The 144,179-nt window shown below is 41.0% G+C and overlaps 1 protein-coding gene across 5 annotated transcripts; it reads left to right on the top strand.

The window, feature by feature from the left end:
- Positions 1-879: 879 nt before the first annotated feature.
- On the top strand, positions 880-116,338 carry PCDH19 (protocadherin 19). 5 transcript variants are annotated; one of them, XM_049871962.1, is made up of 6 exons: positions 880-4,664; positions 7,390-7,530; positions 8,219-8,546; positions 61,192-61,250; positions 69,142-69,314; positions 113,999-116,338. In XM_049871962.1, the coding sequence occupies exons 1-6, from the start codon at positions 2,518-2,520 to the stop codon at positions 114,586-114,588; spliced, it is 3,438 nt and encodes a 1,145-aa protein (XP_049727919.1). In that variant the 5' UTR covers positions 880-2,517; the 3' UTR covers positions 114,589-116,338. The 5 variants fall into 5 exon arrangements, with proteins under 5 accessions (XP_049727919.1, XP_049727916.1, XP_049727920.1 ...); XM_049871959.1 differs by having other exon boundaries at positions 1,755-4,664; positions 69,145-69,314; XM_049871963.1 differs by lacking the exon at positions 7,390-7,530 and having other exon boundaries at positions 1,755-4,664; positions 8,495-8,546.
- The last annotated feature ends 27,841 nt before the right edge of the window (positions 116,339-144,179 follow it).

Genomic DNA, 144,179 nt, shown 5'->3' on the forward strand with positions numbered 1-144,179 from the left:
CTCCTGCTGTGGCTCGGGGCGGCGCGGCGCGGTGGCGTCCGCTCCACCGGTTCCTCTTAAACGTAGTTTATTTATAGGGAGCTAAATTCTCCAACAGGGTGGGGTGAGGGGCAACGAAATGGGTCCAGCCCCCTCCGCGGCTCAGTCCCTGCTCCACTGAACAGCCAAAAGCGAATCGAACCGGGCCAGGGACTCTGCTTGGTACGGGGGGCGCGAGGGGTGGGTAAAGTGTGGCGTCTGCCCAGGGAGGAGGGGTGGGGATGACTGTCCGGGAGGATGGCCGCCGCGGATCTCAGCTGAAGACGTACCAGCCCAGAGCTGGACGATTGACCACCTCAGGGGTGCTTTCTCTTTCTCTTCCTTCAAGTACCCAAGAAGAGAGGGAGACAGAGAAACAGACAGTGTAACCCAGGGCGAAGAGACAAAGAGCGAGCGAACGAGCGAGCAAATATGAATACTACATTCAAGATATGAAGATTTGTGAGGGAGATAAACACGCCGAGAATCTGATCCTCATCTTTACTGCCATCTCTGCAAACCCGAGAGGCGCGCAGTTCCCAGGCAGGCTGACTCTCAACGTCAGCACACCCCCTTGCCCCCCACCTCGCGGTTCCTCGTGCCCCATCTGGCCCTCAAGCCCGGCCTCGCCTCACGCCGGCTGCGGCTCCGCGGCGGGCTGGGGTACCACTCGGCCCTGCTGGTGTGTAAGTTTCGGGCTGGCCCCGCCCCACCGAGCCCCGCCCCCCGCCTTGGCCCCGCCCCAAGCCCGGAGCCCGCTGGGCGGCGCGCTGATTGGCCAGCGCCTGGCGTAGCCGGGCTCGGCAGCTCAGGCTCTCTCCAGCTCTCTCCAGACTCCACCGCCAGTAGTTTGCGGCATCAGGAGGAGCAGCAGCAGCAGTAGCGGCGGCAGCGGCGGCAGCGGGCGCAGGGGGGAGACTGACGAGCGGGCGCAGACGGCAGCACAGCCTCAGCGCACCATGCCCGGCTTGCTCGGGTGGCACGGGCGCCCTCATCCGTAGCCCGCGCGGGCCCCTGGCGTGTTGCTCGCCGAGGCATTCCGGCTGAGCGGATTCATACGAGATCCGAAACCTCCCACCCCAAACCCATCGCCCCCTGCTCGCTCACACTCCACACTCACACTCCACACATCACACACTCTCCCTCTCACACATTCACACACAGCCCAAGACAGAGCGAGACAGACCTCCCGAGTGCGCGAGCGCCCGGGAGGAAGGGAGCCCAGCGCAGCGCGGCCAGCGCCTTTTCCGGGAGGATGGAATCAAGACGCTCCCGCAAGTAAACTTTGGCGGCGACATAACCGCCGACCGCGGCAGCTGCTGAGGGGGACCCGGCGACAGGCGACTGAACTAAGAGGGCTTCTTCCCGCGGCGGTGGCGGCGGAGGCTGCCCTCGGAGCGACACCCCAGCCCAGACCAAGGGAGGAGGAGAAGCCCCTGGTACCCGCGGCGGCCCCACCTCTCCTGGCCGGTACTGTAGTCGCTTCCCCCTCCCCTCTTCCCCATTCCCCGCCCCTCGGGCCCTTGGAAAGACTAGGACTTTGATTTTCTTCCACAAATTGTCATCGCCCGGTTTTCACAAACTTGACTTGGAGGTTCGGGCTGCGTTAGTAACTGATTTCCGAGACGCAAACGCCCGCTGCCCCTCAACTGCCCTGTCGGGGGGACTTCTTGCCCACCTCGGATCCTGGACAGACGTGCCCCTAAAGCCCCTGAAAGCTAACCTCAGCGCGAGGGAGCGCGCTCTTGCCTCGGCAGCCTCTATCCCCTCCCCCCCCTCTACCGGCCCCAGGACCGCCATCCCGCTCAGCGGGATCCACGGGCGCCCGCGGGGCTCGCCAGCAACTCAGGCTCCCGCCTGCGACCCTCCTCCTTCCCAACAGGACTCGGAGAGACCAGCGTGGCCCCCCCGGACCCCGGAGGGCGCGTTACAGGCGGGTCCTCTCTCCGCAGTGAGTCGGGAGTACTGGGGGGAGGTCCTTGCGCATGCCAGGTGCACAGACAACGCGCTCGCCAGACCCTGTGCCAGTGCGCCGCGGCGGGCCGGGCAGTGTCTGAGAGGCTGCGCCCTCACCACCCTCTCCGCCTTCGCCCCAAGTGCGGTGCAGACTCCGCCGCGCTTCGCTTGGACAGCGCAGACGCCGCCCGATCCGCAGCCCTGCCCCGCTGCGACCAGTCGCGCCCGGCTAACTTTGAAGGGGGAAAACTGAGTAGCCGGGCTGGAGGGAGGGGGCTCGGGGCCGCGCTGCGCTCCCTCGGCCCCCCGGAGCCCCCGGGCTCCCCCCGAGCCCCCGCCGAGCCTGCCGCCACCTCAGCGTTGGAGCCGGCGCGGGTGTCTCCCCCGCGCCGCCGGGCCGCCCTGGGCGGGACTCCTCCCGCGGCCTCCGGGGCCCCAGGACGCGCGCAACAGGCGGCCCGAGCAGGCGGGAAGCTGGAGCGCCGGCGGCGTCGGTCTCGGAGGGGTGTGGAGAGGCGAGGCCAGGCAGAGCCCCGCGCAGCCATGGAGTCACTCCTGCTGCCGGTGTTGCTGCTGTTGGCGGTACTGTGGACGCAGGCGGCCGCCCTCATTAACCTCAAGTACTCGGTAGAGGAGGAGCAGCGCGCCGGGACGGTGATCGCCAACGTGGCCAAGGACGCGCGTGAGGCAGGCTTCGCACTGGACTCACGGCAGGCCTCTGCCTTCCGTGTGGTGTCCAACTCGGCTCCGCACCTGGTGGACATCAACCCCAGCTCAGGCCTGCTGGTCACCAAGCAGAAGATCGACCGTGACTTGCTGTGCCGCCAGAGCCCCAAGTGCATCATCTCGCTCGAGGTCATGTCCAGCTCTATGGAGATCTGCGTGATTAAAGTGGAGATCAAGGACCTGAACGACAATGCGCCCAGTTTCCCGGCGGCACAAATCGAGTTGGAAATCTCAGAGGCAGCTAGCCCCGGCACACGCATCCCGCTGGACAGCGCCTACGACCCTGACTCGGGCAGCTTCGGAGTGCAAACGTACGAGCTCACGCCCAACGAGCTCTTTGGCCTGGAGATCAAGACCCGCGGCGACGGTTCGCGATTTGCCGAACTCGTGGTGGAGAAGAGCTTGGACCGCGAGACGCAGTCTCACTACAGCTTTCGCATCACTGCGCTCGACGGTGGCGACCCGCCTCACCTGGGCACCGTGGGCCTCAGCATTAAGGTGACCGACTCCAATGACAACAACCCGGTGTTTGGCGAGTCCACCTATGCGGTGAGCGTACCAGAAAACTCGCCTCCCAACACGCCAGTCATTCGCCTCAACGCCAGTGACCCAGATGAGGGCACTAACGGCCAGGTGGTCTATTCCTTCTACGGCTACGCCAACGACCACACGCGCGAGCTCTTCCAGATCGACCCGCACAGCGGCCTCGTCACGGTCACCGGCGCCCTAGACTACGAAGAGGGCCACGTGTATGAGCTGGACGTGCAGGCCAGGGACCTGGGACCCAACTCCATCCCGGCACACTGCAAAGTCACCGTCAGCATTCTGGACACCAACGACAACCCGCCCGTCATCAACCTGCTGTCGGTCAACAGCGAGCTGGTGGAGGTGAGCGAGAGCGCCCCCCCAGGCTACGTGATTGCACTGGTGCGGGTGTCTGATCGAGACTCTGGACTCAACGGGCGAGTGCAGTGCCGTTTGCTGGGCAATGTGCCCTTCAGGCTGCAAGAGTACGAAAGCTTCTCCACTATCCTGGTGGACGGAAGGCTGGATCGCGAGCAGCACGACCAGTACAACCTGACGATCCAGGCGCGCGACGGCGGCGTGCCCACGCTACAGAGTGCCAAGTCCTTCACCGTGCGCATCACGGACGAGAACGACAATCACCCGCACTTCTCCAAGCCCTACTACCAAGTCATTGTGCAGGAGAACAACACTCCCGGCGCCTATCTCCTATCTGTGTCGGCCCGCGACCCCGATTTGGGTCTCAATGGCAGTGTCTCCTATCAGATTGTGCCGTCGCAGGTGCGGGACATGCCAGTATTCACCTATGTCTCCATCAATCCCAACTCGGGCGACATCTACGCTCTGCGCTCTTTCAACCACGAGCAGACCAAAGCGTTCGAATTCAAGGTGCTGGCCAAGGACGGCGGCCTGCCCTCGCTGCAGAGCAACGCCACGGTGCGGGTCATCATTCTCGACGTCAACGACAATACCCCGGTCATCACGGCCCCGCCCCTGATCAATGGCACAGCCGAGGTCTACATCCCCCGAAACTCCGGCATAGGCTACCTGGTGACCGTCGTCAAGGCAGATGACTACGACGAGGGCGAGAATGGCCGAGTCACCTACGACATGACCGAGGGCGACCGCGGATTCTTTGAAATAGACCACGTTAACGGCGAAGTCAGAACCACCCGCACCTTCAGCGAGAGCTCCAAGGCTTCCTACGAACTTATTGTTGTCGCTCACGACCACGGCAAGACCTCTCTTTCCGCCTCTGCGCTCGTCCTAATCTACCTGTCCCCTGCTCTCGATGCCCAAGAGTCAATGGGCTCGATGAACTTGTCCCTGATTTTCATCATCGCCCTGGGCTCCATTGCAGGCATCCTCTTTGTCACTATGATCTTCGTGGCGATCAAGTGCAAGAGAGAAAACAAAGAGATCCGGACCTACAACTGCAGGTAAAGCCAACTTTTCTTTCTTTCCTTCTTTGTCTTGGATGAATCAGATGTATGTATCTCTGTCTCCGTGCGAAAATCCCAGTGTTTTTGTTTTCTACTTAAATGCATGCAGCATACTTACTGTGCTTCTTTTGGGAGGGGGATGGGGAAGTTTGTGGTAGTCCAAGTGGAGCAATTCTTTTGATCTGACAATTTGCTGGAAGACAATCATTTACTGTTCCAATGGATTCTGGCATATGATGATGAGCAGAAAAACAATTACAATTTTAAAATTTGCATAGCAGTTTTCATGAAGTTATGGCAGAAAAAAGTGAGTGAATGAGTGAGAGAGAGAGAGAGAGGGATTGAGATTCATGTTTTCAGCAATATCAGCAAGCATCACAATTTGATTTCAGATCCCACCAGTGTTTGTGGACAGATACTGAAAGGAGAGGGAGTGCTGGCAGCTTGTCCTGTCCAGTTGCAGAGAGGAACTCCAGAAAGAGCCCGGGAGTGGGGGTCTAAGATGGGAAATGGAGTAGGGGAAAGAGATCAGGAATGTGTGGGGAAGCAGGTGATTAGTATTTTTGACTTTATTCTTGGCTTGCTTTGTATTTAGTCCCCAAAGATCCGACTATTAAAGTGCAATTTTACCAGGCGTCTGTATGTTTCCCAAATATCTGATTGGTTGGTGGTGTGGTGACCAAACATCCCAGTAAGGGATAGGACTTTGCATCCAGATGTTTGAGTTAAAATCTTCTGGAGTTGATGATGCTTTTTCTAATAAGGGACCTTACTGTGGCATTATGATCTGGTCCCTACCAGTGGATGTCACTATGGGCTGTTACGTTACAGTTCACTTGAAGTGTGTGCAGACTGTGTGTGTAAGAGAGAGGCAGAGAATGCAGAAATGTGGAAACTCGACTGCTACCTAGTATTAAAAAAAGATTTCCTGAGACCCACATTAGAGGGTCTTGTTGAAGCCCTTCCTTACAACTGGGTGGAATAAATAAGTCTAAGCATTTCTAGAATCTGATTTAGGATATACATGTAATTTTTTTTCCAGCAGTGTCTCATCGAAATGGTTGAAAAAAAAAAGTTGTTTCTTTAGTTTGCTGAAAATGAATGATGCTGCTATTTCCAACCAAGGTGTGTGTGTGTTTTCAACACACCTACACATCCAATGTGTCTTTTGTGCCATCTGTGCTTGCATGTTAATCACTCAAAATATGTTCCTGTAGGTCCGATTTGTATTTGACACCATCTGAAAGGCACACTTCTGTGAATCAGAGCCCCCTGAATATGTAAGAGTCATGCAATTATTGTTTCCCTTTTACTATTCTCTGTGTTACACAAGTTAGTAGACAAATGCTAACCACACATGAATATCAATCAGGTGCCATAAAAGAGCAGCTGCAATGCCTCATAAATGCTTTAATCCTGTTACTAGTGAAATGGCCGTGACTTTTTCTTTCCTTCAGTACCGAGTCATTTCAGATGGGAGAAATGGAAATTAATATTGCTCTTACCTTTGAAACCTGTGACTGCCAGTGGTGATTTTTACAGGGGAAAAATGTGGGGTCTATAAAATTTTATTTATATGGAGATAATGATGGAGAGCACTCTTTTTAAGCCATTTCCTCAGCATAGAGTAAATGCCTAAGACCCTTTCCTTGATGAAAAAGAAGTCCTCCTAAAATAAAGATATCGAAGGCTTTGCCACCTCTTCGTAATGTGTGACTGGAAGTGAGAGCTCTTTCCGAGAGCTTGCCAGAGAGATCATTAAACAGAGGAGAGCGTTTGAATTGGGGTGGGGGGAGGAAGCAAATCTTAGTGCCCTCCAACTTGAACCAAATGTGTATTTCGTAAAGCGCTCTGTTCGCCGTGATGGTTTGGGATTAATGAAGTACAGTTTAATTAAATAATTGGCCAATACAGGAAGGGCTACACAATGAATGCCTCAGCTGAAAAATTGGACTGGGCATTGCCAAACTTACCCATCCTGGGTAAACAAAATGATTAGAACTTCCCGTTGATTCTGTAAACAGATCAAGGGGAAAAAAGCAACCCCAGTCTTAGGGTCTTTGGGATTTTATCTGCTTCCCAGCTCCAGTAGCATCAGCTTGCCATCACTGCAGGTCAGCCTGGGCACAGAGGGAAAGGGTGAGGGGAACTCAGTTGCTAAGCTGTAGGTATATCCCAGAGACAGAGCAAGAATTTTTCTCTGTCTACATGCAGTTTCCCCATCTGCTCAGACTTTTTGGAAACCTAAAGTTCAGGGGCTTGTCTTTCCATGTGATTAGACAGAGGTTTCTGGTTCTTAGCCTCTGCAGAGCCTCTTCCCCAAATGCATTCATTTATGAGACTTGCGTGATGATCTGCAGTAGCTGCTTGGATTGGGCTTCCTTTCTGTATTCAGACAATTAGCTTTGTCAAGCGAGAATACAGGCAGTCTTTTCCTTGTTAACCCTATTGTTTTGCGGATTATTGCCCAGAAATTTAATTTCCAAACAATAAGCTGAATCATTATGTGTAAAGTAATAAATGACTTTGAGAATCTGGCTACATTTTAATGTATTTCTTTTGACAAGTCGCTTAATGCTTGCTGTCTTTGGTGCACGTTATTGGGTCTGTGTCAGTGTTAATTAAATTGAGCTCTTTATGTTTCAGTTGCAGCACAGCTGCTTGTAGGTACACCTGAATGGAGAAGGATGCTGAATGCACTAACCTTTAAATTCCTTTGCAGTAATTGTTTAACCATCACTTGTCTCCTCGGCTGTTTTATAAAAGGACAAAACAGCAAGTGTCTGCATTGCATCTCGGTTTCTCCCATTAGCGAGGAGCAAGACAAAAAGGCAGAGGAGAAAGTGAGCCTAAGGGGAAAGAGGTAAAAAGGCATTTCCCCTCATTCAAATGGGTTTGGCTATCAGATTTCTCTAAGGAAGGAGGGGGGTGGGTGGGGAGTAGAAGGGAGCAGGGTTAGGGCAGGGAGAAGGAGGGTGTGGAGGAGAAGAGCTGAGATGATGCCAGAAGACTGGGTCTGATCTACCCCAATCCAAACTTGATCAGGTCACTCATAGAGGAAGCTGATTGAGGGTGTTTGCCACATGGCGAAAGCCTGGGGGAACTGGCAAGTGGTGTCTTTTTAATTTCCCCCATCTCCTGTTCTGTTAAATTGGGACTTGCTTCTTATTTCACCCAAGAGTTCCTTTGGGTTCCAGGGATGTTCCAGTTTTGAGCATTTTTGTGCTTTTTCTCCCATAGGCTCAACTTTCCCCATCCCTTCACCCTTGCTATCTGTCCACTCACAATGAGAAATTCCAAAGTATAGAAACTTTTAGGTGTTTTTTTTTTTTTGGAGGGGGGAGGTTAGTGTATATTTAATATGAAAACTTTATGGTCCTCAGCTTGTTTTCGCATGTAAAAAGCACAGGGAGAAACCCGATGATGTAACGCACCAGAATAAGGAGCTGGAGCAGAGATGGGGTGCAACTCTCTGGGGTGCTTAATACTTATTAATCAGTGCATGGTTTGGGAGGGCGTTAGCGATTCATGTTGCCTTTTCTGTCACATAGAATCGCTGAGTACTCCTATGGGCATCAAAAGAAATCAAGCAAGAAGAAAAAAATCAGTAAGAATGACATTCGTCTGGTACCCCGGGATGTGGAGGAGACAGACAAGATGAATGTTGTCAGTTGCTCCTCCCTGACCTCGTCCCTCAACTATTTCGACTACCACCAGCAAACACTGCCCCTGGGCTGCCGCCGCTCTGAGAGCACTTTTCTGAATGTGGAGAACCAGAATACCCGCAATACCAGCGCTAACCACATCTACCATCACTCTTTCAACAGCCAGGGCCCCCAGCAGCCAGACCTGATCATCAACGGTGTGCCTCTGCCTGAGGTGAGTATACCTAAGTGGCTCTGCGAGGTCTTTCCTGGGCTTCCTTCCTGAGCTGCTCTCTGGACACCATACACCTTCATGCTGGCACAACCCCTGGCAGGTGTGGGGAGAACATCTCTGCCTAAGCCCACTTCCAAGGTCAGAGTTTGCCACCAGTGCTTCTCGGGACAAAGGGTAACCCAACATATTGGGCCTTTGCAGGGGTGGGCATTGGGAGTGGGAGCCCAAGGGGGTCTGAGCCCTTAGAAGCCCTGTATATTATCCTGGCATAATGCATATTTGCCCTACCTGTTGCAGATATAAGGAGCTCTGGTGGTGCAGTGGTTAAGCACTCAGTTGCTAACTGAAAGTTCTGTGGTTCAAACCCACCCTCCACTCCACAGGAGAAAGATGTGACAATATGCTTCCGTGAAGATTTACAGCCTTGGAAACCTTATGGGGCAGTTCTATTCTGTCCTATAAGGTCACTATGACAATCTGCTTCCATGAAGATTTACAGCCTTGGAAACCTTATGGGGCAGTTCTACTCTGTCCTATAAGGTCACTATGAGTTGGAATTGACTGGATGACAATGAGTTTTTTGTGTTGCAAATATAGGTCCCTGGGTGGTGCAAACAGTTTGCACTCAACTGCTAACCAAACGGTTGATGGTTCTAATCCACCCAAAGGTGCCATGGAAGAAAGGTCTGGCAATCTACTTCCATAAGATTACAGCCATTGAAAAGCCCATGGAGTAACAGGTCTATTCTGAAACATGTGGAGTCACCATGAGTCAGAATCAACTCTACAGCAACGGGTTTGGTTGTAAATATGGCATGCTTGCCAGTCAGTGGTACCAGTGTGTCTGTCACAGTAACTTATAAAGGGTCAAGTAGTGTTGAAAATGGCTGAAACCCTCCAATGGTCAGGGACTGGTTTCCCAGAGGGGGAGTGATTCAGCCTCCTAAAGTCCCCTTTTGCTTCTTCTTTGGTCATACCAATGTTTTCTAGCATCCTGCCCAGATTATGAATGGGCTGGTTAAGGGGAGGCAAGCCAAAAAACAATCAAGCAAACAAGAAACAAAACAAAAACACTTTGCCTTTTATTAGCAGTTCTGGGGATAACACTTGACAGATGAAGAGGTTGAAACTCACTAATGAAAATTTCAGGAATTAATTATGCATTTGAGTTAGCGCTGTTTACTTTTAGAAACCCTGGTGGCGTAGTGGTTAAGTGCTACGGCTGCTAACCAAAGCGTCGGCAGTTCGAATCCGCCAGGCGCTCCTTGGAAATTCTATGGGGCAGTTCTACTCTGTCCTATAGGGTCGCTATGAGTTGAAATCGACTCGACGGCAGTGGGTTTGGGTGTTTTTCGTTTTGTTTACTTTTACTAGGAATGAGTGTTTTCAAATGGAAGCATAAGTTTTTTAAAACACTATGAAGTCAAATGTTTGCTGGATGTTGAAATATTTCAGGATAGTAGGGTGGTTATGTGGATGATGGCAGGTAGGTGGCTGCGTGGAAGGCTGTGAATAAAAGTTCTTAAATTAATTTCACTTTTCCATGAATTGCTTAAGTTCCTCTTTGGTTGGAAATTTGATGCACTGGGAAGCGTATGTCCTCATTCAGGCCACTAAAAAAAGGGACACTGCACACCTGCAGGGCACGTCTACATCCTTAAGACCATTGTTGCGGTTGATTCTCGCCATCAGGTGTCTTGATAGATTGCTCTTCAGTAGATGATGAAACTGAAGTTCAGAGATGCTCAGTGTCTTATTCAGAGTCACAGAGCAGGTCAGCAAAAGAGGAAGGACTCTCTCTCATAGGGCTGTACGCTCCCTGGTGAGTGTGCTTTAGGTCCACCTTCCTGCCTTAGGAATAGTTTAGCCTGATATACCTGGGCATGTGAAATGGCCTCCTAGTATTGACATTAATTTCATAGGGCAAAGAGTTTTTAAGACCACTTACGTCAGTTGCTATTCCTGGTCCCTGAAAATTAATTCCTACCAGAATTTATAGGACCAAACAGCAGTGCTTTTAATGAGAAACTGATAATATTCTGCCAGCAACAAAATCACCAATATTTTCAACCCATAAATTTATAAATAAGAATACTGAAAGTCATAGTGACCTTAGAGGACAGAGTAAAACTGCCCCATGGGGTTTCCAAGGAGTGGCTAGTGGATTTGAACTGACGACCTTTTGGTTAGCAGCCAATTTCTTAACCACTGTGCCACCAGGGCCCCAGTATTGTGCTAGGTAGGCACAATTGTAATTGTTAACGTCAGTGAATACCACTAGGAAATAGAACATAGACTGCTGGAGAGGCAGAGGTAGCACCGTGTGATGGAATCAGATAGACCATGATTTTGAATACGGGTTTCACCTGCTGCTATGGACCATCTCTGAGTCTCTGTTTTCCTCATCTATAAAGTGGGCACAGCTACCACGCAAGTTTGTTCCAAGGAATACGACATTGTGTAATGTAAAGGGTCTGACTCATAGGCACCCCACAAATGGTGGATATCTTTACTAGATAACAATTGGAGAATCGCTGTTGTAATGGCCTGTACACATGAGTGTGTCTCCCTAGGCACTTATCTTATAACCGAAGAGGAATTTAGGCTGGCTCTGTATAGATAAGACCTACAAAGTGGCAAGGTTTGACTGTTCATATTGGCCATTTAAACAATGAAGGTGAAATATGCCAAGGCTGTAGGTTCATTTGCTGAGAGTGCTGATGGTTGTGGAGCTGGACAAAAGGTTGAATCCTAAGGGCTTGATGATCATTTATGCAGTCCAATTCAAGACACTAGAGAAATGAAAGCCATGGTGTCTGTGGAATACTTGGAGGGGGCACGAGATATATGACTATGTCTGCATGGTTTTCCTAAGGTTTCGGTGTTCTGAGATTCACCTATGGGCACAATGAAATAAAGTATTGTTTCAATTATTTAGAATAGCCATTCAGAGTTTCAGTTCTGATCCTGTCCCTGACTCACAAAGCCAGATACCCTCCTTATTTAACAAAATCACACAGATCTAGTGCGTAGAGTGAGTTGGGGCCAAGACAGCACACGCTACAATGTGGTGGAGTTAAATGTGTATTTCCAATATGGAGTCCTGGAGAAGAACCCATTCAGAAAGGGGGGGCCCACTCACAGTGGAAAACTTATCAGGTCATTTAACCTGTATCTGCCACAAAGTCCTGCATGGGGAAAATTACAGTTCTTCTCCATTCCTTCCATACCAGAGGCCCCTGAACGTGGACTGGGTAGAATACTTAAAAAAAGAATACTTAGGTACTGTGAAATCTACAGAAGAGCAGGAATGATTGATTCATTCATTCACCTAACATCCTCAATATTTGTTAGGTGCCTACTCTTTATTGAGGCACTTTTCTTTGCTCTGGTGTTAGAGAGATGAAAAAGACAGTCTCTATCTCCACGAATGCACATTCCAGTGAGGGAATCAAGGAGGTCAGCAGGGGATTTACAATATGGAGTGATAAATGCTGCTACAGGCTGCGATGGAACATTCTCCATTCCTAGGATAGTAATATCTTGATGTATTTCCTACCTTTTCTTTTCATTTCTGTCATTAATGAATTCATTCATTCGAGAAACCAATGCTTGCTAAACAATCATAACATAAAGTGGCAGGTGCTATAATATGATAAGTACATGTTTCTATGGGCATTTCTCTATTAAATTTTGGTATGTCACTTACACTATTCTTTATATTTTCATTAAACCAGTCATTTATTCATTCGCTAGCAGTCAATCCACTAGCATTTTTGCGCACTTAGAATGTGCCAGACACTGTGCTACTTGTTGGGGATACAAAAATAAAACACTTGATCTTAGACCCTGGGGAGCTTATAGGGAGACAGACAAGTAAACAGGTAATTTCGGTTCAGGATAACATCTCCTTCCTGAGCATGTGTCTCCATTCTTACTCTCCAGATTGGAACCCAAGGTCACTACATGTTAAGTTCCTCTGCAGGGCTACTGTGTGACGAACATAACTCCCTTCATTAGCTGTTGAGTCGGTTACAGGGCTTACTTGCAGTGCCACTGGAGAGGAGTCAGAACCACTGTGTTCACTGCGTGCAGCTTCTGCCCCAGCATACTTTGTAATTTATCCGTATGGCATTAGTTCACATCAGGGCTTCGGACTGGTTCATTCTGTCTTGAAGGCCTGCTGAGAATTTGCATTTCCACCCTAGATGTACTGAATCAGAATCTATACTTTAACAAGATCCCCAGGCGATTCTTATGCATAACACATTTCAAGAACCACTACTTTACTAGTGGTTCTCAGAATAGGTCCCTAACCAGCAGCATTAACATTGCCTGGGAACTTGTTAGAAATGCAAATTATCAGCAGGGGTTCAAACCTAATGAACCTGGTTTGAAACTCTGGTTCAAGTTAGTAAGCATTGTTTGAGTACCCACTATGTGTTCAGCTGTGTGGCAGGTACCATGAGGATTTCAAATAAATATAAGATGTAGCTTCTGCCCTCAGACAGTTCACGGGCTAGTTGGGGAGCTAGGTTCACCCATGTAATGTCACTGGAGAGCAATACAGGATAATTTCTAATCACGTGTTACTTTGTAGGCTCCTTAGTACTCCCTTCTCCTTCCATGGCAGCCCTACCATCGTTAATATGTAGATTTACTGCTGAGCTCTCAAGATTTGGTGCTGAGCTGAAGGTAAGTTTTGTCTCGGTGTATAAATCTATCCTCGTCTGAACACTAGAAACTAGAAGGAGTATGACTTTAAATATGATTAGGTAGGTAAGGTAAAGGAAATGGAACACTACTCCAGAGAACTGGAACTCAGCCTTTAGTAGTGTAGAGATAATTCAGTTGCGTAAGATTGTATATCATTAATTTACTTGTCTTCTGATGTGGATCAGGAATTCAGTGATGTGGATTTTGTGGTTCTGTACATAAATTTAAGGAGGCAAAGTGGAAGATGTCTTTGTTGTTCCTGGAAGACTTTGGTAGACTTAGTGATGTCAGGTATGTATTAAGTATTTTAAAGTGAAGGGTAAGACTTGCATTCTCTAGCATCCTGGTTTATTTAGTCCATAGACTTAGTGTGTGTGTGTGTGAGTGAGTGAGTGAGAGAGAGAGAGAGACAGAGAGAGAGAGAGAAGGGGGACAAGAGAAAGTAGCGGAGAGAGGAGAGGAAAGGAGGTTGAAAAAGAAAATGAAGGGACAAAGAGAGTAGGCTTGTCAGTTTGCTAAGATTTTTCTTAAAATATTCCAGATTTTGTTGAGAGGCCCCTTACTATGGCAAATGATTTTTATTTCTGTCTTATGGAGTGGAAGCATGCCTACTGGGTAGCTCTGGATGCTGGAAAGTGTTATTCCTTTGTACATCACTATTCCTGCATTACTCTTTTTGTCATCCAGGCCCTGGTTCTTGTTAGGGGAGAAAATGCAATTAATTTACTCTACTGGGAATGGAGACTTGGGTGGGACCTCTTCCTGTACCCCTAAGAGGGGTAAAATGGCTCAAACAGCCAACCTCTTTGGTGAGGCATTTTTAATTTTAGCTTTCTGATGTCGAATGTTCCTGAGCTGACAACTCTGAGTGATAGAGGGCAAGAACTCCTAGAATTCCAGTCATAGGTGCATAGTACTTATATTTTGGTCTCAAACTCAATCTCAGTTTCTCTCTTTCTTTTTCTTGCTTTCATACAGGGCATTGTAAGGGGTGCTATGCTGTGGCTGCTCAGGCAGCAGTTTCCTAAGTAGCAGGGTAGTAACAGTGGAAGAGTTTGCAGAGCAAGGATGTGTGTGGCAGGCCAAATTGAATGTTTCCAATTATCCTTCAGAAGGTCTGAATCCGTGGTCATCTTAGTGCAGATAATAAAAGTAAAATATCAGCTGGGCTTTGAAGAAAAAAAGAAGAAAGAGAGCTCAGCATGCTTTGGTCCCTAAAACAGAGTTTTAAAGTTAGAGATGTACAGTGATTTGAGTGAAATTCTGGCCTAAAGAGTTAGAAAAGCAGCTGCAAACCTATATCAGATGGCAGATTCAGAAATCACTAGGGAATGAGTAGGTATGATGAGACTGGTTTGGATAGCAAGGACGTGACACAAAGCATCACCCCCAATTAAGCAAACAAACAAACCCTTTGGTGAGCTTTTTTTTTTTGCTTTTAGTTTGTTTATTACGATGGGGGAGTCCCTCGGTGGTACAAATGTTTAATGCACTTGCCTAGTAACCGAAATGCTAGTTTCGAGTCCACCCAGAGGCACCTCTGAAGAAAGGCCTGGTGATCTACTTCCAAAAAATCAGCCTTTGGAAGGATTTGTCTTATTCTTAAAGGTCAGAGGTGACCATCAGGCTGCAGGAGGAAGCAATGGAAAATGGTGCAGACTGTATTTTTTAAAGCATGCTCACTCCAATTTTCTTAAAAAAAATCGCATGGTAACCAGCAAACATTCTAGGGCCACCTATTTCCCACGTTATATCTTATTGGCCCATCTAGCTGAGGCAGTACATTTCCCGACGGGGATCTGCTTGCAAGATGTGTTCCAGAATAAACTGTTCCTCTGTCGTCTCCATGCAACTACCGCAGAACTGAGTCAGTTTACATTAGTATTTGCTAATTTATTATTATCATTCCTTATTGGCAATTAACTGGTTACCTTAGAGATCATCTCTCTCCCTGTACGCCTTCACTGAAGTTGAGCTCAGCCAGAGCCCTGGCTAATGATCCTGAGATTTTTCTCCCTGGAGGTTTGGAGGCAGGACATTTTCCATAGAGGGCTCGGAGGCTTCGGAATTTCTCTTACCAGCAGACCACTTGTTTTGGGTCCCAGTGGCCACATCTGGTTTTTCTCTGATTGTCAGTCAGACATATAGAGTAGGCGGAGCTATAAATCCCTACCTCCATAACCTTGTCCCACTCTGTGCTGTGGTTTTGGTGTGTTGTGCCCAGAGGCTGAGCTAGGGGTTTAGAGGATTGCTTGTTAGGAATTAGAGGCCTAAAAGAGGATGAAGTCACCTCCTGGCAAAGCTGGAGTCTTTCAGTTATGGTGCTGCAGTGGAGCTGAGGTGACTGCTTGGAGTTTCAGATGTTGACCCTTCTGCATGAGTATCTCAGTTTCCAGGGCTTTGGGAGACCAAGCTTGGCTGGATCAAGTGTCTCAGATGTGGGTAAATGAAGCCGTTTGTACAAGAGGCCCAAGTGTGAGAGGCGGGAGGCTGGCTCTGGAACGGCCATTTTCCCCCACTGAGAGGAGGCTTGATTTCTTGATGTGTGACTGACTGGCCTTTACTGTGAGCCTCATTTACTTCGAACAATTGAGAGGCTTGAAGTGAAAGTCCCAGAGGATCAGTTGTTTGTAGAGGGAAATGCTCTTCAAGTTACGTTTCCTCTTTGGCTGTTATGCAGTTACGAGTGCTTTTTGTGTCGGCTGCATGGTGAGGGTCACTCTGCTTCCAGTGGGTGTTATCTGGCTGCTAGTGGCTCCTTGTGCTCCCCCCTCCCCCTGCTAGGGGAATGGTGGGGAAAGTACTGCAGCCGCATGAGAACAACTCCGCCACATTGTGGGCTCCCATGCAGAAATCTCATTTGCTATCATTCAGCATTTTGCTTGAAATTGCTGGCTAGGACCACACAGCATTCCTGGAAGAGGTGTCAGAAGGGACTGGTATTTCCACTCTACTGTCATGAAAATGGAGTTAACAGAAAAGGCAAATGACTTGCCCAGGCACACACCATTTAGAGTCAAACTAGACTCCATTTTTCTTGATGCAGCGTCAAATCGCTTTCTGTCACATAACATAAAACCTGATTGGGGTCCACAGGAGGACCTTTGAATGGTAGTTGTGTTTCTGAAAAGCTATGCATCAAGAACATGTCTTGTAAATTAGACCCCATGTTAACCCAAGTGGTGGCATTCTGTATTTAAAGAAACCCTGTGGTGGACTCAGGTCTCTGGGTGGTACAAACGGTTTGTGCTCAACTCCAGCGGCATGTGAAAGAAAGGCCTGGTGATCTGCTTCTGTAAATATTACAGATTAGAAAACCCTATGGGGCGGTTCTACTCTGTAGCACATGGGGCCGCCATGAGTTGGAATTGACTCAACAGCAACGGGTTTGTTTTTATGTGTGTTTGTTAAATTCTTTCATAAAGATAAGAGTCCTTGTGAATAAATCAGCTCCTTACTGATTTCCTTTGTGAGTCTGGATTTTTACACATCTTGTTTGCTTAATGTGAGATTCTTTGCATTGGCAAGATTTACAAAACCTTTGAAAGGTGGGCTAATTCATTATTCCCTTGACTAGTATCTGGTCAGCAGCCCTGGTGGCACAGTGGTTAAGAGCTCAGCTGCTAACCAAAAGGTCGACAGTTTAAATCCACCAGCCACTCCTTGGAAACCCTATAGGGGGACACTATGAGTCGGAATCGACTCCATGACATCTAACAACAACAGCAACAACATCTGGTCCTTGAATTTCACTGTGTAGCTTTCCTGGTTGAATTTCACTTAATTTTGTTTTTAAAGAAAAGCTGCAATCATGTGACCTTTCAAATACACAGAGCCCAGATAAAACAGATACATATCACCCAGATTTAATGCACATTAACATTTTATATTTGCTTCAGATTAAAAAAAATAAATCAAATGGCACAGCTACCCCGTTCCCATCCTACTCCTCTCCCTCCAGTTTTTGTAAGCCTCTGGCTGAAAGAACAGAAGCCCACCAGGAATGGTTTTGGTGCTTTTTTGTCTTCACCTCTTCAGCTTACTCCTGCAGAGAGATGACTCCCAGTTTGCTGTCCCAGGTTCTGAAAGATCCCTAAGCCAATAAGTGTTTCCTGGTTTGGCTGGAAACCCTGGTGGCGCAGTGCTTAAGAGCTATGTCTGTTAACCAAAACCGCTGGCAGTTTGAATCCACCAGGCGCTCTTTGGATACCCCGTGGGGCAGCTCTATCCTGCCCTATAGGGTTGCTGTGAGTTGGACTCGATGGCAATGGGTTTGGTTTGGTTTATTTTGGGGGGCGGTTTGGGTAGAACCTGGGAATTATTTTTGAAAATGAAAGTGCTCCTTAGACTTTCCTTTAAATTCAGTCTTTGTGGTGGGAGAGAATTACTTTTCAGAAAGGAAAAAAAAAAAAAACAACAGTGAGAGTGAGACAGACAGATTAACAGACAGATGGGGGCTGGGGGGAATTATCTTGAGAATTTTGAGCAGACCATTTGGGACCAAAGCAGGCAATAAGCTCAGTGTCAAGCCTGTGTTCTTGAGCTCCGTGTTCATGGACTAACACCAGGGCTTCTTAATGTCAGACGCTTAAGCACTGCCTCGATGTGCATAGTCTTCTGATGCTCCATTAAGTCTTTGAGTGCCAGGGTGGCCAGTTTTCAGCTTCTCCCACTGGGCCCCATCTGGCCGCTGTTCTGTGGCAAGCTGCTTTCCCTCACTGCCACCAGCACTGGCCTTGGCGGTCTCTGCTTTCTGGATTATTTTCACTCCTAAATCTGATTTCCAGAGCATGAAGGGCACCTCTTCTTAGATTGTGTAGTTTGCTCTTCTGAACAAAATGGATTCCCTGTGTAAGCTGGCAGGAAGAAAAGTTCAATCCAAAGGCCAGCTCCCTCTTTAAGGGAGTGTGTGTTTGTGTGTGTGTGTGTGTGTGTGTGTCAGAGAGAGAGAAAGAGAGAGAACATGAACGAACATTATGTACTTCTCTTACCCACTTTTTCTGCTTCAGTGAGGTTGGGGTCTTTACAGGCTCGGCTGATTGTACATATGTTTATGAGCTTTCATTCTCAGACCCCCTCCCCTTTGACACTGCTGGTTGCCTCCCTGAGGAAATGCTCATAAGCCTAGTTACAGCAGGGTGGGATTCTCCCAGATGTGAGTCCAGGGCACCACATTTTGATATAACCCAAGGACAGATGTCCTGGGGACTATTTTTAAATGAGATTCCTGCATAGGAAGCAGCCAAATAACCATTCTGTGCATACAACCCAGCTTAAGGATACCTTATAGTGAGTTTCGAAGAAGTCCCTGGGTGGTACAAATGGTTAAGTGCTTTACTACTAATCGAAAGGTTGGGCATTCAAAATCACCCAGAGGTGCCTCGGAAGACAGGACTGGAGAACAGCTTCTGAAAGGTCACAGCATTGGAAACCCTGGGGAGCAGCTCTACGCTGCACACACGGTGTCGCCAGGAGTCGGAATGGACCCCACAGCAACTGACAACAACAAATAGTGAATGTCAGTTCCTTGGAAATTAGTTTCTGAGGCTCAGTTTCTTTTTTTTGTCTTTTTTGTGCATAATTCTGTTTCAAGCCTTTCTCATTCTCTTCCTCTCTAACTCATCTGGCCTGAGGAAATCTGGTATGGGCTGCCGCCGTGTACAAGGTAGTTTGTCATAAAACTGTATCTTCTCTAAGTGAGATGCACTAGTAGGGAGAGTGCATCTGACTGCATTCAGAGGATTTGGCTTAACCTTTAGGCAACTTTTTTACAACTAAAAATGTCTGAAGTGTAATCTAGCATTCATATTTGAAAGTTGACGTGCTTGAGGAAGGCAAGTCTTGGGAAGCGCAGGGATAAGCAGAGACATCTGGTATAGGTAATGGTGAGCGGCCTGTTGGAAGACTGGTTTCTTCCTCTGGGCCGTCAGGCTGGTTTAGTCACGGCGAGGACACGGGCACACTGCACGCGAAGACTGGCGTTGGCTGTGGTCTTGCTGTACTGATCATTTCTTTAATTAGTGCATTTCCATTTTCTCGCATATAGACTTTCGAGTGATGGAATATGCTAATGACAACTTGTTCCTAAGGGCTTAGGGGAGAGAACTTGATGGCATTAGTGTTAAATAATGGCTTTTTCAAGGGTGGGATTTTGCATGATTTTTTAAATCTAAAATTGTTTGTGATAGTTATGGCTCTTTAGAAATAAATCTCAAATGCTACTTAGGAAACACCAACTTTCTGTGTGGCTGGTGAGCTTGCTAATGGGATGTTTTTCTTACACCTCTAGGTTGCCCTTTCTGATTTTGCCTCTGCTACTAATTCTATTCTGTCCTGTAAGGTGTCTATGAGTTGGAATGGATTCGATGGCAACAGGATTTTTTGTTTGTTTGTTTTTAGTAATTCTCTAGACATGGAAAAAGGAGTGTGCTTTGTTACAGTAAGAGATACAATAAGGAAATGCCTGCAATGGAAAGAAAGCTAAACAGCCTTTGTACTATCCATACATTGCGTAGTGGCTTGAGAGTTAGAGCAAAGCCTTATAAAACTGGGAAGCCTTTTGCCACACAGTAAGTGCCATGGCACTGGGCATTGTTGGATTGACATTGGGGGCTCAGCCTTTGCACACCTGATCATCCAGCACCCTCAAGAGATCATGGACGGTGGAGAAAAATCCGGAGCTGCAAAGGTTTGTGGCTCTGCATGGTTGTCCTATTTGGAAGCATGGGGTCAGAAAATGTGTGTGATGCTTGCAATATCTTTCTCTCCCCATTCTTTGAACCCAGCAAGTTAATCTCTAATGTGTAAGTGACCCCGAGTCAGTGTACCTCCAAAGGTAACCACTTGGAATTCTACAGTTCTAGGCACAGGAGGCTACTAATAAAACAGAGGAAACAGAATTTAAAACCTCACGAAGGAGGGGTTTTAGTTTATTGAAGCCATTTATTAGTAAGGAAACCAGAAAACATTGAAAATTCTGTAAAATCCAAACAAATGCTAAACTGTACCAAACCTGGGACAGTATGTGAGGAGACAGGATCAGAGAATCTCCAACTTCTCTTCCAGCTCTGAGTGTGATTCTGTGAATTTTTGCAGCAGTATTTTGAAGGACTTCATATAGCTGACTGCATTAAAATTTGAGTCCGTGTGATGACAATGGTTGCTCTGTAGGTGGTATCGAGGGCAATGAACTTAGCTATGACAGGTGATACGATAGGTACAGCCCTTCAGTTTTTAATGAGGGCAACATATTCTGTGTGTAATCTGAGTTGTGAGTGTGTAAGTCAAAATTCAGCAGCCTCCCTTTTCACATATGCCTCCTTGTCTAATGTGCCAGGTACACAGCTAGGGGTGGGGGATGCTTGGGAAAGGCAGCAATGAGTACACTAACCTTGCTTCAGTTGGTCTGTACTTTGTTCTAAGGATGAATAGGAGATGCACTCCTCTTGCCTAGCAAACTAGATCTTTCAGGAGAACACAAAATTCACTTAAATATAAATTATGTTGATTATCACACTACCTAAAAATTCACAGAGCTGGAAGTCACCGAGATCTCCTTTTTAAGTTAGGTATTCTTGAGAACTGTTTTGTATATCATGATACATTATCTAACCTTTTATACTGTCGAAGGCCAACATTATGGAAATAAGCAGCTTTTTTATTCCATTCTAAGGTCAGTCTAACCAAATTATGCAACTTCTAATGCAATTGCTTGAAGCTTCCTCTTTGAAAGTTTCCTCATTTTAATACCTTGCAAAGAGATATTTTAGCTACTATTCATGCTTTAACAATATATTTCACTGATTGTCATTCTGTTTGTGGCATTTGCTGGCACGAGAGGCAGTTCACCATGGCTTTGCACATTTTTCTGTTTGCTGTAGATTAACAACAAAGAGCCAGAATTCATTAAAAAATGTATTTTTGTTGTTGTTGCTGTTTTTAATTTCAGGCCATAGGAGGCTAACTGAGCCCTATAAAATCAATATTTACAGGGTACTTGTAGTTTTGCCTGAGAGCCAAAAACGAGGTAGATTTTCTTTTAAGCTGGATTTGATTCCAGAATTTTTAAACCCGATGCATTTTGGATTGCACTCAGCAGGATTTGAGACACTGTCTGTTACAAGTCAGTCTATTTCTTTCAGGGAGTCAACTGCTACTTCAGGGAAAGGGGACGTTGGGGATGGGGGAAGCCCTTGGGAAGCTCTGTTTTACTTTAAGCCCTTACAGAATAATTATCAGGAGCTCCCTGAGGTCAGGGCCGATTCTATGCTATTCCTTTTGTGCAGTGTCAGGTGTTTATGAAATATCTTTTGATACCGATGAGCTAGCTCTACAGTGAGCATAGTGACCTTCTCTTAAAGGGTATTCCCTTATTCTAGGTAAAGCATGGTCCTCCATGATGATTCGCCTCCAGACTTCAGTGAACGGGCTTGTTGTTGAGTAGTTAGGCTCAGTTTTAAAAAATTATTTTGTCCTGAACATATCCGCCCATTTATCCATCCACCAAATATTTGTAGATCACTATTTACCAACCAGCTCGGTGCTCAGCCCTGAAGGACATACAGAAAGTATAAGCAGTTTTATTATAGCTTATATTGTTATTGAGGAGACAAGATGAGAAGTTAAACACATTTTCTTGAAATCAATGGGGGAAATTAAGGGTTATTCACTGAGTGGTGCCACATACTTGGTTAATAATTGGGAATAATATGATTTTGTTTCTTTTTATATGGCAAAATAAATCACACATGGATTAGCGTTAAAGATGAAAAATCAAACAATAAAGTTATTAGATGAAAACCTAGATAAATATCTATCTGATCTTGAAATTGAAAAGAATTTTAGAAGCAGTGGAAATGAATACAAAGAAAAATACTAGCAGATCTAATGCCATAAAATTTAGAATATCTGTATGTCCAAAAATATCATAAGCTAAATTAAAAAATAAACCTATAAACTGAGAAAATACTCTAAATTTTTTATAGCAAAGAATCTATATTGGTTAATTCATTAAACTAATTCTACAAATATAAATCAAGGTGTAGGGGATGCAACAGGGAACAAAACAAAGGCTGTGTCCCCACTGAGTTTGCATTTTTATGGGAAGAGACAAACAATAAGTGCATATAAAAATAAATATATTGTAAGTCAGATGGTGATATGGAGAAAAAAAAGGAAGGAAAAAGGGTACAGTTTCTTCCAGGAATGTGGTATTGCTTTAGGAAGGCCAAGGAGGACATCTCTGACAATGGAGAATTTAAGCAATGCCCTTAATATATAAAGAGTTCTTATAAATTAGTAAGAAAAGACAATACCACAATATTAAAAAAAAAAAAGTGCAAAGGGCAGAATTACCTTGTTAATAAAGAAGCTGCCCAAATGACCAGTAGACATGGAGGTATTTCAATCTTAGTAATGAAATAATAGAACTGGAATATCATTATTAATTTAATTGCAAAAGCTAAAAAGTCAAGCAATATGGGAGTGTATAAAATAGAAGTAAAAGTCCCTGTAACCCTCTCCTTACCAGTCCATCTCCTCAGGGTAACCACAGACAGCAGTTTGATGTGTAAGATGTCATTTTTTACTTATCTATTCGGTAAGGATTAAAACAAATACTCAGCATTAGCAAGGGTGTGGCTATCATACACTGCTAGTTGGAGTATAGTCGATAGACTTGATATAATTTATAGAAGTGAAGCATTGGAAATATTCTAAATATCAACAGTACGTTAGTTGCTAAATATGTTACGGCACATACCTATGCTGGAATACTATGAAGCCATTCAAATAATATTTTGAAGAATATTTAATGACATGGGAAAATGCTCATAGTACGCCGGACATTAATTGAAAATAATCAGAAAATAAAATGGCACGCACAGTTTGATTCCAATCATTTCAAATGTATGTGCATAGAAAAAAAGGCTGGGAAGAAAATTACTAAAGCATTAACAGTTATGCCAAGTTACAGGAAATTATGTTTTAAAAGTTCTTGTCTCATTTCCCAAATTTTCTACACTGAACATGTAAAATAATGTTCAGAAAATGAATTATTTCAAAAAGTTAACTACTACATGACACGGTAGATATTAAGGGCCAGAGAAGTGGCATAAGATATATAAATTATTCTGAGAAGCGACAGACCAAATATGTTCCTTATTTTCATTTTTCAATCATATCGTACCTTTTAGGTTTTTCTTCTTATTTTTCCTTTTTTAAGGGTCTGTCTCAGAAGATAACAGGTATGAAGCTGTACCTTTAAAAATTGCTCTTTAATTTACCTTTTAAGTGTGAGAAATACTGTTCTAAAAATACTTTTCTTCCTCCTTCATGCTTCTTGTCCATATGTATACTTTTGTAAAAGTAGGTGTATCTCACCAGTGTTAGACATCTGGTTACCAAATTTTATTTTTGAAATGAAGGAGTTTAAAATAGCAACATTTATCTGTAATCTGTACAAATTTTTAATACTATAAAAGTGATACAGACTTTATCTAAGGTTCACTTTTGGCAAAATATAATTTTTCCAGTGCCTTTTTTAGTATCAATTGGCCAATTTGAGGCGTGACCTTTTTAATATTTCCTGATATTTGATTTCATGTTTCTGCTCCTTGGCTCTGAGGCATACTGCTTGAAGATGATACCCCCAACAATTTGGAACCAAAGAAAAAAAAAAGGGAGTTAATAATTTGATGGTCATTGAGATGCTCAGCATTTCAAATTCAGCCTTGACTAAATGCACTGGCTTTTTTGTTTTTGTTTTTGTCTTCCTTTTTCAACAAACTGGAATGGGCGCAATCCTTTTAAGAAAGTCAAAGTTATCAGACTGCCTCCCCATCTAGTAGTCTAGTTCTGAACATCATAAGTACAAAACCCAGCATATTCCTTGGGGACACCTTCACTTTAATTGATGGCTGTATAAACTTCTCACATACTAAGTACTGCACTTAAGTGCAAAACGTTTAATTCAGTGGCCCCCTATAGACATCAGAACTATTTAGAGATTGTAAAGAAAATTCTCATGGAAAAAAATATAAACAGATGCTTTGCTTCCCACCCCCCCATAGCTAATAGATGAGAACCCTGTACAATGTCACCCTGATCGTAGATGAAGTGTTTGCCTGCTACAGGAAAACATCTGCAGCCTAATTCTGTACTCTGTCCCTTGGATAAATCGGGGAATTTAGCCTGCAGTAAGACTGTATTTCTTATATGTGCAGTCATTTAACTAGATAAGTTTAGATTCGAGTATGTTTTTCATTTTATAACATGGAGTATCTGATAGAAATAAAGATCTATTGCCTTTCTTCTTCTTTTTTTTTTTATATGGGCACAGGAAGAAGGGACTAAAAATTGAAGGGGAGGAAACCATCCTGGTCCCTTTTCTGTTTCAGTTTTTTAATGTAGAAGTCCTCATTTAAAGAGATACTGGGAATGCTTGAAACTTGATTATGAAGGAACTTGAGAAAAGATTCATATTTTTCCCTTTGTATGAGATTGTTTGGATTAGAAAGGAATTTCCAGGAAATTACAATATTTAATTGATTTTCAGCCAGTACTTGAAAGGAGATAATGTGATAATGAAGAGTGGTCTGGCTGAAAAAGAGGAATTATGTAATACTATGTAAATTCACATCACTACTAAAATGAGTATAAAACTTCAGAAGGTGATAGGAAGATAAAAAGCAAGGAATTTTGTTTTTCAAATCCTGATCCTATTTACAGCTTCCATTCAGTGGGGATTTGGTACTGGCTCTGAGGAATCAAACAAACAAACAAAAAAACACCCGTTACCATTGAATTGATTCCAACTCAAAGGCCGTGGGTTAGAACTGCAGATCTTTCGGTTAGCAGCCGAAGGCTTAAAGGAAGGCCCTACTACACACATGTTCTGTATAGGATGTACGTGAAGGCCTGATTCAGAACTTGCTTATGGGCCCTGAGTAGGCTTTGAATAGTGCCCCTTCCCCAACTTTACGTCCCATGGCTGCCTTTGCCTAGGACCCAAGAACCGAACTGGTTGTGTGACTGAGATGTTCTTGTTTATCGGTGCCAAGATGAGGGAGATTGAACCACCTAGGGAGCCCTGGTACAGAGGTTAAATACTCGGCTACTAACTAAAAGGTTTGACTCCATCAGTCGCTCCATGGGAGAGAGATGTGACAGTCTGCTTCTGTAAATATTACAGCCTTGGAAACCCTATGGGACAGTTCTGTTCTGCCCTTTGGGGTTGCTATGAGTCGGAATCGACTTGATGGTAGTGGGTTTGGTTTTTTTGGTAGGGAGATACAGATAAGCAAAAGCCCCTACAACAAATGGTAACTCAGCAAGTTGGTATCTTTGAAGACACACCTGTGAATATCCTGACTGAGTAAATGTAGTGTAGTATCTGACTTTTACTTGACAATTAATAAAGAAACCTATGGCTTTCTGGCAAAAAAGTGGCCTGGGTCCTAGTGTCTTTATTATTGTTTTTATTATTGTTGTTGTTAGCTGCGGTGGAGTCAGCCCTAACTCATGGTGACCCCATGCACAACTAAAGGAAACACTGCCCGGTCCTACACCATCCCCACGATTGGTTGTGATCCATAGGGTTTCCATTAACTGATTTTTGGAAGTAGATTGCCAGGCCTTCCCTCCTAATCTGTCTTAGCCTACAAACGCCTCTGAAACCTGTTCACCATCGTAGCAACATGCAAGCCTCCACTGGCAGATGGGTGGTGTCTGCGCGTAAGGTGCATCAGCCGGGAATTGAACCTAGGCCTCCAGCATGGAATGTGGGAATTCTACCACCAAACCACCAGTTATAAGATCAATTCATGTCCATTGTGAAAAAAAAAAAGGAAAAGATAAATATTTGAAGAAATCGGAAAACCATCTATACTTCCACTGATCAGGGGTGAGCACCCTAGTTGGTTCTTTCTGTTCAGTGCCTGGCAAATTAATAAATAAATAGATAAATGCTCAATAAATGTTTGTTGAATTAACGAATGAAGTTCCACATTTTTAATGTTTTAAAATTTTAGTTGGTATCACTCTGTTTCTTTTCCCATCTTTACATTATATTACGAGATTTTTTTTTCTATACCATTAGAAAATATTGATAAGTGAGATATTTTTTATGGCTGAATTGTACCCTGTTCTATAGATAGGATTTACTTTTTACTTAAACGCTTCCTAATGGTGTGTAAGTAAACTTATAGGCTATTTAAATTTATATCTTATTATAAATAATACTACGATGGATATCCTTACACACAAATCCTGCTGTGTATCTGTTTTGCTAGAATAATTACCCTAGAGGTGAAATTGTTTTATCCAAGGGTTTATGTATTTTTAGAACTTCTGATATGTATGTCCCTCAGAAAAGTTGTACCAGTGTACACTCCCACCAACAGCGTGGAAGAGCCCGTTTCACTGTACTCACAAAGCATTATTATAATTTTAAATATCATCACCAATCTGATGAAGCTGTAGGGAAGCAGGCAATCTCATACATTGCTGGTGGGAGTGTAAATTGGAGTGCAGCTTGACAAAATCTCCCAAAATTACAAATACAGATACTCATTTACCCAGCAATTCCACTTTTACGGAATTCATCATACAGATACGATCGACCACGTGCAAAAATGATGTATATTCATTGCAGTGTTGTTTGAAATAGCACAAATGAAAATGTGTATGTCTGGCAATAGGAAACTTTTAAAAAAAAACTGTTTTTATATATTGATATGGAAAGATCTCTAAATATATTGTTTTAAAAAAGGAAGCTCCAGAAAGATGTGTAGAGCATACTATCATTTGTGTGAAAAAGGAGGGAAAAAGAGAATATATATTTTTATTGTTTTACATATGCATAAAATTGTCTGTAAGGATAAACAGGAAATTAACTAGAATGGATGTTGTTGATAGTTGCCCTTGAGTTGGCTCTGACTCATAGTGACCTGAAATAGAACAGAACATCGCCCGGTCCCGTGCCATCTTCATGCATCTCTGGTGTGTTTGAGTCCATCGTGCTGGCTATCGGTACCTGTTGGGAAAATGGCGAATGAAAGGATAGGGGACAGGGTTGAGAGAGAGAATTGTAAGTTTCAGAGATGAAAATAGGTATCTCATTTTAGTTTCAATTTGTATTTCTTTGATTACTAGTGAGGTTGAACACGTTTTTGTATTTACTAGTTGTTTGTATTTCTTCTTCCATGAATTAATATTTATACCCTTTCCTCATTTCTATATTCCTTCTTTCATTTGTTGCAAATACTTTTTTTTGGTTTGTCGTATGATGTTTAATTCTATTTTATGTTTATTTTTGACTTACAGTGCTGTGGAATCTTTACATATAAAAATTTGTCTTTTTTAATTTGTGATTTCCTCAATTGCTTTTAATCTATGAAACTCTCTCCCTACCCACCGATATTGTACACACACACACTCACTACATTTTTGATAGCATTTGTATAAATTCATACTTTTCATTAAATTTTCAATTCTTTGGAATTTATTTTGGTATATTTATTTATTTTGGAGGTGACAATGTAAATTTTTTTTTCTAATTGGTTAATTGCCTAACTTTGTACCATTTCTTGTTTATTTCTCCTCCTCCACTGCTTTTCGATGCTTCTTAAATACATCATATATTAGAATTTTATGTGGACTAGGGATTTTTTTCTGAGCTAGTCATTTTGTTTCATTGATCTGTTTGTCTACTCTGGTACCAACACAACATTGATTTAATCATCGATGCTTTATAATAGATTGTCATAGATGATAGGGTCAGTTTCTCCCTATTCGTTGTCTTTTCAAAACATGTTTTTATTTTTTCTTTCAGATGAACTTTGGAACCATTTTAAGTTTCAAAAATGATTATTTTGGGACTTTGATCAGAAACATACCAAACTAACAATTTTTTTTTGAAAAGTTGACATGCATATCATGTTTAGTCTTACTGTCTAGGAGCCTGACATCTCTCCAGTTAGTCACATTTCATTCTAACACCACGCAGTAATGTTGTAGAGTTCTCCTTACGTTTCTTCTTAAGGTTATTTCCAGCTATGTTATAATCTGTTATTGTCAATGAGCTCTTTTTATTTTATTTTATTTTCCCATTGTTATAGCTGGTAGGGAATGTAGGAGAGTTCCTGACCTTTTAATCATATTTTGTATCCAGACCCTCTTTTCTTAGACATAGCTTACTACTTGGGTGCTAGCGTGATAGTTATTTTGATTATTGGATCTTTGTTTTCAGAAGTTAGAGTCAGAAGGGTAAGTCCAACTACAGGATGGCTGATGGGTTCTGTTGGGCTGCCAGTAGCAGCTGGGGATGTTTTCCTTCAGGACTGGGAGGAGAAGAAGAAATAGGACTTGTGGTTATACAACTGGGCAGAGAAAGGGAAGGATAGTAGTAAGAACTTCAATTCTGGACTCAGACTTTTTGAGTTTTAACTTTACCAGTCTTTAGCCAAGTGACCTTAGGGAAGTTATCTTTACACATTTTTTGCCAACTGCACTATGCCAGAACTGTTTTACTTAATTTCATCATTTCTGCATGTTATGTGTGCAGGTATGTTATATACGTGAGTGCATTATTTGTGAAAAACACAGTACTTGCTTTTTCTGTGCCTCAACTTTCTCGTCTATAAAATGAGTATAACAGTACCTACCTCTTAGATTCTTGTGAGGATTTAAGCACCTCGCACACATCAACTCTCAATAAATGTTAAAAAAAAGTTAGGTGGCTCTTATTACTATCATCATCTCTTTATGCCTAGAGAGATATCTAATTTGTACCTCTCAAACTGGAAGGAGGCAGTCACATTCTCATCTTCCCTAGCAATGTACTGGACAACAAAATCCAATTTTGAAATTAAATCTTTATCATTTACCTCTGTTAAATTATTGAGAATAAATTCCATCCCGGCATACTTTTCTGCTTCTAGTTACATGATTTTAGTTACATGAAGCCATTTTTACATGACAATATTTATTCTTCTCATTCATTAGTGGCTCCTTCAACAATTTCCGTTATTCTTTTGTATGACGCCCATCTCTAGTTCCACTGTGAAGTTGGAGGAGGTCCTACATGAATCCGAGTTAGCTAGATGTGCTGGCAGGAGAGCAAAAAGCCCTTGTCCGATATTATCCCCTTGTATTTTCTTCCCAGAGTTAGTGGATATCAATTTAGGCCGTAATCTGGCATTTTCAACCTTTCTCCTTCGTGATTCTGTGCTGGGCATCTCCATTAGCTAGGAAGCTGTGGAGATGGCAATTTCATGGACCACTGGCTTGGGGCTGTGACCTGCACTTTAATAAATACTGCCCCAAGCCTTTCTTCTCTCATGACCAACTGCTTCTGCAGACCTGGGCTGTGTTTCAGGGCCACTGCTTTTTCCTCTTTCTTTCATGCAAGTGACTTACAAATGAATTTCAAATAGCCAGTTCGCGGTGAGGAACTGTTGAGCTCATGTTCCCAGGACTGTGTTCTGTCGCAGGCATGCCTTCCTTCCATCTAGGAAACCAGCTCCTGGTATCTCTTACCTAGGGATATTTTGCGCTCTTTTCTCAATTTGGGGGTGAAGTATAGTGACCTGGGGCAGGGGTTCCAATTCTGCTTGGCCACTTGGTGCCCAATTTATACTTTCTGGGGTTTAGGGAAATGTGTGAACCCTGGCAAACATGGTCTCATTGTAAGTGACTTACTGCCAACAAAATAATGGGCGGCTGGGTGTACCAATTACTTTCTGTTCATTTAAGCACAGGCTGATATTTTCCCCCCTCTTTTCTCTAGCTTATAAAGTTATAACCCATGCACATATAATTAAAATGATGTCCAAATGCAGCTCAGAGTTTCCCACGAATTTGTAGTGGCTTTTTTTTGGTGCATAGGGAAGGTTGTTGCTTTGCTGCAAACCACAGACTCAGAGTAAACCTCAGCTGTGCTGTAGCTATTTTGGACGACAACTTTCTAGCTGCTCGTGTGTAATTGCCCATATTACATCATCCTAACCATTGTGAAATGTGCCAGATACGAGGCTTATCTAATGATTCATTTCAGGTGGACTGTTCCTTTTAAAGTGATTTTAGAAGTGTTTCCTTGCACCCAACAGATTCCCCTTTTTGCTCTTGCTTTTTTGTTCTGACTGAAGGTAATTCAATGATTGATAATGATGTAGCAGAGAGCAGTGTATCATACACATTGTGCCCCGTAACTTTGACAGCTTACCTAAGATGTTGTGTGAGATGTATTTTCTCCTGGTGCAAGTAAAGAACCCTTCACATCAAATCAAGTCAGCATTAACCCAAAATGAAATTTAATTTTCCTATATTGAGCAGCAGAGAAAAAAAAATCTATTTTCGTTGACCACAAGAGGCTTGGATACAAATCCCTCACTGGTCATACTGGGGTTTCAGCTTGTCAGATTGTGCTATCCTTTGTGACAGTAGGTGTATGCCATAGGGAAGACTTTAAAATGTCTCTGTTGGTGGGTTGCATTAACCCATCCTTAAGTAAAAAAAAAAAATAAGTCAGGTATGGGAAATTCCATTAAGCTAAGACCTTTGGGCATTTTTTCATCAATGTTAGACGTTTGCAGCGTAGGTAATATTACATGTTTGCTCAACTATTAGTAGGAAGAGGTGTTTTAAAATAATAACATTTATCTTTGGCTATGGACCTCATTATGGACCTCAAATATTGCACACAGAGTACAGTTTGGTAAAAGTCTTTATAGATAATATTTCAAAGTGGCCAAAAAAGAAAAGATTGCTTAGAACCTGAAAGGTCAGAAATAGACAAGTAATTCTGGGCCTTTTATTTCTGAATAATGGACTTTGTAAAGATCGCAAGTGACTATTAGACCAAATGAGAATACATAGAGCTCAGTATTAATTGGTTCAGTATCAGTTGATGGCCTGTTTGCAAGATACAATGAAATTATGTTATCAATATAATGTTTTATCGATCCCTTGGTTTGCAAAATTAAATAAACATAGTGTAAGCACTTGCAGTCGTAAGTTGTAGCAGGGAAAAGGGTTTTGATTTGGAATTTGAAAACAGAATTAAAGGTGACTGAAGCAGAAAGTAGGCTGTAGCCTAAGATACCTGCCAGCATTTCTCAAAGTCCTTAAGCCTATCGAGGTGTTTTGGAGGAATAAGAACCAGAGAACAGAGACTTTGGGGGAGGTGTTTCAAAATTCTTTCTTCAGGGTTTTGTAAATATTAGCAAATTCTTTTATTTAATAGTTTAGCTTGCTTTAATATGGATGTATTTGTTTCATTCTACATTTTTTTTCAGCATCTACTCTATTCTTGGTATTGTTTTAGATACTGGTTAAACAGTGGTGAACAAAACTGACATAGCCCCTGCCTTCATGGAGCTTAGAATGTACTGGGGAGACAAAAACAAAAAACAAATAGACAAGCTAGCAAACAACCTCCCCAAACCTCCTCCCGTATAAACTTACATTGCTATGAAAGAAAAGATCATATTATTATGAAGGCACAAACAGAGAACCTGACTTAGGCTAGGGGATTAAAAAAAAAATTTAGGGATGTGATATTTGAGGCGATGCATAAAGAGTGAGCAAGAGTTACTGATACAAAATGGTGTTGGGAGGGGAAGATTGTTGAAAGCTGAGAAAGAGTAGCATGTGTGAAGACCCTGAGGTGCAACAGGGCTTGGGGGGGCAGGAGAGAGCATCAGGGGAATTGGAGCAGGTAGGTGTGTGGGAAAAATCCCCATGATGTGGCTACCAATATATGGATCTGGATTTAAACCCTTGGCTTAATCTCAGGAAGCTGTTCTTTCCCCCAAGGTGGTTTGGATCTGGGTGCTCAAGTCTTGACTCCAACACGCAGCCATTGATAAAAGAGTGGGAAGGGGCTGATGGGTAAGGGTGGTGATGGTGGTGCACAGAGTCTACCGTGAATTCTACAAAAAGCAAATTCGTTTCAGAAACGCAGCCCTGGAGAGAATCAGTTGCAAAGTAAAGAAAGAAGCAGCCTGTAGCCAGCTTCTGACAGATCGCTTGTGGCTGAAATCCATTCCTCCAGTCTCTGCTAGATGACCTTTTGGGTTCCATCTGCCCCCCCATACGTTAGTGAGTTGTATGCTGATGCAGTTCTTTAAGCTGGCGTTTGCAGCACACACACAAGGCTTATCTAGTCACATTCACTATATGGAGTCAAAAATAGTGTCAAGGCAACTTTTATGATTTTTATCTTCTTTTTCGGCTTCTCTTGGTAGATAGGAAAACAAGGAATTCCTCCTCTTCGGCTTCTCTCTAGAAAAACAGTCAGCAGGCCCCAGAGAAGAAAGGCTTTATTCCTTCCCTATTCCCTGTTTCCAGTCTCTGCTTCTCTTTCCCTCTTCCCTTCCTGCTCCTTTTTTTCCTGTGCAATGCTGCCTAACTGTCAGCAGAGGGCGCACAGATGCACCAAAATTCAGCCTTTATTCCTCTGGCCATAGTAATTTCATTGTCTTTATCTCTTCTTTACATTCCTCAGAGATAAGGACGCATCTCGGCCTTTTCTTTTTGTAATATTTCCATCAAGGACAACCCACCTATTTTGCGATGGTGACCAAAAACTACTGTCTACATACAAAAGAGAAAAGAATTGGGTTCCTGAGATCTGGTAGAAAGTTTGTGTGTCTCTGTGTGTGTGTATGTGTGTGTGTGTGGTGAAAGAGAGAGACAGATCTCAGAGTTGCTGGTACCCTACGTGACTCGGTTGAGAAGGTCTCATTTTGCCAATAGCAAGGAAGACAGTCTGGGCTCCTCTTCTTCCTTGCTTTCCTCCGGCTGTTGTCCTGATAGCAGCTGCCCTGCTTCCTGACATGTCCTAATAACAAGGATGATGTGGCCAGGGGGAGATTCGTCTTCTACCCCAATCTGACTTCTTCATTGAATTTGCTCCTGGCTGAAGTCCAAAGAGGATTGTCCCCTCTTAACTGCGTGCTCCATTCACTCTGCTGAGGGTCAGAGAATCCAGCTGTGGCCGGTCTGCCTCCAACATCACTGGCTGTACGTAGAGAGAGATACGCATATGTGTGTGGCACTTCTGTGGGTGGTGTGTGAGAGGCAGAGGAGAGCTAGTTTAAACTCTTCCAAAGATGTCTTGGCATGGCAATGCTAACAGAAGTGGAGACTCATTTATGTGAATGACATAATCAGAGAAGACATGCAGGGCCCAGCTGTAGGGAGCAAGAAGGTGTGCAGCTTAGTACAGTTCTGACAAAACCCCACGCACTTCACGTTCATTTGCCCCCAGTGTCAATCTCCCTCTGATATCTTAACCTGACTTTTGTTCTACTTTGCTTCAATGATTCCGGTGCCACACAGAATTGCTTGGCCAGGGGTGGTTATACTGGCTAGCATGTTAATACAAGTGCAGAGTGCTTTACAACCAACTAGTCTCATAATGATAACTACACACGAGGAACAGGCAAGGTTTAGTTTAGCATATTCTGCCTATTGTAAAACATCAGGCACAGTTATAGCTCCTCATAAATAATAGTGATGGCTCCAAAAGACTATTTTTCATGTAAATTTCCTTACTGTTAGCAAGCTTGGAAAAGAGCTGTATTGAAGAACAGATTATTTAAAAAGCAAAATGATTTCTCAATAAAATGCTTTTCGGCTTTTCCCTATGAGGCTCTGGCATGCCCCCCTTCCCTCAAAGATCCACATGGGCAGATTTCATGTTAGCTTGCTAACCCAGTGGAAGCAGTCTTACTTTCCATGCCAGGAAAACACTAATACTCTAAACACAAAGGGCATTTAACACAGTAACTGTTTCTGATGGAGCAAGTGGCGCTGCCAGCTTGTTTCTCTCTTGGATGGCTTCTGTACAATGGGAGCAGGATTGGGAGTTAGGCCCAGGCTCCTCCTTGGTTTGTGTGGTATAAATGAACAACTTAAAAAAGTGTTTGTATAATCAGGGTCATTCCTGCCCCTTCTCATTAGACTTGCAATCCTGGGATGAATACTTATGCGGCTTGGTTTTATGTTTTTGGAAGAAAGGAAACTTCCAGTGGCCAATCTGGTTAATCACCAATGCTTATTCCCTCTTCCCTACTATTTCATATCAGGTTTCCTTCTACTCCAGCACGTTGGGTTTCCAATCACATCAAACCCTATTAGGCTTCCTTCTATTCATAGCAGATTAGATTCCCTTACACCTCAATGCCTAGCAGGATTCTCCTTTCTACAATATGTAGAGTGTTAGGTTCCCTTACATGGGTTGCTGCTTGTTAAGTTGTGTTTGGTGCTGCGTAGTATCGAATTCTCTTCCTCATCAGCAGTCACTGGGTTGTTAACTACACACTTGCAGATCCGCTTCTCTGTACCTTCTAAGGCCCAGCTCTCTACAAGCTCTGGCCTCACACTTTGGTGCCTTAGTCAGCCATATCGCTCATGCATTCAATTCAATTCAGTTGTGTGGGATTGAGCTCCCATGTACCAGGATCTGTGCTAGGTACTGCAGGGTTTACAAAACCCAGTGGGAAATAGTCCTGGCCCTCAAGGAGTTTACAGTTTACTGGGGTGAGGTGGGCAGTGGGCGTGGCAGTGCATAAGATGAAAAACTGTGTTCATGGAGGCCAAAGTGTTGATTTTACTCCTGTCCTAGAAATAGTGTATTATTTAGCATCTTTAAAGCACCTTCTGGCAGTTTGTTAGTTATAATGCCATTAATGCCACCAATCTGTTCCATAATGAAAAAAAAAATTTTTTTTGAAGCCCAGTTGGGTGAAAAGACTTTTACCAGGTTCCACTGCAGTTGTTGGTAGAGTTGGGGTAAAACTCTTGGGTCTCTCAACACATTCAGTCCTGCTTTCATATGTACCTAGCATGGTATGAGAAATCATATTATTCTAAGAGATATCCATAAGGCATAGAATAACAAAATAGAGTAACAAAAATTTATATGGAGACTACTCTCTAACAGAGGTGCCCTAATTGCTCAGAGGCTAACTGAAAGGTTGGTGGTTCAAACCCATCAGTGGCTCTGCAGAAGAAAAGACCTGGCGATCTGCTCATGCAAAGATTACAGCCTGGGAAATCCTATGGGGCCGTTCTCTGTTATGAGTCAGAATTGACTCAAGGGCACACAACAACAACTCCCTAACATGCCTTGACCTTACATACAAACTAGGGCCTATCTCTATTTTTTCTTATTTTTTTAATACCAAATATATCGTGCCATTTATTTCTTCCCTAGAAGGGAGGGAACCAAAAGTAATACAAAATGGAAAGAGTTTACAGGACCAATGCATTTGTATTTCACTCAATCTGTTTCTCGCAGTCAAACAACGTGAAAGAACAAAATTAAGTACTTAAAAAAGACCCCTGCTGGAACGCATGGGTTGCCGACAGGTTAAATGCTTTTGGAATCATTCTTTGGCATACCTTTAAAACATCAGGTTAGGGAAGGGCAAAAGTTGTTGGCAGGCCATGATGCCATCTTGCCTAGCCTCTCCAGCCAGCCAAAGAACTGTGGCTGACTCGTGGTTGCTGCCCACAAGCAGCGGAAAGTGCAGGAGGTGTTACCGGTTGTGATCTTAATGCTCAAGGTTGTCAACTTGGGTAGAATATGCACAATCTTGTGTTTCACATTAGTGTAAATATTGGCTGACTCCTTCTTCAGATAGCTTCTTATTCCTTGAACACTTACCATGTGCCAGGCACCGTTCCAGGTGCTTTACTGTATCATCTCAGTAATTGCTCACTATAGCTGCAGAATATCCATAAGCCTGCTCTGCATTTGCTGTAGATTGGAAAAAAAAATCCAACTTTGCTGGCAACAAAGAGATGTATTTTGTATCTCTTTCTGCCAACTCAACTGGAGCGCTTCATTAATGCCAAACTTCTAATTTGACATGAACAGTAGTTATAGCAGAGACTGAAGCTGGAAATGACAAAGGGTGATTTAAAAATAAGTGTAGTTTATAAACAGACCTAGCTAATAAATAAAATGATTTAATACAGGAATTCAATAAAAACCAAGACTTTTGTTTAATTTTTTTTTCCTGTAACACCAAAATATTGTGCCTTTTTCTTTTTTAATCCCTGGAAGGGTGGTAACCAAAAGTAACGCGAAGTGAATAGAAGTGACGGGATCAATGCTTTTGCATCTCATTCGATCTTTTCTAACTAGTCAAATGTATAGTGTGTCTACAGCCCAGGGTGTGAGATCTGTATTTCCTTTAAAGAAATTTTACTAGTATGGAAAAGTGACAGCAGAGTTCAGGATTCATTTTTAAGGGTATGCTACTATTTAAAGCATTTGAACCACAGCACCGTTTTGTTAGAATAATAGCACATTGATTTTCAAATGAAATGCCTTAACATACTTGGCCATGGTGGTTAGGGGGCTTTGCCTGTTCTTTTCTGAGGCTATCCCTATTGCACAGGGCTTAACATGCACATCTGGCCACAGAATTTATTCTTTCTTAATGCTGTCCCCAAATCCTTTCACTGAGCTCCTACTATGTGAAATGTAGCCTCCTCCTACTCTCACAAACGCTCTTACTAGGGTATATACTTCCATGACTCAAATGTTTCCTATCATCCTCTTTTGAATCCAAGACTTGTGACCATAACTTATCAATTGGGACTTTAGAGAAACAGTCAGTTACTATGTACCCTAGTATTCCTTGGACATGTCTTACTTAATATTAAAGATGTCTTTTTCTCCCTGTTGTTCGTTTTTTAGCTATAAAAACTATAGAGTCAGTCATGGCCTCAAATCTAACCGCCCACTTTCACATTAATAGCATAATGGTGAACATTCTGTACATTGGCTGTGACTCACATAACCGTAAATTGTTTCATATGACCTTTTGCACAGTAGCACTAATTATTATTATCACAGAAGCACAGTAAACTAGACTGGTAATTATCAGGGATTTATTTGAATGGACAGCTAAGCTATTCTTGGCAAGTTAGTTAAAGCAGTTGTCATGACAGCCATACAAATATGTCATATGAATTGGGTTAATTAGGGTAATTAATAACTGTTATTTCACCCCCTTTTCCCATGGTATTGCCTAAGCATTATCAAAAGAGGGGAAGTAAAGTTTTAAAGAAAGTTCAAATCCCTATTCTAAGAAAGCTGCTTTGTAAATCAATGAGAATGACCCATCCTCCAAAGATGGCTCCCTTAGAGAAACCCTTATTTTTATGGGATCTTCTACTTTTGGAGGTTTCAGAGTCAGCAAGTCCAGACCACACTGAAAAAAAAAAAAAAGAGTATAGTTAAAAAGAAGAGCTAAATAGTTCCCTGAGGCTGCTGCTTTCCTTTTAGTCACCTGTGAGAACTCCCAAGGGACTGTCCCTCTGCCTTCCACTTCTGGCAGAGCCTTGCTTTGTTTTTTGCTTATCCAGAACTTTCTTGCCTTGCTCTCCAGCTTGTTCATTGTATCGGTTTTCTTATTTTTCCTTCACAAGGAAGTTGTGAGTTTTTCTCACCTGGGTTTTTGGCCCTCTGAGGTTTTTCAAGTTTTAATTCTGTTAGAGGCCTTTTATTTTTATTTTTATTTTATGCCTTGGGGACCATCCATGTCTAGTGGTGGTTTTGCTCTTTTTTAAAAGAAAAGGGGCTAGCTCTGGAGAGTTGCTTCTCTTTCTTTTCCCTAAAAGAAGTAAAGTCCACGTTTCTTCTCTGTGCATCTCAGCATTTAAGTTGTTCTAGTGCAAAGAAGAGAGAAAGGAAGAGGTTAAAAATGAAACAGGTTTTCCCCAATGAGATCATCCTTTTGGAGGATACTGTTGTTCACGAAAAGAAATCCAGACTTTTCATAAGGGTTTTGAATAACAAATTAATTTCCCCCTGTTTCTTCCTGAAACAAGAAGGGATGCCAGGAGGGAAGGGAACTGAGGATGATGATTGAGGACGTTAATTGAACATCTAATCTATGTCAGTTTCTGGGCTTGATGCTTTACATCTACTAACTAATTTAATCCTCACAACAAATCTATGAGACTGGAAGCATTATTATGCTAGTCTTACAGATGAGAAAACTGAAGTATATAAAGGTTAAGTAATTTGCCCAGGATCACACATAATCAGGCCTTAAACCCAGATCTCTTTAATCCAGAGGCTTCCCTTCTACACTAACTAGAATGGAGTTTCCCAGAAACATGAGAGGCTTCTAGCAATTCACAAATTTCAGATGTCTTGTTTACACTCTAACCTCCCATTGAATAGACATACCCATTCTTTTTGCTTCTCTGCTTCTTTGGCAATTGAGACTTCTAGGTCAGGGGCCAGCATTTTGGCAGACCCATCAATTCAAGTTTGCAGGCAAGTCTAGTAAAAAGCTTTTAGTAGAGGACATTAAGCTAAAACCATAGAACTGGGCCAAAGGACTTTCTTCTCCTGTCAGTCACACTGGAGCCTCAGGATCAGGAAAGCCAGCTTCCTTCTCTAGTTTACATTCAATTGCCCTTTTAGGGAAGAAAGGCTACTAACTCTATAAGGCTAAAGGCCACAGACAGACCACCTACCATTTGGTCTCACTGGACTCCAGTAGGAAGGACCATGATGACATGATTACAAAACAGCAAGTCTCGGTTGGTTTTGGTTGTATCTAGGGATCCAGGAATTTGTGATTTCAAATGTCTGGTTGCTGCAATTGCATATAGATACCTTCAGCCTCCAACCTAGCTAATTACTGGCATATGTTTTTGAACACATATATATGGCTATATTTTTCTGGAAAACAGGTAAGTGACCTTTTGATGTGGCAAATTGGGGGACTGCGAGAAAACTGACTTAGAAGGAGGGAAAGTATTAGTGAAGGTAATGGCCGATTTTCAGATCCAAGCACCTATTTGTTAAAAAACATCATGCCTCCAAAGCTTCAGAATCCCCTAGAATGAAAGATTGTAGGATAAAATGCATCCTTTTTTTTTTTTAACTGCAGAGAGCAAAGTATTTTAATGAGGAAATATACTATTCTACAAACCAAGGGCTAATAGCCTGGAACTGGTACTTTGGCTTCCTAAAAAGTCCAACAAGACAAGCCAATTATGGACTCTGAAACACTTTATTTTTAGTTCCTTGTAATAGTGATTCATTCTCTGCTATGGTACATTAACTGGGAAACCAGTTGAAATGAGGGTTTTGGCACCTTTGAAATAATTGACTGTATTTACCAAATTCTTAATAGTGCAGAGAAGTTAGTGGGGGGATAGAGGAGGAGTAGGGCAGGGAAGGAGAAAGTGCATTCAGGAGATTATGACTTTCAATAAAGACAAACAAAATTGACATCTGCGGAGTACAGTTCAGCTAACGTTTTTTCCCTTCAGCTTATTCTTCAAGTAGACAACACTTTTATTGCTTATGGTGTTGTCTGCCTTTATGTGTGGTGTGGTGTTACTTTGGTGAGCAGGAGTAATTAGTCGTTTACAAAGGAAGAGTGCAGTACGCACAGCTGTGATATTTTTCTCCATATCACAATACCTGGTAGTCTCCAGTGTCCTTTCTATTTGGGTGCATTGGTAATGCCCTTAAATGGCCTGTTCCTTTTGCTCTTCAGTAGATTTCCTTTTGTTTGGGAGGCCTGTTCCTTTCCCCTTTGGCCCACTTTTCCTTCAGTGGCTCTGCTTGCCTATCCGCTGGTCTTTTTGTAAGTTGCAAACTGATGCCAATCTGGAGCAGAGTTGGTAATGCCAAAAGAGAAGGAGTCTTTGGAAAGAGTAGAAATGTTTTGAGGGAAGCCAGTTTAGGTTACACTGACGGCTAATACAAATGTAACCTTAATTCTCATTCATGAAGCATAGTTTCCAGATTATGGGAGATATAAGCCCCTCTGAACTCTGTGCTGCTCAGACTACATCTGGAATATTAGGTTCAATTCTGGATGCCTTATTTTAAGTGGAACACTGATGGAGTAGAATGAGTTTCAAGGAAGGCTAAGAAACTGGTAAAGGGACTGAAGACCATGTTATTTGTGGAACAACATTCATATCATTCAATTACAATAGAGGGGAAAAAGTCAGTTGCATAAAGGCATTGGCCTGTACTGGGCAAATGTGTTGAAATGAAGGTACTAAAACTAAAATGTCACAAAAGTATAAAACATTCTTCTTATTGTTTGGATTGTGAATAGTTACTTTGTGTAATAATCTATACTGTGCTTGAACCCAGGACCTGCTAATTGGCTGACCAGCACAATGGCTTTCACGTACTCAGTATGGGAAATCAGTTCTCAAGTGTAAGGCCAAAAACTTATCATTGGGTGATTAGGGGAGAGATCCCGTCCCCTTGTAGAGTGCTCTATATTTAATCTTATCATCATTTAAAAATCATGTTAAGTAATCATTACTGACAGAGGCAGGGTTCTGGAAAGGATGGACCAATGGCCAGTATGCTGTTTTCCATCTTCGTGACCTACTTCTCAACCTTCGTAGTAGTGTGCTTTTAGTGAGGCTACAAAGGAGTTAATATCTTGCCAAAACATTGATTGGATTGATTTCCTCCTAGGGGTAATGAGAAGATGAACTTGTAGTAGGAAATGTTGAGATTTTCTAGTGCCATAAGGTCTTTCTCCAAAAGGTAATAGTAATTATTATAATTATAATGCTAGGCCCAAAGGGCAAACTAAGTATTACTTATGAAAGTAAAATTTTTTTAAAGGAACATTTTATGAAAAAGTGGACCCCACATAGGATCCTTATTGTTTTTAGAACACACAAGCAGAGGTCATTAATACTTGTAGTCATTCTTTCTCTATCTTTTCATGCCTTATTCATTTTTTGAAGCAGAGGGAGAGAACTTTGTGAGAGAGGAGATAAAAGCAATCTTGTTTGTACGGAACCACAATGTGTACATTGTTGGCCTTAAGGCCTGTAGGAGGCAAAAAAAGGGTTTGATTTCGGAGCTGTCCGTGCCCTGTTACCCAGGAAGAGAAGACAGAATATTGTTCCCAGAGCAGAGATTGTGTTCCTGAACAAGCCGAGATTGCCCTTGTTTCTTCTTGTGACCATCTCTCGCTTTGGGATACTGCATGAGATCAGGCCTCTAGGGGTGGCCCTCCTTAGCCGGTGAGTGACAGGGAGGGACTAGGTGTCCAGCAGCACCTGGAAGGCAGGAAGGTGACTCAACAACTTTCAGCTTCTGGAGAAAAGGCACAGTGTCGGGCAATCAAGAGAGGAAGAGAACAAACTTAAAATCCACATCCTTAAAAATCCATAAAAGGAAAGTGCTCTCTCTGCCCCCCACCAAGTTTGCAAGCTTTATGGCCATCTCTTTTTGGAGGGCTGAGAAAAAGTGGGTCTGAGGTGCTGAGGAAAGTGAAGGTCTCCACCTATAGACTGCTCCAGGAAAAGCTTGAGCTTCCTTTCTTACCTCTGACAAGTGGACTAGACAGAATACGTTTTAAGAAGCAACCCAAGCTAGGATTGACTTGTCTCAGGACTCATTCTTATGCAAAGGCTGCAAAAAGAATTTGAAAGTCATGAACATCTGACCACTGGAGAAAACATTTTCTGGCTCAAAAATAAGCCTCTGTGGTTTAATTAGCTACCCCTTCGGACATTGATTTTTCGAGCGCTTGTACTGAATGTAACTTGTCTTCAAACTTTACAGAAGAGCCAACCCAAATCTAGCCAGATTTGTGGCCATAGGGAAGTTTGCTTGATTTCATTAAGCATGGCTTGTGTTCTCCCTCTCTCCCCTAATGCTCATACAAACTTGCAAAATCAAGAATTAGAGAAGCAGACTCTTCCCCCAAATCAAATATTTTCCCTAGCTCTGTCCCTCTTAGATCTTAGGAGTCCAAAGGCAGTTCTGACTGTGTCACCTAGGGGCGTATTCTCTGTTACTCTCTCCTCCTGTGTCCCCACAGCACACGATATATACCATTGTAGCACTTCCCCCAAACCAAATCAAACGAAACCATACCAAACCAAACCAAACCAAACCGTAGAACCACCTCCATAGGGTTTCCACGGCTGTAAATCATTATGGAAGAAGACTGCTACATCTTTCTCCTGTGCAGAGGCTGGTAGGTTCAAACCACCGACCTTTCAGTTAGCAGCCAAGTGCTTTAATTTCTGTGCCACCAGGGCTCCTCGGTGTGGCACTTACAACACTGCATTACAACTGTTTCTTCACTTAATTGTGTCTAGCACTTAGAAATGTGGGCTCCTTGAGGGCAGAAGTGGCGTCTGATTCATTTCCATATCCCTAGCATCTACCATGGGGCCTGGCCCATAGTCTTAACAGTTTTTTCTTGAATTAAACTATTTTGGCCCTGAGCCATCCTAGCTGCCATTTGTTCTGCAACAGGCAGTCAAGGACAGCCAGGGAGCACTAGGCAAACCTTATCCATTGTGGGGAGGGCTCTGAATGAGCTGTTTTTACTGTTCCTTCCACCCCCTCTCATTGCTCTTATCTACCCTTTCAGGTTGCCTACAGTTTATGCAAAGAAAGGTCTTAAACATAGTGGAGGATTTTTCTGTGACTTTTCTAGTTTTTTTCAACTGGGGCTGATGGCTTTGTCATTTTACTCAGCCTTTATATAGTACAGTCAAATCTGATTAATTGAGGCTAACTTGGGGGAAGGCCAGTCGAAATTATAGATAGAAAAGAAATGCAATTTTATTACTTTCAAGTTCATAGAGTGAGAAGTAGACTAACAAAGCCCTTGCCAGGATGTTTTGCCAAGTAGAAGTCCTTGGACCTGCTTTAATGAATAAATAAGAATGATGTGCAATTAACATATTTATTGTTTGTAAATTGCTTCTAAAGTGCCTAAAAACAATTTATTCTCTTAAGTAGTTTAAACACTTCCCATGTAATCTTGTTTATACCATAATTTGCCCAGCAAACCTTTTTAAAAATAGATACAGTAGCTTGGCTCTGTCTGGATGATCACCAAATATGAAGTAGTGATTTTTGAACTGTAAAGGTATGACTCCACTGCGGTGGAGCAAGTAAGCCTGAAACGGATGCTCTGAGGAAGTGGGCAGAGTGGATTCTTCCTTTCGTACTTAGTTGTTGTTAGTCACAGAAGCAGGGGGTTTAGAGTTAGTTGCTCAGTCCTATTTAAAGGGAACAAAACAAAACAAAATGAACAGATAAACAAAACAAAACAAAACAAAAAAAACCACACTCTCTTACCAGGAAGCAATACTTGGCATCATTCTAGCCCGCTCAGTGCTCTAAAGCCAGAGAATTTCTACTGAGGCAGTAAAAATGAGAAAATTTACCTTTTGGATAATTTCACTATGATCAAACAATCCCCAGTGGGCAAAACTAATAGAAGATACTGTATTTTGATTGCAGTTTATCTCAAGCAATTATAGATGAGCAATTTAAGTGGCAACAAAGCAAGTCATTTGCTAGAATGAGGCCGTATTTCACAGAGCTTTATCATTCCACATTCTTCGGATCATTCAGCTAAAGGCAGTCTGTTTCCTTGGATGGATCGTGCATCCTTTTTCTACAGTACATTTACAATTACCTTTCTTAATGATAGGGTATTGATTGACACGAAGTGATTTACAAACATCATTTGCATGAAATTCAACTGACAGAAATTTAGTTGGCAGAACTTATAGCAGTAGGCTTTCCTCTTTGGGGACTTCTTAGCAGAACTAACAGGAAGGAGCTGGGCTAGTGGAGAAGAATGAGCCTTGGCCTGGGTGTCAGAAGAGCTTAGCTCTAAACCCATGCCTGCTTCTAATAACCAGCTGTGTTGCTTAGTGGTAGATATGAGGTTCTCTGGGCCCATCTCCTTCTCTTCAAAATTTTACAGGTATATGTGTATGAGTGGGTGGGTGTGATTACATCATTCCTAGGGTCTTAATGCTGTGTGGATCTATGATTCTGTGATACTTCGGAGCCCAAAAGAGGATTTTTCAAAGCCTGCATTGGACAGCATAGCATTGTTAGGTTGCACTAATGATTTCAAGAACCTTTGCAAATGACCACATGTGGCAGTAAAGGAAGTGAAGACTCTCATGATCTGAAGAAATAATTAATATTGTATAAAAAGATGCATTTTTTATTTATGAAGGATAGATCTCTGAGGGGACTATAGATTGAAAGCAAAAACAGGATATCAGCTTCCATTTCCTACTGTCTTTAGACTGAGTGGAGAGTCCCCTGGTCTGGGAAGCAGGAGCCTTAGGCTCTTGCTCTGGCTCTGCGAATGACTGGTTATTAGATCTTGGATTCAAAAACTCCCTGGGTGTCAGTTTTTCTATCTGTTAAAAAGTTACAATAATACCCATGTCCCTGGGTGGCACAAATGGTTAAGCGCTGAACTATTAACTGAAAGATTGGCAGTTCAAACTCGCCCAGAGATACCTTCAAAGACAGGCCTGGCGATCTGCTTTTGAAAGATCACAACCTTGAAAACCCTATGGATCAGGTCTACTCTCTGCACACATGGGGTTGCTATGAATTGGAATCGACTTGACAGCAATTAACATCAACAACAGCTTCTTAAGATGATTGAGGTTATTGAAAGAGAGCATAGGTCAAGGGTCTGTGAAAGACAATTGCCATGCCAATGCAAGAAGCTATTCAAGAAAATAATTTTAAAAATGACATCATCGAGATATGCAGTCCTACAGGTGTTCTCATTATGTTAGATTGTAAAACACCGTCTTTGAAGGTGTGGTTTGTGTCATGTACCACACCATGTGTATTACACACTGGCATCTTAATGTTAATAAAAATATGGAATTCTAAGGCATCCCTGGGTGGTGCAAATGGTTAATGACCTTAGCTGCTAACCTAAAGGTCAAGGGTTCGAGTTTACCCTTAGGCTCCTGGTAAGAAAGACTTGGCTATCTACTTCCAAAAAATCAGCCATTGAAAAGCCAATGTAGCATAGTTCTACTCTGACACACATAGGGTCACCATGAGTCAGAATTGACTAGATGGCAACTAGTTATATGATATTCAACCTAGTGAAAACAAAATGACTAGTCCCTGGATAGTACAATGTTACTAACTGAATGCTAACTGAAAGGTTGGAGGTTTGAATCTACCCAGAGGTCCCTCAGAAGAAAGGCCTGGCAATCTACTTATGAAAAATCAGCCATTGAAAACCCTATGGAGCAGAGTTCTACTCTGACACACATGGGGTTGGTGTAAGTCAGAGTCAACTCGGTGGCAACTGGTTGGTTAGTTTAACTTCTTAGAGCTATAAATGATATACTGGATGAATGGAAGAGATGGGAAAAGAGGGATGGGGAGACAGAAAGTTAATTTATTTTTAACATAATACAGTCCTCCCTACTGTCTAAATTATTGAGAAATGTCGAAACAAATACAGTCTAGGAAGCTCAGCAGACTTTCTTCAAAGAGCTTTGGAAACCTTACATTTCTAATTCAGTCTATGAAAGAGATAGGTGAGATATCCTTATCTCATAGACAGATAAAACATCAGCTGTTATTCACTTAATAAACAGTGGGTGAGTACCTGCTCTGTGCCAGGCATAGTGATTGGTTCTGAAGATGTGATCCTTGCCCTTAAGGAGTTCCCAGACTAGTGGGGATGACAGATAAATAAGCAATGCAATGTGTTATGTAATGTGATAGAGGTAAATAGACTCCTTTTATTTCCTTAGGTTACCGAGTGTGTTGCATTTCAGAACTGGAGAATCTTGAGTCACAGTCAGAAAGTTTTTCCCTAAGGCAGTGCTGTCCAATAGAACTTTCTGTGATGATGGCAATGTTCTCTATCTGCACTGTCCAGTATGGTAGCCATCAGCCATATGTGTTTATCGAGTGCCTGAAATATGGCTAATGTAATTGAGAGGCTGAGTTTTTAATTTGATTTAATTTTTGTTAATATAAATTTAAATAGCTACATATAGCTAGTGGCTGCAGTATTGGGCGGCACAGTTCTAAGTAATGGTAGGATAGGCCCACGGTCATGCTTCAAGGCAATCCTGAACTGAAATCTCTATATTTGCTTTGGATTTAGAAGGCCCTGGTCAAGCTGACCCAGTCCTTTAACCCTGTTTTGCCATCCACGTACTACACTAATCTTTGAATGGCTCATTTCCAGCTGACAGCTTTGAATTATGCATGCTAATATGCTTTACTTAACCCTGGGATGAGGGTTTTTTTTTTTTAAAGAGATTCTGTGACAGTTCAGTCATAACAGAGGAAGGAAATGGGGCGAAGGAAAACTAGTTCATAAAGGCTTAAAAAATGTCTCAAATCTTGTCTTTCACATAATTTCAGGTGGTATGAGATCATTTTAACTCTCTTTAAGCTGAGTTCTCACTCTCTGTCATACACACACACATGCACACACACACACACACACACACACACTCCAGGTATGGTATCTGTTGTAAAAGGTTGGGCTCCTTCTATTACTATTGAATCAGCAATTAGAGAAGTTGTGTGTGTGTGTGTGTGTATATATATTTCAGCCAAAGGCAAGACTGTTTACCACATTATTCCTTTTTCTGATAGAACAGATAAGAGGAGAATGAGATAAAATATCCTGGTAGGGAACCTCAGAAAAACAACAACAACAAAAAAAACTATTGATAATATTCAACAGGAGTTTGGTTGGAAATAGAATTAAGTGTTCCAGGGAAGTCAGGTTTATGAGCTGCCATTTGTCTGGTGATTCACAGCTTTAGAAAATACCTGTATATACATTATTGTATTTGATCCTAATAACAACCCTGTAAGGTAGTTAGGGTAGATATTATTTCCATTTTATTGATTTAAAAACTGAGGGTCAGAAAGGTTCAGTGATTTCTACAAGGTCACACAGCTAGTAACAACTTTTTTCTATTTTCATCTGGACCAAAACGCGTTGCCGTTGAGTCGATTCTGACTCGTAGCGACTCCATAGGACAGAGTAGAACTGTCCCATAGGGTTTTCAAGGCTGTAATCTTTACGGACGCAGACTGCTACATCTTTCTTCCGTGGAGCGGCTGGTAGGTTCAAACCACAGACCTTTTGCTTAGCAGCTGAATGCTTAACCACTGAGAACCAGGACTCCTTTTTCATCCGGAAGTCTCTGTTTTTGGAGGGCTTCTGGGACTTTTCTTTTACTACTATTCTGTGATCTTTTTCTAAGCTTATGCTGTTATTGCCGTCGAGTCAATTCTGACTCATGGCGACCCCTGTGTGCGTCACAATAGAACTACACTCCATAGGGTTTTCAAGGCTGTGACCTTTCTGAAGCAGATCACCAGATCTGTCTTCCGAGGCATCTCTGGGTGCGTTCTAACTGCCAACCTTTCAGCTAGTAGTTGAGCACTTAACCGTTTGTGCCACCCAGGGACTCCTCTAAGCTTATAACCATCTACAAAAGTAAGCACCAGGGTGACTGTCTGTTCTAACTGAAGCTGTGTTTACCAGGAAGAAGCATGTGAAAATATCTAGGCACAGAGATACATCACTCTTCCCCTCACCAAAATCATATATAATATATGTGTTTGTATGTATAGTGGCAAAAAATGTTTCTTTGTTACCAAGTAGACACAAGTATTGAGCAGACTAGGATGAGTGGGGAGTGGATGTGCCACTTTCCTTTGAGAGAGGAATGTGTGCATATGTAAGAGTGAATGAAGAAAGAGATGCCCAAGAGTACCTGAAAGACTGATCAGGAGAGAGCTGGGGAGGAAGGAAACTGAGAACAGCGTGGGGAGAAGAAGGCAGAAATCAACTGTTCAGGGAGAGGGGTATGGCTGCATGGTGCATGGTGCTATGTTTCTGACAGTGTTAATTTTTTTTTTTTGACAGTCAAGTTGGAATTGTTCCTGGTTTTTGCTATGGGGAGTCTGATGGTAGAGGTGTTCTCCCTCATTATTTCCTAATCTTCCTGCAGAAAGATACTGCTCTAGTTGTGTTCACTGTCCTTGAACCTGTCATGGTTAAGCAGGCTAGGGTACTTTTTGCTCCCAAATAGTTTACCCAGTCAGCCAGTCCTAATTACTTCCATTTCATTGCATTTTCCAGAATTCTAATGAGTTGTGGCCCCATCGTGTGAGCACAGGACCTGGAGTGAGGAATCTCAAATTTTAGTTGCAGATGTGACATTGCCTTTCTCTAGCACAGGGCAAGTCTCTTAACCTATTTTGTACAGCTGTTCATGGGGTTAGTATTATATACATTTTTAGCTCATAATGGTAGCAGAAGAACTAACTAGTTCGTGTTTGTTAAAAGGCTTTGAGGAAAAGAAAGGACAAGTTTTTGTGTATTGTGTCCATTTTCAAATGCACATTCTTCTTTCAGGGTGGTATTAACTGAAGGCACCTGCTCCATTAGTCATTAAACACCTCACAGAAATTTTGCTGGCTGGATGAGAACCCTAATTCTTAAATATTGTGCTATGACTTCTGTAGAAAATGTAGCTACCCTTCAGCCCCAGTTTTCAACTTGGGTGTCTGTTTTCCGCCCATTTAAAAATATTCCTCTCTCTTATTGTTTCTCTAAGGTTTAATCATTCTTCTTTGCCCCGAAATCCTCTTTGTTTACTGTTACTGGTGTAAAAAGACTATTGCGTTTCGGCTGCGGGGGGCGGAGGGGGGGCCGAATGATCCCTATTTAACATTCTGGAATTCTTTGTGATAAAAAGTGCCAGATAAATGCAAGGTGCTTTAGGAATTGTTGTTCTCTTGGTGCATTGCATAAATACCTCACAGATTTTGAATACTCTGACAGTTTGAAGCTGCTGATAATATTAGCCACTTTGCGAGGTGTAATTATGGCTTTACTGTGCATAGCTGCCAGCGCTCTTATGTCAGATAGTAGCCTTTTGATTAATCTCTATTTTCAAATCAGGTCAAACCCTAACCTCCCGCTCCCCCCCACCCCGACCAGATAAAATGAGAAGGCCTGCTATGATTTGGAAAAAAGACAGGTAGGGGATTTTAGAGAATGAGCAAACATTTCCATTACTTCCTCGAATTCCTCTTCCTTTTGCTTCTCATTTATGGTTTGAGAAGTGAAGCCGAAGTGTAAACTGTTTTGCCTCCCAAAATACTGATTTGCCACAATGCTCGTTTAAATTGCTAGAAACTGGAGGTTTTCTTTTTTTTTTACTGTGGGTTTTCTTCAGTGACTAATAATTTCAACAGAAACAAATCTCTTTTATATAAACTACAATTATAATGTGAGGCTTGCCAGCGTTATGTAACCACAGAGTCTGATTTTGAGAAATGTTTATTGTGCCTCATTAAATTTGAAATTAGTACTTAAAAGGTCAGAAATAAATAATCTGTTTATATTTTTGTGACAATATAAGTGGCTGATTTTGTGTGCACATCCTTGACTCTGCTTATTCCCATAAACTGAGACACCACTCAGTTTGCCATGGCAGTCATTGAAATACCTGCACCAAAAGAGAACTGTGCAGGTTTTCCTCGACCACAAACAAGAAAATTATTTATTATACTGTGTCTAGAAAACATCAATATTAGAAGCTCATGCGTTTAGTATTTCTCAGATGGTATATTACTTGATTATTTCTTGTCTGCATGATTGCATATTAGAGGCTTGAGCAACAAGCTGGTACAAGGGAAATGAATTTAGAAAGATACGCCATAGGCCGTTAACTCCACTCTTAATTAAGCTTGTGGAGGCCACTGAGTTTTAAGTGATGTTTAATATAAATAATGGAATTGGGGTTGGAACTGGATTTGGGGGTGTTGTTTTGGCCCACAGGCACAAGGCCACCAAATATTTTGAAAGTCTTTTCAGCTGACAAAACTTGCTCAATAGAAATTGCACTCTGCAGGCAGTCAGGGCACCGCAGCGGCTAAGTAGCCTAGAACTGAGGCATCAATAAAATAGAATTTATCAGCAAGGAATGAACCAGCTCAAGTTCTTCGAGTGCTGGACCTGCTCTGAGCCAGAGGGCCTCAAAGACAGGCTTGATTCAGGAGAGCTCATACCGTGGATCCCTGGAGCCTTGCTTGTAGGAGGTATTATGTGGGTTTCTTATTGCCAGTTGGAGCAGCTTTACCAAATCGTAGCTGCTGAAATTGGAGCCACTCATAAATCATTGCTAGTCCTCTTAGGTCACATTCTAAACATCGTTACCTCTAAAAGACAGTTGAAATGATCACCAAGTTTCCAGGAAAGAAAGTGACTCATTCCTGGATCCCTTGGGCTATGTGACTGGGCCCTCCAGCTGGGTCTGGAGAACTATCTCCGGATAAAAACAAAACCCCAACCAAACCCAGTGCCGTCGAGTCGGTGTGTGCCAAACTTTTTTCTTGTCTAACTAGTAGACTATATCCTCCTGATCCATTCACGGGAAATAGCCAAGAAAGTCATTCTGAGAAAAATAGGTATGAAGCAGGCTAATCACTTTCCTGATGTTGTTATCTTGTGCTTGCTTTCCATCTCAGTAGTAGGTAATGCCAAAAACAGAGGTGGGTTTTTATCTTTTTCTTCTTCTTGTCCTTATTGTTGTGGCATGCTCTATCTGAGCCAGTGTTTAATGTGGCTGTAGCACTTAACCTGTTTGTTTTCTTGGCTGTTTAAGGGGACATAACGGTTGGCACTTGCTTGTAAAGTGCTTTGATATTTGAGGATGAAAGGCCCTCTATGCTTGCAAAATAGCTTTAATGTGTTGTAGTTACATTTTTGGGGATGGTGGTTTGACTCCAGGACTTGTTTCCACTGGCAAATGTCGATAGCTATTTACTCTTCAGGTGGATTTTATTTATGTGGGATGAGATAGTCTAACTTGTCTGACTGGAGCTACCAATTTACTTACTCTTAAAGCACTTTTATTCACACCAAGGTCTTGTTGATTTTGAATGGGGTGAATTTTGCACTGGGCAAATCTTCTGCAAAAACCTCTCTAAAATATTAAAAAGCAAAGATGAAACTTTGATGACTAAAGTGCGCCTGACCCAAGTCATGGTATTTTCAGTCCCCTCATATACATGTGAAAGCTGGACCTGAAAAAGGAAGACTGAAGAAAAATTGAAGCATTCAAATTGTGGTGTTGGCTAAGAATATTAAATATACCATGGACTTGGGCAGATTATCCAATAGGCAAGGTAAGCGCAGTGCTTACCTTGCTTACCAGATCATCTGTAGTAAACAATTTCACATGGTTTTTACCACATCAAAGAAACTGAAATTGTTCACTGTAGATTAGTAAGTAAGCACAAGAAAGCCTATGCTTACCTTGTTTACTAGGTCATCTGCCCCTGTTAAAAAAAAAAAATTAGGGATCATAAATTTGATTTTGTAGGAAGGTGCTGTGGGGTTGGGAGAGAGAGAGATGCCAGCCATACCTACAAGCAGACTCTTTGGTGTGGTGAAAAAAAAAGTGGAGTTATTCACTACAGATGGTCTGGTAAGCAAGGTATGCACCGTGTTTGCTTTGCCTATGGGATAATTCGCCCCTGCACAGACTGACAGAAGAACAAACAAATCTTGGAGGAAGTATAGCCAGAATGCTTCTTAGAAGCGAGGAAGATGAGACTTTGTCTCACTGACTTTGGACACGTCATGAGGAGAGATCAATTGCTGGAGAAAGACATCATGTCTGGTAAAGTAGAGGGGCAGAGAAAACAAGGGAAATCCCCTGTAAGATGGATTGACTGGTGTCTGCAGCAATGGGCTCAAACATAGCAACGATTGTGAGGATGGCACAGTACCGGGCAACATTTAGTTCTGTTATACATAAGGTTGCTATGAGTCACAGTAGACTCAACAGCACCGAATAACAACAACAACAATGTAGACTAGACATTAACTGGTTCTTGAGAGTTTTCATAAGCAGATACTACTTTATAGTGTACTATGCCCCACAAAGGACTTAGAAAACAGTCCAAGGGCCTTATTCAAAAGGCTGTGTTCACCTGTTAAGATGGTATGTTCCTCAACCTGGTCTTTCAGCAGGTTTATTTATTTATTTTTTTTGCCTCTGAAGTGCATGAATTCCTGCAGACAGTTACTAGGTTTCTCAGCGAAGCCTTTGTAGTGAAATTTACCACTGGGTTTTTCTTCTAAAGGCACAGCTTGGACCCAATCAAAGATGAGGGCAGAGAAAAGTGCTTGGCCTAGGCCATCTTTGCCACCTCTAGGTAGGCCGATCACATCAATGGCCTCAATGAAACTTTAGGAGTGGTAATGAAAAGCTTCCTAGAGGGGAACTCTTTCAACTTGACTTATTGGATATTAACCACATAGCTTGGGTTTCCTGTTGATAGCCTGGAAAGCCAGTAGAGTTCTAGAGTCTTTTTCTACATGTAGAAAAGTAGCTGCCATACTGTCATTCTGTGACTCAGAGATCTACAATCTAATGAAACCTTATCACAGAAATGTTATTTACCTTGGTGTGGATGAGCTATCATGTGTCACCAATGCCATTCCTAGAGATGGGGTAGGACTGGTGGATTTAAATGGGCAGAAAGTACCTAACTATGTCATCTTATCCCTGGAAGGTATAGACAGACTATTGTGTGATAGTTGAGAGTGATAGGAACAGTGGTGTTTCAGTGGTAGAATTCTTACCTTCCGTGAAGGAGACCTGGGTCAATGCACCTCAAGCGCAGCCACCACCCACCCATCGCTGGAGGTTTGTTTGTTGCTGTGATGCTGAAAAGGTTTCAGTGGAGCTTCCAGACTAAGACAGACTAGGAAGAAAGGGCTGGTGATCTACTTCCAAAAAATCAACCAGCGAAAACCCTATGTATCACAATGATCTGATTTCATTATGCATGGGGTCACTGTGTATCAGGGGCTAATTTCATTGCAGCTAACAATAATAACAGCTGGGAGTGAAGACAGAGGACAAATTGTAATTACAGAAAACAGTGTGCAGAATGGGTGCACGCTGAAGAGATAGGAGGACTAGCCTGGCCTAATAGAATTGGTCATATGCTTTAATTGTGACACCTAGCTTCATTCTTAATGTCTTTCATCTATTTTCTGGTCATTAATTGATGCATTGCATGAATAATTGCTCAATGTCCAGCATTTTGGCAAATGGCATGTTGTTGTTAGTTGCCGAGGAGTCACTCCAACTCGTGGCTACCCTATGTATAATAGAATAAAATGTTGTCCAGTCCTGTGCCATCTTCATGATCACTGATATGTTTGAGTCCATTGTTGTGGCTATTGGGTCAGTTCATCTCATTGAGAGTTTACCTCATTCGTGTCCTTTTCTAGCAATTTGTCTTCCCTGATGACACGTCCAAAGTAAATGAGACAAAGTCTTACCATCCCTGGATTTAAGGAACATTGTGGTTGCAGTTCTTCTAAGACTAACTTGTTCGTTTGTCTTTTGACGGTCCACGGTATATTTAGCATTCTTTGCCAACACCACAGTTCGAATGCATAAGTTCTTCTTCACTACCCAGTTATTCAAATGGCATAGGGGCCTCAAAGAGAGCTTCCAGTCCAGTTGGGAGATGAACTGACATACTACGCACAAAATAATCATAGAACCTGAGGGAGTGCATATTTACATTGTACAGTCTGCATACAAAATGTTGGGAAAATGCTAAGCAATATGGGATGATCAGTGATGGAGATATATTAGAAATGAGGTTGGCTAGGTATAGGGGAAGTAGAGGACTTGTATTTGATGAATCCTCAGCTAAGGATTTAATTTAGATTTAATGCTACATGCAACCAAGAGCCACTGTAGGGTCCTGAAAAGAGAAATGATGTGATAAAAATAGTGAGGAAGAACATTCAGATAGCAGTTTGCAGAATGGGCTGGAGCAAAAGGAAAATGGAGACAAGGAAACTGTGGCACAAGGTGTTGAAGCTATGGAAAAGGAGCAGAAGGGATAGATACATGTGTCATTCTAAGAACCTCAAGAATTTTATAACCTATTTGATAGGAAGGGAAGGGTTCCTGCATTTATAACATGGATGATATATATATGACAAATATGAGGGCCTTCACACCCTTCTTTGTGAACCACCTACCTTTGTCAAGCATTAGGTTGCTATTTAGTTCTATAAAATAGCTGAATAATTCTCAAAGTTGCACTCTACAGGTCTGTGTACAAGTACAGGCATATATCTGCAGGTAGGTATATGTCAAGCTCTTTTTGTGTATTTCTCTTGTTTCCTGAATGGCTGACATTTTGACTATCCCTGGTCTATTAGTTTGTGACCTCTTTGAGGACACAGGTGTGTCTTCATCTCTTTTTTCATCCTCTGTGAGGAATACAGGGTTGTCACATCTTTAGTGACTGAGTGGATGAATGAATAAAAGCTACCTTGTTTTAGAATCCTGGAAGTTTTGGAGCTTGAAAGGAACATTGGGATCATTTGGGTTATTCTCCTCATTTTATACACGGATAAATGAAGGCTTTAAAAGGGAGTTAAGGAGCCTTAGTGGCGCAATGGTTAAGTGCTCGGCTACTAACGGAAAGGTTGGCAGTTTGAACCCACCAGCTGCTCTGTGGGAGGATGATGTGGCAGTCTGCTTCTTTAGAGATTTACAGCATCGGAAACCTTATGGGGCAGGCCTATTCTGTCCTATAGGGTCGTATGAGTCAGAATAGACTTGATGGCAGTGGGTTTGATTTTTTGTTTTATCAGAGAGTCCATACATGGGAATGGAATGCAGGTCTTACCACCATACTACATTGCTTGCTGTCATTAAACTGTGTGTGTTTGTGTGTGTGTGGGGGGGGTATGTGTGTGTGTGCATGTGTGTGTGTGTGCATAAGAGAGAGGGAGAATTAGGGCTGGAGGTGTGTGGAGAGCATATGCCAGATAATAGGTGTGGTTAGTAGGAGCTTACTCAGATTATTTTCTAGTTCAGAGTAATACGAGCTTTCTAGTGATGGGAACTCGAGGGATAGCACCTCTTTTCCATCTTTACCATGCTTCAGCTGCTGCTGTCTGGATGGATGAGTCTTTGAATACACATTCTAGCTGGAGGCATGTTGGCTTTATTTTTATATAAAATTTACATTTTCATTTTTATGTGTCGGGTATAGGAAGAAGAAAAAGCCATTTGTCAATTCATTTCCAAAAAACACTTTTGTGAGGAGATGAGCACTTGAACATCTAAAACAGCAGCTACTTTTAGAAAAGGTTATGGACCTTTTCATTGTTGATCGATAGGCACAATTAGCATTCTTGGAAGTCAGCAGTTAAGAGAAAATAACCAGTATTTTAAAATCACTTCGCCATGCGTCTTACGTGGGATTCTAGTCACCCTATTTGTATTGCTAAAATGACTATTAAGAGTTAAATATTAAAAAAAAAATAACAGATTGCAGTTATAATGCATTTCAGCTTGATGAGGCTTTAAAAGTATGATTTAAAATGGCTGTTCATTTTCAAATGAAAACCGTAAAGTTTGGGGAATCTCTGTTTCAATCCCAGAGTCTGTAACCTTTTTTTAATTTGGTGTGGTGACCTGGGGATTTGTGTCACTGAGCAAAGATTCTAATCCTGGATACTTGCATTTATTGGGCTTCTTTTTCCTCAGGGTTGAAGTCTTTCCTGGTGATAAATGCGGTGCTGAAAGAGCCGCAGTCACTCTTCCAGAGACTAGGGCACCATTCAGTGAACTATAAAAGTAATGCAGAATGACAATTAAAGTAGGGCATTCTCTGGTACCTTCGGGGCCTGACAAAGTGGAAGTATTCAACTTCTGATGTGTTAAACTTATTAACATGCAGACATAATGACACATCACCCACCCAGAAGTCTCACTGGAAACCTCACATGTCCAGAAGGGAACTGAGGACAGGAAAGAAGTTGTAAGCAAAGACAACTCCTGAGCAGATAAAAACAAACAAACAAACAAACAAACAAACAAACAAAAACCAAAACATTGCACCAAAGTCCATATATGAAAGATCGTGTCATTTTCCTCTTAGGACAACATCTCAGCTCTCTACCTAGAACTTATTAACTCTTATTTTCTAGACTATTCTAACAATATTTATCTAGTTTTCAAAAACACAGTAGATTTGGAAGCATCAGACTCAAAATGGAAGGGGAGCTGCTTTGGGTATATGAGCAGCACTGAGAAGTAACAGCTGAGTGATAAAAAGTTGGTGAGGGACATAAAGTAAAAGTTAAAGACAAAAACTCAAAAGCACAGTGCTCTGAGGGTCCATTGAGTATGCAGGCCAAGTGTGCATAGTATAATAATTTACGTTCAAAGAGATGATCCTAAGTAAGCAATAAGAGATTAAATTATACCTTTTATAATCTATTTTATGGACGGGAACTGTACGATACATTTTATAAACAAGGCAGAATAGTTGGAGTTTTACATCAAGGTTTTAGTACTTCAGGGGAAAACTCAGCTATCCAGAATTATGTATGCTCTGAGGGTTTCAGAAAATCAAGATTTCATTAAACCTAGACCAAATGAGAAGCCTGCTCTTAGTGAATTCTCAAATAAAGACTTCTAGGCAGAGAAAGGATTTGAGAGAAATACATTAAATGATAAGAAAGTGATTCTTATTTACCTTTGAGACTGAAAATAAAAGTTTGCCCTAGACTCATTTTTTTTTTTAATGTCAAAATTCGGGTTTTCAGGAACAAATGTTGTTCTTGTCTCTTTGCTGTGTTCCTGTGTTAACCTGGCTGTCTCATTAGAGATAGGGACATTTCCTAGTGAAATTAATGTGACATTTAGAGAAAAATTTCCCTCTCAAATGTTTCATGTTATTTGCCATTTAGAGTGCTTAGAGAGGGGATTGGAATAATGTCAAGCAAATTTTTGATTAAATAAGGCTAACCATGAGCCAATACTTTCATGCAAAAAAGAAAATCTCCTTTATTATTGTTTTAAAAAGTATATTTCTGCTGAGGTTCTTTACCCTATACTGACAAGATCTTGGCAGATAATCTGACAAGAGGGGTGCCATCTTCTAAACACCTGGGCTTGCCTTAAAAAACACAGCACATCAGGTCAAAGTCTGTCACCAGGCTTTTGCTCAGGACAGTTATTCTTCACCTTGGATGTACATTAGAATTACCTGAGAAGCTTTTTAAAAATACCAATGCCTGGGCCCCACTCTAGGCCAGTTACCTCAGAATCTCTTGGAGTGGGGGCCTTGGCATTAATATTTTTAAAAATAAAATTCCTCAGGTGATTCCAATGTGCAGTCAAGACTGAGAACCACTGGCTTAGTGTATGCAAACTATTCATTACCAAGAGATTATTTCCTGCTCACTCTCTGCTTCACCTGAAGTATGAAGATATTTGCTCTTTCAGTGCACAGGGGTTGAGTTTGACCACACACCTTGAACCAGTACAAGCTAGAAAACTTGATGTTGGTATATATAGACCCAAATATAATTGGCTATCTATGGTCAGTTAGCTCAGTTGTTTGGAATGTAGTCCTCATGAAGCCAGAATCATGCATTCCCTCCAATTAGAATAAATTCTGTTGCATAGGTTGTTCCCATAACTGCAACCAAGCTGCTTCACAAAGAGACCTGAGACCGATTACAAAGGCAAAAGAGAATGAATGAATCAGCAGGGCCTCATTCACTATGGGAAAATTAGTTCTAGGAACCTGCCTCATTGACTAGTGCTTCTAATTGCTTAGAATGCCGCATGGACCATCTGCCCATTGTGGTTTGACAGGGTTTGGGGAATGGAATATTTACATTTGAAGGCTTGGGCCTACAAGAATGGGTGGTTTATTCTTTGAGAAGAAAAGAAAGGAAAAAAAAAAAAAGGAGAGAGAAAGAAGTATAGAAAGGGGATAAGCCTCAATGATTCTCTCCTACCTACCGTGGCAGATCATGTCAGACACATCTGCCCGGGGTTCACTGAACTGTATCCCAGAGAGAGTGACTTTGTCTTCTTTTAATTTAGTAACTGTGAATGCAAATCCTCATGGTGAGATATATTTACTCCATTTGGGCTAAGGAGTAGTACGGTCATCAGGGATAAAATTTGTATGGTTTTGCTTATGGGCCCTAACATGTAGTTCTGGCACCACAGAGCTCCATATTTGATACGCAGTGCACACAGGTTGGGCCATCCTCGTAAGCGAAATTACTTAAAATATTCTACTTCAAAACTGACTTCTTTAACATGACAGTAGCCTGGGATGTTGCTCTTGCTTTTCCTGCAAAATCAGTACCCTCTCGATTTCCTTTTGTAATCTGTGTGTCTATCTACTTTCTTGAAAAAATGATTTGGTAAATTTGGAGGCTGAGCTGGAAAAGGGACTACTGTTTTGTTGCCTGAATGAGGTCAAACTCCTGATCCTACTTGGGGTTTCATGTTCTGCTGAAAGCAGGGTGTAAGGATTGCTACCTGAGCTGTGATGAATGCAGTTGAAATTCTCTTTTGGACTCATATTGTATTATACCTACTTTGTAGAGGAGGAAACGGAAGCACACAGAAGTTAAGTAATTTGCCCAAGATTTTACAAGGAAACTAATAATTGAACTGTGCTGAGTGCTTAACTAGTTCCATACTTGAACAGGATAGCATGCTCTTATGGGAGGCCTGGCAGGCTTCTACCTGTTAAATTAGATCTCACACTGAATATCATAGAAGAGTACATTTAACCAACATCATTTTTGCCTTTAACATTGATACAACAACTAAATGATTGGTAGTTGACTGACAGATTGCTTGATTCATTGATAACCTCTACCGGCAAACACTTAGAATGTATTCCCAGCACAGTTTTAAGTTTGCCTCTTCCTCCTATGGTTGTTTGCAACAATGTCAACATTCATTTTCTTATGAACAAATTAGAAACGAACTGACCCATTTGATTTTTACTCTCCCAATCCATTCATCCCAAAAGCACCAATAATTAGTTGTGGTTTACATTAAAGGGGATTTTACCTCCTAGATAAAAGCAGTTGTGAGTGGACATTACAGGCCTATCTTCAAATAAGGGGTATGGGGGGTATGATGATGCCTGGGTAAGTGTAGGACAATGTTGGGATTTGGTTTACTCCCCAATCTTCTCTCCTACTTTCTCCTACCATCCCCACCACTCCCGTCCCCACCTACTCTAGGTACTTAGTTTCCCTACCCTGACTGCTGGCTGTTTGGAGCCCATGTGGTGGCTAGATCTGATATTACCTGTCCTGTTTGCTCCTCTACCAAACTGTGAGCTCCTTGAGAACAAGGGCTGCATCCCTGATTTCTAAGAGCCTAGTTAGTACAGTTAAGGAAACCCTGGTGGCATAGTGGTTAAGTGCTACTGCAGCTAACCAAAAGGTCAGCAGTTCAAATCCACCAGGTGCTCCTTGGCAACCCTATGAGGCAGTTCTGCTCTGTCCTAGAGGGTTACTATCAGTCAGAATTGACTTGATGGCAACAGGTTAGTACAGTTAATGTCTGAGATGTAGTTGTCTGAAAGAATTAGAAAATGGCGAACCAGACAAGGAATCTGCTATATTGTTTGTTAGGAAACTCTTGTGTTTCCTTTTCTAAGTATCCTCAGCTGAAGTGATTTCAGGGGCCCCTAAAGAGTGGTGGAAATTTCTGGTACAATGGCAGGAGGCAGAAGGAGATGTCCTTGGATATTTTTAGTTGATACAAAAGTTCAAAGAGAGTAGTTTTGGTGTAAGACCCACTTTACTAGGACATTGATTTACTTCAGTATAGACTTTTCCCAGGGTTCCACCCCTTCTAAGGCTGTCTTCCTCCAATCCGCCCAACGAGGTGCTCCTAAGATGTTTTCCCATCCCTTTTATCTGGCAGGTATTCTGCATTTGCTTTTGTAAAGCCTTTATTCAGGCAATCTGCTGTAACCAGATTAGACACTGGTGTTTTAATGATAGAAGCTGAGACAGGGGTTTGCTTGAAGCTTTGTGTTTCACATGAAAGGCTTTGGGACCCCCTGTGTACTGCCCTTCACCTCTGTTTCAGGGATAATACTTGTTTGCTTTTATATCTGTGATAAAACAAAGACCTTTCTGTATAACCATTGCTGAGCAAAATGTCTTAAAACCAGGGCTTCGAATCAGTTCTAAATGGTTCCGTTATGGCCAACGGAAACAAGGCAAGCTTTGAACCAGTTCGAAGTGGTTCAGTCATGGCCCACTGAGAAAGGAGGGGAGCTTATGTGTTGCATATTAACCAAATCTCTTGTGGTTTGGCTTTTGACCTAAGTAGGAAACAGGCAGCAGTGCCCGCTCAAAGATAGCAGGAGACTGTGCCACTTTGAATGTGTGTCGCTCTCCACAGCCCTGCCAATAATCCCATCTCCCGCATCAGGGGAAACTAATTTTTGGGAGATTGGATTATGGGGAGATGGGATTATTGGCAGGACTGTGGAGAGCGACACATATTCAAAGTGGTGAGGTCAGCCACCATCTCTGAGCAGGGCACAGCTGCCTGTTTCCAACTTGGATCAAAAGCCCAAGCGCAAGAGGTTTGGTTGCTTTGCAACTCATGCTGCCCTTGTTTCAGTCAGCCCTGACTGAACCGCTTCAAATAGGTTTGAAGCCCTGCCTTGTTTCCACTGGCCATGACTGAACAGTTTAGAACTGCTTAGAAGCCCTGCTTAAAATAAAGGGAAGTGCAGAGTTTAAATTCACAGTGGGAGATTACCTTGCTTGTATTTCCATATCTATGGAATAAATATTTCAACATGTTAATTACCTACTACTAGTAAAAATACCTTTGAACTTCCAGTCAAGTCGATGGGTACAGAATTGTGTCCACTGGGGAATGGGAAGCAATTAGTTTCTGTAAAGATTGGGGGTCATGTTGTATCTTCTTCATGAGCGGTTGCATGGTCAGTAGCCAGCCATATTCTGGGGAATGTTTGTGTCAAGTCCATCTTGGTCTGTAGATGAGAGATGTCTCCACAGAGTCCCCAGGGCCCCAAGGAGGTGGTAAGCATTCCTCTGGCTGTTGCCCTACGATGGCCTTGGTTTCCAATTCATTAATTACTTCTTGCCCAGTTCAAAAATTCCCCCTAAGTAGCACAGTTTGACTCTTCTCATGAACCATCTATGTAACTTTTTAAATCTTTTTTTTTCTCCCATTTTAGACTGAAAACTATTCTTTTGACTCCAACTACGTGAACAGCCGAGCCCATTTAATCAAAAGGTATGTTGGTTTGCTTGCCTTTTTTCTACAGCTTGCATCTTTTGTATCCACTTCTCCACTTTGTTGCGTCACTAAATTTAATATAAAAAGGAAATTAGATTACAATTTTTAAACCATGCCTTTTTCAGATTTTAAAATGAATAACTTCTGCTTATTGTAGAAATTTTGGAAAATTCAAAGAAAGGATAAAAAACTAAATAAAAATTGCTGGTAATCTCATCATCCAAAGGCAATAGTTGTTGGCATTTTATCAGATTTCTCTACATCAAAATGGATGTATAGACACTCACATTTAAAAACAAACTGGGATCATGTTAAAATATGGTTTTGTGTGATGATTTAGAAATCTAATATTAGAAAATACTTTTAAAAATCTTGTTGGTGTAAAAATTCTTGTTGCTCTTCACTTTATTTAAATGGAGCTTTTAAAAAATTTTTTTTTCATGTGGAATTTCCAGTGAGTTTCATGATTGCTGTTACTTTGACAACTTTGAAATCATTTTAAGGGTATTTTAATGACAGATAAACTAATACCTTATCTTTTTAAATACTGTATAGATGAGGGAGGGAAAGAAAAGATATTTGCCTGATTCAATACTTCTTAAAATATTTAAGGGTAATTCAAATGAAACATTCAAAGTTGAGATTTGTGTGATTGAACGGCCATAAGTCAGCTATGCACAGAGCCACAATGTATGTGAGTACAGAGCTGAAGACTCCTAAGGAAGATTCCAGTCTGGGCACTAAAGCAGGCTAATGAAGGGCAGGACAAGAGGCTCAGAAATACCTCTAAGAAGGGAGAGCTAAGCAAAGCAGAGAGCTTCCCATGCAGAAAAACCAGTACTGACCACTCAGATAATGCCTTTATTACTACTTCATGTAAATAGCTTCTTGAATGGTCCAGTGGTTATTCTGCAGCTAAAATTGAACTTCCGAGTGTGTTTGTTAAAATAATAGAAATGAAATAGAGAGGCAAGCAGGTTATATTACAGCTTCAGTATAGGAGGCCTGAAAATTCTATTATTTTGCTGGCTTTCATCCCATGAATTTATATCATCAGAAGAATACGATCCAAGGTAAAAACTAGCTTGTTGTGCAGGCAACTTTAATCCATATCTAATTTAATTTACTATGCTGAAGTAGCCCCTGAAAACATGCTAGCTTTATCTGTGTTGGTCTGGGATTGCTTATGACCTTAAGTGATGATCGTTAATCATCTGAAAACAGATATCCCAGTATTACCAGTCATTGAGTAGTTGTGAATTTTTTTGAGAGGTTGAAAGCAATCCATTTTGGATATTTTTCTTGGCCCACGTAATTAAAGCAAAAGTGAGGAATTCAAAATTATCCAACTAATTTGGCTTAGGAGGAAAAAAAAAACTCTTTACATGCACTGATTAGAGTGACTTTGCAGCAGAAATCTGTTTTGTTGTTTCCTTCATTAGTATGGTTATTTTCAAAAATCCTTTAAAACAAACAAACAAACTTCTGGTAAAAACAGTGACTTGCTTTATCCTCATAAGTCCCTTTGGCCAGCTCTGGGTACCTGGAAATTCTATGGCCAACTTAAATTGATAGCATGAGCCTGATTTTCGTAGCCTGGCTGAAAGCTGAAACTCCCATGGACCCTGACCATCACAAGTTAGCCCTGAATACTCAATTCACAAGGAAAACTGATGATATGAAAACTTAGGTTCGGTCATTTAGCTTCTGGGATATGTGTACTTTCACAGCAGCTTTGGGCTCACTGGAAACCTCTGATTTTGATTAATTAAATGCTTTTTGTTGACACACACATATACACGAAATGCCACAACCTGGACTTAATGGGCTCCTGGTGGAAAAGACTCCTGATGTTGCCTGAAATGAAAGATAGCAGCTTCTACCAGGGGCCACCTTGATTAAGAGGAAACATGTGAAAGCTCAGCTAGACATGCATTTTTGCCAGGTCCTATTTATTGAACCACAAGGGCTTTGGAAAACCGCAAAAACCCTGAAACTTACGGGATGGATTGAGTTTTGACAAAGCACAATATCTGGGAAGATATCAGGAATATTGTGTACTCCGCTTTTCCAGGGACTAACCATTTTAAATGTAAAATGTGTGGAAAATGTTAAAAGAGAGCAGTGACTTAACACCAGGTGATAAAACCATGTAAAGCGTGTTCAGATAGCTGATAGTAATGTTTGAAGGGGATGTCACTATATGTGAGTTCTTGAAGATCCATTTATATGCATGGAAAAAGTTCCAGGCCAGGAAATGCTGAATTAGATTATCAGTTTTACTTTAACTATCAAGTTCCTGTTTCTTCAATGCCAATCCAAGTGCAGTCCAACTTTGAGAACTTGTTTTCCTCTCCACTTTCTACTCGTTCATAGATGCTTCTTGGACCCTTCTCTTTGACATTCTTCAGCAGTTTGTTCACCTTCTTGGCTAGACTGTTTACCATAGATTTCTTTTTCTCTCTTACCTCTCTCTACCTTGGGTAGTTGAAGAGCAGCTACCATTCTCCATCTCTGGTTCTTCCCTGCATCAGCTGAAGTTCCTTCTAGACACACTCAAATTAGAATGATTTAAGGAAAATTTATTTACAAAGGCTTGGGCAAAGCTAGGGAACCAAAAGGGATACTGAAGTATTCTGGCACAAAGAACAGTAGAGGAGCTAAAAATGCTTGTGAAAGGGCTAGGGAAGGGAGCATTCAGGGAATGTTGACTTGAGAGGAACAGCGACTTCCTGTTGGTAGAGGGATAGTCATGAAGTGACACTGCAGGGAGGGAGCTGAGGGAATCAATGCCTTGACATTACTTCCCTCCCTCCCTCTGATCTCCACTGGCAAAACTCATTGGAAGATCAGAGGGCAAGGAAGTTCTCATAGGCACAAGTCAAGGTTGAGAAGGGTGGAGACTAGATGTGGAAGGGAAAAGGAAGGAAAGATATAGTTAACAGATATATAGATAGAGACATATGGCACATTCCTCATAATCTTCTGCATTGCATTTCTGGAGTTTTTTTCAGAACGTCACCTGTAACCTGCAGGTGTACCCAAGGCTTCTGTGAGAGTTCCAGATTAACAAGCCAAGACAGTCTGCAGTTTCTTCGGGATGGGCTTCCTTCCTGCTATGTTTGTTTCCTTGCAATCTTCTTGGAGCAAGGAAGGCCAGCAGAGGTGCTTTGCCCCTGCTGCAATGCTCTCCTTCCCCATGCCATTATTCTGTGCTGCTGTCCAATATTCACTTCTGTGGTGCTTTTGGAGCAGTGTCAAGCAGGGCATGAGGCTGTAGCTCAAAAAAATAAAGCAGGAAATGAACAAGGCACTGAAGCAGTACGGAAAGGAAAATGGGCTTGGGCTTTGAGACCGTGCATAATGCTTTCCACTTCCACACAAATTGCTCTGGAGTTTTGCAGTGCCTGGTATGGTGCCTTGTATATAGCAAGTCCTTGGTTCATGTTTACTGAATGAATGGGGGAAAGAGGCCGATGAAAACCTCACCATTTTCCCATTAAAAAAAAAAAAAACTAGCACTAAACTTCCCTGTAAGCCAGCGATTTCAGAACTTTAGTGTACATTAGAATCACCTAGGAGCCTTGTTAAATGCAGAGCCTCTAGCTCTATCCCCAGACAATCCCCAGTTTTAACAGGTTCCCAAGGTGATTATGATACAAGTGGTTTGGGAACCACTCTGGGATCTTCCTTAAATATAGTTACAATAGTCTTTTGACTCTCCCTTCTCATTCTTACTCCTATATTGCATTCCCTGGGTATGTGGTGGAAACCCTGGTGGTTTAGTGGTTAAGAGCTACATCTGCTGACCAAAAGGTCAGCAGTTCGAGTCCACCAGGTGCCCCTTGGAAGCTCTATGGGGACAGTTCTACTCTGACCTATAGGATCATTATGAGTTGGAATCAACTCAACGGCAACGGGTCTGGTGGGCATGTGGTGTCATCTACCAGGAAGATTTGACAGTTTCTTTCAGATTCTTCTGTCTTTTGGAAAATAATTCTAATATTTTGAAGGGTAAATGTGGGTTACCATTTGAGTAATGTTCATTCATCAAGAATTAACTGAGTAACTATTGTGTGCAGAGCCCTGTTTTCAGTGTTTTTCAAACAAACTTGCCCTTCTGTTGGCCACCAGAGCAATAATAGAAACATTAACGTTTACAATAGCATTGCAAACAGACACCCCTAATTTATTGCCCCACAAAAGTTGATTTAAAAGTCTTTCTTCTCCCAAGAGGTACACAGGTGATATAGCAAGTGAAATCAGCATTTTTTATGCCTGGCATAAATTGTTATTTGTTTTGGGTGAGTAACCATTTAAACCAGGCTCTTTTATAATTTGCAGCATCTTGCTCACTGGGACTTAAACTGCCTTACACAAATCCATTCATTAAGCCACCATTGAATGTCTTTATAAGATCAGAGTAAGTGGTACTTAGTTTGGCAGATGGGCAAACTGATCTTTAAATAAGTCAACTATATCAAGATTGGGATGGGGCCTTATATCCCTTGTTTTTTCTTCCAGTAATACATAACTTCTCATTTTCACACTACCAGTCTTCGATCCCATGAATTGTTTTATTGTTCCTGTCTATTCTGCCAAAAAAAAAAAAAAACCCACAAAAGCTGACGTGGTTTATAATATTAAAGTGCCTATACAAAAGATGATTAAATTAAAAAGACAGATCCAAAACCAATTAGGAAAAGCTGGACAGAGATACTTGGCACCCAGAGGGGTAATTCACTGCAATTAAACATTATATTTATCTTGAAGCTTTTGAGAAGTCAAGACAAAATGGTAAGTACATTGAGTCATATAGTTCTCATAATCCAGTAAACGAAGGATACACATTTGATAGGAGGAGAACATTTTTTTTCCTGTACCTGAATTTTAGGAGAAATTAACATAATGGGCAATGCCTGGCTATAGCTCACAGAAGATGTAGAAACATTTTAAAAATATACATTTCCTATACCAGTGGCGTAGTGGTTAAGTGCTATGGCTGCTAACCAAAGTGTCGGCAGTTCAAATCCGCCAGGCGCTCTTTGGAAACTCTATGGGGCAGCTCTACTCTGTCCTATAGGGTTGCTAGGAGTTGGAATCGACTTGATGGCACTGTTTTTTTTTTTTTATATCAGTCCTATAAAAGACTATGAGAATAATATTGAATTGTAATTCAGTGAAGGCATTACTTTCTGGAGTAATGATAATATTAAACGATAACCATTTATTGAGCATCTGTGTGTACCTGGTATTTCATGTACAGTATCTCAGTGAATCCTCAAAATGACCTTGTAAAGGAGGTTTTGATGAATACATTTTACAGACAAGGCTATCAAGGCTCAAAGACATTAAATATCAGACCCAGGATCACATAGCTAAAGTGGCAGATTAAGGATTAGCACTTGGTCTAACTACTCCAGGTTCAGTGCCCTTTCCGCTACAGTCTGGAAATCTAACATATTACAGGAATAGAGTTTTAAAAACCTACAGCAGTGATTCTCAACTGGGGATGATTTTGCCCCCAGGGGGTATTTAGCAATGTTTGGAGACATTTTTGGTTGTCATACCTTGGGTGCCGGGGAGTGCTACCCGCATCTAGTGGGTGAACATCCCACAAGGCACAGGACAGCACCCCACCCCCAGCAAAGAATTAACTGGCCCCAAATGTCAATAATGCTGAGGTTGAGAAACCTTGCTTTAAGGTATGATTAATTGCATTGCTCTTAGACTATATCCCTCACCATTATATGTATCAACCAAGTTTTGGCCACTGCTGAAGTGCAGTCAATTCAGGGTTGAATTATCTGGCTTTAAGTGCCAATTTTATGTTGTGGATTAAAGAAAGCCCCATATGCTTCAGATACCAGACACGCAAGTTGAAAAATTAATATTTGTTTTAAGAATGTAGAAGCCATTAATATATTATCATCCAGGCAGGTCATTTCATTTCTCCCAAGATGCAGGGATGCCAATTTTTTTTCTTAAAAACAAATTTTGAATCTATTCAAACTGTGAGATTAATATTTACAGGAAGCCCTGGAATCTGTGCCATAAAGCTGGAAAATTTGAAACACTAGTAGCTAATCCTTCAATGTTTTATAATTTTTGCCCTTTCTACTTAAAAAAAATAGCAGCTGCCCTTTTCGACCATAAAAGCTCTATAGAATGATTGGGTTTTGAATAGAACTGTGTCCTGGTGGGTCCACAGGTTTGAGTTAGCTGTATTACATAATTTGGAGGAGCTGAAAGTGCTGGCCTATGGAGTGATTTTCATTTTACTACAGTTGATGCTCAGTTATCCTTTCTGAAAATAATTAGCAAACAGGCCGATGATTCACTCTCTCATCACTCTCTCATACTCTTCCTTTTTTTTTTTTTTCTATAATTACGGCTTTCCGGTTACTGCCCTCTTGATCTTTTCCTTTTCATATTCAGGGCAGCAAGCATTCCACATCCAGGCTGGTCATATATTAAAAACCTGCTGTGATTCCTCTTGACTAGGGGATGGAGATTGACAATGTATCCATTGTGTCTGTGGCATAGCTCTCCATCATATATCCTGAATATTCGTATCAAAACCTCAAAGAGCCTGGCCTGTAGGTGTTCAAGGTGGAGCAGACCACACATGTTTGCAGTGTCATCTCCACAGGACTCCTTTTTTCAGAGGGATAGTAAGTCTGTTGGGGCTTGTCCTAATTCATAAGCATGTCACTGTACCTAGTTGAGACCACAACACATTTTTTTGAATGTGCCTTTGCTACTTCCTCACTGACTAGGGAATGGATATAACCAGTCAGTAGGTATTTCGGATACATAATTTATGGTCCACGGTGTAGCACAGCTGCAGATGCTGATAGAACATACTATTAGAATAGCAGGTAGGTCCTCTATGGATGCACCTTATTTATTATTTTCTATTCCGTAAGAAATGGCATGGGGCTCTTGGACAGTATGCTCAGTGTATTGTGTGGTGGATTGATTTTTTTTTTTTAACAAATGCAAGAAACATTTACCCACAAACTCGTGAGCTGAAAATTTTCATGTTCTTAGCATGGCTACCCCTGTAGTTATATTGGTGCTCACTCTGGTTCTCACTTTGATTTTACCTTCCATTCACCAAGGCGCTCCTCTTCTTAGCTTCTCCCTCTCCTCTTTTTCCTTGAATCTTTCTCAGTTAAAATGGATGTGGGTTATCCGATACTGATATCCTTTCTATTTTAGTTGCACCATCTTGATTTCTGCCATTTTTGCCTTTTCCAGTTGATTAGTAGCCTCCTTTGGAGAGGCAATATAGCACAGTGGTTATGGGTCCAGGCTCTGGAGGTAGATTGCCTGGTTTGGTCTTAGATTTGCCACATTTTACCAGCTGAGTGGCTGTGGGCAAGTTATTTAACTTCCATGTGCCTTAGTTCTTCATCCGTAAATGGGAATATTAATAGCATCTTTCTCTTAAGGAGTTGTGATGATTAAAAAAAGGTGATTCATGTGAAGCACTTAGAACAGTGCTTCATACATAGTAATTCCTCAGTAGACATTAGCTATGATTATTTTCCTTTGTATAAGAAGAGAAAAAACTTCTGAAATTATGACATTCTTTTAGGGGTGGTCCTTTCGGATTTGTAGCTTCTTCCACCTTGCCTGTAGTAGTGCATCGAGGATAAGTGAATGAAAATATTAGCTGCATCAGCATCCAATAGTGGGAACCTCTCTATTGAGTTGAATTCCATTATCTATAAATGGAAATTTCTCTTCCTCTTACCCCTACTGTGTTGGGCAATCCAGCCCCAGTTGGCCTCACTACAGAGCTGACATCATCCTGGCTCTGAAAGATTTTTTTTTAAGTCACATCTATCACAGTTGTAAATTATCATTCTTTTCAACCCAGCAGCTCCACCTTCAAGGACTTAGAGGGCAACAGCCTGAAGGATAGTGGACATGAGGAGAGCGACCAGACTGACAGTGAACATGATGTCCAGCGGAGCCTGTATTGTGATACTGCTGTCAATGACATGCTGAACACCAGCGTGACCTCCATGGGATCTCAAATGCCTGATCATGGTAAGGGCTGGTTAGATGTAAGTTACACAGTGGACTCCGAGGAACCCAGAATGTTTGCAGGCACATTGTATCACCTTACTCTAATGAACGTATTATCAAGATGTCCATTGAGCTAATATCTCAGCAGCATGTACAGGTTTTCGAGATGTCCTGATGGCTAGCCAGATTCTTCTTTACCCTCCCAGAGTGGATCCCTTAGGAACGTAAAATGTTCAGGCATTTTAAAAGCTGACTACATATACATATTGCATATATTCTCTTCAGTAATAACTGTACTGAGCACATAGGAAATGAGTGGATTCCTTCTCACCAGGAATAAGTGCCTCTTTTTGCTTTACTACATGAATTCAACTGATCAGTTGAGTCGCAGAGAATATAACGCTAATGAGACCAAACAGGTGGGTCTTATTTTCATATCAGGCTGGTTAGCTTCACCCAGAGAGATACTGTCTTCTCTGACCACAGATTGAATACTCTTTACTGAGAATAGGAAGCCCATATCCTTCCCATTTTGTCCGTGTAGATGCTATACCAAATTCCTCTAGCTACCACACAAATCCATGCTGTTCGTCATAGGAGGGCTCAGGGTAAGAGAATGTGTAAATCAGTCTACTATTGAGGAAAACACCTCAAAGCACATGTCATGAGCAGCATCCTCGTGTGTGGAGAAGATAGCATTTTTGTGAATTTAGCCACACATGCTTCAGCAAGAGGAGCTATTTAAAACAGTGCTAGGCATAAACCAGGTTATAAAAACATTAGCAGAGTTCAGCTAAGGCAGAAACGTTCAATTGGACTTGGGCACAAATGTCATTTTCAATGTTTTACTGATGCAAACATGCTATGCAAAACAGCCTGCTCTTTTCAATTAAGAACTAGGAATTCTGCTTGGTGTTTAGGCTCAGTGAAGCTTCAGAACGCTTGGCTATGTCTTGAAAAAGCTAGACTCAAGCTCAGCTGGAAGCCCCACCGCTAAAAGACTTAAAGATGAGAAAACAAAATATGGTGATTATGTGCTGGTCTTCAGCTGTTTCATTTCACTGTAAACATCATTAAATGCTTTTGTTTTGGTTTTGTAAATGAATCCAAAAGAAAAAGAAATGCACAATCCACAAAACAAAATGTTTTCCATAGAAAAAAATTAGTCACTGTCAATTCTATTAAACTGTCTAATCCATCCCCTCCCCAGCAAACCCAAGTGTCAAAGTCTGTAATATGTAGAGGTCACTACCAATTCTGCACTGCTGCCTTCTCTAATTGGTGAGTGGTGACATCCACAGAGATAATACAGTTTCCGGGCAACCTTACTATGACTAAAGATGAAAAAAAAAATCAAACATTTATATAACTGCAACAGAGGCAATTTAATTCTCAGAGGATTAGCAGTGTGTCATAGGATACAGACTGATATGTAACATTTACTAGCCGTGTGTCTCAAAGAAATGCTTTTTCATTTCTGTTGGAAAGGGTTTTAGTTAGATGTTTTCTAAAATGAAATGACTCCAGGAAAGGAAGTAGTCGTAATTGATTCCCACTTTATGCCTGACTAGAACAACATCCATTTTAATTTTTTGTCACATTTCTCTAGGAAAACAATATCGGAGGACCGCAGCTAGTTTTTCTGAGGGAGCGTTTCTTACCAGTGGGACATATTTTACACACACACACACCATGTAGATTGGATAATAATGAGAGTATTCTAAAGCAAATGTGTGGCAATATCCTAAAAGACACTCCAGCATATAAGATGCTATATGCATACATATATATACATACATACGTACATTGCTGTTCCATTTTAGCAACACTTTCACATTTTATTTCTCAGTGTTCCATTTGCATGCATGTATATTCATTTTTTTCATTATTCCAGAGGTGGCCAAACCTTGAATCAACCCTTGGAATTGTTCTTTTTAACTTGGGTGAATCATTAAAGTTTAGACATAAAAGGAATTCAGGTCTTATTTATATCTCAGGTTCTACTTTGCGATAGTCCACTATTTCGGAAGCTGTCCATAAAGATATTCTTTTAATTGTAGTGTCCCAAGTCAACTCTGGGCTTGCCACACAGATTGTGTCACCAGTTAATTTGGGATGATTACTGCCACCTCAAACAACAGCAGCAATTTCACTTATTAACATCATTGTTAAACCTTCATTCACGTGACAAATATATCTCATTTTATCCTAAGGCATAGTGATGGAAAGGCAATCGCTGGGTGAATCAACTGCTTATTCCTGGTTTCATAACCATCCTAGTTATATTTGTTACAGGGCAGTATGATATTGTTGCTTCGGAGGACTACCATTTTGGAAAGGTGACAAGGGAAAATGGAATATTCTCTTGATTCAGACCTTAACTGAAAGTCTCAAGGATTTCTAGAGTTAAAAAAAAAAAAAGCCACAGGTCTCTTTGGTTCATTGACACTGTGATAGGCATCTTGAACCCAGGTATCCTGAAAACCTGGGGGTTCCAGAGCTGAACTATTCTTGAGGTTTGGGTGAGTGTCTCTGGAGAAGAGTGAGGGTTATGATGAACTTCCCAGACCAACTTAAATCCTGATAATATTTCTTTTAGTCCTTTCAGAACAACTTTCAAGTTGGGCCAATGTCCCTCACACCTTTGTTGGGGAGTTTGCCTCACCTTGAATTTCATGTTTGTAGCTCTCTCTGTGATTTTCTAATTTGCATATTGGTGCAGCATATTTCTTTGCACATATGTGGATGCTTGATTGATGGGGAATCTCAGGATTTTCAAAATAAAGAAAATTTTATGCATCTGTTAATTTTTTTTTTCCTTGAGGAGGAATGGTTTGTTCAATGAGCTGATATTGTACTGCCAGTGTTTGAGGAAAAAGTACAAACTGTATTTGCTCTTTGTTTTCCGAGAGTCACCTGGACTCTGTTCTCCTTCACATTGCCAAATGTTCCTTTGGGATTTGTTCTTATAACTTTATTAAAGCAAAGAAATGTCCAGTGTAAATGTCAGAGATGTTGCATGACTGTCAGAGTAAAAAGCTCAGTCACAGTTTTCACTCTTTCCTCCAACCTCTCTGAGACTATTCCTGGGAATGGGGACCCAGAATCACTGTATTCAGCCAAATAAGGAGAATATTTAGAAGACTTTTGCACTCAAAGGGCAAAAGTCAGATGTGTAGCCACTGGGAAATTTGGATTTTGTTCTGATTGCCTCAGCCAAACACATTCATGTACTAGATTAGGATGGAGATAGGAGGGAATAGCAAGAATCTCTGCTTTCTGGATTACTATCAATCCTGGTATCATTCTCTACATGCCTAAGCCTAGGTCAGTGGCTTGATGAACTGGCTGAGCTGACTTCCTGGTTGCCAGGTGACTGCATTTCAAATTCACTTGTCATCTACAGTGCCCATAAGCTAACGTGTCTCAGTTTGGTCCCAGTTCTTATTATTGTAGCTGCTCAGAAAAGAAGATGATAGAGAATTCTTTATCCTCCGCTTTCCACTGCTTATTTTTGGGGGAATGCTATCTCTGTGTAGCTCTCAGAGTGCCTTAAGAACAAATACCTGTTGTCACTTGGCAGGCTTTACTACCTGATTTTGTTGCTGTGGTGATTTGGTGCGGAGCTTGAGAGTCACACTCAAGTCTTTTAGCCAATGTCTCCCTTCCCTGGGTTTGAGTTACTTGGTAAAATTGAGTTATTTGGTAAAATCTGGTAGGGACTAACATTTTTTAATGCAATTCTGCAGACATGTCTAAGAAGTGTAACTGATAAGTAGAGTGGTCAAAAGTGCCCGAGGCTCATGGGCTTGTTTGATTGGAGGTATCACTGGGTTTGAATCTCTTCCTATCAGGGTTATCTCTGGCTTAAGTAGTCTGGAGTTAATAGGCTTCTGGCTCCTCCTTGCTTCTTTCCATGACCGTTTGTGATGACTTGGATATCCATTATGCTTATTTAAATATGTATTCCTGATAGGAAATTGGGTTCATGGGGATCATATCCTAGAACTGTACGTAGTAGTCCCAAGCCCATCTACTTTGTTTGATTCAAATCACGCTCAGTCTCTCTTACCTTATGATTTTAATTATCGATTATAAATTCATCAGCTGAAAATATGACTATGAGTGCTCTAACAAAACCCAGTGCCGTCGAGTCGATTCATGAGTGCTCTAATATGCACCCAAGTTGGAGTTCAACACTGAATTGTTTTCCCTCCCATACTAATTGATAGCAAATGGAAGCAACACACAAATATTTGGAGTAACATCTATCTGCTTTTCACCTCCAAGCACACCCAAATGCAGTATAATGATTGCTTTATTTCTGGAAGTGTAGGTGCTTCTGCATTTTACTAAACTTGTTTATGAGTTTCATCACCTGAATATCATTTAACGTTTGTTGTGTAAAACATGGATTTGAAGGACTTGATCTGTGACTAATGCCGACTGCTGTTACAAATTAGCCATGAAAATGTTCTGGAGGCTGCACACTATGCAGCCTCGTTTCAACCACAGGTGTATTGAAACATTTACACTTTCAACACTCTACCAACAATGTGTAACTTCCTTTCGTCTTTTAATGAAATTACTTCGTGACTGAACATCCGTTCCTTTATCCTTTTACCTATCCCCCTGACTCACCTCTCACCTCACTAAATTTCCAAACACATGTTTCAATTAGTCTCTTGGCAAAATGGGGAGTTCTCAACGGAGAATATTTTGTGACATTGCAAAGCGGTGTGCTGCTGGGCTCCAGGAATGGTAGTATGACCAGATGTTCACAGAGTAATTGAAAATTCCATTTTATCAGAATAGCATTTGCTGTCAAAAAGTTTTATCTTTACTTCAACAAAGAGGTTGATTAGATCCCCCTGGACCTGAATTAACATCTTTGAGGCTAGATACACTGTTTTGCAATTCATGTGCTTATTTCTCCCCAGGTTTTACTCATACAGAATCTTTTTGAAATGTCATCTTCTTGCAAATATACAGGTGAAAATGTTTAATTACTTGAACAGGAAAATGTATGTGTATACAGTGTAACTATATATGTGTGACTTTTGATCTATTCAGTTTTAGCTTCTTTTACCTTGCTCTCAGGTATGCAATATTCTAATACCAGGCAGGAACAGTCCATGCACAGATATGTATCACTCATTCATTCATTCAACAGTATTCTCAAGTGCCCACTATGTGTCTGGCTCTGAGAACTTAATGTGTCAACTATTGCTGTTATCAACTGTGAAAATTATCACCTTTTTATCTTTGCTTTCTAGGGTTTACTGATGTGACCAAGGTCAGTTCAATAATGAAATTAATAATTATTATGGAGGTCATTATAAGAGTAGAGCTTGAGACTGTTGAAAAACGTTATTAAATTGTGCCAATGAAACAAGAGAAACAATCTGAGAAGACTGTTAAAATCAAAATGTTATTTTCAATGAGGATATCATAAAAAATTCTTCATTGATGTTCTAATTTGAACAATGTCACATTAGTAAACTTTTTTTTTCCTTAATCTACCTGCTCTGAGGTTGAATTTCCTGTTTACCTTTGGTTCGTGCCACTGTAGGATGATAAATGTATCTCTAACATGCCCAGTTACCTCACTGGTTTGGAGGCACTCCATGCTACTCAATAATGTCCAGTCCCCACTTTCCTTTGATACTCAGAAATTTTACTCTTTCTTGGTTTCAGCAATGGCTGGGCAGGGGAGATGAGAGGTGAGAGGTGGATGCCTTTATTTATTTCAACTACATTGCTGCACCAGATAATTGGTTTACTTCCAAAGTCTCATTTACATTTTATTAGCTAAACAGTCCCTGGGATAAAAGTTGCCCTTTACTAATGGAAACATCCATGCTCTTAACAGTCATTTGCTAGCATTATTTTGGTGTGGGTTCTTTGGTCAGAGAATTCTTTTAGAACAGGCTACCATCAGTTTCTCCATTAGGACATTAGGAATAATACCAACTGTTCATTTGCTTTGAAGTAGAACTACTATCCCTTTTTTTTTTGTAATGAAAACATTTTACTGATCCTCTTGAAACTTTTAGTTATCTCCTATTCAATGCCTGTTTTAATTTACTATTATTAATAATTACCTGTGGTAAGGGACTCATTATGATTCATCAAGAGAATAAATGTCAGGGGCTTTCTTGACTGGTTGACACTAAGAATTTCTGTATTTCTAAGCATTTGGAAAGCATTGGAGGATGGAGGCTATATAAAGGGAGCACACTGAACAATTAAGAATTTCATTCTCTAGGAGTTTATGGCCCAATTGCACAAATGATCCAATATGGAATAGACTATATAGGATCAGTGAAGAAATTAATTAAGATGATTTACACTGTAAAGCAAAATGTATTTAAGAGGACACTTTGGTGTAATGGAATCCCTTTGGAAGATTAGCGGAGGCCAGGCCCCAACATGGTATACTAGATACAATTATGCTGTATTTGGGTGACTTGCTAGGTGAATGTTTTCCCTTCATGAAAAAGCAAGTTCTATTGGCCTTGATAAATATGGAAATCGCCAATAGAATAATAGCTAGGAAACTGGTCAAGTTATTTTGTGGGGTCAAATCATATGTACTGCTTCATACACCCAAAAAGCCCATTGAAATATCGAGATTATATTATCTTCTTTTGGTTTTTCATACTATTTAACATTGTTTTGTGTCCTGCCATAACATGGTTAAGAACCATAAATAAACTCTGTCAGAATGGGAAAACATGAATCTATACTTGGATTTAAATATTTGTAGAGTATTTTTTGTGTTCATTTTCCCTTTAGCCCCTTTACTCTGAAATAAACATAGGGAATTAAGGCCAATCATAGTTTTAAAAGCAAAGAATATCAAAATTATGTGTTATTTAATTGTATGAGCAACATGCTTGGGAGATGGCTTTCCTCTCTTATCATGGATACTTTCTGTCATTTCGGTTAGGTCTTGGCCGCAGGTATTTTGATCTCTGTCTTCACCAGAAGGAGCCCTGGTGGCACAGTGGTTAAGCGCTTAGCTGCTAACTGAAAGGTTGATGGTTTGAATTCACCAGCCGCTACGTGGGAGAAAGATGTGGCAGTCTGCTTCCATAAAGATTTCCAGCCTTGGAAACCCTAAGGGGCAGTTCTACTCTGTCCTGTAGGGTCACTATGAGTTGGAATTGACTCCATGGCAGTGGGTTCGGTTTTTGGTTTGGTCTTCATCAAATGGTTCATTGCCAGTGAACTTTGGGCCAGGAGAAGCTTGTTTGATCCATCCACTTTGGAGAAAGTTACAGCTTTTTGAGAGGAAAATCTTCAGTTTCTCTTCCTGTAAGGTTTACCCCTAATAAAACTCCAGCCATGGAAAAATCACCAAGCACCAGACTGAAAAAGGCTTGAGCTGGCCTTTATGACTATCAACAAAGTTGAGTTTTAGGGGCTTACACACAGGCTCCTCTGGGCATGTTTTGAAAGATCTCACATAATTTAGGGTTATGATTTAGACGGACTTTTAAAGCTCAAGGTGGGTTGACAAAACAGACTCTTGCAACTGGGAAAAATGGAACCCCATAAGCCAATCATTCTGCCACACAGAGAGAATGCAAAGAAGTTCCCATAGTTTGGGCTAAAGAAATTATCAATGAGATCTCAGCATTCAGGGCTGTTTTGGAACAAATCCTTTGGGACTAGACGTGTGTGCAGAACACTTGACTTTACTTAAAAGTGTTCAGGTCAAAGATCTCGTGTGTAGTCGGAAGAAGTTACATGCAAGATGGTGTGTAGCAGAGGTGATTTGAAAGGCAGTTGAATCTAGAAGGGGCCAGATTAGTTTATCAGAAGATGAACGCTTTGAGTCTGAATTCACTCAAAGTTTTGGCTAATTAAGGTGGCCTCATGAGAGACGCTTTGTCTTTTGAGAGTCCCTAATAATTAGAAATGATAGTTCTACTCTCTTATCTTCCAGAACAGTTTAGACAACAAATTTGCAAAAGCTGTTAAATCTGAAATAATAGATAACACTGTCTTATCATGAGTTTAGTTCTTTTTACCTTAGTAATATCCACTTTAGTGGCAAATGAATTTTTTTTAGGCTCTTGTTTTAGTCTAAAAGAAGGATTTTCAATCTGGCTGAAGTTAGAACCCTAAAAAACAAGTTTATCTCCCCTCCTACCCCAGTTAGTTAAGCCTTAAGGTCTTTTTTCTTTTTCCTTGTAAAAAATACAGATAACATGAAATTCACCAATTCAGCATTTGTCATTTGTACAGTTCAGTGAAACCAATTACCAGTTATATAGTGCCACCATCACCAATATCCATCGCCATATTTCCATCCTCGTAAACAAAAGCTCAATGCTAGGTAGCCAAAGATCGCCCTCTTTCCCCTTCCCTCCAGCCCCTGGTAACCACTGTTAAACTCTGCTCTCTATATATTTACTTATTTTACATATTTCGTATTTGTGAAATCATACTATATTTGTCCTGTTGTGTCTGACTTATTTCACTCAGCATGTTTTCAAGGTCCATCCATGTTGCCACATGTATCAGGACTTCATTTCTCTTTACGGCTGAGTGATATTCCATTGTATGGATGTACCACGTTTTGTTTATTCATTCATGTGTTGATGGACATTTGTTTTTTTTCCAGCCTTAAGTTGTTTCTAATTAATGTCTAGTACCTAGACTCTAGGTCATGCAGGAGTGCTTTGGATAGAAGCAGAATTTATTATGTTGCTTCCTTTTAAAATAGAAATCTGTAGACAAATACTGTTCTAATAACTTGGAGAAACTTGGTCTCCTTAGTTGATAGAAGCATAGCAGCTTTCCAGTCATGAGTTTACAAATTCAAATCCAAACTCAGAGATATATTTTCCAATTTCCGTGTGGCTACTGTCTTTATCTCTAAACTCATATATTCTCCCCCCTTTCTAACTTTAGCTTGGATAATAATAGATGCTTGACAACTTGCTCTCTTCCCTCCTCTTTCAGCCTGTGTGGAGTTTTCAACCTGAGTGCACAATAGAACCTCCCTTTTAATACATGGAAAAGAGAAAGGATGTAGGCTCCAAGATATTTAGACTGGTCAAACTGTTCCAAGGCATCACCGCCTGCTGTTTTTAATCATTAGTGAGGCTGTCAGTTGCTCTAATCTGGGAGGTGAACCAGAAGAATGCTTTCGATTTTAAATTAATTTAAAAATCAGCTTATTGAAAAAAAAAAGTGCCTTCAGCTTGTAAGAGTCAGGTTGCCCACTGCTGATAAAACAAGTCAGATGCAAAAACTGAATCATTATTGATATGAAAAATGTGAACTATTTTAAACTTTGGAAAACTATTATTATTTTTACTAACATTAGCTGTAAAATTTAATCTTTTTAATTCAAAGAGCTGTTTTTTTCCAGAGACATGGTGAATATAAATATCTGTTCAATTTCTTTTTCTAGAAGAAAAACTGATACACCAAAGATTTAAAGACTTTATTAATGTTAGAACACACAAATCAATGGCAAACTCCAGCATGAAGCCTAAAGTGCAAATTCTTTTGCTTGACTCACTACCCATCAAACTGTACATTTTAGAAGTTGAGTGATTATCTGTGAGTACCCTATTACGTATGGGTTTTCTTACACTGGATGATTTTGCTTAGTGGCAAAATGAGAATTCAGAAATACAGTGTCTCTGCATAAAGTGAATTTTAAAGACCTACAGCCAGACCTTTGCACCAACTCTTAACTTAGAAGGTTTCATCATGCCCCTCAGAGCTTCATCAAACACTTTCATATTTATAATTGATATCAACTGAAGTTGAAGGCAAAGAACACCCTTCTTTGACTGAAGAAAACATTACCTTACTTTTGGGTCATAGTTAGCTAGCTGTACGGTAGGTGTACTGAATCACACTAGCCTTCTGCTAACAGAGCAAGGAGCACTTCCTGAAGGTAGCTGATTATGCAGCTAATGAGTCTGCAAACAGACTGAGAGCCTGGAGCTGGCATCAAGAAACCACCACTCCAAACTAACCATCTCTTATTAACCTTTGGTGTTTCCTTTGTAATACTAATTGGAGACCCCATAAAACTATCTGTTCTGGATCTTTGGTTTAAAATACAATTTTCAAAGAAACCTGACCTACTTTAAGGCTTCCGTTAGCATGGTGTTTCCCCTTGTGAAGGAAAGTGACTGACTTGCCATTTAAGTAAAGTTTGGGTGATTAATCTGTAATGTTCCAGTAATTAAAATGCCAGAAAAACTTGCTTCTGTAGTTGGTATAATTTATAATGCTCTCCAGATTCTCGTGGCACTGAAGTGGGCGGCGGATGTTTCCACCAACATTATGCATTGGAGGTCTTTAGGAACCCATTGCCAGGCTGTAGCCCTGTCTGCTAGACTGTCTGCCTTCTGCTTGGGAATTCCTCCTGATTGCCTGAGGGAGTTGGAGGTATATTTTCCTTCCTTTCTGCGGATGACTAGCTAAGGAATGAACATTGGGAGGGAAATGTCTTCTAAATTTAAGAGCTGTTTAACTCAAAAGTTATCAAGTGGACCCACCCAGCATTCAGACTGTTAGGTTTGCATGATGAAGATGGAGGAGCAGCACTGCTTGCTACTGGGGTCTCCCATCCCACTCCCTCTTTGATATTTTCAACACCCAGAATTCTGTTATTGAGCATACACCATTGTGAGAAGAGTGTTGAAAGCCTATTGGACACATACGTTGATCCTGGTCTTTTGTTTATCCTTCTACGCACATTTTAGTGCCTCTTTTTTCTCTTGTTTGTTCTAAATAAAAACTACCTGAAATAGATGACTTAATGGTCCCAGGGGCCAGAATCTCTGGATGAGGGATAGACTGTTAAAGAAGTGATATTTGCAAAGGTAGACATTGTTTTGTTTGATTCAGAAAAGGGGTACTTCTCCCAGATGCCTGATTAAAATCATCTAGGATCCCATAGGGATTAAAATACCTGTACCAGAAATGCAGGCACAGAGCCTAATATTGTACTTGCAGCCCTGCCTAGATTTCCTTTGGTATCTTAACTTTTTCACTGTTGTTAATATAGACTGTTTAATGTCCTAGAAAGTCCCCAATATCATTGTGATAGGCAGTTCATATTATATCATTTATCCCTCACAGCAACCCTGAGAGGGAAATGAGCATAGAATTCCAAAAAGTCAACAGAGGAGTGACAGCGATTGAAGTGAGATTCAAAGTCAGATTCTTAGCTGACTGAGAAGGGTAGAGACAGAATGAGGTAATAAGAGATAAATGATGTAGGATACAAATATTTATGCTTGAAACTAAGGTTGATAGGGATTTGGGGGGCATAATCCAGACTTCTATTCGTATATACTATCTAGCTTATCCTCACAGGAAACCTGGTAATTCCAGTTCTCATTAGAGTCTTCAAGATAGTGCTCCATCAATTCAGGGTCCAACTAATAATATGAGCCGGTCCTAAAGAGTCAGTACAACTACTTCCACCATACTCCATTATCCTCAAGATTGACCTCACTAGTCTGCCTGTAAACCCAAAGACAAGCAGGATATCATAGTGGCTAAGTACAGACTTTTGAATAAGACAAATTTAAGTCCCACCTGTATCTTTGTCACTTAATAACTATTGGCCTTAGTCAAGCTACTTATTTCTTTTCAAACCTCAAGTTCCTCATTTACAAAACAGGAGTAATAATAGAGATTACCTGTCAGGGTGCTTATAAAATGATCCAGGTAAAATACTTAGCATACTTCCTGGTACATAGTAAGTGCTCAAAAAATAAAAAGTGCTGCTATTACTGCAGCAGTTGAGTAGGTGCTTGCTCCTGTCTATGATTTCTCTAACAAAGAGTCAGGCATTTCATTTTGCGATTAGAGTTCAAACTTCAAGCGACCCATGGAAAGGGGAAATGCATTTGTTCAAATTCACACTAAGTTGTAATTGGCTGCTATTAGATTGTTTCTGAGTCTGGAATTTGGTGGGGGCAGGGGTTATAGTTTTTAGAATATTGAACATTATGAACCTCGAAGAAGCACAGAAAAGTGATGTCAAGAGTGGCAACTTAATGAGTTTGCCCACAGCTATCAATGACCAAAGGAACATGGGGGAACACAGCGATTTACTCACTATGAAATGTCTGAATACTGGAAAGATGAATTTACTATCAAATAGTTTTCCTGAAGCCCAGACTTTGGCTTGAGAAATTATAGTATGCCCACCAAAGGTATTCATGGAACTTTGAAAAGAGGTTTGGGTTATCCACATTTAAAAATCCACATATTCTTGAGCACCTGTGAGGCAAGCAAGCTCTGGTTCTTTTCTGGTAGTGTTGACTCTGCTTTGTTCTCCCTATGTAAGAAAGTACGTCCCCTCTTCCAGGGTCCCTATTGCTTTTTCCTGCACTTCCTCTCTTGCCTCACTGCTCTTAAATGGCTTATGTGTGGCAGACATTTTGTTTTTTTTTTGGTTTCCACCTCATGCCCAGACTTTCATTAAAAAATACATGAGGAAATGCATTTTTCATTTCTAGTTTTTCTCTAAAAAAGTCACTCTGCAAAGGATCCTTTCTATTCTTTTTTTTTCTGCCAATGGACTGCAGAATGCTCAGTTCCTACCTGAAAGGTCATATCTCCTTGTCATATGAATGAGCTCACAGCAGGTCCATGGGGATAGTGTCATCTGAGTAATGACTGGAATTTATGTGCCTTTGGATTTCTGCTTCTTTTTTGTAGTGGAAAAAATGATTGTGTTAATGATAGAAAAAAATCTCAAAGTCCCTTATAAAATCTTCCCTATATAAATGCCAGGAGTGAGCCACTTGGAATCACAGTTGATAAATTAAAAAAATCTTTTTTTACCCCTGCCTTACTTGGAGCTGTTTGTCTTATATTAAGGTAAACCATGTGGCTCACCTTCTCTGGTTGTAGGGTGTTGGATCTAGCTGGCAGGCTGCAGTTTTGTGGCATTAAATGCTTTTGCTTGTAAGGGGGCTTATGACATGTTGGTGTTTGCCAACATCCTAATGGAGAGAGAGGGAGGGGAAGGAGGAGAGAGAGAGAGAAACTTTTTCTCTTTTGATGCAGTGGAGATCTGACTCATGTGTACCTCTGTGTGTGTGTGTGTGTGTGTGTGTGTGTATGAGAGGCGACAGAACTGTATGGTAGTAAGGGATATGTAAAAAGAACCTATTAACACAGGGATAAACATTGTGTTTTTGAAAAATGCAAGTTCATTGTGGAAGTGAACTTTCTTTCATAGTTTTAACATAACGTTCCATGATGAATATAACTGAAAGTACAAAATTTTTGACTTCCTAAAAATCCAAATCCACGTTCTATATGCAAAATCCTAACAAGATAATTACTGTCCTTAAAATCATTTAATTGCAAGTTGCTCAGTGGGAACAGGGACTTGTAGTTTTCACTCTAGTATTTATTCATCAGAGAGCCGTGGATAAGTCACTAACCTCTTAAAATCTGAATTCATGTATCTATAGATGGAATGGTGAGCAATGTTGCAATAATGTTGCAAGAATCAATAACCAAAGTAATCTTAATATGTGAATAATGCCTAATAAAGTACCCTCTTCCCAGTAAATATAATTATGAATCGGATAGCTAGTTTTCTTTTCTTATTTTTGGCCTTTTCCGCATTGACTTGTTGACCTGAGCACTTTACTCTCAGCATGATCTAGTTTAGCAGAAAGAACACAGATTCTCACCATATTCCACCAATTAATAGCTATGTGATTGTGAGCAAGTTACTTGCCCTATCTGGTCTTTGGGTTTCTCATCTGTAAAATGGAGGGATACTGGTAGTACCTACCTTATAGGGTGATTGTAAGGATTAAATGAAATAATGTATGTGAAACTCTTAGTGCATTGACTATTTGTAGTTGTTTTGTGCCATCGAGTTAATCCTGACTTATAGTGATCCTATATGACACAGTAGAACTGCTCCATAGGGTTTCCTAGGCTGTAATCTTTATGGAAGCAGATGGCAAGGTTTTTTCTTCCATGGAGCTACTGGTAGGTTTGAAGCACCAATCTTTCGGTTAATAGCTGAGTGCTTAACCATTGCGCCACCAGGGCTCCTTCTATTCTGTAGTAAAAAAATTCTGTAATAGATGCTGAAAATTGGTAGTGCTAAGATGATACTGATGAAGTCATCCCCTTTCTTGATTTACTTTCCCCCTTCTCCATCACATATCCATGTCTCATTTTAAAACCTTGAGTAAAATGTATGTCCTACAAGAAGTCTTTTTTTTTTTTTTTTACAAGAAGTCTTTCCTAACACTTAGTTTGCCCTGATCTCTTCTTTACCTGGCATCTTTTAAACACCTACATACACACTTAAAAAAAAAAACATATTAATTTACTTTTTGACTATTTTTTGTAAAAAATATAAAATGAGGGAGCGATAATTGTCAAGACTGTTCAACTTTAAGGTTCTTTTATTCTGTATTTTGGGTTCTGGCACAACCTTTTTAGATTCCTGAGCACACAGCCATTTGCCAATGGGTTGATGATGAGTGCCATAGTCAGTTTAACAGATGGTATGGTATTCTTGCTTTGAGGGGTAAGTGCTCTTTCATCTTAACTTTCTTCCTTTGGCATTCCTTTCTTGGAAGCAGCTCAATGGCAATGTCATGAAGCATGGTGTGAAAATGGGGTGAAAACTGAAATAGTAGGTCACTTGCTTATTTCAGAAAAAAAAATTATGGCTAAAAACTAAGAACCAGTGAAATTCTACCAAAGGAGGATACGATGGTTAAGGTTGTATGTCAACTTGGCCAGGCCATGATTCTCAGTCATTTGACATTTATGTAATTATGTAGTTTGGCAGTTATGTAAAATGATGTAGCCTGACAGTTATGTCATGTGATTTGGCAGTTATGTAATGATGTAGTTATCCTCCATTTTGTGATGTAATGTAATCACCTCCATGATATGATCTGATAAGGGGCATTTCCTTGAGAGTGTGGCCTGAGTCCAATATATGGATGTTCTGGCAAAGATTGCTGGCTTTTGCTCACTCTGGATCCTGCATCTGGCTTGTCATCATCTGACCTCTGGGTTTTGGGGCTTGAGCTAGCAGTCTGCCATATTGCCTGCCTATCTTGGGATTCATTGGCATCCGCAGCCTGTCAGCCAGCAGCCTGCTGTCTAACCTGCCAATCTTGGGTTTGTCAGCCCCTGCAGCTACATGAGACAGGAGAAGCCTCTAGCCTGAGACCTGATCCATGGACTTCAGACATGCCAGCCTCTATAACCATGTGAGCCATTTTCTTGAGATAAATCTCTCTCTCTCTCTATATGTATATGTATATGTATATGTATATGTATATGTATATGTATATGTATATGTATATGTATATGTATATGTATATGTATATGTATATGTATATGTATATGTATATGTATATGTATATGTATATGTATATGTATATGTATATGTATATGTATATGTATATGTATATGTATATGTATATGTATATGTATATGTATATGTATATGTATATGTATATGTATATGTATATGTATATGTACATGCTTCACTAGTTATGCTTCTCTAGAGAATCCAGCCTAAGACAGAGGGACTTTTCCCTCTCGTCCCACCTAGGGTCAAATAAGTCTCAGGCTACAATGGACTTTGTTGTCTCTTCATTCCCCCTTTCCTAAGCAAGGTGGCTGTTTCTAGTTAATAACTATCTCCATTTTCCTTAAATAAAGTTTAAGAAGACTCTTCCCTCTTGGCTAACATTTACACCCTGTGAAGTTGGAAGTTGGTCTGTTCTTCTTAAGATCTACTGTTGCCAATCTGACACAAAAGGTCCTTGTCTTTTCCAGAGTAAGAATATACGCAAAAGACAAACTTTATCTTCAGCAAGCTTTATTTTACTTGAGTCAAGCAAAAGGAGTCAGGGAGGATCTAAGCCTCTCCAAAAGACTGACTTGAAAAGGGAAGCAAGACTAGGGCTTACATGGGTTCAGTGGAGACAATAGAGTAATGAATATTTAGTGGGCTTCTTTCAAGGGGCGGGTACTTCTCAGAATGGTGGTATATATGAATTAGGTTGTGAGCGCATCTGGAATCTAAGATGGAACCCGCTGATATTCAAGATGGAGTCCCCTCGGCAGCCCTTGGCATCACTAATTATGGGATATAGCGCAAGCACAATTGATCTTCGGCACTACATCAGCCATCTTCAGAGGGCTAAGGAAGGTCAAACAGCAGTCACACACTGTTCCTCTGTGCACGCAGAGCCTGCAAAGGAGGGGACTACAAAGGCACTAAGAAGGAGATAGTAATTGGCTGCTCCAATCCTATCTCATGTTGACAGGGTGGGTTCCTGTTTACCCAACTTCTAGATGATAATCTTTTAAAGGCTTTTTTGTTCAGCCACCGGCACAGTTAACCCTATCTGTCTCACCACGACACAAATCTTGTGTCCTTTCTTCTATGGGGTCAGTTTTAAACTACTAACTACATATACATACACACGAACTTTTTTTTTTTTTGGTGCTTTTTATTTAGTTCTCCCTTCAACTCTCCTCTTTTAAAACTTAGCCTAAATTCTATCATATTTCTTTCTAGGGTCAACTCCTCTTTTATCATATTTTTACAGAGAATAGAGATACTCTCAATACCATTGAGTAAGAATTTTCACTTGAAATAGTTCAAAAATTTCCCTTGTTGAAGAATTTTGCGGCTTTTCGTTTGCCACTGTTGCCTTTTTTACTACTTTTCCTTCCTCCCCTACAGCTCATAGCATACTACTACGAATGTAGAAGGCCCTCTCTAAACAAGTGTTGATCAGCTCACTGCTCTGAATACCACCAGACAAAGGATGCCACCCACCAATGTTTGATCCCCAGGGCAGTTCTCATCCAACCCATTTTACAGATGCCGGAGGTGAAATGATTTACTCTAAGCCAGGGCAGGGATCAGAAAAGTTTGTGTTGCCTGGATTTATCATGTGACTCCAGGGCATTGTTCTGTTTTTCCATTTGAAATCTCAAAGGCTACTAGACTGGCAAGAAGTTTTCATTCCTGTTACAAAACGGCTACCTCCTCCAGTTTGGAAGAGATGTAGCTTAAGGAAACAGCAGCAGAACATAGCAGTGAAGCCAGGAAGATTAGGGAGCCAGAAGCATTACTAGGACATAGAAGGAAATAACTGGTGTGACTAACTAGCCCAGGGGGCATGTTTGATAGTACCCAGGTGTGTCTACAACATTGGCATCTGTATAGATATTGCCTTTCACTTTGTTTCTTACTTTTTACTCTTTGAGTTGCCCTGCTGTGTTATCTGTGTCACTGGTAATACTGTTGACCACAGCACTTCAATTGAATCACAGCTTGAGTTTTGAAGTTCTCTTCCTTCTAAACTTGCTGGTTTCTTGCTCATGTTGGTGCTTAAAACTTTCCCTTTAGAAAAACATTTGAGGAAATTCAAGTCTTTAGTTTCTGTTCCCCCGATAATTTCTACTGAGCTGGAGCTATTTTGGATATTTTCCTTGAGATAAATGCCAAAAGTTTTATTAGCTGGCTCCATTCTTTTTCGCTTTTGAACTGCAAGTTTGCTGAGGCCCAAGGATTCTAGATTGGCTTCTTCTTTGTGGTGTTTTGTATGGGACCTTTGGTGATGGTCATTTCTCAAAGATGATCTGAAAAAAAGATTTTCTACATTGTTAAAACTCCCTGTGATCACCCTTGACTTTCCAATATTTATTGTTTCCTGTTGATTTTATCGGAAACCTTGGTGGTGAATGGTTAAGAGGTAGGGCTGCTAACCAAAAGGTCAGCAGTTTGAACCTACTAGGTGCTCCTTGGAAACCCTATGGGGCAGTTCTACTCTGTCCTATAGGGTTGCTATGAGTCAGAATTGACTCGATGGCAATGGACTTGGTTTTTTGTTGTTGATTTTATTTTTTATTGGAATTTTTGTGGTATAGGGGGAAAATCCCTAATTAAAGCATCTGGATCCAAGTTCTTGGTCTGTCATTAACTCCGTGTCTCATCTCAAGCAACCTATTTTCATCTTTGGGCCCCAGTTAGATGAAGAGTTTGGACTGGACTGATTTATAGGGGCTCATTATTGCTAATTTTCTATGAATCTTCATTGCTCAGTTAGTATGAAAAGATTATTGGAGAAGAAAGGCATTTTGGCTGGATTTTTGTCTGTGTTTCCAAAAACCAAGGCAAAGTGAGAAATCTGACTCAGTTGGTCATGGGGCTTTGGGTTGTAAAAATCCTTGCATTGTGGCAAGGGAAACTAGAGTGAAAAATTGGTGAAGCTATTTTGCACTAAACGTTCTGAGCTTCTTACTTTCCCCCTGCTTTTGTTTGCATTTGTTTAGCTTAACTCTGCTTTCAAATGTGTGTATTTTAGTGGAAATGGTCCTCCATTCCTTTTACACCCAGTTCATGTTCTCATCTTCTTTCTCTCTTACTGAATCATCCATTTCTGAGTAGTTTGCAATTTTCAACTTAATTAGGTCTTTCCCCTAAGTGAAGAACACAGCTGTTCCCCCTCTTATGCTTTGGCAGCTGCCTCTGTCTTTCCAAAAATGGAATGATTAGCTCTCTCCTTCAATTTCTTAGCTGGCCGCTAATTCAGGAGTACTAGCCTGTTCTTGTGCGATGGAACTACCAAATCTCGTGGCCAGAGTTGTTCATATTTGCCTTTGGTGCCGTTTAATATTTTGGGGGGCTTAATGCTCCTTAGAAGTGAGGATGGTAAGACTTTGTCTCACGCACTTTGGACATGTTATCAGCAGGGCCCAGACCCTGGGAGAAGGATATCATGCTTGGTAGAGGGTCAGTGAAAAAGAGGAAGACCCTCAACAAGATGGATTGGCACAGTGGCTGCAACAGTGGGCTCGAACACAGTAACAATTGTGAGGATGGCGCAGGACTGGGCTGTGTTTTGTTCTGTTGTACATAGGGTGGCTATGAGTGGGAACCGACTCGATAGCACCTAACAACAATTCATCTGAAGTGGGAGATTTATCAAGCTTACGTTGCTCCATTTGGCTTATTATCTCCAGTGATTTCATTGTAAAGCCTATTGAGATGTTGTCCCATCTATAAGGAGAACCTAGCCCTGTGCCCCTGATGTGGTTTTGTTGGAGAACTGGCAGATAAGAATATCCTGAATGTATTTTGTGCCTGAGTTAGATAGCCCTCATTTGTCACAGGTTTTCCACTTCAATTCTTAAGAAGGCCTATTGCCTTTTAGTCTTTTCATTTTGCTTTTATGTACCTATATTTAAGAAACAGATTGTTTCTTTTTCCTAGGTGCTCTGACTTGAGCTGCCCCTCTGACCTTTGAGTTTATGATTCCCTACTTCCATTGTTAATTGTTGGTATTTCCTTTTTATCACACCTTCCCTTACATTTAAGATATCAAGTTAGCTTCTCCACACCATTCCAACTCCCCTCTCACATTGTGCTCCCTGTTAATCAACCCAAAGCATTCTGTATTGTGGGTTTAGTACTGCTGTTCTAAATGTATGTGGTGCAGTCTGTTTTTGCTTCTCCACCCCAAATGCCTCATTCAATTTAATTCCTCATACTTAGCATTTACATATATTGTCAACATTTCCTTTCTGAGGTCTATTTTTTAAAATTTGAATGCATTTTGCATGTCTAGTTTGTTTTTTCAATGATGAGATCTACTGCAACAGAGAGTTACAATTAGTTCTGTGTCTAGGAGGAAAAGAAAGCAGAGAGGGAAAGAGCATTTTCACATTCTCAGAAGGAACATGTAAGGGCCAGCCTTTGGCAAAATTGTGATTACAGTGACACTACATCTCTCTGCCTGCACTTTCCCCTCCATTTGAAAGCACAGGTTTCTAATACTCTCCTTTGGTTTTCTTAGTTTCCATCACCATTAGCCCTTCTACTCAGGGCCTTGCATTCTGAATCTTTTTGTTTGTTTTTTTGCTTGTTTCCTACTTCCCATATAAAAACTTACCTGTTCCATGTTCCGTTTCTCCAAGGACCTAATTATTTCAAGGGATCTGTTTAAGCTAACCATTCTCCCTGCCCAAATAGCATTTGCATCTTAATGTGATAATCCAAAGGAATAATTAATAGTGGCATCTGGGTCACCATAGAAGCATGATATGGGCAATGTCTTTAAGGTGGGGTCTTTTCCAGCATCTCTCCCTTCATACTCCACCAGTAGTTGGCTACATGGCCTATGGATAAGGCCAGCTTGGACTCCATTTATTCCAAAGAGTTAGAGCTGCCTGATGGATAACAATCCCAAACCAGTAACCCAGTGCGGATAACAACAGCTAATATGTATTGAATGCTTCCTTTGTGCCAGGCACTCTTTAGCTTGGTTTATGTACATTTTCTCTTTTAATCATCCCAACAAACCCATGAGATCAGTGCTATTATTTCTATCTTCCAGATTGGAAAAATAAAACAAAAACAAAAAGTCATGAAGAGTAACTTTAGGTAATTTTCCATAGGGTAGAGTTAGTAAGTAGTAGAGCTGGGATTTGAACCCAGGCAATCTTGCTTCAGAACCCACGCTCTTAGACCCTATATTTCACTGCCTCTGGGAGAGGGATGGTGCCTTCTTCAAGCACACATTTCACTGGGAGGAGCTGGCTTCAGATATGCTGCAGAGTAGTAAGCTTCCCTTTGGCAAAAACCCATTGCTGGTAGCGACCCCATAGGACAAAGTAGAACTGATCCATAGAGTTTCCAAGGAGCATCTGGTGGATTCGAACTGCCGATCCTTTGGTTAGCAGCCGCAGCATTTAGCAACTATGCCACAGGGTTTCCAAGGGGCAGATTATATCTTGAGTTGCTCCACTTACACTTACATTCTTTCTGGAGAGAAGATTGCCTTTGGACACAGTGTTGCAGCAGAAAAGTTTACTTTTGCTTTTCTGAACCCAAAGAATTAGCAATGTTAAAAACTTTCCTCACCAGTCCCTATGGCTTTAGGTCCTCATCAGGAATGGCTGTCAAATGTCTAGGGCCAAGGTTACACTCTATCTTTTTCCTGCTTTTGGTGCTGGTCTCCTTGGTGCAGGCGGGCAGGAACAAGGCAGACTCAGGGTGGGGGTTCCATGAGGGGGACAGCAGGCCCGCCCATACTCTCAAGAGCTAGAATGGCTGGAAATATAGCCTCTTTGAAGTAGTTTCAGTCTCTTAACTGTAAGCAATTTTTTAATGTAGTGACATAATGAAATGTTTTCTGAGGTGGATGGTTGTGTTTCCTGTTATTCCTGCTTTTCCTTCTGGACTGAGCTTTTATTGGCTGCCTCCCACTTACTAGCAGACAGAAAATGTCACGCTGGTAGGCTACTGCAATCATGGTAATGAACATTCTGCCCAGGGAGGGGAGCATTCTCTCTTTTTCCCAGTAGCCATTACCCCAACACTGGGTGTTTAATACATTCATTTATTCTTCTTCAGACAAATAGGATTAAATCCAGAGTGAAACAGGGAGCAGTCTTACCAATTCTGTGCTTTGCAGGATTTTCAAGGTCTGCGCAGTTCCAGCTGTGTAAACATGATTATAGAACTTAGGTATTGTCTAATGGAGGAGGATTGCGTTTTGGGAGAGGCACACCATGGCTGGGCTGGAGCCAGACATTCTTCCACCCACTCAAGTCCACACCCTGCAGGGTCGGCTTGCTCAGCTCCTAGAGTCAGAAGTGAAGATGGGACAGCTGGAATTAATTATACTATGTTATAGCTTCATATTGGTAGGGGATGCGAACTAGGCAAGGGTTTAGGAAAATCTAAAACCATTATCCTTAAAGATGCTCCAGTTATGGAGATAGGAAACAAAGAAACAGAAGACATTGGACAAAATAAGGAAGCTAAAAATATTAAATATGACAAGAAAAAATAAATAAAAAATATCTATTAAATTGTAGCTGCATTTTTATTCCATTTCATTTTCTCTGTGGTCACTGGAAGCAAGGGCAGAGAAATATTGTGTTCATTAGAAAAGATGGATTTGTTCTATCTGATATCTGGACTCAGTTTTGTTTTTGAAATTTGTTTAAGTAATGACTAGCTCAATAATGCTAAATACTTCTAATATATGAGGACCATTATTGTAGAAGGAAATGTGGTTTCTCCATAAGAAATACAAATACTATGAATCATCCAATTCATCCATCCCCACCCAAGATTATATACAAAATTCGCTCTGCTGACTTCACTAGTCTGAAATCTAGCAACTATTTGGTCCCTCTAAAGAGGCACATGGGTATACATATTCCCTAGCTTCAAAGTATGGGCTTTCTGATGAGAGAGCAGGTTGCAATGCCATAGATTCTCCAGGTTAGTTTTGGAGAAGGGTCATTGATGATTAACACAAGAGGGTTGGCTTTCCATTGGATGTGAATGTCAGGACATGAAGAAAATAAAACATTACCTTTTAAATGCATTGAGGTGCTATTGCATTTATGGACAACCCAGCAAATGATTAAATAGACCACTGAAAAGCTATTTTCCTGAGCAGCTTACTTCAAGACAGTGTCTCTGAGACAGAATATTCTTTTATAGGACGGGAAGCTCTGGTTTGAGAAGAAAAGCCAGGTTGATAGAGTATTGAGCTTGAATCATATGGAAGGTGTTCACGAATAGAAAGGGAAGGAAAATTCTACAAACTACCACTGAGGCAATATAGAAATGTCAGGGAGATAAGAGACTCACTAGGGAGATCTGGACTATGATGTGTACACATGCACTCCTTTGTTCACTAGCTATGGGATTTTGAAGAGGCAGAAACAAGTCTCTGGAGTGCCAGCAGGGTATATGGGAAACTCTTCAATCTTCAATTATATTCAATGTGGGGGGGGGGCAGGGGGAGGCAGTCCTGTCTGTCAATACTGCCCATGTTCTGCCCCTGAACTTGAGACTGGGATGCATGTTAGTGCTGTGCTGAATGCTGAAATTATAGCATGCGCAGAGCATCCCATAAGACTTAGCTTGTGGATGCTTGTCTGAATCATTAGGTACAAGCATTATGGGTGCCATAATAGCACTGGAATTTCTGCAGTACCTGTACTTCATCCACAATCACTTACACTTAAGCTATTGATAGTTGATTGCGATCTGTAGACTCCTGGGCTTGTGCCATGGACTTCTAAGCATATTTGATGGGTGGAACAGACAGCAAGGCTGTAGATTTTGGCAAGCTGTAGTTCCCATTAGTCAGGCTGACTGTATCTGACACGAGAGATTCCAGTTCACCAAGATGAAGCTTACTTCTCTAGGCTTTGGCTGATGGCCCACTGATATTAATGTGAAGGACAGGAGAAGACCGATGTTACATTAGGCTGTGAGTTTCCGATGAGCAAGTAGTTGAGTGATCTTTTTGAATACCCCGTTATATTTTCTAGGCAGACATAAAATTTATGGCAGTCTTTTGGGAATTTGAGAGAGTCCTAATTTTTTTAAAAAAAATCAACGGCATTGGGTTGGGTTATAGTAAATGTTAAGCATTCACTCTCCTAATAGGGAAATGTGAGCTCTCTTAAAGGGTGTAGTTATACAGTTAATATTCCTCTCCTCCAAGTTTTTCCTGTGAAGGGGTACTGGTACCCTGCTAAGGAAATTCCAGACGCAGTTGTTTCCAACACTAGGGAAAGCGGTGAAGGGTCTTTGGTGGGAAGGAGAGAATGCCCCAGAGGATAAGCCTTTTCCATATTGGGTGGATTTCCTGACAGAGACTTGGCCACTGCTCTTTTCTCTGATGGATTCCCTGCAGCTGCCCTTGATGTGTGAGTTTCTTCTAGACAGAAAGTTTTGATGTGATGAGGAAAGGCTACAGAGAGAGATGAGGTCTGAACAGAATGGTAAGACAAGAGGATGCTTTTGGTCGTGGCAGAAATGAGTTGAATACTATGGAATGGAGATAAGGGCAATAAGATGAGAAAAGAGAAATGGGAATTAATTCAGGAAAGCACTTATTATTTATAGGTTGGGATAAAAGGTTCATTGAACTCCAGGGGAACCTTCCTTTAAGCAGTGCCTATGAATATGTTGCAATTTTGTAAAGGCAATACCATCTTAAATGCACTGGGGGAGCTGACAACCCACGTTTCGTGGATTATTCTGTCAAGTGCATAATCAATCTACTACTCCCCTGCCCTGGACAATCTTTGGGGAGGAGGGTTAGGGGAAAGTAATAGAACAGATGGGAGATTTCCTCTCAGGAAAATTCAAGAGCTTCCTTAAACAAAGAGGAGATGTGAGCATCCCCTGTTACTCTCCAAACAACCTTTCTGAGAACTATCTTGGAAATTCTTTTCTGGCTTCCTCTCAGATCCCAAGTGATTTCTGAAACATTTAGAGACTATGCTTAGTTTTACTTTATAAAATTAAAGATGGTTTGTACTGAAAAATAAAGTCATCTGGACAGCCTGTGGCTAGTTGGGTGGTGCAGTAAAAAGGCAAGCTCTTGTATCAATCTTTATTCCCTCTGTAAACCCAGATGACCAGAAGGGAAGGCTGTTATTAATGGTAATGCAGACAAGAAAAAAAAAAAGGCTATTATTTTCAGTCTGTTGAACAGTACAAAAATGCCTCTCAAGCACTGTGTTCAGATGTTTCTTTTTATTAGCCGTCACACAAGGAATTAGACTCATTTCAAACAGTTCGTTTTCCCACTCTTGTCTCTGTAAAATCATTACTCATGAGTGGTTTCTTTGTTGAAATACTGCTGACCTCCCATATTGGGAGAGACAACAGAGTGGTAAAAATATAAACTTTCGGTTTGCATAAACTCTGGAAGAAGGGGGACAAAGATTCCCCAGGAGAATAAAATCATTCCTCAACGTCCTTGTTTGTTAGTGTCCTATAAGCATCTTACCCAGGAAGCTATGTCAGCATTACAATTCTGTGTAGACTCTGCGTGTGTGTGTGTGTGTAAGTGCGTGCATGCGTGCATGTGATTAATAATCAAAGAGCTCTTTGAACACCAGCAGCAGGTTTTAAAATATAATTCTGCATCTGCCCCTCCCTCTTCTCATTTCCAGTCTTTTTTACCCCCTTCCCCAGAGCCATTAGGATAGATAAAGGAGGGGTGCCATGTCTTAATATATGAGCAGACGATGTGATCCATAGCTCTTCAGCTAGGCTCCGTTTGCATTTTGCCAAAGCTGATTATTTCATCTGCAGTTTTAATAACAAACGAGATTATTTGCTGTTCACTAACTGATAGAAGCAAATAAAAAAAGATTGCAAAGTAGAAATAAGGGGATAAGAAAGCTCTAGGGCCAAAGAAGCCTTGTGCTTTAATTAATAATTTCAATTTACTCTTAGAATATTTTTATGCTAGAATCCCAACATCCTATATTAAACAAATCTAGACCTTCCCTCTCTATAACTGCCAAATTGGAATCTCAGAGAATGGAAATCATGCAGGCTTGAATGAAGCTTCAAATTCTCTACTCCCAATGCTGTCTTGTTCTCTGTAGACAGAATTAGACTCCTCAGGGCTTCTCCCGCCACAGGATGGCATTACTTCATTAGCCCCATGTTTCACAGACCCAGTCATGAAAGATTGACATTTTTACCAACAAGGGGCAAATGCAAGAAAATTGGAGTTCAGGAGATGCAATGTTTCAGAAAAACAGATTATTCCAAGGGTGTAAAGATACATGATCTGTAGTAAATGGACAGAAAGCATTTAAATTCACCAGGCTGATTTTCGGTAATCTTTTTTTTTTTATTTGTTCCATTGTTTTAATTTGTGAATGAAAATACGTATTCAGGATCATGAGGACTGGCTCTGGCGGGGCAGGGCGGTGGTGGTGGTGGCGGCAGTGGTGGTGTGTGTGTGAGTGTGTCTGTATGTGAGTGTGTGTGTGTGTGTGTGTGAATGTGTGTTTCATGGCCATGATCCGGGCTTACTATGGTATCAGCTCTCACATAGATTTCTCTAGAGCTGTGTCAGAATGTCTCGACTCAGGCTATCTCAACTGGAGAGCCTTCTGCTATTTCTATATTTTAGGGTGCTAGCCAGCTCAAAAAAAAAAAGCCCTCACAGCTGTGGCCCAAATAGATTCCAAGGCTTCCCTAGTGTTTTGGATAGAAAAGCCATTCTCTTGCTCAAAGAAGAGTTGGGAAGCCGGAGGCCAGGAAGTCATCGTGGAACTGCCATGTGCTAAAAGTGTAAAGGACTCTTTCTTCTTAACTAGAGTAGTGGAACAACTATAGGATGCCTTCAAATTATCAAGCTTCCTCAGATAATAGATTAATTGGCCTTTCTTCTGAATTTGTCTAATAGCTTTTGTGGCAACACTCTGAAAAAAATTACCATTTGCTTTCTCCTATTAGTATGATTAAAGGGACAACTGGAAAAAGGATAATTCTAAGTAATTTTAATGAAAAGAGCAAAAGAGTAAAACTGAGCATTGTCCGTAAAAGATGGATAATGACAAGTGAACATAGAAGGTAGCATTTGATCCCTTCTGTTTTATTATTCATTATTCATTGTTGTTATTCATAAATTCCAGCACAGATGTTACGCCTGCACCCCAGTGACACATTTGCGTTTTATTTTAAGTTGATTTCTACCTGGTTTTGCAAATAAGGATTTAATCCTTTTGGCTGTCTTACCCTCCCTCTATTGCTATTGCTTTTCTTTTTCACATACTGCCTTCTATCTCTTTCACACTCTTTATCTCCACCATCAGTCTCACGCCCCCTCCCCTACATCTCTCTCTTTTTTCTTGATGTCTTAGAAAAAAAAGATTTCTGACATGGAAAAGTGATATTTGAGTAGATTCCCCTAAGGCAATCAATTTACTTTTAATTTGTCTGGAACTAAGCTTTTCTTTGTTGCAATGAGGAAGGATTGAAACTGCTGTAAAAAGTATTAGCTTCCAGGAAGATATTTTCAAATGAATTTTTGTAAATGATTGTGTTGTTTGCTGTACCCGGAAGCAGTGTCATTGCAATTACAGTATTCCATATGGTTGTTGAAGTTACACTGAGACATCAAGATGATGCTAGACTCCTCTATGAGGCTTTTGTTGGTAACGAATAGTTCAACCTAGGTAGCTAACAGATCTTAATCTCTCTGACACTCCTGTTTGCTTCCCATGACCATTTTTTAGTAATTTCTCTCAGTTGATGTGACACACACTATCCGTTTGAATAATTGCAGAGACAGTGATTGGTTTACTGAGCGTTTTATTTTTTCAAATGGGGAAGAGGTGATTGGAGAGTTACGAGTGCTGTTTCTTTGCCTCCCCACCCAGTCACATGAACATTTTGGCAGTCAAGGACCTTTAAAGAATTTAGCAGTTACAATTGCAACATTTTTCATTGACTCATGTCTAGCATTGCCTATTCTACAAAACTGAATGTCCTGGGACTTGACTGAAGGAAGTGTCAGTTCCTGTTAATGGGAACACCAGCTGCTGGGTGCCTTTTTTTTTTCTTTCCCCTGCAACATAAAATTTTCATTAAAAAACTGAAGATTTTTTTTTCTCACAGTTAAAGTGCCCCATCTTCTTTTGCTTTCTGTGCCAGCTTTATTTGTGCTATCCTCACTATGTGTGCTCTCAGACACCCAGAGCTCCCAACCATCATAAAAGTGGTTTTCCCACAAGCCGATGATGGGCAGGAAATTTCCTTATTTTCCAGGAAAGAGTGAAACCAAGTCAGAGATAACTTTAGGTTCTGAGCTACTTATAAGCATCATCTAAAGGCTCTGTATTCCCAGCAGCACAACTACCTGTAGAATGTGTGAAACGATCTGTTTCTAATTGATAAAAAGTCAACCAAGCAGTGTGAGCTTCTTCAGAATGAAGCTTTCAAAAACAGTCCCATTTTACTCTGTGTTGTAGTATCTCAATGTTCCTTTGGGGGAGGGGGATAATTCATTGGCCTTCTGTGACACCTCATGTTTTCCTTGTAGAGATGCTTTTCCAAATGGTTTCTAAGCATGTAGATGAAGTCCAGCTCTTTGTCAGATGATTTTCTCCATCATAGAAGCCAAAATACAAAGATTCCAGTCTAGTCAATCTCTGCTTATCTCAGTCACTGTCAGCACCTCTTATTTCTTAGTCTCAATTTTCCAGGCAGCCTTCTGCTTCATTTCCTCGCTCCCCATGCATCAGCACAAATGATTTATACTTACACACATCTTGAAATCTCTTCTCTATGGTTTGAATTGAATTGAGCCCCAGTACAAAAATGAAAACTCCAGGAACTATTGTGATTGCCCAAATTACAACTTAGATTGTATGACTGTACATGCCACGCTATCATCTATCATAAATATTAAATTCTCAAGCACTTATACTTCAGTATGTTTTAACTTTGTCTCTTCAACCAGCTCAGCACTAAAGATTCCATTGAAGATAATTCAGTTGCTTTGAATCCTGAAAGGGGCATCTTTTTAATCTCTTTCCGTGTTGCACTGGGAATAAGTGAATTTCAGGTGCCATCGACTGTGAATGAGAGAAGAGGCCTATCAGCCGTTTGCCATCACAGGGCCCAAATATTGGGTGGCACTTGCTAACTGATGCTGATCTGACAAATGTTCCAGGATATGATTGGGGTTCATCAGTCTTTTCAGCCATCTTCCCCATCCAAAGCTAAAACCAAATTCTACAGAGTTCCTGCTGTTCAACTCATCAGCTGTCCTGAAAATGCTGAGCCATGCTGATCAGAGTTGCCTTTTCTTTCTACCTATATATTCCCTCTTTCAGCAACGTCCCTTTGCCAATCTCAGACACTTTGTTCCCAAACTCCTTCCTGTCTCTCTTACCCCCCTCAAAACTCTCCTTCACCCGAGGGTCGGCTATTATGACCAAAGAAAATCTGATGAGCTCAACTTGATTGTGACTTCTCTTATTTAAACAGAGACTTTTAATGCCTGTATTTAGATAAATGAAAAATATGAGGATTTCTCTCCATGTTACAAGGCCTGGTCTTTGGATAGTGCCTCTTTGGCATCTGTAAAATAATAGCACATAGGTGTTTTGATTGCCAATCACAGTTCTGGCATCCTACCCCTTCTGCTTGCTGTCTGCCAGGCCACAGTGCTGTAGGAAGGGCTGCTAACAAGCTGGAGGGTAGGGAATAGGAAAAAAAAAGAAGAAGCCGTTAGGGAGGAATTAAAATGGAGGATAATGCTGAAAAAAAAGGAGAAGGAAGTGAGAAAGAGACAAGTAGCTGTTTATAGTGGAGTTTGTGATTTGCTTCTTGTCACACTAGAGCGGCTACAGGATAGCTTGGTGTCATTGGTTCACAAGTCTCTAAAAAATGTTTCAGCTTTCACTGATATTCCCTTGAATGTTTTACAGATGGAGCTCCATCTTTTTTTGCCAAAACTTTGGGTCCTTTAGGAAGTGAGTGTAAACTCCTCCCAGCGTTACAGCTGGTGTTGTCATTTTGCAAAGCCCCAAGCCTTTATTGAATTTTTGCTAGATGCTCAGCAGATATTTTTCCAAATGGTATCTAAACACCCGAAAGAAGGCTAGTCCTTAAGGAGTCAGTCAGACCAAAACCAAGATGGAATGTCTAAAGTTTAGGTTGTGCTTTCTGCTCTTCATCTTCCTCCCTCCCTTCCTTCCTTCCTTCCACCCTTCCCCCGCAATTGAGTCTGTTGCTACCCTGCTTGCCTTCTTAAGGTACAGAAATAGGATGGGTTTTCTTTGTATTGACTCTTTGCAGGCCTGAAAATGCTTTCAAGAACTCTTTCCTGGATGATTCTTTCCTTTGGTACTTCCGCAGCATATTTGGCTGGAGCATTAGTTTTGCCATGTGTATTTTAACTACTTTTGCCAGAAAGAGTCAGCATCAGCCTTGGATCTAAAGGGTAACCATGGGTCTCATTTTTTACTTATATTTTTTTAGGAATTAACAACAATTTTACTTGATGCCAGAACAGTGCTCAATATTTGAACAACACATTCATATCAGAGGCTAGACTCTTCTGTTTATTGTGTTGCTAACTTATCACAGTATACATACACACACATCCACCCATTGCTGTCGAGTTGATTTCAACTCATGACAACCCCATGTGTTAGAGAATAGAACTTCTCCGTAGGGTTTTCTTGACACTGGGTTTTTTGTTTTTTTCAATCTTTACAGAAGCAGATTTCCAGGCCTTGGAAACCCTGGTGGCGTAGTGGTTAAGTGCTATAGCTGCTAACCACCAGGGTCAGCAGTTCGAATCCGCCAGGTGCTCCTTGAAAACTCTATGCGGCAGTTCTACTCTGTTCTATAGGGTCGCTATGAGTCAGGATCGACTCGATGGCACTGGGTTTTGTTTTGTTTTTTTCTTCCATGGCACAACAAGGTGGTTCAACCCGCCAACCTTTAAATTAGTAATCGAGCACAAACCATTTGTGTCATCCAGGGTCCTCCTAAATACAGTATGTTTGTTGTTGTTAGCTGCCGCCGAGTCCTTTCTGATTCGTGGCGACCCCATGTGTGCAGAGTAGAAGTGATCCATAGGGTTTTCCAGTCTGTGAACTTTCAGAAACAGATTCCTAGCCTGTCTTCCAAGATGCCTCTGGGTGGGTTGGAACCACCAACTTTTTGGCTAGAAGTTGAGTGCTTAGCCATTTGTGCCACCCAGGATCCATGATCACAGTATAAACCAAAAAAAAAAAAAAAACCCAGTACCATTGAGTTAATTCTGACTCATAGCAACCCCCCTATGGGACAGACTAGAACTGCCCCATAGGGTTTCCAAGGCTGTAATCTTTATGGATGCAGACTAAAACATCCTTCTGCCTTGGAGCAGCTGGTGGGTTTGAACCACCCACCTTTCAGTTAGCAGCCTAGCACTCAATCACTGTGCCACCAGGGTTCCTTTGATCACAGTATAAAACCAAAACCAAAACCAAACCCACTGCCTTTGAGTCGATTCTGGCTCATAGCGACCCTATAGGACAGCGTAGAACTGCCCCATAGGGTTTCCAAGGCTGTAAATCTTTACAGAAGCAGACTGCCACAGCTTTCTCCCACAAAGCAGCTGGTGGGTTCGAACTGCCGACCTTTTGCTTAGCAGTCAAGTGCTTTAACCACCAGGGCTCCTTGATCACGGTATAAGCCCCGTTAACTATTGCTGGGGCAGAAAACTCCCATGTACATGGCAAATGTACTTTTACCTGGACATCAAAGCATAATGATCTCTTTAAGACCTGCAGATAGTATGAAGGAAACCACTCAGCCACCAAGATGACACTTGGCTTTAATGTTTATCATCAAGTTCTACATTTAGTACATTGCCTCTACAAAGCTACGTAGTTTTCTTTGTTAGTTTCTACAAGATAAAATCATTATTTTCACTTTTAGGAGCTGTATTAGTGGCACAGTATCTGATGTGTTAACCAAGATGCTTTGTTCTCTTGTGATCACTCTTTCTTGCGCCTTTTTCATTCAATTAAATGAAGCTGTTGTTGACCGCCTGCTCTGTGCTAGACCCTTTGCTACATTCAGTGAGTATGGGAGTGAACAAGACAATGATAATCTTTGCTTATCCAGAGCTTACAAGCTAGCAGGGGATATAGACATTAAACAAATAGTTAAAAGTGTGATGAGTGCTATAAAAGGAAGATGCTATGAGACCTATCTCAGTCAAAGGGAATGGGGAAGAGCTTTCTGAGAAAATGAAATTTAAGGTGAGACTTCAGAGATGATGTGTCAGTTATGAATTACATTCAACTATTGCACTAACTTACTGTAATAAGAAACTCTGGTGGCATAGTGGTTAAGAGCTACAGCTGCTAAACAAAAGGTCGGCAGTTCGAATCCACCAAATGCTCCTTGGAAACTCTATGGGACAGTTCTATTCTGTCCTGTAGGATCGCTATGAGTCAGAATTGACTCGACAGAAACAGGTTTTTTTTTTTTTTTTACTGGTAATAAAGACACTCCTCCCCCCACCGCCCACACACACACTAAAGAAAATAAACCAATTGCTTAAACAAGACAGAGGTTTATTTTCCTCTTATATAAAAGAAGTCCAGGCCTGGTGAGGTGGCTGTACAGAATCTTCAATATCTCACAGTCCTTTTATCTTTCTATTCTGCCATCCATAGCACATGGCTTCCATCCTCAAGGTTGCCTTATGGTTGTAAAATGGATGCTGCAGCTCCAGCCATTGTTTCCATTCCAGATGGGACAAAGCAGGAAAGAAGAAGAGCGAAAGGATCTCCCAGCTAAGTCAGGTCTCCCTTTTAAGGAGTTTTTTTGAGCTCTATCAAAGACAACCCACCTTCAAAACATTGGCCTAATCTTAGTTACGTGACCACCACTATCTACAAGGGAGACTAAGAAATGTAGGTTTTTAAATGGGCATATTGCCACCCCTAACAGAAGTGTGGTTATCTTTCTAAATAACAAAAATAGATATGGATATATAGTAGACAACTTAGTTATCTCTGCCTCAGATGAGTAGGAGTTAGGTAGGTCAAGGGAGAGGGACACTTCTCAAGAGTTAGTTTTTCTTGTTCAGGTACATGTGAACAATTTTAGCAGCACTTCTTGGTAATCATTGCCACAATACTTTCCATCTACATCTCATAAAAATTGGCCCTGTTTTGGTCACAGATTATCTTGTTCATGGCCAAAGTGTTGTACAATAAACTAAGTGGGTATATATGAATATGATCCAAGAAGCTTTTCTGATTTATAGATCATCTACTGGTAGGTTGTGTTATTGCTGCTACTTAGAAGTAGCCAGCTACTTGAGCTCTTGGGAACTGGAGCTCATATTAAGTTTCCTTTTCTGCCTCATTGATTGCAGATCGCTTCTGAAGAAGTAGCATATTGCTCTTGTAGCTGTTACCTTGAACTATTTTAGTGTTGGATTTTTGTCTCTGATCATTAGGATTTTTGAGTTAATACACCCAGACTCTGAATCACGGTAAAGAACTGCCACCATTATTAAACACATCCATTGTGACTGGACATCTATACAAAGCCAAGAGAGGCCCTAAGCTCCTCTATTCCACTAGGACTTTGAAAGTTTTAACAAAGCCTGAGATGGCATTTTCATCATTTTCTTTTTTCTCTTTGGTTGGGACCATGGGTAGGTTTTTTCTAGTATTGAAGCACATTTTTGGCCCACATCTCAAGGGATAGCAGTTTCTCATCCTGAAGAAGGTAGTAATTGCTGCACAAGATTTTGCTATTATCTACACAAAATAACATATTCTGGTTCTTTTATATTTGAATTACTTCATTATCCACCATGATTTAGTCATTGCTACCTCTTATGCCTTCCATACCCTCGCAATACTGATGCCTTTTATTTAAATTTTATTTATTTGTCAGAGGTTTTGAAGTTATCTTACCAAGATCCCTGCCTTAGGCTGGGTTCTCTAGAAAAGCAAAACCAATGAAGCGTGTGTGTGTGTGTGTGTGTACACACACACACACACACACACAGATTTATCTCAAGGAAATGGCTCACGTGGTTGTGGCAAGTCCCAAGTCCATACATCAGGCGTCAGGCTGGAGGCTTCTCCTGACTCACATAGCTTCAGGGGCTGACAGACCCAAGATTCACAGGTCAGACCACAGGCTGCTGGCCCAAGTCCCAAGAACTGGAGGTCAGATGCTGACAAGCCAAAGTGCAGGATCTGGAGCAGAACGAAAGCCATTGAGCTTTGCCAGAAAGTCCACATATATTGGATACAGGCCACACCCCCAAGGAAATTCCCTTTCAACTGATAGCAGATCTCATCATGGGGGTAATTACATTACATCAGATCTCATCATGGAGGTGATTCCATTATATCAGATCTCATCATGGAGGTGTTACATCATTATGCAACTGCCAGACTACATCATAACTGCCAAACCACTGAGAATCGTGGCCCAGAAAAGTTAACACAGCCTTAACCATCACAGTCCCTAATGACAAATTGTGACCAAAATATATTTATTACTACCTAGATTGAAGACTTTTTTTTTTTTTAGATTGAAGACACTTTATGTTTTCTCTGTTTGTTTTTTTTTTTTTGGTCTAAAATAATCTGATCTGTTTTGAACTAAGGAGTTTTTGGCCTTGAGATCTGTGTCCCTCTTCCAAATGTACGTACTCCTTTCAGTTTTTTGTACATCTAAAAATCAAATCCTAGGGAAAACTTCAGATGCAGGGAAGACCAATTTGTAAATCCGTAAGTCAACCCTAATCATGTGTATGTTCGAATGAAAGATTCCTGCTGTCGTTCATTTGTACGTAGCAATGTGTTTGATTTTTCACAACGATGTGTGGATTTTAGAGTCTTAACATTTTGCTGTGGCAAGGCTCAGATCAATACTTTCAGATAAAGATGTAGCAAGGTATAGAGTCACAATTAGGCTCATAAGAGGAGTCTTTGCAGGAATCAGTGAATTGTTAGCCTACCTCTGTTTAAGCTGGAGCCAGTATCATCACAGTTTATTTGTGATATACAAATGATTCCTCCCTAGTCTCATACCTCCATTCCCAGATGCAATATTGCACGATGGTAGATGCATAATTTCTACCAGTCCTGTGCAATTCCAGAAGTAGTCTCTGTGCTCTACATCTGGCTATCATCATTGCTATTCTTAAGGGGCTTTGTGTTGTGACTTTCTCACTTTTCATATGCACCTAATTTCTTTACCAAGCTGAAGTTTCGATTTTCAAAAGATAATTCATCTTTAGTACATTTATGAATGTAGGTTACCTTGTGCTGGGCAGAAACATTTTTCCTGTCTGTCTATATTAAACATGTTTTCTTTCATATATAAAGTTGCTATGAACACTAAAACTAAGATTTTATTTTCATTATTGACGCAAATGTCATGGGGTGAAAACCCACATATGCTATTATAGTTGTTTGACACCCTAAATGGTAAATAGCAACTCACTGCCTTTGGTAAGGGTTTAAGTAAATAAAGGTATTGGCTCTGAGCCAGGGGTGAGACACTGTGAGTAAATGAGTCCCTTAGATTCAAGTCTCCACTTGCATGTGGTAAGGGCAGTGCATCTAATAAGTTCACATAATTCATCAAAAAGTGCATATTGTTCTAGCTCATATGGGTTTGGGTAGGCTTAGTGAGATTGGTGGGTAGACTTAAACTGATTGCATTCCTGAGTTAGTTTACCTTTTCCTCTTTTCAGACAGTGATGTATTCACTTAGGCATTGGGTAAGATAAAGGCAAGCATTGTCTTGGCAGAGAAGTTTTGGGAAAACTTAGTATCCTGCGCTGGTTTTCTTGAATTAATAAGATCATGGCGGTGCCTGCCTCTGAGGTCTCTGCTCTTTCTCCTTGGGTGCTGGAGATCCAGGTCTCCTCATGCTGTTCATTTGAGGCAGCCTACCCTGGGTGGTACAAACGGTTATTGTGGTTGGCTGCTAACTGAAAGGTTTCCAGTTTGAGTCCACCCAGAGTTACCTTGGAATAAAAGACTGATGATCTACTTCTGAAAAATCAGCCGCTGAAAACTCTATGTATCGCAGTTTTACTCTGACACACAGAGGATCACCATGAATTGGAGTCAACTCAACAGCAACTGGTTTAGAGTCCCTGGGTCGTACAAATATTTAATGCTCTTGGCTGCTAACTGAAAGGTTGGAGATTCAAGCCTGCCCAGAGGTGCCTTGGAAGAAAGGTCTGGTAATCTACTTCCAAAAAAACAGCCATTGAAACCCTTTGGAGCACATCTCTACTCTGATATACACGGGGTCACCATGAGTCAGAATCGACTCAATGGCAACTGTTTAATCTAGGCTTAGGATTTGGTGTGACACAGAAATGGCATTCCCCTATTGAAAGGTGATACTAAAAAAAAAAAAAAGCAATAAAAAATAGAGCTTTATGTTGAGCATGTTGGACAGATTCTACTTAATTTAAGTTCACCACTGTTCTGATTTAGAAGTGTGAACAAGTGGTATGTAATCTCAGGCTGAAGGTTGGCTAAGATTCCTTCTTCATAGCTGGCCAGATGTCCATGGATCCAGAGCCCAGAGGTTAGGGCCTCTGTGCCTTTATGCTCTAGATTAGGGACAAAAAGGGCAGTGATGCTACTGCCTTCTTGTCATTTCTTGGTGGTTTCCAGGGGAATCGCACTCTGATTTATAGGAATAACAGTCAATTACCGAACTATTTTCCCACCCCTGTCCTCCATTCTCTCCACCCAAAACACACATTCACACTAATTCCTCAGAGCGATTACTGGGAAAGTTACAAGAGGGTCCTCAGAGGCAATGGAGAGGCCTTACTGGGAAACTCTGAAGACTTGAGTTCTGTCATGCCAGAGCAATTATGGGGCTTCCTGGGGAAAACACCAGATTTAGATTAAAGTGGTTGGGAGAGTGTCAGTCTTAGACTCTTCTCCTCATAATGTTTGGTTTTACACAAAGCAGATGTTTCCTAAATTGTTTCCCAAATTGTCATTACATAACCGGCAAACCACTGAGAATCATGGCATAGCCAAGTTGACACACAACCTTAACCATCACAGTCCACCCCTTGTCAACTTGGCACCTGTACACATCTCCTTAAATCATATACAGTCTCTAAACAAAGACAATTATAAAGTCATACTTGTACCTAACATGATATAACTAACATGTGTACAACTAAAAACACTAGCCCCATTTACATCTTACATATTATAAGTGATGAAAACAAAAATATTTGATGCATGCATACAAGGAAGAAATACTCATAACAACTACAGTCCTCACTTCTGCAATTGTTCATGTGGTCACAACTGATATTTAAAACCACCTTCTTCCACCACCCTTTCCGTATTCCCTTTACCCTTAGCAAGCACCTCAGCTAGTTGTGATTCTTTGCCTCGTGGGGTTACCCAAACCATTATTCCTAAAGGGTCTGGGCCATTAGTAGTCATGTTGGAATTGAGTTGCTGTAGTTTCCATTGACTTTAATCCCAGGGCATGGTAGTACTAAGAGATGCCCTAAGGGATCCCCAATATTCCAGAGATACTATTTTTTACCTCCATTATGCAACATCCACCCAATTTCCCCTTGGTAGTCAGGGTCAATCATACCAGCCAATATGGTAACTCCCTTCTTTGCCTGCTGATCCAGATGCATGAGGAGCCCGAAGTGGCTTGGTGGCATACTTAACTTCCAGTTAAATAGAATCCGTGTTGTGTCTCCAGGTGGGAGCATTCCTCCCTTTGGAACTAAGGCCTATAAACATGCAGAGCATAGGGTCATGGGACAGGAAGCAAAATTTTGTGAGTGGGTCACTAGGGGTAATAGTAAGCGGTGCCATTCCCATCTCCACCCCTTGATTCCTAGAACCATGAATACTGGCTATGGGAGAAACAGCACCATATATTGAATGCTGGTTTAGAGCATATAGAGCCTCCTGGAGAACATTGCCACAACCTGAAAAGCTTTGCCACCTAGTTGGTACTGTAATTGTGTCTTTAAAAGGCCATTCCATTATTCACTTAAGCCAGCTTCTTCACGATGATGGGGAACATGGTAAGACCAGTGAATTCCATGAGCACGGGCCCATTGCCACACTTCATTTGCTGTGAAATGAATCCCTTGATTCGAGATGACGCTGTGTGGGATACCATGATACTGGATTAGGCATTCTGCGAGTCCATGGATGGTAGTTTTGGCAGAGGCATTGCATGCAGGGAAGGCAAATCTGTATCCAGAGTTAAGTGTCTTTTCCAGTAAGAATGAAACACTGCCCTCTCTATGATGGAAGTGGTCCAGTGTAATCAACCTGCCACCAGGTTGCTGGCTGATCACCTTGAGGAATAGTGCTGTATCGAGGACTCAGCGTTGGTCTCTGCTTGCTTGGCAGATTGGCATTCACCAGTGGCTGTAGTCAAGCTGGACTTGGTGAGTGAAAGTCCATGTTGCTGAGCCCATGCATAATCTCCATCCCTGCCACCATAGCCACTTTGTTCAAGAGCCCACTGGGCAGTGACAGGAGTGGCTGGGAAAAGAGGATGACTTGTTTCCACAGAACACTTCATCCTATCCACATAATTGTTAAAATCCTTCTCTGCTGAGATCACCCTTTGGTGAGTATCCACATGAAACACAAATATCTTCACTTCTTTGGCCCATTCAGAGAGGTCTATCTACAGACTTCTTCCCCATACCTCTTTGTCTCCAATTTTCCAATCATGTTCATTCCAAGTATCTGACCATCCAGCCAAATTATTGGCCACAGCCCAAGAATCAGTGTACAGTCACACATATGGCCATTTCTCCTTCCAAGCAAAGTGATCCACCAGGTGCACTGCTTGAAGCCTTGCACATTAGGAGGATTTCCCTTTACCACTGTCCTTCAGGGAGGTCCCAGAAAGGGGCTGCAGTGCTGCCACTGTCTAATTTCTAGTAGTACCTGCATATCATGCGGAACCATCTGTAAACCAGGCGTGAGTTTTCTCTTCCTCAGTCAACTGATCATAAAGAATTCCCCTTAAGGCTATCGGTGCACACTGGGAGGGGGGAGGTAATGTGACAGTAGTGGAGATCATAGGCATTTGGACCACTTCCTCATGTAACTTACTTGTGCCTTCAGGTCCTGCTTGAGCCTGATCTTGTATATAAACCCACTGCCGTCGAGTCGTATATAGCACTTCCATTTAATGATGGAGTGCTGCTATGCATGTCAAACTTTACGGCTCTGTGGGTCAGACAACACCCAGTTCATGATGGGCATATCAGCCTGCATGGTGACTTGGTGTCCCATGTTTAAGCGTTCAGTTTCTACTAAGGTCCAGTAACAAGCCAAAAGCTGTTTCTCAGAAGAAGTGGAGTTTTCTGCAGAGGTTGACTGGGCTTTACTCCAAAAGCCTAAGGGTCTGTGCTGTGATTCACCAAAAGGCACCTGCCAAAGACCCTAAGCAGCATCTCCGTTTGTCACTGACACTTCAAGCACCATTGGGTCAGCTGGATTATATGGCCCAAGTGGCAGAGTGGCTTGCATGGCAGCCTGAACCTGTATTAGAGCCTTCTCTTGTTCTGGGCCCCACTCAAAACTAGCAGCTTTTTGAGTCACTTGATAAATAGGTTGAAGTAGCACACCCAAATGAGGGATATGTTGCCTCCAAAATCTAAAGAGGCTCACCAGGAGTTTTGCCTCCTTTTTAGTTGTAGGAGGGGCCAGGTGTACAACTTATCCTTCACTTCAGGAGGAATATCTCAACATGCCCCACACTACTGGACTTCTAGAAATTTCACTGAGGTGGAAGGTGCCTTAATTTTTGTGGGATTAATTTCCTACCGTCTGTTACGCAAATATTTTGCTAGTAAGCCCAGAGTCATTGACACTTCTTCCTTACTAGGTCCAATCAACATAATGTCATAAATGTAATGGACTAGTGTGATGTCTTGTGGAAAGGAAAGGTGACCAAGACCTCTGTAGACTCAGTTATGACACGGCGCTGGAGATTTGATATACCCCTGAGGTAGGACAGTGAAGGAGTATTGCTGGCCTTGCCAGCTGAAGGTAAACTGATTTTGGTGTTCCTTCAAAACTGGAATCGAGGAAAAGGCATTGACCAGATCAATAGCTGCATACCAGGTACCAGGAGATGTACTAATTTGCTTAAGCAATGAAACCACATCTGGAACAGCAGCTGCAATTGGAGTCACCACCTGGTTAAGCTGCTGTCATTCTCCAAGACCCATCTGTGTTTTTGCACAGGCCAAATAGGCGAGTTGAATGGGGATGTAGTGGGATTGAGCACCCCTGTATCCTTCAAGTCCTGATGGTGGCAGTAATCTCAGCATTCCCTCCAGAAATGTGTTATTTCTTTTGGTTTACTGTTTTCCTAGGTAGGGGCAGTTCTAATGGCTTCTGTTTGGCTTTTCCTACCACAATAGCCCTTACTCTGCTTGTCAGGGATCCAGTGTGGGGGTTCTGCCAGTTGCTGAGTATATCTATTCCAATTATGGATTGTGGAACTGGGGAAGTCACTACAGGATGGGTTCGGGAACCCCCTCTCACACCCACTGTGAGACAAACCTGAGCTAAGACTCCATTAATAACCTGACCACCATGAGTCCCTGATTATTTGGGGAAGGCTGGGAAAAAGATTTAACAGTATAAAATTTCGGCAGTGTGATGGGGTCCTTTATCATGGGGGTCTGGCCTCCCCTTCATTCAAGGGGTTGTGGGTCTGTAAGCTGGCTCAAGTCTGGTAATTGATTGAAAGGGTGTGACTCTCTATTCTAGTGATATGAGTTAGGCTGCCGTTCACTTGATCTAGAATTTTTCTGCATGTACAGGTCAAGTAAATATTTTGTAGATTTTCTGTCTGTTTTACTTCTAGGGACATCATGACTACGTAGCCAATGCCATAGTTCCATACTGGTTAGACTATTCTGATTACTGCTTTGACTCTGATGTCCATTACAGTAACCACGCCCACCTTGTCTTTGTTTGTTGAGTGCTGCCACTTGGCTTCTACCACCACAGGGTCCAATCAGCACCACTGTAGTTAGGTGTCTTAATTCAGTTAGGGCAGTTACCACTATCAAACTTGATTTACATAAAATAGCAATCACATCAGTCTTCAAGGATGCTGGGGCTCCCTTCACAAATGTGTTCTTCTCCATTGTGGTAAAAGGTTTGTCCTCTGGGCACTCTATGTGTCGTTCGGTGGGTCTAACCTGATAAATCCACTCTAACATGGCAATTTCCCTAAGTCTTTTGTACCTTCTTCTACAGTATACCAAGGCAGACCTGGTACTTCAACTGATTTAGGGTAGGCCACTGTAAAATCCGTGCTTCAGTGAACCAACCAAATAAACTATTAGATCCTTTCCTAACCTCTCAAGCTGAAACACTGAATGAAGAATCTGTGCTTAGTGGGCCCACATCAATTAACTCAAACTGATCAAACTTCATATTCCTTGCACTATTATCCCACAGCCTTGATAGTTGTTCCCACACATACTCCCCCGGTATCTGTTTGTACGTATTAGAAAAGTCAAGCAGTTCTTTTGATGTGTAGCGTACCTCCTCCTGGGTCACACTTTGTACTTCACCTTTTGGGGCTCACTGGGACTTAAGTCTAGTTATAGGCCTAGAAGCAAAAATGGATGGTGGTGGTGGTGGTGGGTCCTGGTGATATTCAGCAGTGTCTTGTAAGGCATGTACCTCTGGTGATGCCCCATGTAATGCCCCAGGTGCTGTCCCAGGCGATATCTCAGACAAAGACTTTTCTGGTAGAGCTGAGTTAATCTCATCAGTTGGGGGTAGATGGGATAATGATTCTACTGGGAAAGGTGCCTTAGCAGACAAAAATGGAGTAATCTCTTCAGATGGAAGTGAGAGGGCTGATTCTGTTGGCAGGAGCGATTCAACGGAATTTAGGGGCTCAATGTCTCCAGCTTCCTGATTATCTGCTCATATGTGCCCATCTCAAGTTCCAGGATCCCATTTCTTCTCAATCAATGGCCTTACTTTAATTTCAGACACCGTTTGAGGTTAGGAATTCAATTGGTATTATAATTCAGCTACTCTTAGGATAAGATCCTGGGTTTGGTTTTCAGCGGTATCAGCTCTACTACTACAAGAAATGAGGTTTTCTTTCAGGGCACAAGTGGCAGCTTTCAGGTCTTCTTTGCAGTGCTTGAGCTGTGAATCTGAACCTCTGAGCTCATCTCTTTCTTTTACCACTTTGTCTAGCGAAAGCAGGACCAACCAACTAGCTTCCCTATACTTCTCATTCTGACAAAATTGTAGGAAAGTATCAAACATGTGATTGTTCAGCCTTTCTTCTCACTAATACTTGATCTATTTGTGGTGATATTTTATGTATTAATATTGCCACCTCATGTCACGGATTAGCAGCCCCGTCTTTACTACTGGAGAGTCATCAGTGCCTTTAAGACTAGTTAGATTTGAGAACCAATTTAGAAAACTCATCCTCTCGAACTACTCTCTGTACCAAATGTCTTCGGCTGGGTTTTCTAGAGAAGCAAAACCAGTGAAGCATATATATATATATATATATATATATATATATATATATATATATATATATATATATATATATATATATATATATATATATATATATATATATATATATATATATATATACAGCACTGGGTTTTATATATATATATATATATATTGAGAGAGAGAGAGTTATCTCAAGGAAATGGGTCTCACAGTTGTACAGGCCAGTGAGTCCCCAATTCTGTGGATCAGGCTGGAGGCTTCTCCTGACTCATGTAGCTGCAGGGGCTGACAAACCCAAAATTGGCAGATCAAATGTCAGGCCTTTAGCTCATGGGCTACTGAGGCAGATGAATTCAAGACCAGCAGGTAAGAGGGCAGGCAGCTGGCTTAAGTCCCAAGAACTGGGAGTCAGATGATGATGAGCCAGATGCGGAACAAGCAAACAAGCTTTGCCATAACGCCCATATATATATTGGATGCAGGCCACAACCCTGAGGATACCCCCTTTACAACATATTGGCTGATCACATCATGAAGGATGACTACATCATTATGTAACTGCCAAATTACATTGTTACATAACTGCCAAACCACTGAGCATCATGGCCCAGCCAATATGACATACAACCTTAACCATCACACCAAGGTTGGCCCAGCTTATCCCTTACTTTTGTATTTTCTGTCTCCCAGGAGCTAGATGTAGGGCCAAAGATGCTAGAATGAAGTTCAGTAAGGGAACATAGGTGTACTGAATGATGATAGAGTATCAGATGGTAGCCTGTGAGTATGCAGGGAAGGGACAAAGAAGGGGCTTTGACAAACCCTTCATTTTGCAAAGGTGGTCATGCAGCCTTGATGTGTACCTGTGTTGAAGTTTGTAGAGCCATTGTCCTGTTCATGTGAAAGGCACTTATCTTAATTGGGATGATGTTATTTCCTATTTGCTTCCAACTCTGCAGAAGTCTGATTCATTTCCTAGCATTGAAAAGGGGCTTAAAACGGCCACCTTAAAGATAAATTGGCAAATAGTGTCCAGAAGAAGTCTTACCTTTGTTTGGATTTCAAATAGCTTAAATGAGGTCAGGGTCATGCACAGAGTTGTGCTGAATTCTGAACTAGGCCCTTGCCATTTAGCCACTTCCAAGGCCTTTTCTCCAAATGATGAAGTATACACCCAACTCAACCGTTACGCTCCTCCCCTGTGCACCTCCACCAAAGACCCTTTGATTAATGAGGCAGAGCAGTGCCTTGCTTTGCTATGCCATTTAATGTTTATAAACAATCAACAAACAACTTTCAACAAAATAAAAATACAAGTATACAAGGGAGGATGTGTTATATATAGATTGATGTCAGCTAAGACCATGAATTGCAGAACTCTTCCCTCATGGAAAAACAGTTGCAACATATGTTTCTGATTTCTGATTTTTTTTGCAGATGTATTTTTTTTTTACTTTGCAGTCTCCTTTTGCCCAACCCCCCAGTCCTGTCCCACAGTTTCCTACAAACATTAAGCTGCTCATATTTTGATTCATTATGCTATATGATGAAAACTTTCGCTAGGTAGTCCTCAGGTAGGAAACCCTGGTGGTGTGGTTAAGAGCTACGGCTGCTTACCAAATTGTCAGCATCAAATCCACCAGGTGTTCCTTGGAAGCCATTTGGGGCAGCTCTACTCTGTTCTATAAGGTCGCTATGAGTCAGAATCAACTCGATGGCAATGGATTTGGTTTTGGTTTGGAATCCTCATGTAAGTATGTAACAAAAAGACAGGTGGATCTGGAAAGCTATGGTTATAATGGAGACATTGAGATGAACAGTTTTCCAAGAACAGACAGAAGTTAGCCCTGGGTCCATGTTTTGGTGAAGCCCATGTAGAAAGTTTTTCTAAGAGCCCAATTTAAGTCTTATCCCTTAATGAGACTGGCATGGAAAGAGAAAGACATGTCTTCTCACTAATTACAGATTCTTACTGCTGAGATCTTCCGTGACAATGTTAAAGTAATGCATGAAAGATTTCATTATTTTAAGAAATATGACCCCTATAAAATTGCAGATAGGAAATGATGGCTAGTTGGGTGTAATTAAGTGATGCCCAACATATGTGTGAGGTATACATCAGGCCAATGAAGCTTACGAGTTAGATGGAAGGAAGGGATCTCAGTATATCCCTTCTTATGGGAAATTAAGTCATGGAAATGGCATCATGAGAGTAGCTGGTGGGACTGGTGGTCAAAACGGAGATGCGATTGGGTTTTCAAAGAGCATGATACCAATCTAAAATTAAGTTAAGCACAGTTATGGGTACTGAAATGGGTAGGGTAGGAGAGTGGTTGGGAGTGCTGCTGCTCAAAAATATGGCCAAGCCTTCTGAGATACACTGACTACTGAATATCCTGCCCTGCCTCCAGTCCCTCTTCTGTTGGACCCAGTTTCAAACACGGCTGATTTTTAGCATGAGTTGCTGATAATAAAAATGCTGACTCTCAGCACCTTGACATTTGGGATAAACTTTTTTTTTTAAATATAATTTTTCATCATAACTTGTTTCCTTTTAGGTTTTTAGTTTTGTCAGCAGTGGGAACAGCAACAAAAATAAAAAAAGGGAGGGAGAGCACATAGGGGGAAATATACAGGCTCTTAAAAATCCAATTCTTTACACTTGTCCCAAAAGGCAATAAAGAACTATCTAAAAGTGCCATTTCCCAGAAGGGCCTGTGGGTACCTAAGAAACCAGAACACTGGGGAGTAACAGTGATTCCTGGGAAAAGCTGATGAAATTGACATTTCTTTTCTCCAAACAGATCAGAATGAAGGATTTCATTGCAGGGAAGAATGCCGGATTCTTGGCCACTCTGATAGGTGCTGGATGCCCCGGAACCCGATGCCCATCCGCTCCAAGTCTCCTGAGCACGTGAGGAACATCATTGCGCTGTCCATCGAAGCTACTGCTGCGGATGTTGAGGCTTATGACGACTGCGGACCCACCAAGCGTACTTTTGCAACCTTTGGGAAGGATGTCAGCGACCACCCAGCTGAGGAGAGGCCCACCCTGAAAAGCAAGCGGACTGTCGATGTGACCATCTGCAGCCCCAAGGTCAGCGGCACTATCCGGGAGGCGGGGAATGGCTGTGAGGCAATCAGCCCTGTCACTTCCCCTCTCCACCTGAAGAGCCCTCTGCCCACCAAGCCTTCTGTGTCATACACCATTGCCCTGGCTCCCCCGGCCCGTGATGTGGAGCAGTATCTCAACAATGGTCCTTCTCGTTCCTCTGAAGCTGAGCCCCGTGGAGTTGACACCGAAAAAGTCATGCATGAGGTCAACCCCATTCTGAAGGAGGGTCGTGGCAAAGAGTCCCCTGGTGTGAAGCGTCTGAAGGATATCGTTCTCTAAACCGGTCTCGGGGAAGAAGAGAAAGAAACCATGCTGGCTAGCAAAAAAGCAGGAGTGTATCGTTTTAATTGCTCACCAATGGTTGGTTCTTGAGTGGCTGTATTTCAGAGCTTTCCTTAAATGTATTGTTTATAAATAACTATCGTTCTGTGACAATCCCTCTTGTTTCAACAGGCAGCAGGGGTGTTCAGTTGGAGCAAATTCGCTTGGGCTTGAGTTGTTAAGGGGCCTTGATGTTGGGGAAACAGAGACAAATTCAGTTGTGAAAAGTATTATGTATTAAGTGTTTGAATTTATATATTTTTCTATGTCAAAATTATAATATAAATTACCATTGTTTGTGAAGGATTACATTTAAAAAAAGCAAAAAAAAAAAAAAAAAAAGCTCTGGACACCTTTAATAGCTCGCCACTGTTTTGTAGTGTAGACAAGTTAATGGTCATTTATTGTGTACTATTCATTGATTCAGTGATGTGAAATCGAACCCCTAAAAGGTTGTTTCTGAAGCTCGAGTACTTTCCAATGCCGCTACTTTGCTGTGACACCCCTGCTTTAAGAACCCTTTTGCTAGCTGTGCTCTTGTTGTATTTGATATTGCAAATTGCTATGTGTGTGGTGATGGCAAAAGGCTTTTAAAGGTCAGTGTTTTCTTTTCTTAAAAAAATAATAAAACTACAGACAAAAACAAAGTGCAAACAACTGAGACGGCAAATGAATGAACAACACCACACATATAGATTGAGTACTTGGAGGATATGGAGAATATGTTTCTTAACCCATGTAATGATTGCTCACCACCTTGCAAAGTATTTTTCTCTGCCTTTCAGTCTTCTGCCCAGATCGATGATAGATCATTGCAGAAAGTCATTTTTGGATATTCTGCTATCTAATTTGCAGTTGTCAGAAATACTGTGCTGAAAGTTTTAAGAGATCCATTTTTCTAATTTCCAGGCCCTGAACAGGAAAGTTGTTCCTGTAGTTATAGGTTTCCAGGCTTAGAAATTCCCTGTCTCCAATCATCTAAAACTCAAAACGACTGAATCTATTTAGAGATCTAAATTAGCATCTCTTCAGATACACATTTCCTGATTCAGGGTTTCCCAATCACAATTAGAATTAGACTGCAAAGGATGTCATGGGCTGGAATTGAGAACTCCATGTTGCTCTGTATTTTAGGCTTATAAATAGGGATAGAGTAAGCAGTACAAAGTGTACATTTGGGAAAAGACAGATAACAGGTAACAGCATCACTAATCTAATTACTGTGCCTTCTAAATGGAGACACATGGACACTTGAACTCATCTTTTTATGACTAATACTTTTTGATTAAAAATGTGAACAGGAAATTATGAAAATAAAAATCCTATAGATTTAGTTAACTCTTTTATTAACAAACTGCACATTCTCTTTCATTGTAACATTCCTCCTACTCTTCCCCATTTATCGATTAACTATTTGTCTATTAATATTTGCTAGCCAGTATAGTATTCTTGCAGCCTAAGGGTTCATTATTTAAAAACAAATATGTCACCTTTGCTTGTCCTTGGTCTTCAACAAGTTGTTTCTAGAGAAACAAGTGTTGTGGTTCTGTTCTCATTTTTTGAAATTCAAGAGTACCCAGAAAGAAGGCTTAGAGGTTAGAGCACTAGAATGTAAAAGAGGTTTTATTTTCTTATGTTTAAGTAGATAAGTCAGCTTGTTTAAACATTTTAGTTAATTTTGCCTGAGATCCTGGCTTTATACATTATTAGGAATATTTTCTTTTATGGGAGGAGGGAGGGTTATGGGGGGGTGGGTAAGGCAGTGGGAATGGGGTTAGACAGGGGAGAACATTTCTGAAAAGGAACCTATAAGGAAGCTACAAATTCATCCTTATTTCTTATTCAGTGCTGAATACTACCTCATGCAAAATATTGGTGTGGCTGCAAATTTCCCTCTGAAACTGACACAATTAGAGATTGATTACCATAACATCCTCATGTTGGCTCATTTCATTCTCTCATATGCTTTTTTTTTCCTTTCTGATTCATGTTATTTTGGTTGTAGATCTTGAATTAGGTATTTCTCTTTATAAGTGACTATTTGATTAATGCATTAAAAAAATCTTTTGCCCTTTAAGTTATGAGGGCTGCCTGTAGAATTTAGGCTGTTGTTTCTCTCATCCATTCGGATATATTGTTAGCTACCATCTCAAGGTCACTTTGAAGTCAGAGTTGACAGTTTCTGTACAGATGTATTTCTTACTATGCTCAGTGGGAATGAGGAAGTTGAGAAGATTGTGGAAAGTGGGAACATTAAACATCATGTAGCTCTTGAGCCAGAGAAGCCACTGGCTGCCATGCCTCTTGCCAACCATGTATGTCCAAAATGGTTGGAGTTGCAGTGGCGTTCGTTGATTTTGCTTTTCTCTCGTATTTTTCTCTTCTACATTTTTTTTGCAATTCAGTTTCAACTACAGATCCATCCTTTTTCCCTATCCAAATACCTTGTTCTCCCTCAACCATGGCTCAGTGGGCAGTCACAGATTTTGGAGGCTTCCAAACCCTTTACTGAGCACCTTCAAGGAATTCCCGTCATTAAACAAAAAACGAACAAACAAAAAACCTTGTATCCCCCAGTTGTCAAAAGCACATGGTGTTCTTGGAGGGTTTGCAAGCTGGTTTTATAGGCAGGCTGTGCCTCCAAATAGGAATTTTGTGCGAGTATCCTAAATTCCAATTTGGCTCATTACCACCCCCCCTTTTTTTTAACATGCCTGATGAAAAGCTACAAAGGCCAGAGGGCCAAATATTCTTCCTTTTTCCTCTATAAACAGGCTACAGACTTAAACTCAAGGGAGCCAGTTGTGTTCCTAAATCCTACGGAGCTCTGTTCCATTTATTCTGATGTTCCTTTTGGAAAGAAATTGGTGTTGAAGTGTGACATGCTTTAGTAACAACTGCGTAGGGAAATTCCCTGGGCAGGAAAACTTCTCCATGCAGTATAAAGGGTTTCATTTGCATTGAGTGCTTTTTCCCCAAATATGGGAATATACTATATACAAGGAATAGGGAGTAGTGAGTCCTGCTATGCGGAATCCTTTTGTATCCTTTTCCTTATATTGACTAATTGATGAACCTGTTCAAAGTGAAATTTACCATCCCTTTGATCGTATTAAAGCCAGTGGACTACATTGCCCTTTTTGCCCAAATAAGTAATGGGCCAAGGTAGCCTGCAGTTCCTGCAGAGCAGTGATTCTCAAAGTTTGGTCCCTGGTCAGCAGCAATACCACCACTTGGGAACCTGTTAGAAACGCAATTCTCCATTCTCATCCAGACCAACTGAATCAGAAACACTGGGGATGGGACCCAGCAATCCATAGGATTCAAATGCCCGCTAAAGGTTGAGGGCCCATTAAAGCACAGGTTGATGGGCCCCATCCTCAGAGTTTCTGATTCAGTAGGAGTGGGGTGGGGCCTGATAATTTGTATACCTAGACATTTCTGGGAAACCCTGGCGGCACAGTGGTTAAGAGCTATGGCTGCTAACCGAAAGGTCGGCAGTTCAAATTCCCCAGGCACTCCTTGGAAACCCTATGGGACAGTTCTACCCTGTCCTGTAGGGTCGCTAAGAGTCGGAATCAACTTGACAGCAATGGGTTTAAACAGTTCCCAGGTGATGTTGATACTGCTGGTCCAGGGACCACACTTTGAAAACCACTGCTCCAGAGTAAACCTGCCTGATAGAGCTAATTGGCACCTAAGGTGCCCATTTAAACTTCCTTTTTGACATGGTGACCCACTGATTACTCAGCAGAAATGTTGAAGGAAATACAAGTTGGAACTCATAACTGGAACCACCCAGATTATTATCCCAATAGTGTTGCTTCAACATATGATTGATTGTGTGAAGGGGATTCATTTGAATTTTTCATATAGCTCTATTATTAAAAAGTGGTCCTCTTAAAGTAGAAAAGACAAAAGGCAGTTTGGGGAAAGGCAGGGCTGTAGAATGTGCCATTGGGCATCCACGGTGGGAAAAGGATTGTTACTGTACATAATACATAATATCAGTTCTGGCTAGAATTACAACTCACTTTATGGGGATCATTTTGATGCTGAATGTTCCCCAAAGCATTCTGCTAAGTCTGGTGCACTTGGCTCTTTACCTAGGGTAATAAAACCCTCACTGACTTTGAAAAACTGGCATAAATTAGCTTAAGAAGTCCATTGTATACAGTCCTAGTGTTTGCCTTCTTGGTAAAATTACATTTAAGGATATCATTTCATGAGTCAAATCGTATCTGCTGACACTGAAGTGTATTGAGATGTTGTTCTTTAGTTTAAGTATATAATAAAGTAATATTCAAAGGGGATGTGTGTGGGTGGGGCTGGGACTGGGTGGCTTTATATTGATAATGAAATATTCCAGAGCAAAACACGTTGTCCTAATGAAGTTGTTGCAGCTCTCTTTGTTTTCTTGTGAGGCTGGAATTGACCTGTGGGTCACTTGTTGTGCAAAAGTGAATTAATTTCAGATAGGAATCATATTGCTTTTGTAAAAAAAGAACATCAACCACCTTGTCTGATATATATCTTGTAAGGCGCTCTTGGTAAAGAACAACCCACGAAATCCTGATCTTGATCGGAAAGCATTGTAGGTCATTAGGGAAAACTGATGATGCTGATTGTTGCTCCAGCTGTGTTGGCATTTAAAGATGACCTTGTTACTAACTGAAAGTTGCTGTTAACCTTAGCAAACAAACCAGCTAACACCATTACAGCACTGGTTAAGTAGATTTTTTTTTACTGGCACTGGCTGGCGTTCAGCTGAGGAAGGCTAGGATACAGACTTTAATGACCAAGAGCCAGACTAGCTCAAGCTAGAAATTCAGCAACAAATACCTCCTCGTGCTATTTGAATGCTAAGGTATTAGTTGCAAAAGGCTTCTGCCTTCGCTCCTCTAGTGAGGGGAATGAGCCTGATGACACTATTACTGTTTACCTGTCAAACCAGGGTGGACATTTAGAGGGATACAAGTACAGTATGTCTCATTAAGCAGTCTCTGTTGCTGATTATATGAAGATAAAATTGTTGTATATGCTGATATGTATGTTATGTACATTTTCACAGTGATTGAATCATTGTAAAAAGAAAAAAAAGACAAAAAATAATCACCACTCTGTGTATTTTATGAAGATGATAAAACAGCTTTATTAAATTATTACAGTTATGTTTTAAATGGTGTTATCTGCCACGTTGTTTCCTTTTATCTGGTGGTTCTCTGTTTCTCCCTTAAATGTGTTTTCTCTGCTTCAAAAATTTAGTGCATTTTAGTATTAAAGGCTATTGTGGAAAAATTACTATGTGTTTGGTGAAATGTGTCTTGGGGAGTGTTGATGGTTGGAGCGTGGATTGGGGTTGGGTGTGACTTTTAGGAGGAAGTTAGGCCTGTGGGCCCAGGAGGTAACCAGCCTTTGATGGGGTCATTGATGTTCAGACCCAAAGGGTTCCTCTTGCCTTTTCCATTTCACAGTCCCCAGTTTTCCAACTGAGAGGGGCCTCTTCCTTCAGCCAGGCTCTAGTTATTTCCTGAGTGCCTCCCCTCCCCACTCTTACCCCAGACAATACCTTTGCCTGAGGAGGGAGACCTGTTCATATCCAGAATGGTAAAGACTTTCTTGGATGGCTCTTTAAACAAGAATGCTAAAACCATTCTTCAAAAAAAAAATCATTTCGGGGCAACTTCACAGTGGGACTTCTCTGAAGAATTAATTTTTTAAAAAGGCAAGAAATAGTAGAGGCTGACAGCAGGGGAAAAGAGAGTTTAAAACAAAGATGACCTGGATGCCCCTTTGATGCCTTCAGGTTTGAAAGCGAAGCAACAGGAGTGGCTTCTGACTTTGCACATAACAAGGCTGCAGTGAAAGCTCTGACAAGCTTTCTTTCTCCAAACCATTATTCTCTGGGACTCAGCACTTGGGATATAAGTATTCATACTCACTGCAACCTGGCAGAAAAAAAATCTAAGTAGAGGAAAAAAAAAAGCGGGGGACGGGGCGGGGGTGGAGGAAGGCATGGCGGAACATTTCCAAGTAGTGCCTTTAATGGTGGTTAAAGGCTAAATTGCTTCAGCATGACCTATTCTCTCAGAACAATTAAAACTGATTTCAATAATATTCACTGTCTCCCTGGATCTCCATCTTCCAGTTATCTCTACCCATCTTTATTAAATTGAGATTCCATCTTATTCCCCAGAATTAGCCCTAAAGCCAGAGCAATAGCCAGCGATGTGGCGCTGCAGTTTAGCAGGTGTTGCATCAGAACGCAAGCACAGACATGCTGGGACACACGAAGTCAAATACACTGTCGTATGTACAGACATTCACACAGGCTCACAGATAGATGTTCATAAGGGCATGTTGGAAAGCGCCTGGTGTGTCACTGGTTTGGAGGCTATTAACTCATGGGTGGTCATATGAATATTTTTGGGGCTAGCCTATACCAAAAGTGTAAAGAAGTTTCTTTTGACCTTCTTCTATCTACCATTTGCATTGGCTCCAAAAGGGAATGGCAACTCCTTCTTAAAATCTTCTAAGGAATGAACAAGAGAAAATAAATCCTCACATGACCAGGGGCATTCACATATGCAACACAGGTGTATACGAGACCATGAACAATTATTATAACTCTGCCTAAATGTGTGAAAGTGATCTGATTATAGGGGTAACCTTGAATCTACTTGAAAAAGAAAGCAAATTATTAAAATTATCCAGTTCTTTATTTTTGGTAACAAAGTGCTTGTGGCACATCTCATGTGTGTCGCTGACATGCTGGGTGGGGGGTCAAGAAACCACAGCAGGAATTGATACCTAAGAAAACTCTGGTAGGGAGTGACAGCTGCTCCGGGGCCAAAGACGAAACAAAACCATTCTCACTATTTTGTTTTTGGGATATAAATGTGCCTTAGAGAGATGCACCTTGGAAGCACTGTTCTTATTTGTAAAAGAATGAGGCCTTTATCCCTAACACAGAATGCTCTAGGATAAGAGCGCAGAGGTATTCCCTTAGAGTTCTGGGTCTTAATCTTTCTGCCATTTTGACAAATGACTACTTGTACATGTCCGACCCTTTCATCCCTGTGCTGCTTTTGGTGGGGAGATGGAAGATGAGCAGGAAGTGAGATAGACAAGATTTCCTTAAGTTATGTGCAATACTTGGCTCACTGGCTATAACCCTACCCCTCCCTCTCAGTGATGACTGCAGTGCATTGAGTCCAGAGAGCCTTGTTGGGAACCTGTCTTATTCTGGATTGCCTAGAGGAGCAAAACCAGTGAAGCATGTATAAATATGTGCAGTGAGAAATTTACTTCAAGGAAATGGCTCACGCAATTGGGCGGAAATGACTCATAACAATTGTGGGGGCTGGAAAGTTCCAAATCCAGGGTCAGATGGCAGACTGAAGACTTCTGCTGCCTCACGTGGTTGCAGGGCCTGATGAACCCAAAATCTGCAGATCAGGTGGCAGGCTGAAGTCTTCCTCAGGCTTATGCCCCAAGAACTGGAGGTCAGGCAACGAGAATAGTGCAGGGTTGAATGAGCCTTGCCAGAACATCAATTTATATACTGAAGGCAGACCACACCCTCAAGGAAACTCCCCTTTCAAGTGATTGGTGGATCACATTAGATCACATCATGGAAGTGATTACATTATATCCCTTATGGAAGAACAATCAGTCCAAAGCCTGCCAAACCTTTGAGAATCATAGCTTAGCTAAGTCGACGCATAACATTAACCATCACAGAATGCCTGCTGTTTCTGCCTGGAGGTGAGGAGCAAGGGAGCTGTGCTATTCCTTCTAATGCTTGCCCACTCTCCTCCCTGTGTTTTAGTGTCTTAACTTCCTCCAGGAGCCCAAAGTCTTTATTTGCCCCTAACTATCCAGGTTCTCCAGTATGCCCCCATCTCCCCAGCCGGGGGTCTCCCCTTTCTTGTAAGTGCTACTTATCCCTGAGTTTTCCTGACCTCCCCCCTGCTTCCTTTTCCACTCTAAATTATGTCTCAAGTTTAGCTATATCCAGTCCTTTTAGGCTTTCTGCTAGCATTTGTCATTGTTGTGTGCTGTCAACTCTGACTCATAGCAACCCTATATGACAGAGTAGAACTGTCCCATAGGGTTTACTAGGCTGTAATCTTTACGGAAGCAGATTTCCAGGTCTTTTCTCCCATGGTGCCACAGGTGGGATCAAACCTCAAACCTTTCAGTTAGCAGCCAAGCACTTAGCCATTGTGCCTCCAGGGCTCCTTTGCTGGGGTTTAAGGGACCTAAACATTTATTGAGTACTTACTATGTGCCAGACACTTTACAATCATTATCTCATTTTATCCTCACAGAAACCTTGTGTAGTAGATGAAATCTAGATTTTATACACAAATAAATGGAGGCTCAGAGAGCTTAGGGGACTTGCCCAAGGTCACATAGTTACTAAATGGCAGAGCTAGGACACAAATCCTAACAGTAGTTGAAAAAAGGTAATAATATTATATACTACTCCTTTCAACAACTGTTATGGAACAGGGAGCCAACCTGGTAAGTTCTTCCCAAGTAGACAGTTAATAAGAGTGCTAGTATCTGTCTTAAGGTGTTTCTCCATCCTGGATAATATATCAACATTTTACGAGATCTTTAGGAATCTGATGTCATAGCCCAAAGAAGTGACTGTAACAGTGGGATTTTCAGGACAGGGGGCTTTTGATCAGCCTCATAAGCACTTCTCTACTTCTTCTATACACAGGGCCTGCCTTTCAAGTTACATTAGTCATGCATGGCAGGACTGTGGCTCCTTTTAGAGTCTGTGCACTCTAGCTAGTCAACAGCCCTTGAAATGAAGGTCTGGTAACCCTATATTCATCTGTCCCACTGGGTTTCAAGCAATCTGTCAAGGAAGTACTCATGTGTGTTACAGACCATCAGAGCTGGAGTCAATCCCAATATATGTTCAAAATAGGCCTTGGTTACTTTCTGAGATCCCAAAAGTTGGTTGGAGGTCAGGAAGGTTGACAGCTGAAACAGGGTGGTGGTGGTGGTGAGGAGGGGAGGCATGTTTGAAAAAGAAATCAAAACCCCAGAGGCTACTGCAAGGAAATATATTAAGGAGTAGAAAAATCAGCTGGGAAAAGGGGCTGAACCAGTTGTGAGCACTGTATTAAGGCCACCAGAGGCCTAAGAGATTGGTTGCCATGCCTGCCTCATAGTTCATGTGGAGTTGAAGAGGTGTTGATAGGCCCCCAAAGGCTCTTTATCTGGCCCTTCTCAGTCAGCAAGGGCCCTGGCATGGAGCTAAACTAGGAAGCGAGGTCAGACAAAGTAAAATGGAAAAGGAGGGAGAAATTATCTGGATTACATGAACAAAGTCATTGGTAATGAATACACCAGCTTCCCCAGTGGAGGCCTCTATAGGAAGAGTTTAAAGACCAACCCATTTCTAAATTCCCGCTGTTGAAGCGTACTTGTCCAGTTTACCTCAGTGGCCTAGCATTTTCTCAGTCTGGAATGTAGTTCTCAGGGTTCTGAATGTCATAGCTGAGCTACATGCAATGCTAAACATTGAGATGCTTTGCCAACACTGTTCTAGTATTCATTCCTTTTATTTTGTCCTTTTAGCAGGAAAATATGAGTAGTGTCAGAGACCAAGATAGTGGTATTTTACACCCCCAAATCAATACACAGGAGCATATCCCAAAATGTCTGGTAAACTTTCCTTGTTCTCAGTATCACCACCATGAGACCATGGCCACAGAGTCCCTCAACTGGATTACTGACGTAGTGTCCTAGTTTGCCTCCTCTCATTCACCTTGTCTCTAACATATTCTTTGCACTGCAGCCAGAAAGATCTTGCTAAAACGCAAAGCTGCTTAAATCATGACTCTGCTTCAAACCAATCAATGGTTTCCCTTCATGATGAAATTCAAACTTCTTAACATGGGCTACAAGGGTGCTTTTCAATTTTTTTTGATTGCTCCCCATAGTAAGAAATGTATTTTACATCAATACTCAGTACTATACACATGTAACTGAAACAAACATTTCACAAACAATACTTATCTTTGTTACCTGCAATGCATTCTGAGATTTTCTATTCAACTCTGTGTGCCAAGGGTCATCAAACTTTTCTGTAAAAGGCCAGGTAGTAAATATCTTAGACTTCGTGGGTCATACAATCTCTTTTGCAACTGCTAAACTTTGCCGTTGTGGCTGCATACACAAATAATTTGACTTACAATACCAAGGGTTTTGTGCATCCCCCAGACAAAGAACCTGCAGTTTTTAGAGTGCAGAGAAGCCTCCCCTGACCCTGGGTGGAAAGGGCTGTAATTAAGGATGTTTCCGTATCACACAATGCATTACTCACAGGCCCAGGTCATGAGTGGCTCCACATCAGTGTTGCCCTTATATATCATCACTCTTATTTTTACATTTCTTCCCCTTGAAGTACAAAGGAAGTATTTATCTAACCTGGATTAATAGGCAATGAGCTAGAAAAGAGTGTTCACGATCACTAAAAAGGGAAAAAGAGTGAGTCATTAAACAAGTACTTGTTCTCTCCCCCCTCTCTTTCTTTCTCAATAGACATAATTGTTAACACGTATGTATGTAAATAAACAAATATATACATACATACGACAAGTAAAGCACAATTTAAGATAGATCTAATTTCTATCCCCAGCTCACAAAATGAATCTTTTCAAACAGGGCAACTGAGAGGGAGAGTTACCCTTGTTTCACAGTACATAAGCTTGGCATTTTCAGATTATCGACCACCACCTTACAAATTTTGAGGGAGAATGCTTCAGCTCAAATCTTTCTGTATAGTTAGTTTTTTTGTCTATATATTTTTTCCTGGCTCTCTTCTCATTCTAGTCTTTACTGCTGTGGCTGAGAAGTTCTGTCAATGATTTTCCTCTTCAGTACAATTCTTTCTTCTATGTTCAAGCATTAAATCCCTCTCTGAACTTCACAAGAAATCTAGCTTTCTGCTATGCACCTTATGTGCCATAATTCTATCTTTGCAGCCCTGGGTCCTTTCCATATGGCACTAGATTTGAGGGGCCTGGGGAAAGCAACTCACTTATTCCTTCAACACTTCTAAGTGCTTGCTGAGTACCAGGCTTTTTGAAGAATGGATTGGATAGTGGGTTGGGGAAACCAAGTGAACTCTTGCTAGTTAAGGCACAAGGGTGAGGACCTGAATTAGAAAGGAGGCAATCGTGTGGGAAAGAAAACTTGACAGGTCTTATTAAGTGACTGGAGGTAAAAGGGTAAGAATGAGAGAAAAGAGTTGGTAAGTGTGAGCATTTGTAATGGGCTGATTAGAGGAAGATGATTATATAATACTATTTCCTACCCTATCCCTCCATCTACGGCCCCACCAACACACACAAACACACACAGAGTGAGAGAGAGAGAGAACCTATTGTGATTTCTGATTCAATCATTTATTTATTCAACAAATATTAATTGAGCACTTACCATATGATAGGCACTCTGGTAGGTGCTGGGGATAGAGGAGTGAACAAAATAGAGAAAAACCCTTGCCCTCGTGAAGTTTACATTCTAGTCGGGGGGGACATAAAATATTAATGAGTACCATATACATTATGTCAGATTGTGATAAATGCTAAGGAGAGGAGAAAAAGAAAGCAGGCAGTGGGGATATTAAATGTTTAGGAGGTTACTGAAATCCTAGATAGGGTAGCCAGGGAAGCCCTCACAGAGAAGGTAATTTTTTAATAGACCTGAAGAAAATGAGTTAGCAGCCATGAGAACATCTGGTCCAGAGATAGGAGGTATCTCTGGGTTTTGAGCAGAAGAGTGACATGATCAGGTTTTAACAGTACCCCTCTGACTGACAGACTATTGAGGGTCAAAGGCAGAAGCAGGGAGACAAGTTGGGAGGCGACTGTAATAATCCAGGCTAGAGAAGATGGTCGCTTAGACCACCCAGGGTGGTGGCTGTTGAACGGGTAGAAGTGATCCAATAGAAATGTATTCTTCGCTGCCTCTTTACAGCCATAAGTGCTGATATGAATTGACCAAAGAATGGGAAGAAGAATTGCATAATCCTGGGAAGATACAAGGTCCTGGTGGGTAATAGAGTGCAGGAGGGAAGGAAAGACACTTGTGAGAAATGAAAACAGTGACATGTGGGAAGGAAAGGCAGAGAATTAGAATGTGTTTTGAATCAGTTTTCAGTATCTAGGTGTTTCTGATTACATAGAATGGGTCATAACCATATTTTTTCACAGGGTCTATCTCCTTGTAGGAGTCTCTGGGTGGTGCAAATGGTTAATGTGCTCAGCTGATAACCGAAAGGTTGGTGGTTCAAGTCCACCCAGAGGTGTGTCAGAAGAAAGGCCTGGCTATCTACAGCTGAAAAATCTGTCATTGAGAACCTTATGAAGCACACATGGGGTAACCATGAGTCCGAATCAACTCAATGGTAACTGTCTTTTTTTTTTTAATCTCCTTATAAAATTGTTTTGTAGCAATTTTTTAAATAATGAACTTATTATGTTTTTTATGTCTAGATTAAGATGATACTTGCTAAATGAGGCAAAAGGAAATTCTAATTGGCCCTGGGAAAAGTAATTAATGGGTAAGAACTTACCCATCCGTTTGGTGAATCCATACTCCCTGCATGAGTAGACTATAGGCACATCCCATCTCTTGTCTTCTCTCCAGTCATCAAATGTGAGATGCCACTTCCGGGGTTCAGGATCATCTAGAAAACTCAGAATTCTTTCCTTTTGGTGGAAGCTTGGAAGCAGGGTAAGTGATATCTGGAAACTGTTTGGGCGTTGAGATTTTGAACATTATGAAAAATTTCAAACATACATAGCAGTTGAGAGAGTAGTATAATGAATGTGATGTGCCCTTCACAGCTTTAGTGATTATCAACACACCTGTACCTTGCATTTCATAGGGAATAAAGGGCAAGTGAAGCCTTGGGTTAGACTCTATCTTTTGGAGTCCTGACATTTTGATCTTCCTGCAATCAGAAGATTCAGAGTATAGCCTGGTCTGGAGATAGGAGGCATCTTCAGGTTTTTTAGACTGAAGAATATCCCGGGGCAGGGCAAGGGTAACGCTAAATTTTGGAATTGGAAAAAATCTACTAAGGCAAAACAAAAACAAAAACAACAACAACAACAACAACAAAAAAAAAAAAACACGGAGCTGCTGGTGGAGCATGCCTCCCCTCCAAGTTTATGGGGTGGGCAGCCAAAAGTTTTCAGCTCAGGTCACTCAGCCTACCTGGGGCTTTTGCTCTCTTTCCTTTGGATCCAACACTAATTCAATGTTATATTTCATCATTGAGATCTATGGGAAAAATAATCTACTTTACCAATAGTTGTTTTTCCCTCAACTTCTTTATTTTATTTTTTGCAATGCATTGACCTTTAAAAGTTCAAGTTCTACGTTTCCTAAAAGAGGTAAAGTCTTTGCAGTTTACTGTAGTGCTTCCTCATAGAATAAATGTCAAGTTTAACTTTGCACCATCTTCATTATTATTATCCCTGAATCTTGATTATGCCAGAGACAAAAAGGATGTGTTTGCGTGTGTGTGTGTGTATTTGTGTGTGTGTGTGGCAAAGGGTGCTGAGGAAGTTTGGGAGGGGAGTACCTACAAATGTTGCCATTCTTTTGATCAGTAATTATTGCCAATAAAGGGTCCAATTGATAAACACTAAGGTGATTTTGCCTAGAAAATAGCTAGTCTGACGCAAATAACTCGCTTGTGAGGCTTTATTGGGGAGGCATATATTCATTTGCTATAGATTGGCCCTGGCAGTGGTGGTGGTGTGGAGAACTGAGCTGTAGAATCTGAACTTGGGTGGAGCTTGAATTGAGCATATTGTAGTTTTTCACTTGCTTATTTTTTTGTGGGATTTTCAAATGGCAGATCAAATATTTGACCTGGACTGATCTCTCCTGAGGTCTCCAAAGGCAGCTGAAGATATTTTCAGTCCCTTCTACTGCTTCATGAGGAAGCTGCACCTGGCTTTGATAAGTCAAGAGAAACATGATCAAAACAGCAACCTCAGTCAGAAGGCAGTGGGCACAAGAAGCTTTTCTTCCCAGGACAGCAGAAGAAAGAGAAGAGGGAACAATAATAGCAAATTTGAAAACCTCAGGGAGGAGATGGGCACTAACACTGCCTAGCAATGTGATACAGGTAAGAAAGCTTTGCAGGGGCCAATGACTTTTTTTTTTCCCACCCATATCCAGTTAAAAGGAGGTGAAATCTAAAGACATTTCAGAAAATAGGAATGATATGGAGGCTGACCCTACTTGACCTCTACAGTCAAGTCTGGCCTTATGGAGAGCAACTACCCACATGGGGCCTTAGAGATTGCACATTATAGGATGACAGAGCTTGAATAATTATAGGCACAATTCATTGAGCATTTACTTTTTTTTTTAGTGAAATTATACGCACACACAAATGCATGCGCCCACCTGCACACACACACACACACACACACACACACACACACACACACACTTACATAGTCATTTAGGCTACCCAACAAGATAGCAAGATAGTAACTATGATCATAATTCCTATTTTCTAGATGAGGAACTAAGGTTCGAAGAGCCCATCACTTGATCAGATTCAAATGGATCAAACTTCAAACTTCAGCTGGCAAGTACCAGAAATGGGATTCAAATAAAAGTAGCCTGACTTGAAAACCCATAATTTTAATCAGCATGTTATATTATTATCTCCAATCTGGAAGGAACCTTAAAGATCATTCAGCTCCCTAATTTACAGATGAGGAAAATGAACTGCAGACAAGGGAAATGACTAGGCTGTAAGATCCATAGCTCCATGAGGGCAGGGATCATAACTATTTTACTCACCATTGTTGTCTCCACTACTAATCATGAGGTCAAGCACATAGTAGATAGTCAATAAAAAATTATTGAATTAAAAAAAAATAAATCAACAAAATGGAGGGCTTATATTATGGATATATGAGATCTTTTACATGTGTGATAATCTATCTCATATGATCCTCAGATTTTTAAAATCACAGAGCTTGGCTGCTAACCAAAAGGTTGGCAGTTCAAATCCACCAGCTTCTCCTTAGAAACCCTATGGAGAGTTCTACTCTGTCCTACAGGATTGCTATGAGTCGGAATCGACTCCACGGCAATGGGTTTGGCTTGGTTTGGTTTTAAAGGTGTTTACACCTTATGTGATGTAGGTAAGGGGGGTTGTGAGTATAACAGGCCAAACTTCAATAACTTCAGTTGATGAAGGAAGGCTGGCCCAGAACAGAGGGACAGCATTTGTTCACTGATTCTACAAAAATTTTTAAAAATTTTTATTGTGCTTTAAGTGAAAGTTTACACATCAAGTCAGTCTCTCATACAAAAGCTTATATACACCTTGCTGCATACTCCTAACTGCTCTCCCCCTAATGAGACAGCCCCCTCCTTCCCTCCACTCTGTCTTTTCATGTCCATTCCGCCAGCTTCTAACCCCTTTTGCCCTCTCATCTCCCCTCCAGATAGGAGATGCCAACATAGTCTCAAGTGCCTACTGGATCCAAGAAGCTCATTCTTTACCAGCATCTCTTTCTATCCCATTGTCCAGTCCAATCCCTGTCTGAAGAGTTGCCTTTGGGAATGGCTCCTGTCCTGGGCTAACAGAAGGTGTAGGGGCCATGACCACCAGGGTCCTTCTAGTCTCAGTCAGACAATTAAGTCTGGTCTTTTTACGAGAATATGGGGTCTGCATCCCACTGCTCTCCTGCTCCCTTAGGGGTTCCCGTCAGGGCAGTCATTGGTTGTAGCCGGGAACCATCTGGTTCTTCTGGTCTCAGGCTAATGTAGTCTCTGGTTTATGTGGCCCTTTCTGTCTCTTGGGCTAGTAATTACCTCGTGTCCTTGGTGTTCTTCATTCTCCTTTGCTCCAGGTGGGTTGAGACCAATTGATACATCCTAGATGGCTGCTTGCTAGCATTTAAGACCCCAGACGCCACTCTCCAAAGTGGAATGCAGAATGTTTTCTTAATAGATTTTATTATGCCAATTGACCTAGATGTCCCCTGAAACCATGGTCCCCAAACCCCCGCCACTGCTACACGGGCCTTCAAAGCATTCAGTTTATTCAGGAAACTGCTTTTGGTTTAGTCTAGTTGTGCTGACCTCTCCTGTATTGTGTGTCGTCTTTCCCTTCATCTAAAATAATTCTTATCTACTATCTAATTAGTGAAAATCCCTCTCCTCCCTCACCCGCATTATTGTAACCATCAAGGAATATTTTCTTCTCTGTTTAAACTATTTCTCGAGTTCTTGTAATAGTGGTCTCATACAATATTTGTCCTTTTGCAACTGACTAATTTCACTCAGCATAACGCCTTCCAGATTCCTCCATGTTATGAGATGTATCATGGATTCATCATTGTTCTTTATCGATGTGTAGTATTCCCTTTTGTGAATATACCATAATTTATTTATCCATTCATCTGTTGATGGGCACCTTGGTTGCTTCCATCTTTTTGCTATATTAAACAGTGCTGCAATAAACACAAGTGTGCATATATCTGTTTGTGTTTTAAAGGCTCTTAATTCTCTAGGATATATCCCAAGGAGTGGGATTGCTGGATCATATGGTAGTTCTATTTCTAGTTTTTTAAGGAAGTGCCAAATAGATTTTCAAAGTGGATGTACCATTTTACGTTTCCACCAGCAGTGTATAAGTGTTCCAGTCTGTCCACAACTTCGCCAACATTTATTATTTTGTGTTTTTTGGATTAATGCAGCCTTGTTGGAATGAGATAGAATCTCATTATAGTTTTGATTTGCATTTCTCTAATGGCTAATGATCGTGAGCATTTCCTCCTGTACCTGTTAAGCTACCTGAATGTCTTCTTTAGTGAAGTGCCTGTTCATATCCTTTGCCCATTTTTAAATTGGGTTATTTGTCTTTTTGTAGTTGAGGTTTTGCATTACCATGCACATTTTAGAGATCAGGCACTGATCAGAAATGTCATAGCTAAAAACGTTTTCCCAGTCTGTAGGTAATCTTTTTACTCTTTTGGTGAAGTCTTTGGATGAGCATAGGAGTTTGATTTTTAGGAGTTCCCAGTTATCTAGTTTCTCTTCTGCATTGTTAGTGATGTTTTGTATACCGTTTATGCCATGTATTTGGGCTCCTAGCATTATCCCAATTTTTTCTTCCATGATCTTTATTGTTTCACATTTTGTATTTAGGTCTTTCATCCAACTTCACTTAGTATTTGTGCATGGTGTGAGGTATGGGTCTTGTTTTATTTCCTTGCAGATGGATATCCAGTTATGCCAACGCATTTGTTAAACAGATTATGTTTTCCCCATTTAACTGACTTCGGGCCTTTGTCAAATATCAGCTGCTCATATGTGGATGGATTTATGTCTGGATTCTCAATTGTGTTCCATTGATCTATGAATCTGTTGTTGTACCAGTACCAGGCTGTTTTGACTATTGTGGTGGTATAACATGTTCTAAAATCAGGTAGTGTGAGGCCTCCCACTTTGTTCTTCTTTTTCAGTAATGCTTTACTTATCCAGGGCCTCTTTCCCTTCCATATGAAGTTGGTAATTTGTTTCTTCATCTCATTAAAAAATGTCATTGGCATTTGGATTGGAATTGCATTGTATCTATAGATCGCTTTTGGTAGAATAGACATTTTTACAATGTTAAGTCTTCCTATCCATGAGCGAGGTATGTTTTTCCACTTATGTAGGTCTCTTTTGGTTTCTTGCAGTAGTGTCTTGTAGTTTTCTTTGTATAAGCCTTTTACATCTCTGGTAAGATTTATTCCGAAGTATTTTATCCTCTCGGGGGCTACTGTAAATGGTATTGATTTGGTGATTTCCTCTTCGATGTTCTTTTTGTTGGCATAGTGAAATCCAACTGATGTTTGTATGTTTATCTTGTATCCTGATACTCTACTGAACTCTCCTCTTAGTTTCAATAGTTTTCTTGAGGATTCTTTAGGGTTTTCTGTGTGTAAGACCATGTCATCTGCAAAAAGAGAGATTTTTACTTCTTCTTTACCAATCTGGATGCCCTTTATTTCTTTATCTAGCCTAATTGCTCTGGTTAGGACCTCCAGCACAATGTTGAGTAAGAGTGGTGATAAAGGGCGTCCTTGTCTGTTTCCCGATCTCAAGAGGAATGCTTTCAGACTCTCTCCATTTAAGATGATGTTAGCTGTTGGCTTTGTATAAATGCCCTTTATTATGTCGAGGCATTCTCCTTCTATTCCTATTTTATTGAGAGTTTTTATCATGAATGGGCGTAGGACTTTGTCAAATGCCTTTTCTGTGTCAATTGATAAGATAATGTGGTTCTTGTCTTTTGTTTTATTTATATGATGGATTACATATTAATTGTTTTTCTAATGTTGAGCCATCCCTGCATACCTGGTGTGAATCCCACTTGGTCATGGTGAATTATTTTTTTGATATGTTGTTGAATTCTATTGGCTAGAATTTTGTTGAGGATTTTTGCATCTAAGTTCATGAGGGATATAGGTATGTAATTTTCCCTTTTGTGGAGTCTTTACCTGGTTTTGGTATCAGGGATATGCTGGCTTCATAGAATGAGTTTGGGAGTATTCCGTCCTTTTTTATGCTCTGAAATAACTTTAGTAGTAGTGGTGTTAACTCTTCTCTGAAAGTTTGGTAGAACTCTGCAATGAAGCCATCCAGGCCAGGGCTTTTTTTTGTTGAGAGTTTTTTGATTACTTTTTCAATCTCTTCTTTTGTTATGGGTCTATTTAGTTGTTCTACCTCTGTTTGTGTTCGTTCAGGAATATAACGTGTTTCTAGGAATTCATCCATTTCTTCTAGGTTTTCAAATTTGTTAGAGTACAATTTTTCATAGTAATCTGATATGATTCTTTTAATTTCAGTTGGGTCTGTTGTAATATCGCCCATCTCATTTCTTATTTGGGCTATTTGCTTTCTCACCTGTTTTTTTTTTTTTTTTTTCTCGTCAGTGGTTTATCAATTTTCTTAATTTTTTTAAAGAACCAGCTTTTGGTCTTGTTAACTCTGTCAATTGTTTTTCTGTTTTCTATTTCATTTAATTCTGCTCTAATTTTTAGTATTTGCTTTCTCCTGGTGCCTGAGTGTTTCTTTTGTTGCTATGTTTCTCTTTGTTGAAGTTGCAGGGATAATTCTTTGATTTTGGCCCTTTCTTCTTTTTGGATGTGTGCATTTATTGGTATAAATTGACTCATGAGCACTACTTTAGCTGTGTCCCAAAGGTTCTGATAGAAAGTGTTTTCATTCTCATTGGATTCTATGAATTTCTTTATTCCATCCTTGATGTCTTCTATAACCCAGTCTTTTTTGAGGAGGGTATTGTTCAGTTTCCAAGTGTTTGATTTCTTTTCCCTGCTTTTTCTGTTTTTGATTTCCACTTTTATGGCCTTAGGGTCAGAGAAGATGCTTTGTAATATTTTGATGTTTTGGATTCTGCTAAGGCTTGCTTTATGACCTAATATATGGTCTATTCTAGAGAAAGTTCCATGTGCACTAGAAAAGAAAGTATACTTGGCTGGTGTTGGGTGGAGTGTTCTGTGTATGTCTATGAGGTCAATTTCGTTCATTGTGGCATTTAGATTTTCTGTGTCTTTATTGAGCTTCTTTCTGGATGTCCTGTCCTTCACCGAAAGTGGTGTGTTGAAGTCTCTGACTATAATTGTGGAGCTAGCTGTCTGTCTCACTTTTCAATGCTGTTAGATTTTGTTTTATATATCTTGCAGCCCTGTCATTGGCTGCATAAATATTTAATATGGTTATGTCTTCCTAGTATATTGTCCATTTAATCATTATATAGTGTCCTTCCTTCTCCTTTGTAGAGGATTTAAATTTAAAGTCTATTTTGTCAGAAGTTAACACTGCCTCTCCTGCTGTTTTTTTACTGTTGTTTTCTTGGTATATTTTTTTCCATCCTTTGAGTTTTAGTTTGTTTGTGTCTCTAACGTGTGTCTCTTGTAGGTTGCACATAGACGGATTGTGTTTTTTATCCATTCTGCCACTCTCTGTCTCTTTATTGGTGCATTTAGTCCATTTTCATTCCACGTATTATAGATAGGTGTTAGTTTAGTGCTGTCATTTTGACGTCTTTTTTTGTGTGTTGTTGAGAGTTTCTGTTTCCCACACAATTTTTTGTGCTGAGTAGTTTATCTTTATATATTGCCCTTTTCTCTTATTTGTTGTTGTTGATTTTGTTTCTGCTGAGTCTCTAACTTTTTCTTGTATTTTATTTTGATAAGTAGAATAGTTAGTCTCCTTTGTGGTTACCTTAATATTTACCCCTATTTTTTCTAATTTTAAACCTTGCATTTCTTTATAGCACCTTGTCTTCCTCTACATGAAAGATCTATGACTATATTTCTTAGTCCCTCTTTATTGTTTTAATATTGTCTTCTTTTACCTAATAACATCGCTGTTTCCCTGTTTTGAATGTTTTTTATCTTGATTTATTTTTGCAATTTCCCTGTCTAGGTTGATATCTGGTTGCTCTCTCTGTCCAGTGTTCTAGTCTTGGGTTGATACCTGATATTATTGATCTTCTAACCAAAGAACTTCCTTTAGTATTTTTCGTAGTTTTGGTTTGGTTTTTTCAAATTCCCTAAACTTCTGTTCATTTGGAAATGTCCTAATTTCACCTTCATATTTGGGAGACAGTTTTGCTGGATACATGATTCTTAGCTGGCAATTTTTTTCCTTTAATGCTTTATATAAGTCATCCCATTGCCATCTTGCCTTCGTGGTTTCTGCCGAGTAAAAAATAGTCCAAGCTTATTCTTACTGACTCTCCTTTTTAGGTGACTTTTCGTTTATCCCTAGCTGCTCTTAAAATTCTTTCTTAATCCTTGGTTTTGTCAGGTTTGATTATAATATATCTTGGTGACTTTCTTTTAAAATCTACCTTATGTGGAGTTCAATGAGCATTTTGGATTGATATCTTCTCATCTTTTACAATATCCAGGAAGTTTTCTTACAACAAATCTTCAACAATTCTCTCTGTATTGTCTGTTGTTCCTCCCTGCTCTGGTACTCCAATCAATCGTTGGTTATTTCTCTTGATAGAGTCCCACATGATTCTTAGGGTTTCTTTGTTTTTCTTTTTTTTAATTCTTCTATCTCATTTTTCTTGAAATATTTTGGTGCCAAGTGCTTTACCTTCAGTCTCACCAATTTTGCTTTCCACCTGTTCAATTCTGCTCTTCTAACTTTGGTTGTCTAATTCTTGAATTTTATTGTTAATCTTCTGAATTTCTGATTGCTGTCTCTCTATGGATTCTTGCAGCTCATTAAATTTTTCATTATGTTCTTGAATAACGTTTTTCATTTCTTCAACTGTTTTATCTGTGTGTTCCTTGGCTTGTTCTGCATATCGCCTGTTGTCATTCCTGATGTCTTGAAGAGTTCTGTGTATTAATCTTTTGAATTCTGCATCTGGTAATTCCAGGAAGGCACCTTCATCCAGAATGTCTGTTGAGAGCTTGCTGAGGCGATCATGGTCTGTTTCTTTATGTGACTTGCTAGTGACTGTTTTCTCTGAGCCATCTATAAGTTATTGTATTAGTTTATTTTACGTTTGCTTACTGTATCCTAGCTTCTTGCTTTGTTTTGTTTTGATATGCCTAACTCGGTTGCTTGAGTGAACTACCCTGATTATTTTTGCCTTTGGAGCTCTGACATCCTGTGACCAGATAGCTAGAGCTGTTACCAGGTATGTGAGCTTATGAGTCCATTCACTTTTCTTCTGTGGATTCAGCTGAGGTGTCCAGGTAGCTGGTCATCAGGTGTGTGTTACAGTCTCTGTTGTGCAGTCCTAGAGGGGCAGGGGTGTTTGGTGTAGGTACCGGTATCTGGTTGCAGCAGGGGGTCATGCTCTGAACAAGGCAGGGGTCTGAGAACTGTCTCCCAAAAGTCTGTGAGGAAAGTGTGTCCCTGTTCCCTAGAGCATACAGGTGGGTGGTTTCTGCAGACAGAACATAAGCACCCAATGCTTATGTTTGTAAGGACTGGGAGGTACCTGTTATCCTTGTACCCCTGTCTCGGGTGGCTGGGTGACCTGAGTGGAGCCACCAGTCCTTAGGCTCCTGATGTGGGTAGGTGAGGACCCTATTTAATAAGCAAAGTTGTTTCAAATATCAAACACCCACCTCTTCTCCCCATAGCTGAAACAGTTGGAGTCCGCCAACAAGGGCCTATTCTCCTGAAATAGGCCCACACAGGCCTACGCTTGGGGGAAGGTATTCAAAGTCCATGGACCACTTATTCCTGGACAGGAGCTGCTTCTGTCCTGAGCTCCCCCTGTTAGTGGAGCTGGCAAATTATCTTTTCCCCCAACTGTGCGTTTATTTCTACTCCAAGGTCGGGAGGATGTCTCTGGGCACTCAACACGGCCTATCTCGGGCCTCGGGAAGTAAATAGCCACCGAAGCCAGCTTGGGGACTGGGGGCGCGGTAAAATATATGCAAGTTCTTAGCTTTTGCCAAGAGCGCCATCCTTCTCTGGTTCCGGAGGTGTGAGTAGGCTGTGTGGCTGGCTGCTTCTCCCTGAAGAAACTGTGGCTGAATGCTACCACCTGCTGATGTAGCTGCTCCGTAGAGTGGTGCCTGAGGGATCCCAGCACTTTAGGTCTCATAACTCCTCTCCACTTCTGAGCCATCTCTCCCTCCCCCTGCTGCTTAGTCCATTTTCTAACTTTGTCTTTGATGTTCAGAACTCCCAGCTTGTCATAAATATAATCGTTTCACTTTTTGGGGGGGTGTTTGTTGTAAGAGGGATCATAGGCAGTGTCTGGCTGTACTGCCATCTTGGCCCCACCCCTCTACAAATATTTCTTAAGGGGTTAATCTGTGCTAAGCACTGTATTAGGCTCTGATGATGCAAATGTCATATAGTAATAGCCAACTTTTCACATTTCTGTGCCAGGGTCTGTTCTAAGTACTCATATAAAACCTTTTGGGACATTTTTATTGAGCACCTACTGTGTGCCAGGTATGTTTGGGGCACTGGGGATACATTGCTGAAAAAGCAGGCAAAAATTCATATCCTCATGGAGTTTATTCACTAATACCTGCAACACATTTATGAAGTTGATTCTATTATTATCCCCATTCTATAGATGAGGAAACTGAGGTACAGAAAGAGATATTGTCCAAGATCTCACCAGTAGTAAGTGGAACGGCCAGGCTTGAACTCAATCAGGATAGTTCCAGAAACTTCTTTTATCCAGTACAAAGAGGAATAAAAGTCCTTCTACTCAAGGAACACATGGACTAGTTAGGGAGACAACCAAGAAAATTAGTAATTGTAAAACAATAAACACAGCAGTAGCTCACACTTATTGAGTGCTTAATATGTTCTAAGCCTTGTGTTAAGAGTTTAACACGCACTTTCATTTCATCCTCCCAACAACCCTAAAAGAGGGATAACATTATGATCTCCATTTTATAGATGAAACAGTTTTCTGGGCCCACATGCCCTGACTTTAACCACTGTGATGTGCTGCTTCCCAAATAAGTATTTAAAATACATTATTCAAATACATAAACACAGAGTCCATCTTACAGAATAATGATATTATAACTTCCCTGTCCCAAGCCCTATTTTCCACTTACTTTAAAAACCACTAATATCATTTCTTGATCTTTTGGTAGCTTGTCCATACTATATGAGCTATGTGCTTTGCTGTGAGGACTCTAAAAGCCCATCTAAGTTAGCTACTCAATTTCTGAAATATCGCTGGGCCTGATGTCTCTAGAAGGTCTGCACTGGCAGAAGTGTTTTGTAGAATATTTTAAAAATGTCACTATGTCCCTGCATGGAAAATAGTATGATGTAGTTGTTAGACTTGTGATCTTTAGACTCATACTGCACAGAATTCAAATCCAGCCTACTGCCCATTTCTAGCTGTGTGACCTTGGGTAAGTTACTTTATATTTTTGTGCCTTAGGTTTCCAGCAATGAAAGCAATTTTTCCAAGAGTGTCTAAGAGGAGGAAGATTTTATATTGAAAAAGAATTAGGAGAACTAATTTTTTCAGTATCCTGTGTATACGTGTACTTGTGTGTGTGTGTGTGTGTGTGTGTGTGTGTATGGAAGGCTGTGTGGGTGTGAAAGTATGAACTTGATCTCACTGTTCTCCATCACCTCAGCCCAATTGACTGCAATATAAAAAATATCTTTGCCATTCATTGTCACCCTTTATGACTTTCCCTTTAGAAAGTGCTATATAACAGAATCACACATAAAACTGCATTGCATATCTAGCTAATAATAAGCACAACTCTTGACCACATTTGTTAAAATGGGTATCAAACCTTGATTTGCCACTGATTGTCAAATGTTAGTCAACTTTATAGCCACCTGTAGTTATCATGTAACAGTTGAGCATTAATATTTATTGCTAAATGTTAGCAATTTTACAGAGCTCTGCTTAAAATGTTTGGTGCATCACAATCTGTTGGTAGAAAATGTGTAACAAAGTAAATGACAGGACAGCAGATTATAATGGAATCTGATGGTTCATCTTTAAAATGGAAACCTATTTCCAGAGAGAATACCTGTTCTCAATACAGAGTGGGGTCTATAGCTGGGGATGCTATACTTTTAGCAGATGGACATGGCATGGACTGGAAATTCACAGAGCATTGGAGACTGAAGTTTGTCACCTCACCAGATTGTTTCGTAGGTAGCTCCTTATCCAGCAGCTTTGAACCTACAAATGCCAAGTGAGTACACATTGTCTTCTGAGTAAAAAGACCTTCCCGTGCGTCATTTTCAACATTAATCTTTTGCTGTGAGACCCATGACTCAGATAACTACATGTTTCCGTGTACTGTGTGCATGGAAAGATCATGATCCATTTGTCTGTGGATATATTAGTAAGAACTGAACAATAAAGTTGTGGCTATCGAATACGGAAAGAACCTATCAGGTCAACTAACTCACTTCCACCAAACCATGGCAGCATTGTTCCCACAACAGTCAGTCTGGACTTTGTCCAATTTCACTTTAAAAGAAAAGCATTTGCAAAGTTTCCTTTCACGTAAGTCCATTAGCCTTGTGATTGTAATATGCTTTCTTTCTTCTCCCCTCCCTCCGTGTTTTTTGGTCCATAGTTTTCTTGAGATAATGAAATCCATACTGTGTTAAATTGCTCAAAGATCTAAAAGTAAAACCTTATTATAATATGATGGGAATATGCTAAAAGAATATTGTGTGTTAGTAACTTTCCATTATATTAACTTCCTATTGTGCCCAGGAGTGGAAAAAGCAGAGCCTTTTAACAATAACACCAGGTCCTTTAACAGCCTCGCTTAAAAACAGGTAGTTCCATTTTGAGGATTATATTTAACACAGCATATTCATATTTTGAAAATTTGGCCTCTTACACTTTGTGCTACAAACACGCATTCATAATCAGAATGTGAAATGTATGATGTATGAATCTAGGAAAATTGGAATCTGTCAAAAAGGAAATGGAATGCATAAAGATCCACATCCTAGGCATTAGTGAACTGAAATGGACTGGTATTGGCCATTTTGAATCAGACAATCATATGCTCTACTATGCCAGGAATGACAAATTGAAGAGGAATTGTGTTGCATTCATCCTCAAAAAGAATATTTCAAGATGTATCCTGAAGTATCACTGTCAGTGACAGGATAATATCCATACACCTATTTTTTTTTTAAAGAAAGATGTTTACGTGTGTTTTATTGACTATGCAAAGGCATTCAACTATGTGAATCATAACAAATTATGAATAACATTTCAAAGAATGGGAATTCCAGAATACTTAATTGTGCTCATACAGAAACTCTACATAGACCAAGAGGCAGTCATTCAAACAAAATAAAGGGATAATGCATGGTTTAAAATTAGGAAAGTTTAAAATCAGGGTCGTATCCATTTACCACGCTTATTCAATCTGTATGTTGAACAAATAATCCTAGAAGCTGGACTATACGAATGAGAACACAGCATCAGCATTTGAGGAAGACTCAACAACCTGTGACATGCAGATCACACAACCTTGCCTGCTGAAAGTGTAGATGACTGGAAGTACTTACTCATTAAGATCAAAGACTACAGTCTTCAGTGTGTATTACACCTTAAAAAAAAATACAGAAAACAAAAATCCTCACAACTGGACCGAGAACATCATAATAAACAGAGAAAAGAAATGAAGTTGTCAAGGATTTCATTTTACTTGGATCCACAATCAACGCCCATGGAAGCAGCAGACAAGAAATCAAATGACACATTGCATTAGGCAAATCTGCTGCAAAAGACCTCTTTAAAGTGCAAAAAAGCAAAGATGTCACTTTGAGCACTAAGGTGCACCTGACCCAAGCCATGGTGTATTCAGTTGCCTCATACGCATGTGAAAGTTGGACAATGAATAAGTAAGACCAAAGAATCGATGCCCTTGAATTATGGTGTTGGTGAAGAATATTGAATTAACCATGGCATGACAGAAGAATGAACAAGTCTGTCTTGGAAGAAGTATAGGCAGAGAATGCTCCTTAGAAGTGAGGATGATGAGACTCTCACCTACTTTGGGTACGTTACCAGGAGGGATCGGTCTCTGGAGAAGGACATCATGCTGGGTAAGGTAGAGGTAAAGGGTCAGTGAAAAAGAGGAAGAGCCTTGACATGATGGATTGACATAGTGGCTGCAACAATGGGCTCAAACATAGCAACAATTGCGAGGATGGTGCAGGGCCAGGCAGTGTTTCATTCTGCTGTACACAGGGTGACTATGAGTTGGAACCAACCTGATGGCACCTAACAACAACAACAAGGCAGACCAGTTAATATGACTATTATTCAAATTTACCCACCAACCACTAATGCCAAGATGAAGAAATTGAAGATTTTTCCAACTTCTACATTCTGAAATTGATCAAACATGCAATTAAGATGCATTGATAATTATTGGTGATTGGAATTTGAAATTTGGAAAAAAAGAAGGATTGATAATTGGAAAATATGGCCTCAGTGATAGTAACGACACAGGATAGCACATGACAGAATTTTGCAAGAACAACAGCTTACTCATTGCAAATACTTTTTTTCAACAACATAAATGGCGACTATGCCTGTGGACCTCGCTGAATGGAATGCACAGGAATCAAATAAGCTACATCATGGAAAGAGATGATGAAGAAGCTCAATGCTCAATGTCATCAGTCAGAATGAGGCCAGGGGCCAACTGTAGAACAGACCATCTATTGATTGTATGCAAGTTGAAGTTGAAGGAAATTTAGAAAAAGGCCACAAGAGCCAAAATACTACCTTGAGTATATCCCACCTGTATTTAGAGACCATCTCAAGAAGAGAGTTGATACACTGAACACTAATGACTGAAGACTAGATGAGTTGTGGGATGATCAAGGACATCATACATGAAGAAAGCAAAAGGCCTTTAAAAAGATAGGAAAGAAAGCAAAGACCAAAATGGATGTCAGAAGAGACCCTGCAGTTTGCTCTTAAACGTAGAGTAGCTAAAGTGAATGGAAGAAATGATGAAGTAAAAGAGCTAAACAGAAGATTTCAAAGGGCAGTTCGAGAAGTCAAAGTAAAGTATTATAACGAAACGCACAAAAGCCTGGAGTTAGGAAGCCAAAAGAGAAGAATATGCTTATCAATTCTCAAGCAGAAAGAACTGAATAAAAATTTCAAGCTTTGAGTTGCAGTATTGAAGGCTTATGGGTAAAATACTGAACAGCACAGGAATCATCAAAATGGAAGGAATACACAGAGTAAGTGTACCAAAAAGAGCTAGTCAACATTCAACCATTTCAGGAGGTAGCATATAATCAGGAACCAATGGTACCAAAGGAAGAAGTCCAAGTTGCCCTGAAGGCATTGGTGATAAGCAAGGCCTCAGGAATAAACAGAATACCAGGTGAGATTTTCAACAAACAAATGCACTGCTGGAAGCTCTCACTCATCCATGCCAAGAAATTTCAAAGACACCTACCTGCCAACCGACAGTAAGAGGTGCCCATTCCAAAGAAAGGTGATCCAACACAATGCAGAAATTATCGAACAATATCATCAATATCACACACAAGTCAAATTCTGCTGAAGATAATTCAAAAGCGGTTGCTGCAGTACCTCAACAGGGAACTCCCAGAAATTCAAGCTGGATTCAGAAGAGGACATGGAACAAGAGATATCATTGCTGATGTCAGATGGATCTTGGCTGAAAGCAGAGAATACTAGAAAGAGGTTTACCTGTGTTTTATTGACTATGCAAAGGCATTCGACTGTGTGGATCATAACAAATTATGGGTAAAATTGCAAAAAATAAGAATTCCAAGTCAGTTAATTGTGTTCATGCAGAACCTGTATATAGACCAATGGACAGTTGTTCAAACAAAACAAGCTGATGCTGCGTAGTATAAAATCAGCAAAGGTGTGTATCAGTGTTGTGTCCTTTCACCACACTCATTCAATCTGTATGCTGAGCAAATAATCCAAGAATCGGGACTATATGAAGAACAGAGCATCAGGATTGGAGGAAGACTCATTAGCAACCTGTATTATGCAGATGACACCACTTTTCTTGCTGAAAGTGAAGAGTACTTGAAGCACTTGCTGATGAAGATCAAAGACCACAGCCTTCAGTATGGATTACACCTCAGCATAAAGAAAACAAAAATCCTCACAACTGGACTGATAAACAACACCATGATAAACAGAGAAGAGATTGAAGTAGTCAAGGATTTCATTTTACTTGGATCCACAATCAATTCCCATGGAAGCAGCAGTCAAGAAATCGAAGAGTGTATTACATTAGGTAAATCTACTGCAAGTGTTAAAAGGCAAAGATGTTACTTTTAGGACTGAGGTATGCCTGACCCAAGCCATGATATTTTTAATTGCCTCATATGCATGCTGGGGCTGGACAGTGATTATGGAAGACAGAAGAAGAATTGATGCCTTTGAATTATGGGTTTGGTGAAGAATATTGAATATACCGTGCGTTGCCAGAAGAATGAACAAGTATGTCTTGGGAGAAGTGCAGCCAGAATTCTCCTTAGAAGTGAGGATGGCAAGACTTCATTTTATGTGCTTTTGACATGCTATCAGGAGGGACCAATCCCTGGAGAAAGAAAGCATGCTCGGTAAAGTAGAGAGTCAGTGAAGGAGAAGAAGACTTTCAATGAAATGGATTGACACAGTGGCTGCAATGATGGGTTCAAACATAGCAATGATTGTGAGGTTGGCACAGGACTGGGCAATGTGTTCTGTTGAACATAGAGTAGCTGTGAGTTGGAACTGGCTCAACTGCACCTAACAACGACAAACTTTGTGCTGAAGTGTCATTCCTATCTCTAACAGGAAATGACAATATATTTAATATATCTGGCTTAGTACTTACGGCTGATGGGTTAATGGACACTGGAAATATGTAGAGGGATATATTTAGATAAGAGAGGTTAGTGATTCATGCTCACTTATCAAATGATGTTTCATTCAGAGTTATGAATAAACCATAATA

This window comes from Elephas maximus, chromosome X (genome assembly GCF_024166365.1).
Source record: "Elephas maximus indicus isolate mEleMax1 chromosome X, mEleMax1 primary haplotype, whole genome shotgun sequence".
NCBI lineage: Eukaryota > Metazoa > Chordata > Mammalia > Proboscidea > Elephantidae > Elephas > Elephas maximus.

Bases quoted from the DNA above. Each gene is read 5' to 3' on its own strand.
- PCDH19 (XM_049871962.1), top strand. From the start codon at position 2,518: ATGGAGTCACTCCTGCTGCCGGTGTTGCTGCTGTTGGCGGTACTGTGG. The intron at 7,531-8,218 runs GTAAAAAGGCAT...TCTGTCACATAG, and splicing joins GTGAGCCTAAGGGGAAAGAG to AATCGCTGAGTACTCCTATG. The intron at 8,547-61,191 runs GTGAGTATACCT...CTCCCATTTTAG, and splicing joins ACGGTGTGCCTCTGCCTGAG to ACTGAAAACTATTCTTTTGA.